Genomic DNA, 144,179 nt, shown 5'->3' with positions numbered 1-144,179 from the left:
CAGAAAGGTTCTTACAGAGTAATGATGACTGACCCTAAGACAATTAGGCTCAACAGAAGTGTTAAGTACAATGCCAAGTGGGGGGAGAATGTGGGAATTTTCCAATGTTATCCTGATGACAGTGAAGAGACTGAGGATAAACAGCAGCAAAACCCCACGGCCACTGATGAAGGTTCTGATTCTGAATCTGAAACTGAATCAGATGGTTCAGAGGATTTCAAGAGTGCTAAGGCCTCTATGAGACCCTCTGAAGGCTCTGATCGAGAATTGGAGGAACCACTGTTCACTATAGGCCACTTTTCTCCTAAGAAAGAAGAGGAGAGTGTTGAAGACTTACGTTTGATTCACAGCTCTGAAAGAGCCACAAAAGGTAGACCTCCAAAGAGATATGCTGATGAATTTGCTAAAGCAGCAAAAGCTGTAACTGCAGTTAATAGCTCCCCTGAAGGTATTTGAACCTTCAAGCTTCCAAGAGATCCAGGCTTTGGACTTGAAGGATGCTGAGCCATGGTTAACAGACATGAAGGCTGAGCTTGATTCCTTAGAGAGGAACAAAACATGGGTGCTAGTTCCTGTTGTTCTAGGAATGAAACTGCTTGACAGCAAATGGGTCTTCAAAGCAAAGACAGACCAAAATGGCAAGATGGTCACTACCATTTGGGTCAAAAGAGAGGAGAGGAATGATGGATTCAAAAAACACAGTTGGATATTTCAACTTAATACGAGAGCTTCAGTCTCCCTCACCTCTGCAGCTTCTCACTATGTGCAGTTCTCTTCCTATCATCTCTCCCCTCCTCCCCCTCCCTCCCTCCATTAGAACCCTCACAGAACTCTAGCCCAATGGTTGCCATTAATTAGATTTTGAATTGATTTTAGAATGAATTGATTTTAGAATACTTTTATTGTTGTTAGCCGCTCTGAGCCCAGCTTCAGCTGGGTAGGGCGGGACATAAATACAATTCTATTTATTATGTATTTATTTATTTTACTCTCTGCCGTCTATGTTGCCTTGGCCTAGGATCAGAGCAGCAGAGGCACTTCACACTGATTAGCCCTCCTGTACCAGAATAGGACCTTGTCACAATTATTTTGTGTGCAGGGATGTGGAAACTGTAGCGCACCAGATGCTTTTGAAGTGCAACTCATCATTGAACCTGTTCTCTCAGGGGGAGTTCAACCCCATCCATAGCAGTAAATTGAACAATTGTCCAGACTCCACCCACCATACCTCCATCTTAACAGGATACAGACTCACTTTATTGGCCCTCATCCAGCCCACCACCTCATCCAGCCAATGCAGGCACCAGTCTCCAAAAGTCATCTGGTATTTAATATGAGTATCTTTCCCTCTTATGGAATTGCCACTTCTTTTAACCTGTGCCTTGGCAAGGTACCAATCTGATGTAGGCCTCAAGACCTTCAGCAGAAAGAACTCAGAGTTCAAGCTCTTATTAATCCAGCAATGAGGGCCAGGATAGTAAATGCATTACAACAGGCAACAAACTTCTACCTGCAGTTGAATCTTGCTAGTTGCAATCCATCAGGGTGCCAACTTGAATAAAATATCAGGAAGGGTGTAGGAGTGAAAATATCCAGAGTGTGGGGTCAGGTGGGATTACTATGAGGAATTATAAAATATGCATCAAGCCATTGTGTCCACGATGAAAGCATTGCATTGACTGGGTTTGATACATTGACAGTAATTTCTGATCAAATCCCACAACCGCCTGCATCTCTGGCCATTTCCTCTACTGTTCCTCTACTGCCCATTTCTCTCTCTTCACAAGTCACATACACAGCCCAGTTGCTTAGACAGGCAGACTCCTGGGTCATCAAAGACAGTGGGCAAACTTCTTTGATGTAGCTTTTCTGATATGTTAATCTTAGGATGTTAATCTTAGGGCCAGGAAACAGGTTTCACATAAAGGTGATAATGATCGCTGTCCTCCTGGCCATCCTTCTTATCATGTATATTGCTTGTTTATCACCTCCCGGGGTTACCAAATGTACTCCTTTGTAGTTCTGTGTGCTTAATTAGTTTTGGTAGTTTAACTTTTCCCCACGTGGGGTTTGTTGAAATGTTCAGAAGAAATATGATTGGTTCTTACGAACACTCTGTAAAAGTTCTTTTGTGAATAAAATGACCTGGACTGAGGAGTGGAGGCATGGAGAGATTATTATGTGCACCCTTCCCAGAATCTTGCTGGTTCAAGCCTCTGTGTGTATTCTTATTAATCAGAGTTCAATCCTTCCTTTACTTTGAGAATGCCTCAAAGGGGGCAAGTGAGTCCCACCTCGCATGATCAGTTACATGATGTGGCTCATGCCCACCATTAGAATGGCAATTGCCATGAACTTTGGCGGAGCCAGGCCCCTTCACATATTTTAGAGGGGCACTGAAGGGACCTCAGCCCCTAGCTGTTCGCTCCTAGGTAACCCAGTTCCTGCAGTGCAACAATAATAGAGAACCTTTGTTCTGGACAGCCCTTTAAATGTTTTCCCTTGGGAAAATACCAGTAGAAATTCTTATTCTTCATTACTTACCCTTTCCTTTTCCCATGTTTCTAAGGAAAGGAGTCTCTGGTCAAAGGAAAGGAAAGGAGTCTCTGGTCAAAATGGTCAAAGGCCTGGAAACGATGCCTTATGAGGAACGATTAAGAGAGCTGGGCATGTTTAGCCTGGAGAAGAGGTTAAGGGGTGATATGATAGCCATGTTCAAATATATAAAAGGATGTCATATAGAAGAGGGAGAAAGGTTGTTTTCTGCTGCTCCAGAGAAGTGGACACGGAGCAATGGATCCAAACTACAAGAAAGAAGATTCCACCTAAACATTAGGAAGAACTTCCTGACAGTAAGAGCTGTTCGACGGTGGAATTTGCTGCCAAGGAGTGTGGTGGAGTCTCCTACTTTGGAGGTCTTTAAGCAGAGGCTTGACAACCATATGTCAGGAGTGCTCTGATGGTGTTTCCTGCTTGGCAGGGGGTTGGACTCGATGGCCCTTGTGGTCTCTTCCAACTCTATGATTCTATGATTCTATGATTCTATGGTCGCTCGTCTAATTCTTCAGAGTGGTCAATGAGCGCTTCTTTCACTACTTGGAATCCAGACAGTACTACAATGGGTAGATGTCCTATCCATAGGGTGAAAATATTTCCATATTGCTTTTCCAGCTACCATTTGGGTCAAAAGAAAGAAGAGGAATGATGGATTCAAAAAACACAGTTGGATATTTCAACTTAATACAAGAGCTTCAGTCTCCCTCACCTCTGCAGCTTCTCACTATGTGCAGTTCCCTTCCTATCATCTCTCCCCCCTCCTCCCCCTCCCTCCCTCCATTTCAACCCTCACAGAACTCTAGCCCAATGGTTGCCATTAATTAGATTTTGAATTGATTTTAGAATAAATTGATTTTAGAATGCTGTGTTGCTTTTATTGTTGTTAGCTGCTCTGAGCCTGGCTTCAGCTGGGTAGGGCGGGATATAAATACAATTCTATTATTTATTTATTTATTTATTTTACTCTCTGCCGTCTATGTTGCCTCGGCCTAGGAGCAGAGCAGCAGAGGCACTTCATAGTGATTATCCCTCCTGTACCAGAATAGGACCTTGTCACAATTATTTTGTGTGCAGGGATGTGGAAACTGTAGCACACCAGATGCTTTTGAACTGCAACTCCCATCATTGTTGACTGTTGGCCATGGTCGTTGGGGCAGATGGGCATCATAGTCAAAAACATCTGGTGGGTAACAGGTTGCCATAGGCTGGGCTAGAGCACTGGGTTAGGTTTTAGGCAAAATGTCAGGTAGCCCCCGGATGTATAGCAATACAATGGAAAAAGTTCCACAATTTTTGTGGTTTCCAAAAAATGGAAACCCTAGTTTACTGCAGAGAACCATTAAGAATGTGGTATTTAAATTGTTGGGTTTTTTTAAAGTGCTTCTAGTAGGAGTAAACACGATGAAAATGTCCCCAGGCTTCAGAAATTGAATAGCAAATGCAGGTTAGTACCTGTTGAGAGGCTGTCATGAATGAATGCTGAGGACATATGTGGTCAGTCTTTTTTTTGTAATAATATTTTATTCTTTTTTTCCATATAGAAAGTTACATTTGTTACTCAACAATTATATTCCAATTCAACAAAACAAGTGATTTCCCACTCACCCAATATCAATGTTTATAACTTGAATTACATACAATTGCATTTTAAAGTTCCATCTTATCTAATTTCATCCTCTCTAACATGTTTCTTAATATATTCTGCTGTTTTCTTACACTTCAAACCCCGCTGTGGTCTTTGCATATGGGAAATAACTTTTTATATAGACCGTTAAGGTTTTCCAATCTTCTTTAAAAGATTATAAATTTGTATCTTTTATCAATTTTTGCCATCTCCGCATATTCCAAGATTTTCATAAAGCATTCTTCCTTTGAGGGTGTTCTCTCCTCCTTTCAACTTTTATATGATTTTGTGCTTTTCAGTATTAATAATAATATATTTTATATTATTACTACTATTTGTATTGCTTACAGTTTCTGATAACAGAGGCTTATGGCATTTATCATTTTAACCCATGCTATTATTTAAGTTTAAATATCACAATTGTTGAGGGAAATAGATAATTGCTGACATCAGACTGAGTTATTACTAAACAATAAGTACCTGAACGAGAGTATTTTCATGAATCTTCAATCCAAACTTCCATATGGCTCCAACGAGAGGAAGCTGAATCAGAAGAACCACCAGCAGAGCAATCAAAAGTGTCTCTTGCTGTCTCTTTCTCCTTAATTCTTTCTAGGTTGCCTGGTCAGGTTCAACTCTCTTTCTCTAAGGAGTTTTTGCTTTCTTCAAAGACATCAGCAGTACTCTCTGTTTTTATGTGCTCAGTTATTGAAAACAAATAAGCAAAAAGGGGTGTGACACCATTTGCAAGTAGCCTTGGAACGTGACTGCAAGTCATGTAATACAACTGAACAATATAATCAATCTTATATGGGTCACGCAAATGAGAGGGTGTTTGATCAATATAAATTGTAATTAGAATCCAAGCTATCTTAAGACTGATTTTGTGACACAAATATTTGGGAAAGAATTTTAAACCAAATGCTCATTAAATAAAAAATGAATATGAAACCCAGACCCTTAGGAAAAGCAAAGTGTGCATGTGGACATTCTCTCTTTCTGATTCCTTTTTGCTTCTCTCTCTCTCTCTCTCTCTTGGAGGGGGCTCATCTGGGAGAGTGGGGACCAACTCAAATGCATGGTTCCCACCACACTAAATTCCCACCACTCTAAATTAACTAAGTCATATATTCCCTCCCTATTCAAAATTCCAAATGTGCTCATTGGCTTTAAAAAGTTGGTGATTCACTGCTTGAAGTGGAAGAGTAACACCCCTGAATAATTTCACTCCTTATACATATTCGTTCTCCCTTTATTCCTGATTTACACAAAGATTCTGAATCTTCTTTATTTGTCAAGGTTTCTATCTCTAAACAGGGAAGAAAATGCTTAGAGATAGAAGCCTAGAGAAACAATGGGTAAGAGCATAAGTGCCAACTTCTATTCGATCCCCCTTCTCCACCCATGTTGACAACATTTGGGTGTGTAGAAGGCTCTTCCTCCTCCTGCAGTGGAGGGGAAGGGTAGAGGAAGCCATCTTGATTACCTAGAAAGTCAAGGAGTGGTCAAGGAGAATTAACAGAGACACATTTCTGTGCTTCTTAGATACTGACTTAGAGCAGAAATATTCGTACTGTAATCACTCTGTGAAAACAATGTATCACCCGAACTGCCTACATGCTGTGCTGACCCCAGTGGGTCTCTACTTTTGGTTCTAGGCATTCAACTGGGTCCCAGTGAATTGTACAAATGTAGAACTGGAGGGGACCCTGAGGGCCACCACATCCCACCTCATGCAATGCAGAAATCTCAGCTAAAGCATCCATGACAGATGGCCATCCAACGTCTGCTTAAATACCTCCAAGGAAGGAGAGTCCACAATCTTCCAAGGGAGACCATTCCACTGTTAAACACCTCTTACTGTCAGAAAGATTTTCATATGTTTATTTCTGAATCTTCTTTTTTGTAACATTAAACTGCTGATTTGAGTCCTACCCTCCAAAGCAGTGTTGGATCTAAACACATCAAAGACGCAATTCAGTTAAACACATTTTTATTATCATTCAATTTTACAATTAACATTTACATTCAAATAAAAGTCATAATCATAAACATATAGGATTCTCTGAATCCTTGGACTTCCCTCCACCTGTAATGATTGGGTCTCTCCCACTGAAGCGAGACAACTCCAGCAGCAATTAACTCAGGTTTATTGCTCAAAACACACAAATCACTCTGGAGCTCAGTCTTTCAGTGTCTGCTTCCAAATTAGCTGTTGCTGAGTCTGAGTTCTGCTCCTTCCTCTTCCTCCATTTAAAGCCCCACTTTTGCTTCCTTTCCTGTTCACGCCGCTCATTAATTCTTGCTCACCAATGCGTCATGGGATGGGCTATTTCCAGTGGCTCTCCCTCTGAGTCCTAGCTTAAACTGTCAGTCTGTGTCTTCCCCCTTGAATTCCTCCCTTCCTTCTCCTTGTTCTCAGAGCTCAGGCTTTTACTGCAACTAGGCTGCTCCTCCCTCATTCCACATTGCTGCCTAATTACCTCCTCCTGTCTCTCCACGCTCTCCCTCTCTGCCAGCAGTGGGAGGCAGCTGACATCACCCCCACCTCTAAGCCCCCCTTCCTCCTTGACTCAGCCTCGCTGCCTGCTACGGCCCACCCCATATCACTCTCCTTGGCTTCTTCTTTGCTAAGGTCCTCTTCTGCCCCCCACCCTCTGGCCCTGGGCTTGTGGGGGGTACCTACGGTGGAACTGCCTGTGTAAATCTGGGGGGTGTAAATCCTGACTGCATACCCAAGAGTTTTCTTCAGGTCCATAACCTTTGTAGGACACTACATACTGCAACTGTCTTCTATACCACCTCGAATCTAAAATCTGTTGGATCTCAAACTCCTCCTTATCTTCTACCATAACTGAGATATTCAACATCTTTATCAACGACTTGGATGATGGACTCAAGGGCATCCTGATCAAATTTGCAGATGACACTAAACTGGGAGGGGTGGCTAACACCCCAGAGGACAGGATCACACTTCAAAACGACCTTGACAGATTAGAGAACTGGGCCAAAACAAACAAGATGAATTTTAACAGGGAGAAATGTAAAGTATTGCACTTGGGCAAAAAAAATGAGAGGCACAAATACAAGATGGGTGACACCTGGCTTGAGAGCAGTACATGTGAAAAGGATCTAGGAGTCTTGGTTGACCACAAACTTGACATGAGCCAACAGTGTGATACGGCAGCTAAAAAAGCCAATGCAATTCTGGGCTGCATCAATAGGAGTATAGGATCTAGATCAAGGGAAGTAATAGTGCCACTGTATTCTGCTCTGGTCAGACCTCACCTGGAGTACTGTGTCCAGTTCTGGGCACCACAATTGAAGAAGGACACTGACAAACTGGAACGTGTCCGGAGGAGGGCAACCAAAATGGTCAAAGGCCTGGAAACGATGCCTTATGAGGAACGGCTAAGGGAGCTGGGCATGTTTAGCCTGGAGAAGAGGAGGTTAAGGGGTGATATGATAGCCATGTTGAAATATATAAAAGGATGTCACATAGAGGAGGGAGAAAGGTTGTTTTCTGCTGCTCCAGAGAAGCGGACACGGAGCAATGGATCCAAACTACAAGAAAGAAGATTCCACCTAAACATTAGGAAGAACTTCCTGACAGTAAGAGCTGTTTGACAGTGGAATTTGCTGCCAAGGAGTGTGGTGGAGTCTCCTACTTTGGAGGTCTTTAAGCAGAGGCTTGACAACCATATGTCAGGAGTGCTCTGATTGTGTTTCCTGCTTGGCAGGGGGTTGGACTCGATGGCCCTTGTGGTCTCTTCCAACTCTATGATTCTATGATTCTATGATTCTAGAACCAATTTTGGATTTGAAACTTGAGGATACAAATTGAAGTTATTTGGACTATAACTAGAAATTTTTGGAAAAAATTATTTTTGGAAAGTTATTTTTAGAAAATAATTACATTCAGGCACTTTATTTGGATTACAACTCAAACTATTTGGATTACCATTTTATTTCGTTTATGAAGGGTGTAAGAGGATATTTAGAAAAAGAGTCTAACTGAGGATTAGCCCGATTGGGGGCAAGAAGATTGGTTTCTACTTTGGCTTTGGTTCAAGATTTGGTTTTCTTTTTATTTCCTGAAGTTACCAAAGGGGGGAAATTGACAACCTCCCATAAAATATACGGCCCTCTCCTTCCCTTTCTTCACTATTGTATTAATATTATCCAATAGTACTTTGCATTTTCGTCTTCTGGAAAGTGATAAACCAAAAACTGAACTGTGAAAATTATTTGAATAACTGTGAAAATTGTTTAAATTATACTAACTAAATTTGATACATAACAAATTGAATATCGGTTAAATTGTGAAAATTGTTTCTGTATTGGGTTGTACTTTTGTGAAGGAAAATGGCACACCAACAGAAGAAAGGGGCAGAGGGGGGGACGCCGACAGATAGGAGAGCATCAAAGCAAGAAGCAGATTTCAAAACAGAAATGTTGAAAATGTTTGCAGAAATAAAACAAAGTGAAAAGAATTTGGAAACGAAACTAGAACAAGTAGACAGTAAAATTGGGGAAATGGACAAAAAAATTGATGAGACAGTTAATGAACTGAAAGGGCAAATAAAAGAGGTATCTAAAAGAACTCATTCATTGGAGGAGGGGTTGAAGAGGACAAAATTGGAAATGAGGGAGGTGAAACGAGAGGAAGAGAGGATTAAGGTGGAGGTGGTGGAAATAAATAAATCAAAGGAAGAAATTAAAGATGTGATTGCTATGAGCTGAGACAGAGGGAAGTGAACCTGAGGCTGAGATCTGTGCCGGAAATACAGAATGAAAATATTAAAGAGAGATTGATAATGGAAATTGCGCAGCGGCTGGAGCTACCAGTAGAGGAAGTTGCAAAAACAGTACAAAATGCATTTAGAATGAGAGTAAGAACAAGTAAGGCAAGGAAATTTCCAGGAGACTGTTTAATTACCTTCAAGGATAGAGAGATGAGAAATTTGATATTACAGAAGAATAGAGAGAAAAGATTATACATAGATGGAAATTATATAATCATCTTTAAAGATATACCAATAAGACTGTTGAAATGAAGGGACCCATACAAGCCACTGGTGCAGATTCTTAAGAAAAACAAGATTGATTTCAAATGGGAATTTCGTTCTTTTATAAAAGCAAGAAGCGCAGACTGACAAGGCCAGAAGAAATAGGGAAATTCACGAGAAGGTACAAGGAACTAAAAGAGGAAGAAGAAGATATCAAAGGTGCAGGAGGGGGAGCAGGATCTAAGGAAGAATCAGAATTGGGGGAAGAAGAGGAAGCGAACGGAAAGAAGTCTGAAGAAGGAGAAGAGGTAGATAGGTTATAAGGAAACTAAACTAAATTTATTTAATTGGAATCTACCATGGCGCTAAAATTATGGAATTGGAATATTACTGGGATGAACGACAAGAAAAATGAAATAAAATTGAACAATTTTTGAAAAAGAAAAACTTGGGCATTATATGCTTACAAGAATCACACGTGGCAAGGAAACAGAAAAATTTTGATTAATAAAAGATTAGGAAATGAATTTGTATCTTCGGATAAAGATAAAAAAGAGGGGTAGTTCTATACATTAAAAAAAAAATTGAATCTCAACAAATTTTTAAAGATGAAGAAGGAAAAATCATAGCAGTCCAGATCAAATGGCAAGGTGTAAATTTGATAATTGTCGGGATCTATGCACCTAATGGAAACAAAACTGATTTTTATAAAACTTTGGAAGAAAAACTTTTTGACTACATGGATCAGAAAATTATAATAATGGGAGACATGAATGGAGTGGTTTCATTGGAAATGGACAGATTAAGAAATGGAATAAATAAAGAAGGAAAACTACCTAAGACCTTTTTTACAATGACTAGGAATTGCGGTTTGATTGATATTTGGAGACTTAGACACCCATTGGAGAAGCAATTTACTTATTATTCAGAACCAAATCAGTCAATGTCAAGAATAGACCAAATATGGGTTTTGAACGAACTGACGCCAAGAATCCAGCAAATTGAAATACAACCTAAAGTTATTTCAGATCATAACCCGATAAAAATGGAATTAAAAGATTTTGAGGAAAGGACTTTCAGATGGAGAATTAATGACTATTTGCTAGATGACCAGAAGATTGTAGAAAAAGCACAAAAGAAATTAACTGAATACTTTATGAACAACATCAATAAAGGTACAAAGATGAACACTGTTTGGGACACAAGCAAAGCAGTTATGAGAGGCTTCTTTATTCAGCAGAATTCATTGAGGAACAAAAATCGAGAAAAGGGGGAAAAAGAAATCCTTAAGCAGATTATGGACAATGAGCAAAAATTAATTAAAAAAACAAATAATTTAAAAATCAAACAAGAAATTAAGGTTTTACAAACTCAATTTGCAATGATAATAAACAAAGAAGTGGAATGGAATATTAAAAGGTTAAGACAGACAAACTTTGAATTCGCTAACAAATCAGGCAAATGGCTTGCGTGGCTAATTAAAAAGAGAAAGGAGCAGAACACAATTAATAAAATTATTGTGAATGGTGAAGAGACAGCTAATCTGAAAGTAATTAGAAAAGGGTTCTTGGACTTTTATAGACAACTATATAAAAACAAAGAGAGGAACAATATGACGAAAATAGAGAGATTCTTAAAAGGGAAAAAGGTGCAGAAGATCCCGACTGAACAAAAAGACCAGCTGAATGCCCCAATAGAAGTGGAGGAAGTAAAAGAGGTCATAAAAGAATTGAAGAGAGGAAAGGCCCCGGGACCAGACGGATTTACATCAGGCTATTATAAAGAAATGAAAAATGTTTCGATGACACCATTGAAAGAAGTGATGAATAATATTTTAAAAGAAAGAGACATTCCAGAAATGTGGAAAGAAGCATATATTACTTTGATTCCAAAACAAGACTCGGATTTAACACAAGTCAAAAACTATAGGCCTATTTCATTATTGAATACGGATTATAAGATATTTGCGGGGATTCTAGCAAAGAGAATGAAAAAGATATTGATAAGAATTATCCATAAAGATCAAGCAGGTTTCCTGCCAGGCAGTCAAATGAAAGATAATATAAGAAATATAATTAATATTCTGGAATATCTGACTGCCAGGAATGAGAAACAAGCGATATTAATGTTTCTGGATGCAGAAAATGCCTTTGATAATATAGTATGGGATTTTATGTTGAAAAAATTAGAATACATGGATGTGGGGAAAGAGTTTTTCAACGGAATCAAAGCAATATATACAGAACAGAGAGCAAAACTGATAGTCAACAATGTAATTACAGAAGATATAAAAATATCTAAAGGAACAAGACAGGGTTGTCCGCTTTCACCATTGTTATTTATAACGGTTCTGGAGGTTTTTTAAAATGTGATTAGACAAAATAAATTAATAAAAGGGGTGACAGTAGGTCAGAATCAGTACAAAGTTAAAGCCTTTGCTGATGATCTGGTAATAACAATTGAAGAACCAATAGAAAGTGTAAAAGAAGTATTGGAGGAGATTGAACAATTTGGAATGGTGGCTGGATTTAGATTGAATAAGAAAAAGACTAAAATAATTGCTTAAAACATGGAGCAAAGTAGGATTGAAATAATGCAGCAACAGACGGAGTTAGAGGTGGTGAAAAAGGTAAAATATCTGGGAATTTGGTTAACTCCTAAAAATATTGATTTGTTTCAGAATAATTATATACCGGTTTGGAAGGAAATAAGGAATGATCTGGAGGTGTGGGGTAGAATGAAATTGTCCTTTTGGGGCAGAATATCTACGATAAAGATGAGCGTGCTTCCAAAGATGTTATTTTTATTTCAAACTATCCCCGCTGTAAAGGGGGTAGAGATTTTTAAAGAGTGGCAAAGAGTGATTTCAAGGTATATTTGGCAGGGTAAGAAGCCAAAATACAATCTATTAACGGATGCGAAAGAAAGAGGAGGCTTCGCCCTGCCAGATATGAAATTATACTACGATGCAGCATGCCCATGTTGGTTAAAGGAATGGATAAAATTAGAAAATAAGGAATTATTAGATCTTGAAGGTTTTGATAACAGATTTGGATGGCACGCATACTTATGGTGTGATAAGTATGATAAAGTGTGATAAAACTCATAAAGGTTTTGGGAACCACATCTTCAGGAATTCGTTAATAGAAATATGGGACAGGTATAAAAATCTATTGGAACCAAGAGTTCCACATTGCCTATCTCCGTTGGAAGTGATGAGTGTGAAGAAAATCAATATGAGAGGTAATTGGATTACATATGGTGAATTGGTAATCAAAGAAGGGGGGAAATGGAAGTTAAAACCATATGAACAAGTTAAAGAATATGTATATGACTGGGTGCACTATTTCCAGGTTAATGAAATGTTTAAAAAAGATTTAAAAGAAAGTGGTTATGGTGAAAAAGATTCAAAGTTTCAAACAGATATAATAAATAACGAATGTAAAATTTTGTCCAAAATGTATAAAACATACTGCTGGAATGGAATACGAAAGATGAAGAGGTTAAATCGGTAATGATACAATGGGCCAAAGATTTTGGGTATAACATTCAATTTGATGATTGGGAAAAATTGTGGAAAGAAAATCTAAAATTTACTGCATGTACAGCATTGAAGGAAAATGTTATGAAAATGTTTTATAGATGGTATATCACACCGGTAAAACTAGCAAAAATGTATAAGATGTGTAATAAGTGTTGGAAATGTAAAGAAAAAGAAGGAACGTTTTGTCATGTGTGGTGGGAATGTAAAAAACTGAAAAGTTTCTGGGAAATGATTTATAATGAACTGAAAAAAATGTTAAAATATACTTTTGAAAAGAAACCAGAAGCCTTTCTTTTAGGGATGACAGGAAAGGAAATAAGAAGAAAGGATTGTACACTTTTCCAATATGCAGTTACGGCAGCAAGAATTTTACTGGCCCAGAAATGGAAACAAGAGGAAATACTGACGATAGAAGAATGGAGATTGAAACTGACAGACTATGCGGAATTGGACAAATTAACTGGGAAAATCAGATATGTGCGAGACTAAAAGTTCATCGAAGACTGGGGAAAGTTTGTAGAATATCTGAAAAATCTATGTGATGTACAAACAACGCTAGTGGGGTTTCAAGAGGCACTGTAAAAGTTGAGATGTATTGTTAAAAAGAAATAGAAGGGGGAGGGAATACAAATGGCAATACAAATGAAGGGAATGCGTACTGAAAAGACAAATACGGATGATTGTCAGAGAAGCTGAAGGAAGTCCTAAAAGAGATAATTTGTTAAAAATTGGATAAAAATGTACAATTGTATTGGAAAATCAATAAAAAATTATTTGAAAAAAAAGAAATAAAAGAGTATTTATGTTGAAAAGACATACCCAAAATTAAGAAAGAAAAGCTCCAAGACCAAAACTTCCCAATAACTATGACAGAGCTACATCAAACAATAAGATGAAATTGGGAAAATCCCCAGGCCCGGACTGTATTACCGCAATACATTACAAAAAATTAGAGGAATCACTATTATCACCTATGATGATACTCTTAAATAGAATACTAGAAGACGGGAAGATTCCCAATACCTGGAAGAAGGCTTATATAGTAGCCAATTATGGACCAATAGTTCATAGCCAATTATAGACCAATATCACTACTCAATAATGACTACAAGATTTATGCCCAAATATTGGCAACAAGATTAAAGACAGTTTTGCAGGATTGTATAAACAAAGAGCAGGCAGGATTCTTGCTGGGCAGGAAAAACCGAATAAGAAGGTAGCTTTTGTATTTGTGGACACGGAAAAGGCATTTGATAAAGTTTCACAGAAATTTCTAAAAATAATATTAGACCAGATGGACATGGGAGACCGAATTGCAAGAGGGTTAAAAGCAATCTATGAACAAGAAGCAAATATAATAATAAATAATGACATGACTGATTATTTTAAAATATAGAAGGGCACCAGACAAGGGTGCCTGCTTTCACCATTATTATTCATTTTGGTTTTAGAAATACTAAATCAAGAAATCAGACTAGACCAAGAAATAAATGGAATATCCTTAGGGGAGAAAATATATAAAATAAGGGCATTTGCAGATGACTTAGTGCTAATGGTGGAAAACCCAAAGGAAAGCATAGCAAAGGCTGTAGAAAAAATGGAAAACTTTGGAAAGATGTCACGTTTTGCTTTGAATAAAGAAAAACGAAATTAATGGTAAAAAAAATGGGAGAACAAGAGAAAAAGGAACTGGTAGAAAAATTTGGATTACAAATTGTAAAAAAAAAGTGAAATATTTAGGAATTCAAATAACAATGAAAAATATAAATTTGTTTGAAGACAGTTTTAAATTTTTTTGGGAAGAAATAAAAAGAGAAATGGAAATTTGGACAAGATTGAATTTAACACTCTGAGGGTAGAATTTCGGCTATTAAAATGAATATCTTACCAAAATTCCTGTTCCTTTTTCAAATGATCCCCATAATAGGTAAATAGGATTGTTTTAAAAAATGGAAAACAGACCTAACAAAATTTATATGACATGGCAAAAAGCCACAGATCAAACATAAATTATTAACTGACATAAAAGAGGGGTCTGGCTTTGGACTCCCAGACCTGAGAATATACTATGATGTGGCATTTTTATTAGAATGGGAATCAAAGGATGAAGAAATAAAAGAAGTTATGACTAAATGGGCATGCAATATAGGTTATGGAATTCGGCTGCAACAATGGGAGAAATTATGGAAATGTGATATTAAATTTACGGCATGTTACACAATCAGAGAAAATTTGATGCAAATGGTGTACCAATGGTACTTATCTCCAGTAAAATTGTCTAAAATTTACAAATTAAAATCAAATACCTGTTGGAGATGCAAGAAAGAAATAGGAACAATATTTCATATGTGGTGGGAATGCCGACCTATTAAACAATTTTGGAATGAAATATATGAAGAAATCAAAAAGATGTTTAAAATATCTTTCAGTAAAAACCGGAAGCATTCCTTTTAGGTATAATCACAAACGATATACTTGACAATCAAAGGAAAGTATTCCTTTATGCAACAACAGCTGCCAGGATGCTTATAGCAAAAAAAATGGAAAGGGAAAAAAATTTCCATCAATGAAAGAACAGCAAATTAAATTTTGTGAATATATAAATCTGGCAAGACTCACAGCATTCATAAGAGGACAATCGGACCAGAAATTATTAAAAGAATGGGAATGCACCAGAGTATATGAAAAAATATGTGGTGGCGCTGTGGGTAAAATGTGGGGATGCAGGTGGCGCTGTGGGTAAAACCTCAGCGCCTAGGACTTGCCGATCGCATGGTCCCAGCTCCCAGACATCATTCCAAAACTGGGTACAATCAGAGGACCCCTCCTGGAACAAGTAAGTGGCCTTTTGTTTTGTTTTTTTGTTTTTTTTTAATAAAATTTTTATTGGTTTTACAAAGTTTTAACGAAACAAACAAACACTTAAAAAGACAGACATACACGTATAATTTCAAACATATTTTCATAAACCTCTTTTCTTGGACTTCCCCATACCCCTCCTTTCTGCATCCCAAAAGTCCAAAATCTCACAGCAACTCCCAACTGTTACTTTCCAACCTCTGTCATCAAGTAAGTGGCCTTTTGTGGTAGGTGGGGGTGGGTGGAGAATAGGGATGTGGGTAAATTCAAGTCAGTTCACATTTAAAAGCAAATTTGCCTAATACACAAATGGAGAGCCATTGTACAAAATGTACACTTCTCCATTTTTAATTGTATTTATTAAATCCTCCAGTTCACCAGTCATTTAATACAGATCTTTCTTCTCAAAAAATTTAACCTTGAAGAAAGATGTTTCTTCTCCTTCCTTGTTTTTTCATTAAAGATCATTTACTTACATTTTCTGAATACATAAGGAGCTAGAAAAGAAAAGTTGACTAATATAAAGCAGTGTTAGAAACTGAGATATAAAAGCTGTGAGCTAAATGGCACCTTAAACCTAGGTTATGGGTGCAGAAACAGAATTTTAGGTGTGCATTTTAATAACAAGAATGCAAAGCTGAAAATGAATGAACTGCAGCTAAAATCTTATATTCATTTTTCACATGGTCTAGTCCTCACCTGAAGACTGCCGAAAACAAAGCCATGGTTCACCTAGCTGTTCTCCTGATCAATCAGACACACTTCCACCTCCAATAGCTGCATCAGCCTCCTCCAGAATTGTGAGGTAAATTGTTTCCCTTTGTCTGAAATCACTTGCAATGGCAACCCATGCAGCTTGAACACATGGTTGACAAACAACTGCGCCATTTCCTGTGCTGATGACAACTTTGAACACGGCACAAAGTGTGCCATTTTCGTGAACAAGTCCACCACCAGCCAGACTACTGCCTGTTTCCGAGAGGGTGGCAAGTCTGTGATAAAGTCCATCACGACTGCCTCCCAAGAGACTTCGCTGTCCTTCTGGGAAGGGCCATTCCTAATGTCAAGAATGATTGGTGGGTGCTAGCAGAGATAAGAGTCCAGGAATCCAGCCATATTTACAAAGATTTGTTGGTTTCTTCTCGCTATTTACAAGAGTCAGTCTCCATAATGGTGAGTCACTTGCCTCGACTGAAGGAGCTTTCCGTTCCCCCCAGCATATCCACTTCCTGAGCCCAACCCCCTTCCTTCCTCTGTTATGAGAGTGGCTGGGCCCCAGAGGTGTCTCCCCCCTCTATTTCTGAAATAGACTGGAAAGAGAAGCTGCTGAATTGCAACTCATTACCAAATTTAAAACCATGGAGAGACCTGGTTTGAACAAAGACATTGGATTCTTATCTCATTATACATGACTTAGCCATTTTCCACCTTCTCACCCCTTGCCTTTTCCTGTAAGACCTACTGCAGTCGTTAAGAGTCGTCAACAGGCTCATCTCAGCTATCTGCCAATCTCCCATTCCCACCACCCTTCTGAGTAATACCCCTCCCCACCTTCTCTCTATATAGAAGGATCTGGCAACTTCTGTTTCAGTGTATCTGAAGAAGTGTGCATGCACACGAAAGCTCATACCAAGAACTAACTTAGTTGGTCTTTAAGGTGCTACTGGAAGGAATTTTTTTATTTTGACTATGGCAGACCAACACGGCTACCTATCTGTAACTCAATTTGTGGGGTAGAGACTTACTACAACAATTACAGGCTACCATTCAATTTAATGAGTAAGCTTGCACTTCCCCTCAGCTGGAAATCTACCAGTCCTGTATGGGTGGAACAATGGCCCATAACGGGAGAAAAGCTACTTGCTTTGAAACAATTGGTGAATGAACAATTATTGGCAGACCACATAGAGCCTTCAGTTAGCCCCTATAATACCCCCATCTTCGTCATAAAAAAGAAGAGTGGCAAATGGAGATTTCTCCAGGATTTGAGGAAAATAAACCAGATCCTTGAACCCATGGGGCCCTTGCAGTGTGGTCTGCCTAATTCAAATGTGATTCCACATTCTTATCAATTGGCTATTATAGATTTGCAAGATTGTTTCTTCTCCATTCCCCTACAGGAGAAGGATCGTAAATTCTTTGCTTTTACTATTCCTATGTTAAATAACAAGCAGCCCACGGAACGGTACCAATGGAGAGTCCTACCACAAGGAATGTTGAATTCCCCTACCATGTGCCAACAATACATCAGCCATGGCACACATTGCTGTTTAAGCCGTTTGTGCATCATTTTACCCAAGAAGCATCATTTATCCCGCTCTCGATATCGCCGCTCTGTGAAATTGACTAACGATTGTGATGCTTTTGTCTCTCTTCCTAGTAGGTCTGAATATATCTCCTTAGCTGTTTCTCTCTTAGGAGTCCTTGGATTGGCTGTACGGAATCGTATGAACATTAATTCTTTAGCTTGTTCCGCAGAAAAAGCCCTGAATTTTACTTCACAAGCTCTTCACCTTTTGAATAAAGAACAGAGTGAACTCCACCATGGACTTTTACAAAATCGTGCTGCTATCACTATTTGCTCATGCTTCATCATTATGGCTGTGAACAAGTGAATGACATGTGTTGTTTCAATATTACTGATAATTCTAGAGCCATTCAAAGCCAAATCTCTCATTTGCAAAATCTTACACATCACATTAAACAGGACGTTGGATTTTCTGGCCTTTGGGATTCTTTCACCCAGTGGCTTACCGCTTGGCTGCCAAACCTTACTTGGCTTCATAATCTCTTTCAATATGCCATTGTCATTATATGTATATTAATTTTGTTATGTTGCTTCCTCCAATGCGTTCCTGGCCTCATAAGTCTCTTGTCTCGGCTCCTCTCTCCCCCTCAGCCACCCAATAAACTCCTTGCTGCCTACTTTGTGAAATGGCAGCACCAACAGTAAACATTAGGGGAGATGTGGGCGAACTTTTTTCGGGCATGTGCTGGCATACCACGTATCCCGAAACATTTTTGTCCCATCAACCCTGGCGAACTTATTTCGGGCATGCGTTGGCAGACCACGGATCCCGAAATATTTTTGTCTTATTCACCCAGAACACCTCGCAAACAAGAAAAGAAAGGGGGAGATGAAGGGAAATTCTGCTTCTGCACATGACTGTGGCATTATGGGAAGTCTTGCTATGGGAAGTATTGCTTCTTTTCTCTGGCATTCTGGGAAGTCTCGCTTATAATCTTTTCTATGCTTCTGTACACACTGTACAAACCTGTTCTAAATACCAAGACATTTCCTCATTGCTCAGTTCATCTTAAGTTCATGAAAAACACTATGACCTGTTCTTAATGCATAGCTGACCACATCTACAGAACTCGATTATTATATTCTTTCATGTTATGATCAAGCATTAGTAATTGTTTTAGTCATGCTATATCAATTTTTAGTTATAATTTAATTAGGAGGTTTCATGCCTGTCTAGTTCCAGCTCCGTTTCCCAGCCTTTAATCTATTGATGATTAATGCCTATATGTAATCCTCGCCTTGTACTTGTGTTAACCAATCAGCAACAAGTTGCTTGGTGTTTGTATCAACCAATCAGCAACAAGCGCACCTGTGGCAATGTTTGTAATATTCAATAAAAGAGAGTTCTCGGGGCTTGCTCCAAGAGACGCCTCTCACATGACACCTGCTACTTGTCTGTCGTGGTTTCATTCCAACAAAAGTCATCATCCTGGATTGGAAGAGGACTATTCTTGACTCATAGCAATGTTTGGGGCTGAAGATGGGAGAAAATATCACCTAGCAGAACAAGGAACAGCTGGATATTATCTCGGAATACAATTGGATAGCATACTGGAATGAACATTTAGAATATTTTGAATACACACATGAAGTTGATATATGGCCAGTGAAAGACCCTGTGTGAGAGGCAGGGTGGGAGACTGGGGGAAGAAAGGGAAGCACCCTGGTGAGAGCTGGGAGCCACTCCCTTCTGTGTGAGACAAGAGTTAAGACGTACCTTTGAGAAACGGCTTGGCATTTCTCTCTCTCTTTTCCTTTCTTTCTTTCTTTGTTATTTATTTATTTGTTTAGATTAGTCAGTATGCTGAAAAATTTCAGCAAGCAAACCCAATTCATCCAATTTTTCCCACACCGTTTTTAAGGATATAATGTGTAATGTCAACCAGTTACTAGTTCTACTGGTTCCACCAGGCGGGATTTTTATTGAGGGTGAATTCTGTGTCATATTCTTGACAAGAATATTCTGCTTTGTTAGTTCTTCTGCAATGCTTCCTGAACACTCCTGCATTATTGCTGTCTGGGGAAACTATACCGTACTTTTCGCACCATAACACTCAGTCCCCCCCCCCAAGGTAAAAGGAAATGGGTCTGCGCGTTATGGAGCGAATGCAGGCAGGAGGAGCCGCTCTTGCTGGCTGTTCGGCAGCCTCTCTTCCTCCGCTTGGCTTGCTGAGAAGCCGGCAACAGCTGAGTGTCGGGAGACAGCCTCTCTTCCTCCTGTCTGCCTGCTCTATGGCTTTTTGGCGAGGTGGGAGAAGGGAGGCAGCTCGGAAGCCGGCAAGAGCTGCACGCAGCGTGTAAAAGCCAAGGTGGGGAAAGGGAGACAGCCTCTCTTTCTCAGTGTCTGTCTGCTCTACGGCTCTCCCTTACACAAATGTAAGCGGCTCTTACTCTGCTTTCTTTACAATGAGCTGGAAGGAGGGACAAAGAGGGCATCCCCTTCCGTCCCTCCCCCAGCACCTCACCGGTAAATTCAAACAAAGCGGCTTACAAGGCTCGTGTCCCTGAGTCTCCTCCTCCTCTTTTTGCTCCGGTTAGAGGCAAGGCAGCTGCACAAATGTGAGTTCCCCCTCTCTCTTCCTTCCCTCCCTCTCTCCCTCTTCCAACTTCAAAAAATATTGGGGGGACAGCCAGGTAAGCCCCACTCACATACCACAATGGGGGGTTGGGGGATGACTCCCTCAAATATTTAATGGGAGGGGGTGAAGGCACCTAGGCCCATAGGAGTTGGCTGCTTTGCCTAGGACAAATGTGAGCTCTCCATCTCTCTTCCCTCCCTCCCTCCCTCCCTCCCTCCCTCCCTCCCTCTTCCAACTTCAATAAAATATTGGGGGGGGGCAGGTACAGGTAAGCCCCATCTCACAGACTGCAATGATCTCAAGACAAAGTGCATGCACACTGGTACCTTATATGAATGGCAATGCCCATCGGCATGGGGGGAGGATGACTCCCTCAAATATTTAATGGGGGGTGAAGGCACCTAGGCCTATAGGAGTTGGCTGCTTTGCCTAGGACAAGTGTGAGCTCCCCACCTCCTCTTCCTTCATCACTGTATTGGAGATACCATACATTACTGACAGTTCCTTCATTCACGTGGTTACAAAGCACGGATCCACATGGATTCTCAGGATTTTTGCACTGGGTCACCCCAAATTCACCATCAGATCACATAGCATGTCCATGGCTACAGCTTGCACCAAAAAAAATCACGCACCCACTGTTGCCTGGGGCCGCAGTGGTGCAAAAACATGGTTACAAAGCACGGATCCACATAGATCATCAGGATTTTTGCATTGGGCTACCCCAAACTCACCGTCAGATCACATGTCTGTGGCCACAGCATGAACCACAAAAATCATACATCCACTGTTTCGTTTAGAATATTTTTTTTCTTGTTTTCCTCCTCTAAAAACTATGTGCGTGTTATGGTTGGGAGTGTGTTATAGAGCGAAAAATACAGTATATATTGCAAAAGTGTGACAAAAATAAGTCTGTGCATATGTAGTTTTCAGTAGAAAGTTAAAGGATGTGATAGAATGGAAATGAAACTGTATGACCACCTCAAAATCTTTGCAGGCATAAATAGTATTGAAAATGGAGTTGGATGTAACCACCTTGAAATTATTATGAGCACAAATCATGATGAATGTGTAATCAAAAAGTTTTCTGGAGGAGCCCTTTGCTACATGAGTCCGTGCCCAAAAGATGTTGGAAGAGCTTGCCGAGAGAAGCAGTCTTTTGTGCTTCTTAGAGATGCCATAATCAACCAAATCTCCACATGTGCTGAAGCCAGGTTTTCATACACCCAAACTAATGTGTCATATGATGGCATGAGGACTAGCCACACTTAATTTAAAAAGATGTCCAGCGGGGAAATCCGGCTGGGAAAGGAGCCAGTGCTTTATCTCTCATTAACATTCTGCACTTGCTCCTCAGGCTTCCTGCCATGCCTCCTTGCTCTTTGAAGTTACACAGAATGATTGGTGCTGATATTATTCTTTTAATTCCTGGCAATTGAGCTGTAACGTATGTCTATGATTAAATCATAATTTCAAAAAGGTTTCTACACGCTTCTGCTGATGAGGAATAGACATCCTGATCCACTTGGGGGATTCTGAACCTATTGTGATTCATTCACACGAGTGACAGAAGCAGCAAGTCCTGCAACAAAATTTGGGATCTTTGGGGCTTATTTATGTAAGATCATGCTCACAGTACACTCATTGGAATTAATGAAACTAAATTAGTCATGTCAGGCAATTTCATCATGTCTGTTCTTAAGCAGGATTATGCTGTCTATAATCCTCCCACATGTACACTTTCTACATGATGCAATATGGTTAGCTGTTACTATGCTGTACACAAACACCTACACGCCTCTTTTCTACTCCCCTCAGTTTACTTGCTCTGGCCTCCCATTAGTTTACAAATTCTGCCCCCCTGTTGATTTCAACCAGTGAGAGTTACTCTTGAAACCCATCATCACAATAAATGTAATTACCAATTACTGTATATTGTTCTGTATAGTGTCTCCCTGCGTATTTAACTTATATGCAGAATTCATCATGCGAAAGGCTGGGCTGGATGAATCCCAAGCCGGAATTAAGATTGCCAGAAGAAATATCAACAACCTCAGATATGCAGATGACACAACCTTGATGGCAGAAAGTGGTCACTGCGCCCATCACCTCCTCGCAAATAGTAGGGGAAGAAATGGAGGCAGTGAGAGATTTTACATTCTTGGGCTCCATGATCACTGCAGATGGTGACAGCAGTCACAAAATTAAAAGACTCTTGCTTCTTGGGAGAAAAGCAATGACAAACCTAGACAGCATCTTAAACAGCAAAGACATCACCTTGCCAACAAAGGCAGTATACCTAAAGCTATGGTTTTCCCAGTAGTGATGTATGGAAGTGAGAGCTGGACCATAAAGAAAGCTGATCACTGAAGAATTGATGCTTTTGAATTATGGTGCTGGAGGAGGCTCTTGAGAGTCCCATAGATTGCAAGAAGATCGAATTGATCCATTCTTAAGGAAATCAGGCCTGAATGCTCACTGGAAGGACAGAGCCTGAAGCTGAGGCTCCAATACTTTGGCCACCTCCTGAGAAGAGAAGACTCCCAGGAAAAGACCCTGATGTTGGGAAAGATGGAGGGCACAAGGAGAGGGGGCTGACAGAGGGCGAGATGGTTGGACAGTGTTCTCAAAGCTACCAGCATGAGTTTGACAAAACTGCGGGAGGCAGTGGAAGACAGGAATGCCTGGCGTGCTCTGGTCCATGAGGTCACGAAGAGTTGGACACAACTAAATGACTAAACAACAACAACAAGAAGAAGAAGATAACTCTTATTACAATAATTAGAATATTAGAAGAAGCAAGGCCTGCTCACAGGTGCCAGGCCACAGCAACTCTTTTCAGTTGGTCTTGCCCCCATGAGGCGGTTGTGGAGGGTGAACATCCCCTCCTTCCCACAGCTGTTTAGCTCTCCTCCTTCCACAGGTCCTTTCCATGCTATCTAAGACTCCACTGATGCACCCTTCTCTGCTCCTCCCTCTTCATCCCTCTTCTGGTCCTGGGAGACACCGGGAGAGGGGAGCTTGTTGTAGTAGGAGGGGGGACAACCTGGCTCCTTCACTAGCCTGACTCATCTCTGCCTCTTGGCCTCTCCTATCTCCTACTTCTGCCTCTGCTTCTGGACTTTTCTCTGCCACACACTGTCCCTGTGTGATCATCAATTCCCGGGCTCTCAGTCTTCATCCCTTGGGAATTCCCCAGATCGTACCTCCCACCATTCCTTGGTGTTCAGCCAGTGCATGCCATCATGCCTCAAAACCCTCAATGATCCCTGGCGTATGGACTTGTGGCCATAACATATGTGCTTGACTCATGGTTCATTATGTTCCAATGAGAAACAGAGATTGTACTAATTACGGCTATGGTTACTACTTCATTGTGGGGCAGGACATCCGCCTTTGAAAGATATTTTGATTATTATTATTGCACCTCCTCCATTTTGGCCTTGCATCTTATAGATCAGATTCTATGTAATTTGCCATGTTGATTTGGTAGTGTGGGCCAGCTACAGGCTTTCTTGAATGGCACAGGTCTTCTTAATCCTTGTAAATCTGGTTCCTGGGATGGGTTGTGGGTGGAAAGTGAGGATGTTTCACCCCTCCCATTGCAAGAATCTGTTTCAGGAAGGAGGGGCGGATTTTGCTCATCGCTTCTTCTGCTCCAGCCTATGGGAGTCTGAGTGTTATCTGTATATAGATAAGGTGACTGTTTAAGCAGCTGTAACACTCATGCAGCCCAGTGTCTCCGATTAGTCCTTAGTTAGTTTATGCAGTAGCTGTAGAGAATAAAAGAAGTTATACTTCAGAGCTGTCATTCGTGTGGTTCATACTCTGCTGTGCTCCGCTGACTTTTGAAACCGAGTTTGGTGCTCACAGCTCTAAGTTGTGAGTCCATTGCACTTAGACCTGCTCCCTGCAGTGGAAGATCTCTGGGAGTGCTTTTCCAGCTCACCTGGCCCAGTCGGGGCTGAAGAGGTTGAGCCCAGTTGTTGGCACTGGCTCAAAGGTGAAGCTGACATCTACACCCTCAATTGTTGTCAACATTATTATTATTATTATTATTATTATTATTATTATTATTATTATTATTATTATTATTATATTTCTATACCACCCTATACCCAAAGGTCTCAGGGCAGTTCACATAAAATATTAAATACATTAAATGAAAACAAAACCAACAATCCAATAACCCCCCCCCCCAAAAAAAAGATCCAGCATTTTTCAAAAGGGTATAAGATGTAGATCAAGTCAGGCAAAGGCCAGGTTGAAAAGGAACATTTTTGCCTGGCGCCTAAAGGTGTATACTGAACATGGGTGGGGAACGTCCCCCAAAATATTTTATTTGGGGGTCCAATAGAAGTTGGCACCTACACTTCTTACCTATTGTTTCCCTAAACAATTTTAATATTAGCAAACATTTTCTTCTGTTTTGAGACAGAAGCCTTGACAGATAATGACTATTCAGAATCTTGGTGTAGATCATGAATTTTTATAAGGAGTTAAATTATTCAGGGGTGTTATTCTTTCACTTACAAGCAGTCCTCACTCTCCCAGATAAGCCCCCTGAGTAAGGGGGAAGGGAGGGAGGGAGAGAGAGAGTGAGAATGTACACAAGCACACTTGGCTTTTCCTAAGAGTCTGGGTAAAAGTTGGATCCAGTACATATAGATCATAAAGAGGAAGCAGGAAAGACTATCACTCTTTCAAATTCCTCCTCCAGCTCTATGCACTATTCAAGGGAGAAAAGAGGTTATCAAGAGAGGAGAAAAGAGGTTACAAGAGAGGATTTCGGTGTGATCCAGTGGGGCTTTTCTCATATTCATTTTTTATTTTATGAATATTTGGTACAAAATTCTTTCCCAAATATCTGTGTCACAAAATCAGTCTTAAGATAGCTGGGATTCTAATTACAATTCATCAAACACACTCTCATTTGTGTGACCCATATAAGAATGATTACAGTGTTCAATTGTATTACATGACTTGCAATCACATTCCAAGGCTATTAGCACATGGTATCACACCCCTTGTTGCTTATTTGTTTGCAATAACTGAGCATATAAAAACAGAGAGTGCTGCTGATGTCTCTGAGGAAAGCAAAAAGCCCTTAGAGAAAGAGAGTTGAACCTGACCAGGCAACCTAGAAAGAATTAAGGAGAAAGAGACAGCAAGAGAAGGATGGAGATATGGGCAATTTTGATTGCTCTGCTGGTGGTTCTTCTGATTCTGAACTCCAAGAAACTGCTCTGGTCAAACAGGCATGACCCTCCAGGCCCTCCTAAGGTTCCTCTCATTGTAGTCTTGTGGAACTTTGGATTTAAGATTCATGAAGATACTTTCATTAAGGTACTTACATCTTAGTTATAATTCAGTCTGATTTCAGCAATTGCTTTATCTATTTCCCTCAACAATTGTGATATTTCAGCTTAAACAATAGCATCAAATAGTAAATGGTAAATGCCATAAGCCTCTTTTGTAAGAAACTGCAATATATACAAATAATAGGGATAATACAAATAATATTATTATTAATACTGAAAAGCACAAAATCATATAAAAGTTGAAAATATGCATTAAAAACTACTGATCAAAAATATTTACTGTATACTGTTAAACTGAGGAAGGAGGAGAGAACACCCTCAAAGAAAGAATGGTTTATGAAAATCTTGGAATATGCAGAGATGGCAAAAATTGATAAAAGATACTAATTTAGAATCTTTTAAAGAAGATTGGAAAACATTTGCAGCCTATATAAAAAGTAATTTCCCATATGTAAAGACCACAGCGTGGTTTGAAGTGTAAGAAAACAGCAGAATATATTAAGAAACATGTTGGAGAGGATGAAATTAGATAAGATGGAACTTTAAAATGCAATTGTATGTAATTCAAGTTATAAACAAAGATGTTGGGTTAGTGGGAAGTCACTTGTTTTGTTGAATTGGAATATAATTGTTGTGTAACAAATATAACTTTCTAAATGGAAAAAAGATTAAAATATTATTATATATATATAAAATATTGACTGATCACATAGGTCCTCAGAATTCATTCATGGCAGCCTCTCAACATGGAATTAACCTGCAGGTGCTATTCAATTTCTTAAGCCTGGTGTCAGCGATGTTGCTTCACTGACAGGGAATGAGAATGCAGGCATAGAGAGCAAACATATAAGAGTGGTATGCAGAGGGAAGGGAGAAGCAGCAGGGAGCAGCCATAACTTGAGCTCAGGACATACGGAAGAATCCACAGAGGTGAGGGAGACTGAAGCTCTTGTATTAAGTTGAAATATCCAACTGCAGGTTTTGAACACATCTTTCCTCTCCTCTCTTTTGACCCTAATGGTAGCTGGCAAAGCAACATGGAAATATTTTCACCCTATGGACAATACATCTACCCACTGTAGTACTGTCTGGATTCCAAGCAGTGAAAGAAGCGCTCACTGACCACTCTGAAGAATTAGACGAGCGACCACAGACTCCTTTCCTTAGGACTATGATAAAAGGAAAAGGTAAGTAGTGAAGAATAAGAGTTTCTCCTGGTATTTTCCCAAGAGAAAATGTTTAAAGGGCTGTCCAGAGCAAAGGTTCTCTATTATTGTTGCACTCAACAGGAAATGGGTTACCTAGGAGTGAACAACTAGGGGCTGAGGTCCTTTCAGTGCCCCCCTAAAATATTTGAGGGGACCACAGGCTCCCTCTGAGTTCATGACAATTGCCATTCTAATGGTGGGCATGAGCCGCATAATAATAATAATAATAATAAATTTTATTTATACCCCACCCTCCCCAGTCAACACCAGATATAAAATAATTGATTGAAATACAACTTAAAAAACAAGATTAAAATACAACATTAAAATGCAGGCTCGTTTCAGCAGAAACTCAAAAACTTTTTGGGGGATGAAAATGTCAAGTCTGGTTGAGAAAAAATCCAGACTGGTCCCACGTGGGCCAGAAAAAAGCCAGGGAAGTCCCCAAGTAGGAGTTCCATCACAGAAGGAAAAAGGGAAAAAGAAAGAGGGGGAGGGGATCAAGTTAATTCCAAGCCAAAAGCCAGGTGGAACAACTCTGTCTTACAGGCCCTGCAAAAAGAAATCAGATCCTGCAGGGCCATGGTCTCATGAGACAGAGTGTTCCACCAGGCCAGAGCCAGTGTTGAAAAGGCCCTGGCTCTGGTTGAGGCTAATCTGACTTCCTTAGGGCCCAGGACCACTAGGATGTTGCTATTTACGTGGGGTTCTGCGTGGGGCATACCGGGAGAGGTGGTTCCGTAGGTATGAAGGTTCAAGTATCTGGTCAGTGTGTCCGGGGCCGAGTCAGTGTGGCCATCCATCAGCAGATAGCGCTGAGTGTCATCAGCATATTGGTGACAACCCAGCCCAAAGCTCCAGACAATCTGGGCAAGGGGGCTCATAAAGATGTTAAAAAACATTGGGGAGAGGATTGTGCCCTGTGGCATTCCACACCAAGGAGTGGTATGACAAAATCTCCCTCCCTGGCACCACCCTCTGTCCCTGACCACAGATAAAAGAGCACAGCCATTTACGGGCTATGCCCTGTATCCCCACATCGTTGAGGCAGTGGTCCAGAAGATCATGTTGATCAGAAGATGATGTTTCCTCCAAAAACCTACCAAGCTGTTCAGCAACCTCTCTCTCAATTAGATATGGAAGATTTGAAACTGGGCGGTAATTGGATAAATCTAAAGGATCTAGTGAAGTTTTCTTTAAGAGCGGACACACCACTGCTTCCTTCAGCTCTCCTGGGAATGTCCCCATGCCAAGGGACAAATTGATAATTTCAACCAGGGGGATCCGTGCAACATCTGGGCACACCCTAATCAGCCAAGACGGGCACGGATCAAGGAGGCAAGTGGTGGGCCTACTAGCTCAGAGGAATCTATCCACATCAGCAGGGAGTATCCGATCGAAATGATCCAACACTGGACCCGAAGACTGTCGAGGGGCCTCCAGTTCTGTCACTGTATATAAATTGGCAGGGAGGTCACGGCGGAGCAACAGGACTTTCTCGGCAAAAAAGTTCGTGAACGCCTCACAGCTGTGAGTCGAATTTATGCTTAAATTTGGTTGTCCTCCTAAGGACGTTATTGACCTAATTATTCTTAAAAGTTGTGCCGGGTGAGGGCTAGCGGATGCAATGGAAGCTGCAAAGTAACATTTCTTAGCAGCTTTCATAGCCATCTCATAGGCTTTCATAAGCGTCCTATAAGATGTTCTTGAAGCTCCATCATGAATCTGTCGCCATACTTGCTCTAGCCATCTGAGGTCCTGCTTCATTTTCCAGAGCTCCTAGATAAACCAAGGGGCCCGGTTTCGGCAGGGTTGCAGAGGGCGCTTAGGCACGATCTTATTGATGGCCGCCAAGAACCGGTTATTCCAGTCCTCGACAAGGTCATGTAATGAGTCAGCAGGAGGAGCAGAGTCCCACAAGGCCTGACGGAATCTATTAGGATCCATCAGCCTTCGCGGGCGAGCCCAAATAGTCTCGCCACCTGAGCAGGGGAGGAGCGAGAAGTCAATCTTGGCTTTCAGAGTGCAGTGATCAGACCATGTCACTTCCACAGGGGGGAGTATGATCACATCTATGCCAGCACCAAAGATCAAATCCAGCATGTGGCCTGCTTGATGAGTGGGGCCCAAAACAAACTGGGAGAGCCCTAGTGTTGCCATGGAAGTCATTTGGTCCAGAGCCTGTGAGGAGGGGGCAGCATTGGCATGGATGTTGAAGTCTCCCAAAACCAATAAGATTGGGAACTCCAAGGCCCAGCCCGCCGCCACCTCCAGCAGGTCTTGTAGCACCCTGCTTGTGGTTAACGCTTAGCTGGAATGAAATATTCAACGCAGCAATAGAGAAATTAAAATAATAATTTATTTGTCAGACAAATAAATGATAGGCACAGTGGTATATGGTTACCAAAGCTCTGCCCACTCCAACCACACTGTGGTTAGTTTCAACTGCAAGTAGAAGTATGTTGCATGCTGCAATTGTAATGCATTTACTATCCTGGCCCTCAGTTCTAGATGTAGAGCTTGAACTCAGAGTTCTTTCTGCTGAAGGCTTTGATGCCTACATCAGTCTGAATCCTGGTAAGATGGGGCATGGTGGTTGGAGTCTAGTCAATTGTTCAGTTTATTGCTATGAATGAGGTTCAACTCCCCATGAGAGAACAGGTTCATAGACTAGAGGTGCTCCTGGATCCATCTTAGCGGCTAGAGGCCCAGGTGACCTTAGTGCCTTCTACCAGCTTCAGCTAGCAAGGCAGCTTTGGCAGCTAAAGTAGTTTCTGGATCAGGATAGCTTAACTACTGTCATCCATGTGCTGGTTACCTCCAGGCTGATTATAGCAATGTGCTGCATTTGGGGCTGCCCTTGAAACAGTGTCTGGCAAAAGGAGACAGGACTAACATTGGTTAAGAAAGTGAAATACTTAGGGTTTAACATGACTGCCAAAAATGTGAATTTATTTAAGGATAATTATGAAAAATGTTGGATTGAAGTGAAAAAGGATTTAGAAATATGGACAAATTTGAAGTTATCATTGTTAGGTCAAATTGCTGAGATAAAAATGAATGTATTGCCAAGGATGTTGTTTTTATTTCAAACGTTGCAAATTTTGGTTAAGATGGATTGTTTCAAGAAGTGGCAGAAAGATATTTCCAGATTTGTTTGGCAGGGCAAGAAGCCTAGAATAAAATTTAAGATATTAACTGATGCTAAAGAAAGAGGTGGATTTGCCCTGCCAGACCTTAAACTTTATTATGAATCAGCTGCTTTTTGCTGGCTGAGAGAATGGCTGCTTCTTGAAAACACTGACATGTTGGATCTAGAAGGCTTCAATAATGCATTTGGCTGGCATGCATATTTGTGGTACGATAAGGTAAAAGCACATAAAGCGTTTAAAAATTATATTGTTAGAGGGGACTTCCGGGTCAGCGCCATCGGTTAATAGCGGAGTTCCTCCATTCGGAGGAACGGGCTCCATGGAAACTGGGTCTTCCCGCCACGGCGAGGGTGGGGACCCGCTAGAAATCCCAGGCAGAGGAAGCCTGGGAACGTGGGGTTCTGCAGGGCACCAGGAGCGCCCCCCTACTCGCAGGGAATCCCATTTAGGGGCTCCGGAGCAAAGTGGGGTGAGAAGCGCGGTGCTGCGAACTGACTGCTACTTTCATGGAGTGAAGCCGCACAGCCATTGCCGGAGAGCGCTGACTTTTTCCTGTGGACAATTGGATTTAAAACAAGTAGAAACAGAAACAGTGAGTAGAAACAGAAAATTGGATCAAGAAATTTCTTAATTTGGTAACGAAGCGGGAAGGTTCAAAACAGGAAGTCTGCCTTCCGCTTTTTGTATATAGACTAAAGCAAAAACTTTGTAAGCTAAAGCCTGGAAAGCTGTCAAAAAAGTCTAAATTTCCTTCATTTAGAATTACTGAAACCGCCTTGGAAGCAGGAGAAAAGGGGGGGGGGACTTTGTTCAACCCTAGCAGGAGAGGAGTGAAGAAGGATAAGTTTCCACCGTCTCTAACCTGGGAACGGGGTGTCAGAGACAGAAATTGTTGGAGAGGTTCATTGACTGTCAATGGAATATTTTGACAGATAGCTAAAGAAGAGAAACAAGCTGATTCCAATGTTGCCTTTTGCATTTTAAAGAAACAAAATATCTGAAAAATATCTGAAAAACGAAAGTAATTTTCCTTTGTTGGACTTGCCTAAAAAAAATGGATACAAATAGAAATTGCCTCCTCTAGAGGGAGCTTGTCAAATTGTTGCTGCAGTACATTTGAGGGCTCAACAGATGTAGATTAAGAAGGTGGGAACAGGCTTTTCTGACCTTGACTAAAGATGAGTTGGAAAGAAGAATGGGTGCTTGCCTTATGCAAGACAAGTGCCCTGCTGGAACAGATGCACGAGAAGATGGACTTGATGAATGAGAAAATGGATTTGACTGTTGCAGTTAATAACTGTGGGCAAATAGGGAATATTGATACAGAAATTATCCAGGGACCAACTCATGAATCTGTACTGACTGGGCAAGTGCAGAAGATAATGGAGGAGGATGCGGTTGCACCCCAAATAATACAAATGGAGAGTCCCGAGGCCCTACAGGAGTATGAGCCGTTGTCATTGAAGATTGGAGTTGGAGTAGGCCAGGGGGCGTCTGGAGTTGAGGAGGTTCCCAACGTTGGAGAGACCTTGGAATATGCTTTTAAATACTTTTTGGAGTATATTGAGGTTTGTGGGGAGTGGGACTGTGGGGAATGGGCGGGTTTGATGAAGGGAGATGGAGACAGTTTTGGCTTGGAATCCCCCAGAGGCCTACCCCTCAATTAGAAAGGAAAGAAACTAAGAAAGAGACCAACGAAAGACAAGGAAAAGGGCAAGTATAAACAAGAAGAAGAAGAATTGCAGAAGGGACATGGAAGAGACTTAAGGGCCTCGGACATAAGGCTTCCAGGTTGATGGACTAGATGGAATGGACAGTAAGAACTGACACAATCTGAGACCAGGAAGAAGGGATGTTGGATGAAGATTGGAAGAAAATTTATAAAGAAAAATTTTCTATTTGGGGAATTGGCAAAAATTAATGAATATTAGGGAAAATGTTGAAATGAAACTATATGAATTTAGCAGAAATGATAACAGGAGTAATGTATATTTGATAACTAAGATTCATGCTTTAAGGTGTTTTAGGGTAAGATAAGGTTAAATTAATTAAGGTAATGTGAATAATAGAATATGGGGAAAGATGGAAAGGATTGGTTGAGTTAATTATTAGATTAAATTAGATTAGGATAATTTTTTTAACAAAAATTGAGAAAGATGGAAAGAATTTGCTGAAATAACTAATTAAACTAGAATACAAAAAGGGAGGTGTGAGGAAGTCAATGAAACAAGCAAATGGAAGTTTTAGATATGTAATCTGGGATTTGTGTTGTTTTCTTTTTTCTTTTTTTCTTTTTGTTGTATTGTTGTATTGGTTTTTGTGTTTTTTTCCTTTTTTTGTCTATTATAGTGTTGTTTTTAATGTTTTTCTTCTTCTTATAATTCTGAAAACTACTAATAAATATTATTTTTTAAAAAAATAAAAATCATATTGTTAGAAAAGCATTGTTTAATGTGTGGATAAGATATAAGGATTTGTTAGAAAAGAAAACCCCAAAATGGTTGTCACCAATTGAAGCGAAGGCACAGAAAAAACTCAATATGGAGGCCAAATGGCCGAAATATTGGGAAATTTTGGAACAAGATAGAGACAGAATAAAATTGCAGAACTTTGAAAAATTGAAAAACAAAGTGCGAGATTGGCTCCATTATTACCAAATAATGGAGGCATACAATTTGGACAAAAAAGTTGGTTTCCAGGTGGAAAAATCGAAATTGGAAACGGAATTGTTAGATCCAAAAATCAAGAATTTGTCAAGAATGTATAACTTGCTGTTGAAATGGAATACTCAGGATGAAATGGTGAAATCAGCTATGACTAAATGGGCACAAGATGTTGGACATAACATAATGATGGCTGACTGGGAACAGTTATGTACCACAGGTATGAAATTCACGGCATGTAATGCCCTAAGAGAAAATTTAATGAAAATGATTTATAGGTGGTACATGACACCAGTCAAGCTTGCAAAAATTTACCATTTGCCCGATAATAAATGTTGGAAATGTAATGAGACTGAAGGTACATTCTTTCACCTTTGGTGGACATGCCCAAGGATTAAGACATTCTGGGAGATGATTTAAAACGAAATGAAAAAGGTATTCAAATATACCTTTCTGAAGAAACCAGAGGCCTTTCTCCTGGGCATGGTCGGCCAATTGGTGCCTAAGAAGGATAAAACCTTTTTTATGTATGCAACAACAGCAGCAAGAATACTCATCGTGAAGTATTGGAAGACGCAAGATTTACCCACCTGCGAAGAATGACAGATGAAGTTGATGGACTATATGGAACTGGCGGAAATGACTGGCAGAATCCGAGACCAGGGAGAAGAGTTGGTGGAAGAAGACTGGAAAAAGTTTAAAGACTATTTACAGAAATACTGTAAAATTAATGAATGTTAGAAGAATGTTGGAATGAAGTTATATGGCTTTAGTAGAAAGGTTATAAGGAATTAAGTATAAATAGATTAATAGAATATTAAAGGAAAAAATAAGGTTAGAATGTGTTAAGATAATTATAGGATAGAAAACAGAGGAAGATGGAAAGGAATTGCTGAAACAATTAACAGAAGTGGAATACAAAAAGGGAGGTGTGAGGAGGTCGTTGAAATAAGTGAATGAAAGATAAGATATTGAAATTATTTGATGTATTTTAAACTGTTTTTTGTTTTGTTTTGTTAGTTTAATGTGTTAGTGTTATGTGTTAGTGTTATGTAGTGTTTTTGCATTGAATTGTATTGTCCATTTTTTTGTTTAAACTGTTGAAAAAGCAATAAATATTATTATTATTATTTTTTAAAGAAACAGTGTCTGGCAAAAAATGCAGTAGCTTGACTTCTCATGGGGGCAGGACATAGCCAGCATGTTATGCCACTGGCTGACAATTAGCTAAGTTCAAGGTGCTGATTGAACAAACAGCCTATACAATTTGAGATCAATATATCCCCTTCCAATAAGATTTACAGTTTAGATCTTTCTCAGTTTTGCTTCTTTTCAGCCCTCGGTTCTTTTGGGAGGATGAGTGGAATATAAATGTAATAATAAATACAGTCAAACCTCAGATCTTGAACGCCTCCATTTTGGAATGTTTTGGCTCCCAAATGCTAAAAAACCCAGAAGTAAATGCTCTGGTTTTTTTATGTTTTTTGGAAGCAAACATCCAATGCACCCTCCAGCATCTGCAACCAATCGGAAGCTGTACCTCAGTTGAACAGATTATGTTCTACAACCAACATTTGACATAACAACAACAACAACAACAACAACAACAATACCATCCCCCTTCATGGATCACTGCCTTGCCATGGTGAAGGGGCTTGAATAACTCAGAGAAGCTATGAGCTATGCTGTGCATGGCCACCCAAGATGGACAGGTCATAGTGGAGAGTTTTGACCAATCGTAATCCAAATGGAGCAGGAACCAGCAAGCCACTCCAGTATCCCTGCCAAGAAAACTCCATGGACAAAGACAAAAGGCACATAAAAGTTATGACGCTGGAAGATGAGCCGCTCAGGTCAGAAGGCGTCCAACATGCTACTGAGGAAGAGCGGAGGACAAGTACAAGCCGAAAGGTCACTCAGTTGCGGATATGCCTGGAAGCAAAAGGAAAGTCCAATGCTTTAAAAAAAAATTTTGCATAGGAACCTGGAATGTAAGAACCATGAACCTGAGTAAGTTGGATGTGGTCAAAAATGAGATGGCAAGAATAAAAATTGACATCCTGAGCATCAGTGAACTAAAATGGACAGGAATTGGCGAATTCAGTTTGGATGACCATCATATCTACTACTGTCGGCAAGAATCGCGTAAAAGAAATGGAGTGGCCATCATAGTCAACAAAAGAGTGGCGAAAGCTGTACTGGGATGCAATCTCAAAAATGATAGAATGATCTTGATACGAATCCAAGGCAGATCTTTTAACATCACAGTGATCCAAGTTTATGCACCAACTACTGGTGCTGAAGAAACTGAAATTCACCAATTCTATGAAGACTTACAACACCTCATAGAAGTGACACCAAAGAAGGATGCTCTTCTTATTATAGGGGATTGGAATGCTAAAGGAGGAATCAAGAGAAAAAAGGAACAACTGGCAAGTTTTGACTTGGAGATCAAAACGAAGCAGGGCAAAGGCTAATAGAATTCTGCCAAGAAAACAAGCTGGTCATCACAAAAATGCTTTTCCAACAACACAAAAAATGACTCTACACACGGACACCACCAGATGGGCAGCATCGAAATCAGATTCATTATATTCTCTGCAGCCAAAAATGGAGAAGCTCTATACAGTCAGCAAAAACAAGACCTGGAGGTGACTGTGGCTCAGATCATCAGCTTCATATAGCAAAATTCAAGCTTAAACTGAAGAAAGTAGGAAAAACCACTGGGCTGGTAAGATACAATCTAAACCAAATCCCTTATGAATACACAGTGGAAGTGAGGAACAGGTTTAAGGACTTAGATTTGGTGGACAGAGTGCCTGAAGAACTATGGATGGAGGCGGCAACATTATACAGGAGGCAGCAACGAAAACCATCCCAATGAAAAGGAAATACAAGAATGCAAAGTGGCTGTCCAACGAGGCCTTACAAATAGCGGGGGAGAGAAGGCAAGCAAAATGCGAGGGAGATAGCGAAAGATACAGAAAATTGAATGCAGATTTCCAAAAAACAGCAAGGAGAGACAAGAAGGCCTTCTTAAACGAGCAATGCAAAGAAACAGGGGAAAACAACAGAATGGGAAGAAGCAGAGATCTGTTCAAGAAATTGGAGATAGGAAAGGGAATATTTTGTACAAAGATTACCATAATAAAGGACAAAAGTGGTAAGGACCTAACAGAAGCAGAAGACATCAAGAAGAGGTGGCAAGAATACACAGAGGAATTATACCAGAAAGATATGGATGTCTCGTACACCCCAGGTAGTGTGGTTGCTGACCTTGAGCCAGACATCCTGGAGAGTGAAGTCAAATGGGCCTTAGAAAGCACTGCTAACAACAAGGCCAGTGGAAGTGATGGTATTCCAGCTGAACTATTCAAAATTTTAAAAGATGATGCTGTTAAGGTACTACACTCAATATGCCAGCAAGTTTGGAAAACTCAGCAGTGGCCAGAGGATTGGAGAAGATCAGTCTACATCCCAATCCCAAAGAAAGGCAGTGCCAAAGAATGCTCCAACTACCGCACAATTGCACTCATTTCACACGCTAGCAAGGTTATGCTTAAAATTCTAGAAGGCAGGCTTAAGCAGTATGTGGACCGAGAACTCCCAGAAGTGCAAGCTGGATTTAGAAGAGGCAGAGGAACCAGACACCAAATTGCAAACATGTGCTGGATTATGGAGAAAGCTAAAGAATCCCAGAAAGACATCTACTTCTGCTACATTGACTATGCAAAAGCCTTTGACTGTGTCGACCACAGCAAACTATGGCAAGTTCTTAAAGAATTGGGAGTCCCTGAACACCTCATCTGTCTCCTGAGAAATCTCTATGTGGGACAAGAAGCTACAGTTAGAATTGGATATGGAACAACTGATTGGTTCAAAATTGGGAAAGGAGTACGACAAGGCTGTATATTGTCTCCCTGCTTATTTAACTTATATGCAGAATTCATCATGCGAAAGGCTGGGCTGGATGAATCCCAAGCCGGAATTAAGATTGCCGGAAGAAATATCAACAACCTCAGATATGCAGATGACACAACCTTGATGGCAGAAAGTGAGGAGGAATTAAAGAACCTTTTAATGAGGGTTAAAAAGAGGAGAGCGCAAAATATGGTCTGAAGCTCAACATCAAAAAAATGAAGATCATGGCCACTGGGCCCATCACCTCCTGGCAAATAGAAGGGGAAGTAATGGAGTTCAGTGAGAGATTTTACTTTCTCGGGCTCCATGATCACTGCAGATGGTGACAGCAGCCACAAAATTAAAAGACGCTTGCTTCTTGGGAGAAACGCAATGAGAAACCTAGACAGCATCTTAAAAAGCAAAGACATCACCTTGCCAACAAAGGTCCGTATAGTAAAAGCTATGGTTTTCCCAGTAGAATCATAGAATCATAGAGTTGGAATAGACCACAAGGGCCATCGAGTCCAACCCCCTGCCAAGCAGGAAACGCCATCAGAGCACTCCTGACATATGGTTGTCAAGCCTCTGCTTAAAGACCTCCAAAGTAGGAGACTCCACCACACTCCTTGGCAGCAAATTCCACTGTCGAACAGCTCTTACTGTCAGGAAGTTCTTCCTAATGTTTAGGTGGAATCTGCTTTCTTGTAGTTTGGATCCATTGCTCCGTGTCCGCTTCTCTGGAGCAGCAGAAAACAACCTTTCTCCCTCCTCTATGTGACATCCTTTTATATATTTGAACACGGCTATCATATCACCCCTTAACCTCCTCTTCTCCAGGCTAAACATGCCCAGCTCCCTTAGCCGTTCCTCATAAGGCATCGTTTCCAGGCCTTTGACCATTTTGGTTGCCCTCCTCTGGACACGTTCCAGTTTGTCAGTGTGCTTCTTGAACTGTGGTGCCCAGAACTGGACACAGTACTCCAGGTGAGGTCTGACCAGAGCAGAATACAGTGGCACTATTACTTCCCTTGATCTAGATGCTATACTCCTATTGATGCAGCCCAGAATTGCATTGGCTTTTTTAGCTGCTGCGTCACACTGTTGGCTCATGTCAAGTTTGTGGTCGACCAAGACTCCTAGATCCTTTTCACATGTACTGCTCTCAAGCCAGGTGTCACCCATCTTGTATTTGTGCCTCTCATTTTTTTTGCCCAAGTGCAATACTTTACATTTCTCCCTGTTAAAGTTCATCTTGTTTGTTTTGGCCCAGTTCTCTAATCTGTCAAGGTCGTTTGGAAGTGTAATCCTGTCCTCTGGGGTGTTAGCCACCCCTCCCAGTTTGGTGTCATCTGCAAATTTGATCAGGATGCTCTTGAATCCATCATCCAAGTCGTTGATAAAGATGTTGAATAAGACCGGGCCCAAGACAGAACCCTGTGGCACCCCACTAGTCACTCTTCTCCAGGACGAAGAAGAACCATTGATGAGCACCCTTTGGGTTCGGTCAGTCAGCCAGTTACAAATCCACTGAGTGGTAGCTCGTGAAGACCGCATTTTACCAGCTTCTTTTTTATATATATACATTTTTATTAAAGTTTCACAAATTTTTAAGCAAACACAGAAACACAAAGAAACACAACACAAATAACAAGTATAGTTTCGAATCCTTATTTTCTTAACATCTTTCCCTGACTTCCCCACACCTCCCCTTCTTGTATTCCAATTCCAATAGTTAGCTCAGCAAGTTCTTGTCCCCAACCTTATTATTATTATACTTAATTCATCTTAATTAACCAATTTTAACTTGTAGACCTCAGTTTAAACAACAATACTCATTCTTTACGCCCTTTTCTAAGGTCGACCCAGATTCCCTTCTACAAATTTCCCAATTTTTATATTAATTACAAAACAAAATAATAGAGAGACAACATATAATTATACACCCTTTGGATTCCAAAACTTTCACCCCCCCCAAAAATGTCCATCAGTCTATCAATCTGGAGATCTCACGTCCGAGGCCCTCAAATCTCTCTTAGTCCCTCTCTGCTGGTTTTTTTGGTAGTCCTTTATATTAGACATCAAGTCTCTGTCCCAATAGGGTCTATGTTTCTTCCAACCAGACCTCCATGTTCAAAAGTGGAGCCCAAATCTTGTTTCTTGTTCCTTTTAAGTCCAAATGTCCCAAAAGCTCCAACTTTCCCCTTGATCAGATTTGTAATCCATAGGTCTTCAGATCTCCCCATAGGGAGATCCCTCCATTCTTCATTCTTCATTCCATTCATTCTCCGATTCAAACCAAATTCTCATCATCCAGGTCTTGTTTTTCTTAGTATCCATCTTAGCAGGCCTCTGGCTCTCCTTTGTCGTCTGTGGCATTTCAGCTCCTCCTTCCCACTCCTCTGAAGCAGCACATATCTCTTCTTGTTCAGCTGCATGGGTTTCTTGAGTCAAGTCCTTGACAAATTCAGCAAGTTTGTTTACTTTTAAATTCAAAGTTGTAGCATTTGTAGCCAAAGCTTCACTCTGAGCTTGTAACTTTCCCAAGAGAAAAAACATTCTGTCCAGCTCAGCCTGTATTTTTCCACCTGCAGCCATTGTAATGACTCAGAACCCCCTCTAGAGGGATTCTGGTTACTTAATATTCCTTCCAACTCCAAGCCAACAGTCAAGTTAATTTGTTTCTATTCTTCTTTGTTTTCAACAGTTTAAAATCAAATTGTAACAAAAATAACCAGCAAAGATAACAAGCCAAATTTTCTCCCCCCCCCCAACTTTGACAGCAAATTTGACAGCTGTCAAACTCTTTATGTCTCCTCAACAGGCTCTCTCACGGATCGCTCCCGGGTCCCAGGGGGTTGCACTTCAGCTCTTAAAATCGACTCTTATCCTCCAGCAAAATTACTTATACTGCCAAGTCATGAAATTAGTAGCTTTTATCCAATAAAGAGAAGAATGTTCTCTCGACCTTAGTTGTCTACTTCTTGCTTTAATTTATCTACAGGAAGGGGAGACAGACTTCCTTTTAGCACCTCCCCCGATCGTGCCTAATTCAGAAAAAAAAAATTAGTTCCAATTTCCGTACTACTCACGGGTTCTTACTTTTAAAGTCCAAATGTTCAAAGAAAGAAGTCAGCGCTCTCCGGCCATGGCATGCAGCTTCGCTCCGTAGGAGAAGCGGTCTACTCTCAGCACCACGCCTCTCCCCGTCCCCAGCTCCGCAGCCTTTAAAAAGGCTCCTTCGTGGGTCGGGAGGGCGCTAACGGTGCCAGCCGAGTCACCAGGTCCACGGGCATCCGCGCCCGTGGTTTTTAAGGGTCCCCGCATCGCCGGCGCGGCAGAACCCGACCCCTGTCGAGCAGACTCCCTCTGGAGCTTGGAGGGAATCCGCCATTCGGCGATGGCGCCAACCCGGAAGTCCTCCAGCAAGAGCTGTTTGACAATGTAACAGTCTCCCTTGGAACGGTCTCCCCAAAAGCTGGCCACTTCTAAAAAAAACTCATGCAGCTGTTTTTACACTCGATTTTTATAGAAAAGCCTCTGGTTTTTTAAATAAAAGTTATTTTAAACTTTTTTTTTATGTATGCAACAACAGCTGCACAAATGCTGTTAGCCCAGAGTTAGAAAGAATAAAAAGTTCCTAATAGAGAAGAATGGCAAATTAAACTGTTGAACTATGCTGAAATGGGAAAATTGACTGCAAAGCTCAGCAACCAAGAAGATCAAAACTTCAATAAGGAATTGGAAGAATGTATAATTAATCTTGGAGACTACTGTTAGCCATTGAAAACATTAGCAGGATGGTGCCTGCCGAGTCACCAAGTCCACAGGCTGCAGCGCCTGTGGTTTCTGGGGGTCCCAGCGTCGCCGCGGCGGCAAGACCTGCCTTCTACGGAGCCGATTCCCTCCGGAGCTCGGAGGGAATCCGCCATTGATCGATGGCGCTGACCCGGAAGTCCCGCATTTTACCAGCTTCTTTGTTAGAATATCATGGGGCACCTTGTCGAATGCCTTGCTGAAATCAAGGTAGGCTACATCCACTGCGTTCCCTTCATCTACCAGGCTTGTAATTCTGTCAAAAAACGAGATCAGGTTAGTCTGACATGACTTATTTTTCATAAATCCATGCTGACTATTGGTGATCACAGCATTCCTTTCTAGGTGCTCACAGACAGTTTGCTTAATGATCTGCTCCAGAATCTTCCCTGGTATTGATGTCAGACTGACTGGGCGATAATTATTTTTGGTCCTCTCTTTCCCCCTTTTTGAAAATAGGGACAATATTTGCCCTCCTCCAGTCTGCCGGGACTTCGCCTGTTCTCCAGGAATTCTCAAAGATGACTGCCAGTGGTTCTGAGATCACATCTGCCAGTTCTTTTAATACTCTTGGATGCAGTTCATCTGGCCCTAGAGAGTTGAATACATCTAAACAAGCCAAGTATTCTTGTACTATCTCCTTTGTTATTCTGAGCTGTGTTTCCTCTGCTGAATCATTTGATCCAAATTCTTCAGGTCAGGCATTGTTTTCTTTATCGGAAAAGACTGAGGCAAAGAAGGCATTGAGGAGTTTAGCCCTTTCTGTGTCCCCTGTTTGCATTTCACCATCTTCTCCTCTGCGTGACCCCACTGTTTCTTTGTTCTTCCTTTTGCTACGGACATACTCATAAAAACCTTTTTTGTTGCTTTTAACCTCTCTAGCAAGCCTGAGTTCATTCTGTGCTTTAGCTTTTCTGACTTTGTGTCTACACATGCTGGCTATTTGTTTGAATTCCTCTTTGGTGGTTACCCCCCCCCTTTTTCCATTTTTTGTACACATCCTTTTTTAATCTTAACTCAGTTAAAAGTTCTTTAGATAGCCACCCTGGCTTCTTTAGGCACCTTCCATGTTTCCGTCTCATTGGTATTGCCTGAAGTTGTGCTTTTACTATCTCTCTCTCAACAAACTCCCAGCCATCATGAACTCCCTTTCCTTTTAGTATTACTGTCCATGGGATCTCACCCAGCACATCCCTAAGCTTTATGAAGTCGGCTTTCTTAAAGTCAAGAAATTGAGTCCTAGTATGCTTGGCTGCTCCTTTCCGCTGTATAGTAAACTTCAGAAGAGCATGATCACTCGTGCCTAATGATCCTTCCACTTCTACCCCACTAACCAGGTCATCAACATTGGTTAGGACCAGATCTAAAATGGCTGTTCCTCTTGTTGCTTCTCCCACTTTCTGGACAATGAAGTTGTCTGCAAGGCCAGTGAGGAATCTGTTTGACCTTATGCTCTTGGCTGAGTTTGACATCCAACAAATATCCGGGTAATTGAAGTCCCCCATTACTACTATCTCCCTTCCTTTTGCATGCTTGGCCATCTGTTCCAGGAAGGCATCATCTATGTCCTCCGTTTGGCTTGGGGATCTATAGCAAACTCCCAAAATGAGGTCTCTGTTATTCTTCTCTCCCTTAATTTTGACTCAAATGCTCTCACTTTGGCTTTGAGGTTCTAAATCTTGGATCTCTTCACAGGTATACACATCCCTGACATATAACGCTACTCCTCCTCCTTTCTTGTCTGGTCTGTTTCTCTGAAATAGATTGTATCCCTCCATTATTACATTCCAATCGTGGTACTTATCCCACCAGGTTTCAGTGATGCCTATTATGTCATATTTAGTTTGCTGTACCAAGAGCTCAAGCTCATCTTGTTTATTGATTTAAACATAAGTAGTGATTTATGGAAGTAGTGATTTATGGAAGTGAGAGCTGGACCATAAAGAAGGCTGATTGCCAAAGAATTGATGCTTTTGAATTATGGTGCTGGAGGAGGCTCTTGAGAGTCCCATAGACTGCAAGAAGATTGAATCAATCCATTCTTAAGGAAATCAGGCCTGAATGCTCACTGGAAGGACAGATCGTGAAGCTGAGGCTCCAATACTTCGGCCACCTCATGAGAAGAGAAGACTCCCTGGAAAAGTCCCTGGTGTTGAGAAAGATGGAGGGCACAAGGAGAAGGGGACAACAGAGGATGAGATGGTTGGATAGTATTCTCGAAGGTACCAGCATGAGTTTGTCCAAACTGCGGGAGGCAGTGGAAGACAGGAGTGCCCGGCATGCTCTGGTTCATGGGGTCACGAAGAGTCGGACACGACTAAATGACTAAACAACAACAACAATAAAACTGTCAGAGACTGCATCTTGTGTGGGAGAGCCTACCAACCTGACAGCTTGCCAAATCTCTCTTCTCTCACACACCGAGGGACAATAGAGAGCAGAATGCAAAGGCAAGTAGCAGAGGGTGTGGACTCAATGGGGGCTGGAGCAGCGGGAGTGGGGGCAGGAGAGCCCAGGGATGCCATAAATGAACTGCAGCAGTACAGCTGGCAGCTGAAATCACAGCTAGATACCCTCACCGGGCCCTGGGTGAACAAAGACTGCATTTAGAGGAAGAAAGGACTCTCAGAGCCAGTAAAATCCCTCTAAATATGAAAGTTACCTGGTGGACTATCTTGGCTTTAAAACGAAGCTCTCTATTTTCTAGACGAGGGAGCAGTGGATTTTAAGTCTGATAAGGAGAGAGTGGCATATTCAATTAGCATGTTAGAAGGCAATGCTAAAGGATGGACAATTCCTCAAATGGCAGCCATGCACAGCACCCTCTCAAACCTGGGGGAGTTTTTGGAAACTATGGATGGAATCTTTAATGATCCCTTGCAGAATGCTACCTCTGCACAACAACTGTTAAACCTCCACCAGGGGAGTGATTCTGTCTCCACATTATGGACTGCATTCAACTTGTTAGTTCAAAAGCTTGGGTGGCAAGCAAACAGCCAGCCTTTGGCAGCCATGTTCTGGGTGGGGTTGAATGAATTGATATTAGATGAACTGGCGAGAATGCTGCCCATGGACTCTTTGGATGATGTGGTCCGAGCTTCACTGAAGCTTGGACTGAGGCAGTAGCAGTGGAAGTTGGAGAAGCCACATTCTTAACATGCCTGAGCAGAGAGTTGGCAGCATGCCCAGACAGGGAGACCTTCCAGAGCAGATGCAACTGGGCTCAGCAGGGAGGGGGAACCCTGGAACAGCTTGAATGGTGGGGGGCCAACGTCACAAACGTTGCTTTGCATGTGGGCAATCTGGACATTTGGCAAGACAGTGTCCAAGCAAGAAGACTGGGGGTTTTCTGTCTGGGGCTTGTGTAGAGGGACATCCAAAATCTAAGGAAGCACTGGCAGGAAACGGGAAGCCCCAGTCCATGAAGGAGGCCGGCAGCTGGGAAGGAAGTCAGTAATTGAGCCCTCAGATTGAAACGGCGGTTCCTGGGATCACGGTGCCAGTGACACTACAACTCCCAGGCAGCTGCAGGGTGCAGGTCCAGGGACTCATAGACTCAGGGGCTTCCGTGGACTTTTTAGACTCAGACTTTGTGGAGCAGCAGAAGCTGGGCACACAGAGACAAGACGCCCCATTGGAAGTGCTACCAATTTATGGCAGGCCGTTGGGGGGGAAGAGGCAATTTGCCTATGCCACATGGCCCATGGGGGTGGAGTTGTCAGGCCACAAGGAGACAATGATGTTTCACATCACCACGTTAGCTCACAAAGCATGATCCAGTAATAGCATGGGGGCAGCGTTCTTTAACGTTTGATTCAGCTTACTGCCAAGCACACTGCCTAGGGTTCGAAGTGCCAATAGAGGTAGGAGCCAAGGGGGCAGAGGTAGGGGGGGAAACTCATGGGGGAGGAGAGCTCCATACCCCCACAGTATAAGGCCTATAGGGATGTGTTCTGTGAAAAGGAGGCAGATAGGTTACCCACCCCACAGACCTTATGATTGCAAAATAGACTTGGTGCCTGGTGCCAACCAGTCATCTATATTCCTAGTCAGAAGCAGAATTAGCCAACTTGCAGGAGTTTCTGAAGAAGAACTTGGAACGTGAGTTTATTAGGCTGTCATGAGCACCTGGTGGGTCACCAGTGTTCTTTGTGAACAAGAAAGACACCCCAGAAAGACGTCTCGTGGTGGACTACAGAAAAACCAACAACCTCATGATTCCTAGTCAATACCCCTTGCCACATATGGGTGACCTGCTGGAGAGGTTACGGTCGGTGAAATTTTTTACTCAGCTGGACCTGAGGGGGGCATCTGAACCAGAGGCAAACTAGATTGGCAAAGGTTTTTTTTGCTCTTTTCGACTTCAGAATCTGATACATGCCAGGGCACCAGAACCAGTGGGCGGACGTCCTGTCCCAGAAGCTGGAGTATCTGGAGCGGGAGTCAGACACCGGGCTGAGGCATATTTTGAAACCGGAACAGTTACAGCTGGTGGCAGCACCCGTAGTTGAAACCACAGACTTCAAGAGACAGATGGAAGTGGATCGAATAGCACTCTTCCAATCCTGTATGATGGCCTTATCTCCCCCCCAAAAATTCCAACCATTCTTCCATGTTTAAAAACAACAAATCCTTCATTTCTATTTTAACAGGAAACTCTCCTCTGTAGTCTTTTATTTTAAAATAATCCATAGTTATTTACTTGTATATTCATTATTTTACACCCAGTTGTATATCTTGCGATCGCATTTCCTGTAGGGAAATTTAGCAAGAGAAAAAGAAAAGAACTTCCATTTCTACCACTTCCATTCTTTTCCCAATAGCATTACCAGAAGCTTGATAGATTTTCCCTCTAAATTCTCTCCAATTTGTACCAAGAATCCTTTCTGCATCATCTTGTAATTCTTTGCTTTAGAGAGACTAAGCAGCTCTTACAAGCAAGGATATGAACTTCAGTAAACATTGTTCTGAGATGGCAACTTTTTACATTGATTTCTGTAAGTAATAATTTCTCATTGATTTCCCATAGGTATTGTATTATCAAATGGTCACACCTGGCGGCAACAGAGACACTTTGGTGTAGTTACTATGCGGAAGTTGGGGTCGGGGAGGAAAGGCATGGAGCACCAAATAACAGAGGAGGCTCATCAGCTCGTGGAGGTTTTTGCACGTTCAAAGGGTATGTGATGCTAGGTGATGGTGCTGAGCTGGTGTATGAAGATTTATTTGTGTCCTACCTCTGTCCATTTTAGAAAGGAATGTGATATGTTTTTCTTGGTTCCTAAAGGAGATCCCAGCAGTTTCTCTTGGCCACCATGAAATCCCACTCTCAGTACGAACAGGAGCAGCTGAGCTAACATTAGTATAATTTTATTTTGCAGGACAGCCACTTGACCCCTCCATGCCCCTGACTAATTCAGTCTCCAACGTGATATGTGCTGTGGTTTTTGGGCACCGGTTTGCTCTTGAAGATGAACGATTCCAGAAGCTGATAGAAGCCATTGATTTTGTCCTAAAATTTTTATCTAGCGTTGTTCATAGTGTGAGTAGTCATTTTCATTTCTACTATGCCAAAGAGGTCTCCCTAAATACCACAAATCAGTATTTTGAAATTGATCTGAGATAAGGGCCACTTACTTTCTCACAGCCTGATCAATTTCTCATGATTACCATTGAGATTTTTTTAAAAAAGGAGTAGGAAGAATTTGTCCACTACAGAAGACTCTTTGGAGGAAAGATGGGATAAAAATGGAATAATGGCCTTCAGAACAGGTCATCAAGAGCCCACCAAAGGGGACAGAGGTGAACAAAATAATCTTCTCAAGAATGGAATTACATAGTTTTGTTGCCATCACTGAAAACTAAGTGTATCTGCTCTCTAGCCACTTAGCAATGACAATGATGAGGTCCATGGTGAGTCCATGGTGAGGCCCCTGCAGCCAGCCTTGGCTGGAATTTTTTAAACGTAGGAGAGACCTGCAACTCAAGCACTGTCCCTACTGCTAAGGAAAGCAGCTCCCTTCTGTATGACCCAACTAAACCCTTTTTGCCAAACTTAAGTTCGGTCCCCCACATTTCTACATACATTCCGGATCTTTTAAGAAAAAGGACTCATGAAACTTCATCAGCATTTTTCTGTTAATTTATCCTAATGCACACATTTGTTTGCAATTTTACCCGATATACACATTTCTGCAAAGCAGTATATTGTAGGACTGTATATCATTTGCATTTCCATTTTTGTAAGCATCACTTGACTGGCAAACTACAGGCAAATTTATATCAGCATTCAAGGCGCATTTTGCAAAAAGGAATTTTATTACTGTGAGTAGTTTCTGAGCTCTGGGCACAGTACTAAGCCTAAAATTTCAGATTAAAACTACAGAATGGAAGGAAAGGAGGACCTTTTTCTGCCTCCTCACTTCCAGCTTTCATATTTCAGTTTTTAACATTGCTTTATATTAGTCCAATTTTTATTTTCTAGCTCCTTATGTATTCATAAAATGTATGTGTCAGGGAACTGACATCGGAGCAGAGGGGGGAGGCGGTGCTTCCAGACTCTGCAGAAGAGGGAACGAGTAAGGGTAGAGAGAGAACGTCATCTGGGGAAGAATGTCCAGGTGACACCAGGAAGAAGGGAGAGGGAGAAAGCATCTCGGAGGAGAGGCTCCGAGACTCTGGCAATGAAGTCAGTGAGGAGGGTGGAGGAGCACCATTAGGCACGCCCACTCTGCGCAGAAGGGTTACGCGCAGAGAGGCGAGGCGAAGGTTATCCGTCAAGGAGTTCTTATGCTGGGGAAAATTTAGGAGACGCCCACTCACGGATTGGTCGAGCGACTGAGCAGCACCACCCAAGCTGCTCAGTCAGGGAAAGACACAACCGCCCCTAAGCAGTTTGGAACAGATAGAGCTTTACACACAAGCAACCCCAATTCCCGTGACAGCAATCCGTGAGTCCCTTACGTTGCATGTGTGCAAGAGGACTGGGGAACAGTCATGAGTCAAACCGGAGGAGCAGGTGCAGGAGAGGGAGCCAGAGGCGGACAGAGTCTGGAGGAGAGAAACCGAGACTTGGAGCAGCAACTGGCTCTACTAGCAGCGCGGCTGGGTGAAAGGAGGACACATGACGCCCAGGGGAAGATTACCCCCATCGCAAGAAAGGTACCGGGACTTGTGCAGTCATTTGGGGGCAACCCCAGAGACTATAACGCTTTTAAGACAGAAGTGCAGTATGCGCTGGATCTGCAGCAAGATGACTTTGCCGACGATGGGGGAAGAGTTGCTTTCGTGGTGGGGCACCTGCAGGGGAGGGCCAGAGATTGGGTTCGACCCCTAATGGCGGCAGAGAACGCTGCCTTGAAGGACCTGAGAAAGTTCTTTTCCGTGATGGATCACATGTTCTCGAGCGATGTAGAACTGAGTGTGACGCGCAAAGAACTGATGGGGTGCAAACAAGGAAACCAGTCAGTGAGAGAGTACTGGTCGAGATTTGCTATGCTGATCCATAAACTTGGGTGGGATCTGAGTTCGGAACCAGTACAAATGTTATTCGAGGAGGGCTTATCCCCTTGGGTGAGATACGAACTTTCCCGCTCACCCCGCCCGCAATCGATGGACCAGCTGACCAAGTTGGCGCTCTCTGTGGGAGTCAGGCAAGAGACACGCGCTCTGGAAAGGCGGGAAGGGAGAGCAGAGTGTTGGCATGACAATCGCATTCCAGACATGCCAGCGTCTACTGTGCCGCCCGAGGAGCCAATGGAGATTGGAGGAGTGAGCGCGCGCGGATTTTCAAACTCCAGCGAGTAAGAAGGAGGGGAAAACCAGTAAGAGGTGTTTCCTATGCCAGCAGCCGGGACATTTTGCCAGAGCATGCCCTCAGAAGAAGGCGTGGCAAGGAATGGTGGGGGCAGTGGGGAGTGAGGAGGAAAAGAAGGAGGCGCCGGGAAACGGCAAGGTTTGGCTGCAGGAAGGCGGGCACAGCAGCCAGGCGAGCAACCAGTAGAAGTGCCCAAACCAGACCCTCACCGAGCAGCCATTGCCATAGAGGTGGTGCTAGAACTCCCAAACGGACACCCCATCAAAGTGAAGGCGCTGCTGGATTCAGGCAGCTCTTGCAACTTCTTTAGCAAGGATTTTGTGCTAGAACACCAGCTACAGGTGGTGCCTCTAGAACATCCCCTGCAAGTAACCACGATTGATGGGAGAGAACTTTTGGAAGGGGAGGTGACACACCAGACCCCTCCTATGAAGATGACAGTTTCTAGACACACTGAGACAATTGCCTTTCACGTAGCCACCTTAGCAGGACCACCCATCATACTGGGAATGAGTTGGCTGCCACTGCACGACCCAGTAGTAGGGTGGCACCAGCAAACAGTCACCTTTGGGTCGGCCCACTGCGTAGAGCACTGCCACGGAGGAGAAAGCCCGAGGATGGCAGTAGCCAGGGTGGCAGGAGTGGCAGCAGGGGAAAGAGGGAAGGTACCACCTCAGTATGCGGACTTGGAAGAAGTCTTCAGTGAGAAGGAGGCAGATCGGTTACCACCCCACAGGCCCTTTGATTGCCAGATCAACTTGCTCCCAGACGCTCAGCTGCCAGTGGGTAAGCTGTACGCCATGTCAGATAGGGAGATGCAGGAATTGCGGAAGTTTATTGACAAGAACCTGAAGCGAGGGTTCATAAGGGAATCGAGGGCGGTGGGGGGTAGTCCAGTGTTCTTTGTGGACAAGCGAGACTCCCCGGAGCCCAGACTCGTGGTAGACTTTCGCGGGTTGAACAGGGTGTCGGAACCAGTGACTTTCCCAATGCCCAGAATTGATGACATTTTGGCCAGGGTAAGGAAGGGGAAGATTTTTACCAAGCTGGACCTTCGGGGGGCGTACAACTTGAATAGGATGAGGGAGGGGGATGAATGGAAAACCACCATGTTCACCCCTCTGGGAGCCTTTGAGTACTTAGTTATGCCCTTCGGATTACAATCGGGATCCAGCACCTTTCAAGCTTTCATGCACCACGTGCTGGGGTCATTGCTGTACAAGAATTGTGTGGCTTTCCTGGACGACGTACTCATCTACTCAGAGAATGAGGAGCAGCATGTGAAAGATGTCAGAGAAGTGCTGAAAAGGCTGCAGGAGCATCAGCTGTGGGTCAAACTGGAGAAATGCCAATTCCATTCACAAGAGGTGGAGTTCCTGGGCTACAGGTTGTCAGACAAAGGTCTGGCAATGGACCCAGGCAAGGTGCAGGCCGTGCTAGAATAGCAGCCTCCCAAGAACCGGAAGGACGTGCAGAGGTTCTAGGGGTTTGCAAATTTCTACAGGAAGTTTATCAAGAACTTAGCCCATCTAACAGCACCCATAACGGATTGTCTCAGTAGCAAGAAGAAGTTTGTATGGATGGAGGAGGCCCAAAGTTCCTTTGAAAAGCTTAAGAGGGCTTTCGCGTCGAAAGAGCAGCTCCTACACGTGGATCTGCGGAAGCCGATGAGGCTAGAGACGGACGCATCAGACAGAGCTGTAGGGGGGATATTGCTCCAGCAGGCAAATGGGGAGTGGAAACCGTGTGCCTTCTTTTCCAGGAAGCTTAACAAGTCAGAGCAAAACTACACAGTGTACGATCGAGAACTGCTGGCAATTCACGAGGCTTTTCGACGGTGGAGACATTTTCTTATAGGCGCACAGCACAAGGTCCAGGTGTGTACTGACCACAAGAACCTGGAATATTGGAGAACGGCAAGAGTGCTTAACCAACGACAGGTGTGGTGGGCTCAGGAGTTTTCCAAGTTTAATTTTGAAATTAGGTACCTGCCGGGGAAGGAAAATGTCAGAGCAGACACCCTCTCCCGCAAGCCCGAATACGAGGAAGGGGAGGGAGGGCCAGAAGCACGTCATGTCATTCCCGAGGACAAATGGGTGTGTGGGGGAGTGTTCGTAGGGAGGCAAGAGCTGGCCGGGTTGACGAGGGATGATCAATATGCACAAACCAAAATCCGAGAAATTGGTATCACTGGGGAAACTCAGGGGGGGTTTGAAGTAAAGGACGGAGCACTGTACTATAAGGGGGCATTGTATATACCTGAGGGGGATTTGAGAAGCAGAATACTCAAACAGATGCATGACAACCCCACGGCAGGACATTTTGGCCAACATAAAACAATGCTACTGGTCACCAGGCAGTTTTGGTGGCCACGAGTGAGAGAGGATGTGAAGCAGTATGTACGAGGGTGCCAGTGCTGCCAGAGAGTGAAGGGGGAGAGGTCAGCACCTGCGGGGTTACTGGAGCCCTTACCAACACCAGAGAGACCATGGGAGGTGGTATCAATTGACTTTATGACGGATTTACCCAAAGCCCGGGGGAAAACGGCAGTAATGGTGGTAGTTGATTTGATGACAAAAAATGTGCCATTTTATTGCGTGCTCGCATGCGGTGACTGCAGAAGAAATGGCCAAATTGTTTGTAGAGCATGTTTTCAGGTTGCATGGCGCCCCCTTGAGGATTTTATCCGACAGGGGCCGGCAATTCACGTCCAGATTCTGGAGGAAGCTTATGAGTCTGCTGGACGTGGAGGTGGTTTTCTCAACGGCCCGGCATCCAGAGACCAACGGACAGGCAGAGAGAGCGAACAGCGTGCTGCGACAATATCTACGCTGCTACGTCAACGAGAGGGAGAAGGATTGGGTGGACAAATTAGCACTGGCTGAGTTTGCATACAATAACGCAGAACATGTGTCCACAGGGATGAGCCCGTTTATGGCAAATTATGGGTGTCACCCCGGGGCTTTCCCAGGGGAAGGGGAGGGAAGTTGGAGTGTTCCTGCAGCGGAAAAGTTTGTGGAAGAGATGGAGGCTTTACACCAACAGCTTAAGTTAAACCTGGAGAGAGCCAAAGAAGAGTACAAGAGGCAGGCAGACAGGCACCGGAGGGAGGGAGAAAACATAAGAGTGGGGGACCAGGTGTGGTTGTCCACCAAAGGGTTACAATTCAAAGGAGGGTGCAAGAAGCTACGGCCAAAGAGGGTGGGACCTTTCGAAGTAGCCCAGCAAGTGAATCCGGTGGCCTTTAGGCTCAAATTGCCATCTCACATGAAACTGCACCCCGTGTTTCACAGGTCCTTACTCTCACCGTTCAGGGAAGGGAGGGAATTTCTGGGTCAGCAAAATGAAACACCCTAGCATCCACAGATGGAGGAAAGGGAACTCAGTGGCCATGCAGCTGAAATTCTCGATTCCAGGTGGAAAGGGGGAAGGGTGGAGTATTTGGTGGCATGGGAGGGGGAGCCAGCAGAGGAAAACGCATGGGTCCCAGCAGAAGAGATGAGGGATGAGTACCTGCAGGAGGAGTTTCATAGCAGGTACCCGAGAAAGCCCAAACCACCAGAGAGATTCTGGGGGGAGCAATTTGGCACCACCGATGAGGAGGAAGCGTTTGCGGGTTTTCCCGCCTCCGAAGAGGAGGGAGGGGGTTGGCCCGAAGAAGAATCCGACTGGGAAGATTGGGAAGAGGGGAGAGACAGCAGCAAATGGAGAGGGGTGTTTGAATCGTCAGATGGAGAGTTCTTGCCGAGGGTTTCCTGCATCACCGTCAGAGGGAAGGACGGGGGGAGGGGAGGGCCCTGGGAGGGAGGTGGATGTCAGGGAACTGACATCGGAGCAGAGGGGGCAGGCGGTGCTTCCAGACTCTGCAGAAGAGGGAACGAGTAAGGGTAGAGAGAGAACGTCATCTGGGGAAGAATGTCCAGGTGACACCAGGAAGAAGGGAGAGGGAGAAAGCATCTCGGAGGAGAGGCTCTGAGACTCTGGCAGTGAAGTCAGTGAGGAGGGTGGAGGAGCACCATTAGGCACGCCCACTCTGCGCAGAAGGGTTACGTGCAGAGAGGCGAGGCGAAGGTTGTCCGTCAAGGAGTTCTTATGCTGGAGGAAATTTAGGAGACACCCACTCACGGATTGGTTGAGCGACTGAGCAGCACCACCCAAGCTGCTCAGTCAGGGAAAGACACAACCGCCCCTAAGCAGTTTGGAACAGATAGAGCTTTACACACAAGCAACCCCAATTCCCGTGACAGTATGTAATTGATCTTTAATGAGAAAACAAGGAACGGGGGAAAAAAAACATCCTTCTTCAAGGTTTAGTTTTTTGTGATGAAAGATCAGAATTACTTGACTGGCAAACTGGAAGATTTAATAAATACAACTAAAAATTTTTAAAATGGAGAAGTGTACATTTTGAATGATGGCTGTCTTTCCATTTGTGTATTAGGCAAATTTGCTTTTAAATGTGAACTTACTTGAATTCCCCCCACCCCCACCTACCATAAAAGGCCACTAACTTGCTCCAGGAGGGGTCCTCTGATTGTGCCCAGTTTTGGAATGTTGCCTGGGAGCTGGGAAAATATTGTGAGCCATGGTTTTCTTTTACATTTTCAGCTAGGGATAATTCATAGAACCCAATCATTGTGAGATTCCAGAAAACCGAGAGACACCTTCCTTCTTCTTAGTGAGAAACTAATATGCTAGCCCTGAAGAATAATGCAGATCATGTTTTTTAAAGTGCCAATCCAAAGCACAAACGGTGTGACCAAGCTTCCTCATGGTAATGGCAGCATTTCTGCTATCTTTCCTTTAGCTTTGTGAAATGCTCCCATGGCTCATGAAACATCTCCCAGGGCCCCACAAGAAGGCCTTGTCCTGCTCAGAGATGGTGCTTTCATTTGCAAAGCAGGAGATAGAGAAGCATAAGGAGAATCAGTCTCTGCATGATCCACAAGATCTCATTGATTTCTATCTACTTCAGATGGAGAAAGTAAGTATCAGCTTTGAAGCTAAATACTGCTCATCCAAGGAATCATCACATTCCTTGTTATAAGTGAATAATAATCTCTTGCCAGGAAACCAGCATCTTTTTCCCTGAATCTCAGTTGAAAATGGCATTGAGTTCCCACAAAATATTTTTCATAGTCAATTTAGTTGCTAAAGTGAGTTGACATCCATCCATTAGCATTGTTAAAAATGTGAGTGGAAAGAGGTGGAAACCTAAGTGTGTTAAGGGGTCTTGCCTATGGAGCATTCCCTCTGTACATAAATTTCTTTGGATTGATGTTCATCTGACATTCAAATGTGGACTGAGAAAACAGAAAATCCTAAATAAAATGCTCTTAAACTAGAGTATGACTCCAAATTCCTGTCTCATCTATCTTCATATACTAGAAAGGACTAATGTAAATTCATCTTTCACTCTCTGAACAATGCTTATCATGATGACAAACAAATGGTGAAATATGTTTAGTGTTAAATACCATATTTCACCATAATTGTCACATTTTTATGCCAATTATTCCTTTCAAAGAAAGGGGGAGGTGACGATTATTTGGTGAAAAACCAAGGCACGACTCTTATGTGAGGAAAGTGTTTTTATTAACAAACATAATTATGTTTATATTGCTTATTACTTGTTACTAACTCTTTTTGGTGTGATTAGGATTCATGGAATACACATGAACAGGTAAAGGTAAAAGGTAATTCAAATTGGGGCAAGGCAAATTCTAGCACGCTTCGAATACCCGGTGACTATTATGTGGTGAATTCTTTGGAACTGATTTTAGGGCTTGAAAAAAAGGAGCTTGACTATTATGTGGTGCTGACCATTAGACAGTGAAATATGTAGCACACATTTTGAATATCTGCTGCCAGAGTTTCCGTTTGATCCCTCTCTTCATGTCAGTATTAGATTACTATGCCCACCCACAGATCCTGAAATCTAGCACCAGCAGCTACTGCTATATACAGAGGAGAGTGTGTGGGGGTTTCTTATCATAACCAGCTATGAAGCAGAGGGCCGGTCCACCCACGAGGCAGGCTGTGAGAGCTGCCTTGGGCAGTGGAATGCCAACAGGAGGCATCTCTGGGGATGTGCTGCCTAGCCAGCCGCTAGTGTAGAAGCAAAGGGGGCAGCTTCTGGCAAGATTTCACCAAAATCTTTCAAGATCTCACCTAGTCCCCAGTTGCTGTTGCCACTTTGTGGACACTGCTGTGCAACCCAGGTAAGCAGGCAGCAGCAACAGTACAGCGGTGGTGACAACATCTTCTCATTTCACCTCAGGCGGTGTAAGAAGACACCCCACCCCTCATGAAGCCTGTGTGGCTGCTATGGTAATAAGTGTGTGTGGGGGGAATAAAGTAAGCGCTGAAGAACAAATTGTAACACATGTAAATGACATGTCACTTTCCCCATTTTCAGCACCAGAGCAAGAATGACCCAGAGTCCACCTATGATGAAGAAAACTTGGCCCAGTGCATTTTTGACCTCTTTGCAGCAGGGACAGAGACAACCACCGGTTCTCTGAAATGGGCACTTCTCCTCCTGGCAAGTCATCCAGATATCCAAGGTGAGAGAGGAGAGCCAGGAATTCTCTTGATCACTAGGGTGGAGCATAATTCTTTAAAGCTTTCATATTGGAAAGAGTTAAAAGTGAGTTTATGATGTAAGTTTTGGAAGCCAAATGTTATTGAAATAAGCTAAAAGGTTTTGACTTACATGTCTGGAAAGATCATTCTCCCCCACCACTTTTATGGAACCTATAATTGTAGGGTTGGAAAGGACCCCAAGGGTCTCCTGCCTCTCCGTGCTCCATTACATGAGGGACACGGGTGGCACTGTGGTCTAAAGCAGTGATCCCCTTGTGCTTGCTGATTACAAGGTTGGCAGTTCAAATCCGTGTGACAGGATGAGCTCCCGTTGCTCTGTCCCAGCTTCTGCCAACCTAGCAGTTTGAAAGCATGCCAGTGCAAGTAGATAAATAGGTATTGCTGCAGTGGGAAGGTAAACACCGTTTCCATGCACCCTGGCACTCATCATGGTGTCCAGTTGCACCAGAATATATATATATTTATATCCCACCCTCCCCAGCCAAGACCGGGCTCAGGGCAGCTAACAACCAATAATAAAAACAAGTTGATTAAAATACAATTTAAAAGATTAAGATGCAACATTAAAACAATTAGGGAGCAATCTCTTCATAGGAGGAGAAAGGGAAAAGAAAGAGGGGGAAGGAATCAAACTTATTCTGAGCCAAAGGCCACGTGGAACAACTCTGTCTTAAAGGCCCTGCGGAAAAAGATCAGATCCTGCAGGGCCCTGGTCTCAAGAAACAGAGCATTCCACCAGGGAGCCAATGCAGTTGCAATTTATATATATATTGTCCATTAGCACCTTATAGGCCAACTAAGTTTGTTCTTGGTATGAGCTTTTGTGTGCATGCACACTTCTTCAGATACACACAAAAGCTCATACCAAGAACAAACTTAGTTGGTCTCTCAGGTGCTACTGGACACATGACCCAGAAAACTATCTGTGGACAAACACTGGCTCCTTCATCTCCTTCCTTTGACTGGACTTAACCGTCCAGAGGTCCTTTACTTTTACCTTTACATGCATAACATTAGCCAAAGATCAGGTAAGGAAATGAGGATTAATGAAACTAAGTCGGAAATATTGAGAGCCAGGGATGGAGAATACACACACACACACACACACACACACACACACACTACAGATAGCCTTTGATCCCAGCCCTTCAGCAAATCCAGCCACCACAAACATCTGAGATAAGCTTCACTTTAAAGGTTTCACACCTGGGATCTAGAGTGGGGAAGAACCACGTACACAGACTTGAGCTCTTTGGAGGACCAGGTGAGCTGAAAATGCAAGAAACTGGGACTCATTCACAGAGATTTATGGAATGTGTTCAAGGGAATTAGATGTCCATCTGAAATAAAATGCAGTATTCACAATAAACCTTCTGTTTCCATCATTCTCTTCAGATAAAATGCACAAGGAAATAGAAGATGTCATAGGTTCTGCTCACTCAATCTGCTATCAAGATAAGAAGAAACTGCCCTACACCAATGCTGTGATTCATGAAATACTGCGCTTTAAATATGCCCTTTTTTATGGGTTACCTAGGCAATGTACAAAGGATTTGAAGCTGCATGGTTTTCTCATTCCCAAGGTATAACAGTGTGATACAGCTGCACTCCTGTAGCCCAAGAGCAAAGAGCAGCAGAAGGTTGCATATTGAGAGATGCTGCCAGGCATACAGGAACTTCCTGTCTAGTCAAAAATCTGAAGGGCAAGAGCAGGAGCTCCATCTGCAGACATGTTTCACCATTGGCAAGTGCCATTCCATGGGGCAATTGTGACAGGGGAGGAGCATGTAGTGGCCAGAAGTCTCCGCCTGGTTGTGAGCTTTCATTTTAAAAGAGGTGGGGGAAAGTCCTCTTGTGTTCCTGCCTGTACAGAAAGTTTTTCAAGGTGAAGAATACACCCCCCCAATATGATTAGTCTTGGAATAGTGTGGGACAATCCAGAAATGTTTTGATCTGAATGCATTCCAAGTCACGTGTTTCTTATTTGCAGGGGACTATTATTGTTCCTGATCTACGCTCTGTTCTTCTTGATCCCACACAATGGGAGACACCTGAGGAGTTCAACCCAAATCATTTCTTGGACAAGGATGGACAATTCGTGAACAGAGAAGCATATCTGCCATTTGGTGCAGGTAAACGCAGAAGTCCAAGCTATGTTGTGATCTGTAGATGTGCTTACTGGTCTGCTTACAGGAAGTGACATCAGCAGCAGCACATGAGGGAGTGGGCCGGAGCAGAAGCAGCGTCCTTATGGCTGGAGGGGCAGCGCTGGTCAGCAGAATGGGGCAGGGCAGTGGCAAGTTAAGGGCATCTCTGGGTTGGTGGCTTGGGATCCACACATGCACATACACTTATGTGGCCTCCATCTGGACCACCCTACATTTGCCACCCCTGCCCTGTCCCTGAGAGAGGCAGCACTGCCAGCACCAGGATACTGCTGTTCCCCATCTCACATCACACTGGAAGCCATCCAACTTCTTTTCAGGCAGCAGGGCTAAGGCTATCTTTTCATGGGGTACTATTGAGCCTGGTTTGAAAGCACACTCAGAACTGAGGAAACCATGCCACTTCCTTACTTTTCCTACTCTGAAATCAAAAGTATATTATTCCTGCAGAAATTCAGCAGACATCATCACTGCTAACTTACAAATTCTCCAAAGGTCAGATTCACGTGCTTTTCCATGCAGCATTCAGAAATCTAGTTCCTACCAATGTGAGGTAAGTCTGACAGGAAAATTACTTTATGCTCTTAACCCCTTTCTGCATTGCTGATTTGGACAGTTGACAAAAGTTTTCCTTTCATTTTTTTAAGTCAAGTTTTATTGAAAGTTTTATATATGAGACACAATAAACATCTTGCCAATCTAAAAAGGGAAATAGAAAAAAGATGAGGAAAGGAAAAAAAGAAAGAAAAGAAGGAAAGCAAATTACCTCTATCAAAATTAAATATTCACCCTTATCCTGCACACAGAAAAGTGAGCCCTCCCAGCTCCCACTTGGGACCTAGACCCTCTTCCCCCAGTTTCTAGCCCTTCATTTTCAATCCATCCCCTTCCTCAGTGTATCTTCCTTGACATGAGATAGGGAACTTCAAATTACAGAACAAAACATAAGTATAACAAGAAGAAGGAAAGGTTAGCACTGACCAGGCTGGGAAATTGACAGGAGCCTTGATGATTTTGCTATCCTATCTATGTCTAGTTTTCCAAAGTATTAAGGAGAATGATTATAACTACAAAGCAATGAACATGGGAAAGTAAATTCTTGCTCACTTGTTGTCTTTCACTTTTCCCATCCTCAGGGTCTCGCATGTGTTTGGGAATGCAGCTGGCAAAGATCGAAATCTTCATCTTCCTGACCAGCCTGCTGAGGGCATTCAGTTTTCAGCTGCCAGAAGGAGTCAAAGAGCTCAATCAAGAGTCTACAGTAGGGACCTCAACACATCCCCATCCTTATAAAATCTGTGCTGTTCCCCGATGCAACACATAAGAAAATAGGAAAATATTAGGGGCTGCACCCCTGCTTCCTGCACTCGGTGACCCCTTGGCCACTCCTGACACATGAACCCCCTAGCATTTCCCCTTCCCTTCTGCGGCCCCCTTCTAACCCCCCCATGCTATGCCTCTTTCCTTGTGTCCCACTCCCAATCAGTGTATCATTTCGAACATATACAGTTGGGTGGGTGGGTGGGAGGGAAGAGTGAATTTAGAGTATAAGCTGTCGTACCAGAACCCTCTCTTGGGCTCAGGGGAGAGGAACATTTTGCATTCATGAATTTATATGTAAATAATGCTTGTTGTTTAACTGTTGCCATCCTGAGAAGTAAAGATTTATCTTCAACTATTTGAGTAAGGCTTTTTTATTATCACAAATAGCTAACAAAGGTTATGGGCTCAGTCATGCCCCACAAGTGGTGCTAGAAAACGGCAAGGAAATTTTGAAGTCAATCCCAAAACCAGCAACTTAAACTCAGCACTGTACAGGATGTTTATACAGATTTACCCCTTGATCCATGTCTGTTGAACTTCCTGGCACAACTTTGTTTCAAAGTTCAGTTCATTAAATTTTACTACTTCTTTTTTTACATTTGATTAAATGTTTGTTTTTTTCCGAAAAGGACTTTCATTGGTGAAATTTTCCAAGTGAAATATTTCTCTGCAAGGAGGGAGGAAATGGGAAAAAACCTCCCTATTGTCTCTTTGCTCACAAATCCTGCCTCAAGGACTCATTTAAGATATCGATAGGGTCAGCCTGTTGTGGTTGTGAGACCCTGTTGCAAGAGTTAATAAAGATCAGGCTTACTAGCTGCTTTGTTTCTCAATATTCTCTGGTTTGCCTCTGTTATTTTTCTCCTACCGACAGAGAGCCTACAAAAGGACTCTATATATTAGCTCTTAGGTACCCCATAAGGGAAAAGGAGCAGTTTTGTTCTTATAACAGAAGACAGGGAAGTGGAAAAACTAAGTGGTGTCTCAGTGCTTTTCACAAGGAGAGCAGTAACTGCTGCTTTTTTAATCCTTTAGTCACAGGATTCAGTCTTTCAAAAGGTAGGTTGTTGGTGTTGGCTTTTTGCAGTATAATAACGCTGCAGAGAGCTTGCTGGGGAGACCATGCATTAAAAAGAAAGGACTCAAAAAGTACTTAAAGAAGGTTTTAATAAGAAAAACAAAAACTCCATTTACACTAAATATATTAACAAACAAACATGACCCAACCACCAACCCATCCCCCAGGGTAATGGGAGAGCTAGGTGCTGCTCCTTATATACTCTACCCAATTCCTGACACAGTTTAATCAGTACAACTCAGCAGCACCTGCTATGGTTCACAGCTGTAAAGCTGGGTCTCGTTAGTTTGCTCTGGCCCTTTCTCCGGCCCCTTAAAGACATACACATGGAGTGGAACAATGATGAACCTTTACATTTAAAGAAACCATTCAACATTTCCCCTGTGGTTCATCATTGTGGAACAAAAACATAAAGCATACTTTGTACATGTCTTTCATGTGTAACATTTGGAAGTGCTTTTGTAAAAATGTCTGCAATTTGATTGTCACCTGGAACATATTTAAATACAACCATTTCATCAGCAATTAGTTTCTTTACAAATTCTAAACGTAATCTTAAGACTCTAGTGCGCTGCGTATTGGTCTCTGAACACAGGATAGCAAGTCCACTCTGGGAATCAAGGTAAACTTTTACTGGTAGTGTTACTTGCATCTGTAGGTCTGCAAATACTTGCAGATACCATTCTACATCACGAGTGGCCTGAACGCATGCACATAATTCACCCTCTGTTGTCGAGAGACAAATAATGGTTTGTGTCTGGGACTTCCATTCAAATGGACAACCGTTGTAACAAAACACCATACCAGACACACCCCTGCAATTATTTTGTTCTACTGCATGAGATGTATCACAGAAAATTTCAAAACCTTTGTCAATACATGTTGTAAACTGCAACCTATAATGTTTGGTATGTTTAAGGTACATTACCACTCTCTTAAGAGCAGAGAAACGTTGTGTAGTGGGCTTTTCCACAAATTTTGCCAGAAAGTGAAAAACATAAGTTATATCTGGTCTTGAGATTCTTTGAATGAAATTTAGCTTGCCTATAGCAGAACGATACAAAGTTTTGTTAGGAAATGGCTTATCTTCACCTTTAAAGGTGAAACCACACACCATAGGTGTTTCCTTCCCATTTGCATTTTCTAAACGTAGAATTTCAACTAGATCATCAATTTTTGCAGTTTGATGAACCAGAAAAGATCCATTTTTGCCTTTCTCAATTTGCATGGATAAGTAATTTTTAGCTATGCCTAATTCCACCACATCAAATTTCTTCTGTAACTGTGAAACTACCTGTTCATATTCCTGTTTAGTTTTTGTAGAAATTAACACGTCATCTACATACACACATATTTTTGTTACAGAGTTTGCCCTTTCCTTTATAAACACACAATTGTCTGCCTTTCCTTGTGAAAAACCGCTATCTAGCAATTATTTTGCTAAAGTTTGGTGCAGACCATAAAGGGATTTATTTAATTTGCATACCAAACCTTCAGCAGCGTCTATGCCGGGGGGTCAAACTCAAATTCATCGGGGGCCGCATCAGCAGTTTGGTCACCCTCAAAGGGCCGGTTGTATCTGTAGGACTATGTGTCCAGTGACACGGAAGTGGTTTCCTGAATGCACATAAAGTGGAGGTTTCCTGTGTAGAACGGCTGGCGCCGCTAGAGGGCAGACGTTCTCTGGCTTGTAGGCTGCTGCGCATGCAATGAAGAGGCAGCTCTCTTGTGTCCAAAAAAAAAGCGAGAATAAAAGGTGAAGGCTGGCGGCCGACGGCGGCTACACGGGCCACATGACGAGGTCTGGCGGGCCGGATTCGGCCCGCGGGCCTTGTGTTTGACACCCGTGGTCTATGCCTTCAGGGACACGCATAAAAATTTGTTCTTTTAAATCTGCAAACAAATATGCAGTTTTTATATCTAGGTGATAAACAGAATGTCCACATTGTGATGCATCTTTTAACAAAAGCTTAACTGTTTCATATTTTACACTTGGTGAATAGCACAAATCATAATCTTCGCCTGGAATTTGTTGAAAGCCCTTAGCAACTAGTCTTGCCTTGTACCTTACAACTTCATTTTTGTCATTCATTTTAACTCTATAAACCCATTTTGAATCAATAAGTCTCATATCTGGGGTTTGTGGTACAAGAGACCAAGTGTTATGCTCTTTTAAAGAAGCTATCTCGGAGTTCATAGCTTTATACCAATTTACAGCTTGGTGCATAGGTAAATTCTGAACATCATTGTAGCTTTTTGGCTCAAAAACCGCCTTATTGGCATACACAGTATTAAAATGTTCATTGTGAAACGTTGTGGCTTCTGCCTCTTTCTATCTCAACGTCTCAGTCCGGAAGGAGACTCAGACTCCTCAGACTTAATGGGACTAAGTAAACTACTAGTTTCAGGTTGTAAATCATCACTGTCAGTTTGAAGAGATGCCTGTAGGCTAAGCTCACGGTCAGAAAACTCAAGAGAATCTAACCTCCCCTCAGGTGCCTGTGACTTTAAATCAAACAAATTATCAGATTCAACAGGCTTTTTGTCTTTCCCCATTAATTCAGAAGCACCATTTGCTGCTGCTGCTGCTCCTGCTTCCTCTTCTTCCTCAGTATCATTTATACCATCAGTATCTTGGAAAACAGCAACTCCATTCCAATTTACAGTTTGTATCATGCTTCTGGTAATATGAAATTTGCCAGTTGCTGGTAAGTAAATTCTGTACGCCCCCTGCTGGTAGCCCATTAATTTTCCCTGAACACTACGCTCACCCAATTTCTGCTTAGCGGGATAATGCCTAATTACATCTAAACCCCAAATACGTAGGTATTTCAGATTAGGGCGTTTTTCAAACAACTTCTCATAGGGGGTGACATCTAAACCAGAATGATAACTGCGATTTCTAACATAACAAAAGGCATGGAGCGCTTCAGCCCAAAAGTCTTTGGGCAGATTAGCATCGTGCAGATAAGTTTTAACCCCTGCCTGCAAGTCACGCTGCACTACTTCAACAAGCCCATTTTGCCAGGGACTTCGGGGGCAAGATAACTCATGAGTAGTCCCCTGTGCTTCCAGGAATTTCTCAAAATCCTCAGAAACAAATTCCCCGCCCCGGTCAGAAAACAGGTTCTTAATAGGTTTGTTAAAGTGCGTTTTTACCCAGTTGCAAAAAACCTTGTACTTCTCAAATGCTTGGGACTTCTCAGTTATTGCATAAGTCCAACAATATCTACTATACTGGTCTATCAGGGTAAGCCAGTACTTCGAACCTCCTAATGACGGTGGGAGTGGCCCAACTAAATCACAATGTACACGCTCAAATGGCTCAGTTACTTTCCTATCTGAGCACCTACCCTTGCGTGCAACCTTAATCTTATTCTTGCAACAGGATAGACATTGCATAAAGAATTTGCATGGTTTTAAGTTGAGGCCATTGACAATATTCTTTGTCTTAATTACATCAGCAAAATTCAGGTGTCCCAGAATTCTGTGCGCCACGTGGACACACCCAGAATGTGGCCTTACATTCCTCAACCCCTGGCTTGACTGTGCTGCTCTGCAATTTATAGGCGATTGGGAGTAGGTGCGAAAATACAGTCTATATAAACCATCAGATTCCAAGGCATACAATAGACGTTTGTTCCCATTGAAAAACTCACACAGAGACTTTAAAAAACGCACAGTTATGCCTTGACGAGCAAAACACCTTACTGATAATAAATTGTCCACTGACGGGCAGTAAATGCAGTTCGCTATTGTAATGTTTAAAGAGTCAAGTTTAATGGTACCCCTGCCAAGCGACTGCAAGACTTGTGAATTGGCTAAATGTACATTACCAATTTCCTCTTTGAAAGAAATAAACAAGCTTCGATCATTGCAAAAGTGCTGAGATGCTCCTGAGTCGATAACAAAAGACTTCCACTTGGCATCTTTAATTCTTTTACGATCTTTAGTCCGAGCATGAAAAGCTCGCGGCTCGTTTCTGTCTCTACTATACGATGCCGGCTGCTGGGCTGACGACCGTGATTGACGAACAGAAACAGGCTTGGGAGTACTTTGCTTTCTTTTGGATCTGCAGTCCCTTGCAAAATGTCCTTGCTTATTGCAGAACCAACAACGCTTTGCAGCTTTAAATGCAGTTGTATCACCACAGGTTTGCATATGGTGTTCCTCATTCTTTCTGGAAACAGGAGTGCTTATGGCACAAGCCTCCCTTCTATCCAACTCGCCCATTAATCTTGCCGTTACCCCTTCCACAGTTAATTGTGCTGGTGGAACGGCAGATATCTGGCTAGCTATGCCATCAAAGTCCTCATTAAGGGAACAAAGGATGATAAAAACATACTGAATATCAGGTATCTCCAAGTCCCTTTGAATTAATTCGTCGCGTATTGCCTCCAGACGTCTCAAGTGTGCTGCCAAATCACCACCAGGCTGCAACTTCGTCTGGTACAACTGCTTGAAAAACGTCAATGCAGACGCTGACTCTTTTCTAACATGCACTGCTGCAAGACTGTCCCACATTTCTTTGGCAGTTTTCTTATTTCTTATATAGACTACTTGCTGGTCGCTGACTGCAAAATTAATTATCGCCCTGGCTTTTGCATCTCCTTTCGACCAAGCATTAGTTACAGGGTTAGGAGGGTCATCAGTTACATAGGTCCATACTTCTCTAGAGGTCAAAAGCACCTCCACCCGAAAAGACCATAAACTATAGTTCTCATCTGTCAGCTGTGGGAAGACCAGAGCCTTCTCAGCTTCAGGAACCCGGTCAACCATTCTGGAACTCTTCCAGACCCACAAAAACTACGCTAACAGGAGAAGGAGTTTTTAAACCTTTCTCAGAGTCCAAAATATGCAGTCATCCACTCAGCAGCTGGGCCCATAACCAAAGATGTTGGCTTTTTGCAGTATAATAACGCTGCAGAGAGCTTGCTGGGGAGACCATGCATTAAAAAGAAAGGACTCAAAAAGTACTTAAAGAAGGTTTTAATAAGAAAAACAAAAACTCCATTTACACTAAATATATTAACAAACAAACATGACCCAACCACCAACCCATCCCCCAGGGGAATGGGAGAGCTAGGTCCTGCTCCTTATATACTCTACCCAATTCCTGACACAGTTTAATCAGTACAACTCAGCGGCACCTGCTATGGTTCACAGCTATAAAGCTGGGTCTCGTTAGTTTGCTCTGGCCCTTGCTTCGGCCCCTTAAAGACATACACATGGAGTGGAACAATGATGAACCTTTACATTTAAAGAAATCATTCAACAGTTGGCCTCCTCCAACTATTCAGTTTCTGGATCAGTACTCTGGCTTTCCCCCTCCTGTATGCACATGCAGTGGTATCTTGGGTTACAGACGCTTCAGGTTACAGATGCTTAAGGTTACAGCCACCACTAACCCAGAAATAGTACCTCGGGTTAAGAACTTTGCTTCAGGATGAGTTCAACTTACTGATTTAGAAGAGATATTTTATTAACAAGCACACATGTACACTATCCATCAAAGAAACTTAGTCTTCTTCAACTGGAGAAGCTGACAGTCTTGTTCTTAGGAGTCTACTCATCTTAAAGATACAATAACATTTCTCAGCATGGGGAGTGGTGTTGTAAGGAGGCTGCAGAAGAGGGAGAGAGGAGGAGGTGTGGGAATGTGTTTGTAAGGGAGATTTGAGAAAAGGAAGGGGAGGGGGAGGAGAAAAGGGAGCAAGAGTAAGAATGGGGATGCAAAGGAAGTTGTCAAAAAGGAGGGAGTAAGGAGGCATTGGGAGAGGGATGAAGATGAAAGCAGGGGCATGAAAGGGCCTGAAGACAAGGAGGAGATGGGGTGAAGGGGAAAATGGATGCAAAGCAGAGCTGCAGAAGATAAGAGAGAATTGGCTTTCAGAAATGGAGCTGCAAAGGTGAAAAGAGACCTCAGTAGTTGCATGGGATGAGATGGGAAGGGAAGGGGAAATGCTAGGGGGTTCATGTGTCAGGAGTGGCCAAGGGGTCACCAAGTGCAGGAAGCAGGGGTGCAGCCCCTAATATTTTCCTGTTTTCTTATGTGTTGCAACGGGGAACTGCACAGAGTTTATAAGGATGGGGAGGTGTTGTAACCCCTATTATAGCCTCTTGATTGAGCTCTTTGACTCCTTCTGGCAGCTGAAAACTGAATGCCCTCAGCAGGCTGGTCAGGAAGATGAAGATTTCGATCTTTACCAGCTGCATTCCCAAACAAATGCGAGCCCCTGAAGAGGAGATATGAAGAAGGCAGTAAGTGAGCAAGAATTTACTTTCCAGTGTTCATTGCTTTGTTGCTGTAAACATTCCACATAACCCTTTGGGAAACTAGAAATAGTTAGGCTAGGGAAAACATCAAAGCTGCTATCAATTTCCTAGCCTGGTCAGTGCTAACCTTCCTTTCTTCTTGTTATACTTATGTTTTGTTCTGTAATTTGAAGTTCCCTATCTCATATCAAGGAAGATACAATGAGGAAGGGAATGGAATACAGATGAAGGGCCTGTCAGGAGCTCATCCTACACTCGAGTAGGACCATGGCAGAGACACAAGCCTGACTGGCATGTTCTCTCCCTCTTGGTCGTTCGTTCGGGAGCTTCAAAAGCTTTCTTCAGCCCGAACATCATAGCAGACATCGGCACACTTAGGGATCTGCAGAGTCTTCGCAGCTTGCGTAACAGGCCTCAGCAACTCAGCATTTGGCTAATCTACGTTTATTCAAATATAAACACATATGGAGCACTGCAACATGGCTCCCTCTCTCTCTAGCATCAGACAGCAAAGAGAATGAACAAAGGACAATAGTCCCACTTCACAGAACACAGTAACACAAACATCCTGTCTCCGTCACTTCCCACTCTGGAGTGAAAACATACACCGCCATGTGAAAGACAACAATCCCATGACTGCAATAATGGATCAGGAATTCTAACATCCTCCCCCAATTCATGCACTGTGCTGCAGTCATCAGTGTAACTGCAGCAACCATACAGATGTCATACACACAGTATACTCCTGTAACACCTGTTCCACCCTTGGAACTAGCTGCAACTGGATTGGCCTTGGCCCTTACCATCTTGCACTTCTGACTAGTCTTGGCGTCATAGCCCTTCTGACTATCAGGAAGTCTCACACCTGGCTTTGTTGGGACTAGAACCCTAGCCACGTTCCTCTCTGAGGAATCAGTGTTGGCACACACGGCCTCTGGACGTGTTCCAGCTTCCTTCTCCAAGGAAACAGTGTCTACCCTTACAGCCTTTGGGCGTGGTTTCCCGTCCCATCCCGTCCCTTGAGGATAAACCCTGTGCCCCTTTCAAGACTTCAGATTCCTAGACCTGCGTCGAGCCACTAACCACAGCTAAATCTGCAACAGCTGTATTAGCAAACTCCTGAGCATACCTGGTGGGCATTTCACCCTTTGTAGCTCCTCCTGATCTGCGCACCTGGCGCATCTCCCCCACTGTATCAGTGGAACTTACTTCAGTGTTAGCATCAGCAGCAGACTCTGTATCAGAGCCTTCCACAGTGGAGTAGCCTTGGAAAATACTCTTATTTTCCTCCCATTCTGCACTGCACTCAACATCCCCAGTGAGTAAAATCAGCTTGGCATCAGGCCTCAGTACTATGTACAAGCCTTGCCCCAAGAAGAATCTTTGCTTCCTGCCTCATGTCAGACCCATCCATTTGGCATCCTGGCTTTTTCCGGGTTTGCCTTGTCATTGTCATCATCACCAATAGGGTGCCTTTGCAAGATACCCATATTGCCTCCCCCTTTTGCTTTGTCCTGAGCACTGGTACACCTGACCATCTTCGTGTCAGGTACTGGGAGACCCATGCACACATCTTGCATGAAAATAATGGTTATCAGATATAACATCACATGTCTCTCCAAACTTCCCACCACCACCTATGTTAACATCACAACCTAGTAAGAACAAGCCATTTATAATGTCATTTTCGTTCTTCTGGATGGTTGCGTTCTGTTTGTTGCCATAAACAGAACAGCCACGCTGCATCAGCTGGGTTTCTCAACCTGGAATGAAAAACACGTTAGACATCACAACGTTACAGCTTTTCAGTTCCACGGTCCAGGTGCTGTGCACCTCCAAGGAATCTCCACTCAACTGGTGGATCGGGTCCTTCTGTGGCATACACGTGGTGAACCAGTTCCATCTTCCACAAAGGTGTGCCTCCACCTCAGAATCTAGCACAGAAGATTCTTGCACCTCTGCACTGGAACAGCCGGTCACCAAATTTGTGCTGAAGTTCTGCATCTCTGGCCTTGCTTCATGTCGCCTGTCAGAAATGCTGCAAGCCTCCCTGACTTCTGGAGGCTGTCCAAACTTCTCAGATGAACAACTTTCCACTGCTTCGACCTTAGCAGTGCCACCTGCTGGTTGCAGTGATGGTTGGGATGACGTCGTAGCCAGATCCCCTTCTTCTCCTTCCATTCTGGACAGTCCTCCCCCCGGAACAGGAAACACCCCCCTCGTGCATTCAAGAAAACAGCTCTGCGTCTTCTCATCCATGATGCCTCCCTGAGATACTGTATCAGCTTTCCCTCAGGGCGTGACTTCTGGCAGTCTGCTGAGCCATTGCCTCCCACTGCATGTGGGCGTCAGAAACAGCAAATCTAGCCCTCTGAACCTTTCTGGCATCCCGATCAGCCACCTCCCCCATCTTGAAGTGTCCATCGTGTGACACAGCTTCAATTCCTGCTGAACGTACACACGGTCTAACATCAGACATAGATTGTGTCTCAAACTGCTGGTACAGCTTTGGAAACAAAACACTGCTCCCCCACATTTCCAAACTCACAGGGAATGAATCAGAAGAATCCTATCTGCTTAAAGTCCATGTCTGCTACTTCTACGCAGCATCAGGGGAAATTGCTCCCTCCCCCATAGCTGAAGTTTCACATACAGCTATTGTTTTGGCAAAGTCTTGCCGCAGCAGGAATCCCACTTTTGCCTCCTACCACTCCCATTCTGCTCTCAGGAAAATGCTTCAGAAGTGTGAGGGTTTGATTAGCTGCTTGTGCGTGAAAACGTGCTCCCTCAGAGTTTGTGCGACCCCACAAACCTCCGTGTGTGACGGAGCTCCTCAGACATGTCTGCTCTAGTCACTAGTAGAGTCCGACAGTGGCTGTCTGCGGAAGCGTTTCCAGCAAAGAAGTTCCTTAACGGAAACGCGTCTCCTGGACTCACGGCGTGACAGTTTCCTGCGAGGTGTGGGTCTCCCTATGGGAGACTCCGATACCTCCCCACTGTTCTCGCTGGAAGCCTCCCTGAGCCCTCCCTCCTGCTCGCATTCCCTCAGAGACCCACTCCTCCCCCTGCTGGTCCCTGCTTCAGCAGTTGAGTCTCTTTCATCCTGCCTGAGTCCCTCCACCACCTGATGCTCTGATGGCAGTTCCCTGACATCCACCTCCCCTCCAGGGCCCCCCTCACCCCCTCCCAATTCCTCCCCCCTGGGAGGTGAAGGGCTAAAACCCCGAAACGAATCTTCCTCATCTTCTGACGTCTCGAACAATTCTCTCCATCGATCGTCGTCCTGGCCAGCTGAATCCTCTTCCTCTTCAGAATCTGGGAACCCCTCCAACTCCTCTTCCTCGTCGGTGGTGGCAAAGTATTCCCTTCGGAACCTCGCTACCGGCTGAGGTTTACGTGGGAACCTCTGATGAAAAGTCTCTATTAAAACCTCGTCATTGACATCCTCTGCCCTAACCCAGGTGTTTTCCGACTCCGGTTCCCCTTCCCACATTACCAAATACTCTACTTGATCTCCCTTCCACCTGGAATCGAGGATCTCCGCTACATGGTAGCTGTGTTCCTTCTCCTCCATTGCTGGTCCCCTAGTGACCCTCCCCTCACTGTCTCCTCTATACGGTGACAGCAACGACCTGTGAAAAACTGGGTGCAGCTTCATGTGGTTCGGTAACCGGAGCCTGAAAGTCACTGGATTGACCTGCTGTATGACTTCAAACGGACCCAGCCTTTTGGGTCTTAATTTCTTACAACCTCCTTTGAATGGCAACCCTTGGGTTGACAGCCACACCTGGTCCCCCACCCTGATGCTTTCACCTTCCCTTCTGTTTTTGTCTGCCTGCCTCTTATATTCCTCCTTAGCCCTGTTTAAATTGAGTTGGAGCTGGCGATGGATCGCTTCCATTTCTTCCACGAACTGTTCTGCAGCTGGAACGCTCCAGTTCTCCCCCTCCCCCCCTGGGAAGGCTCTGGGATGGCACCCGTGATTAGCCAAAAAGGGGCTCATCCCCGTGGACACGTTCTCTGCATTGTTGTAGGCAAATTCTGCCAACGCCAACTTCTCCACCCAATCATTCTCTCTGTCATTAACATAACACCTCAAATATTGTTGGAGAACCCCATTTGCTCTTTCCGCCTGCCCGTTGGTTTCAGGATGATGGGCCGTCGAGAAATTAACCTCTACATGCAGTAAGCTCATGAGCTTCCTCCAGAACCTGGAAGTAAATTGTTTCCCTCGGTCTGAAACCACCCTCAAGGGGGCGCCATGCAACCTAAACACATTCTCTACAAACAATTTGGCGGTTTCTTCTGCTGTAACCGCATGTGAGCAGGCTATGAAGTGGGCCATTTTAGTTAACAGGTCTACTACAACCATGATGGCTGTTTTCCCTCTAGACCTTGGCAGATCAGTCATGAAATCTATTGCCACTGCTTCCCACGGTCTCTCAGGTGTGGGCAGTGGTTCTAATAAACCAGCCGGCGCCCGCCTCTCCCCCTTGGCTCTTTGGCATTGTTCACACCCTCTCACATACTCCCGCACATCTTCCCTGACCTTGGGCCACCAAAATTCCCTGGTAACCAGCCACATGGTTTTGTGTTGCCCAAAGTGCCCTGCTGTGGGGCTATCGTGCAGCTGCTTGAGTACCTTCTCCCTCAATTCCCCTTCAGGTATATATAACGCTCCCTTATAATACAATACCCCATTTCTCTCCTCAAACCCACCAGATTTGTCTTCCTCCCCTCTGAGATCCCTGAGTTTCCCCTGGGCGTATGCATCCTGCACCGTACCCTCTACCAATTCCCTTTGCCCCACCAAAGTCGCCCCACACACCCAGCGGTCCTCTGGAATGATATGGGTTTCTTCGGGTGCTCCCTCCCCCTCCAAATATTCAGGTTTGCGTGAGAGAGCGTCCGCCCTAACATTCTCTGGGCCTGGCACATAACAAATCTCAAAGTTAAATTTGGAGAACTCTTGGGCCCATCTCAACTGCCTTTGGTTGAGCACTCGTGCCGTTCTCCAGTACTCTAGATTTTTATGGTCCGTGCACACTTGCACTTTATGTTGTGCACCAACTAGCAGATGCCTCCATCTCCGGAACGCCTCATGAATAGCAAGCAGTTCTCGGTCGTACACCGTGTAGTTCCTCTCGGATTTGTTCAGCTTCCGCGAGAAGAAGGCACACGGACGCCACTCTGACTCCTCCTTCCCCGGCTGCAGAAGAAGCACCGCCCCTATGGCTCTGTCAGATGCGTCTGTTTCAACCCTTAGCTTCTTTCGTAAATCCACATGCAGAAGTTGTTCTTCAGAGGCGAAGGCCCTTTTCAGTTCCTCAAACGCTCGCTCCGCCTCCGCCGTCCATACAAACTTCTTTTTACTGCTGAGACAGTCAGTGATGGGCGCCGTCAGATGGGCGAATTTGCGGATGAACTTACGATAAAAGTTTCCAAACCCTAGGAACCTCTGCACATCCTTCTTGGTTTTGGGTGTTTTCCATTCCAGCACTGCCTGTACCTTGCCGGGATCCATGGCCAATCCCTTGTCTGACAGGCGGTACCCCAGGAATTCCACCTCCTTGGTATGGAACCGACACTTCTCCAGTTTGACCCACAGCCTGTTGGCTTGCAGTCTGCTCAACACTTCTCTGACGTCTCTCACATGTTGCTCCTCATTCTCAGAATACACCAACACATCATCTAGAAAGGCAACGCAATTCTTGTAGAGCAAAGGGCCCAGCACGTGGTTCATAAAAGATTGAAAACACGCGGAGCCTGCTTGTAATCCAAATGGCATAACGAGGTATTCAAACGCCCCCAAAGGGGTAAACATGGTGGTTTTCCATTCATCCCCTTTCCTTATGCGTATCAGGTTGTACGCCCCCCTTAGATCCAGCTTTGTGAAAATCTTTCCCTTCCTCACCCTGGTCAAAATATCATCAATTCTGGGCATAGGGAACGCCACCGGTTCAGTCACTGCATTCAGCCGCCTAAAATCACATACAAGTCTCGGCTTGTCCGCATTTTTTTTGTCCACAAAGAACACTGGGCTCCCCCCTGCTGCTTTGGACTCTCTGATGAAGCCTCTCTTCAGGTTCTTGTCAATGAACCCTCGCAACTCCTGCATTTCCCTGTCTGACATGGCATACAACTTGCCCACGGGAAGCTGTGCTCCTGGGAGTAAATTGATCTGACAATCAAAGGGTCTATGAGGTGGTAGTTGGTCAGCTTCCTTCTCGCTGAACACGTCGCTGAGATCTGCATACTGTGGTGGTACCTTCACCTTCCCCATTACTTCAGTCCCTGCTAGGGTGGCTTGGGCCCCTGCTGAACCCTTCTCCCCTTTGCAGTGTTCTAGGCAATGTGCTGAACCAAAGGACACCACTCTTTGATGCCAGCCAACCAGCGGATCATGTAGAGCTAGCCAGCTCATTCCCAAAATGATGGGAGCGCCTCCCAGGGTGGCCACATTAAACGCTATCAGTTCTGTGTGCCTTGCCACCCTCATTATCATTGGGACAGTCTGCAAGCGGACTCCTCCTCCCAACAACTCCCTGCCATCAATCGTGGTCACCTGCAGGGGGTTGCTTAAAGGGATGGTCTGTATCTGGTGTTCAGCAGCAAACTCCTTGCTCATAAAATTGCAGGAGCTGCCTGAGTCCAATAGCGCCTTTATTTTTAGGGGGTGCCCATTCTGCAGCTCTAGCGACACTTCAATCACTAGAGCAGGTCGAGGAGCTTCTGGCACGGGCACTTTCACTGCTCTTTGGCCTGGCTGCAGTGCCCCAATTGTGGCAACCAGGCGTTGGCTTTTACCTGCTCCGCTCCCCCTTCTTCTCCCCCCTCAACAGCTCCCACCATCCCTTGCCATTCCTTCCTCTGGGGGCAGACTCTGGCAAAGTGGCCTGGCTGTTGGCAGAGATAGCATTTCCGGGGGCCCTTTCCCTCCTTCTTAGCTCCCTCGCTGTTTTTTGAAAATGCGCGCGCGCGCGCTGTTCCGATTTCCATCGGCTCTGCCGGCGGGAAAGCTGGCTCAGGAATGTCTGGAATGCGGAACTCCTTCCAACGTTCCCCTCTCCCTTCCCGCCTCTCCAAGGCTCTTGCCTCCTGCCGCGCTCCTATGGTCAGCGCAGATTTGGTCAGCTGATCCATAGACTCCGCCCTGGGGCTCCGTGCCAGCTCGTCTTTCACCCCCGAAGAAAGACCTTCTTCAAATAGCATTTGAACGGGTGCCGCCGATAAATCCCAACTCAGTCTGTGAATCAGCATGGTAAACTCAGTCCAATATTCACGGACAGATCGACTTCCCTGCTTACAAGCCATTAGCTGTCTGCGCACCACCCCTTCCTCAATATCGCTGGAAAACATGATATCCATTGCACGAAAGAACTTCATTGTGTCCTTTAGTATGTCATTGTGCGTTGCCATTAGGGGTCGAACCCAGTCTCTAGCCCCTTTCTCAAGATGCCCAATTACAAAAGCAACTCGCGATTCCTCATCAGGGAACTCATCGAACTGCACATTAAGGGCATATTGCATCTCTGTCCTAAAAGCATGGTAGTCCTTGGGGTCCCCCCCAAATTTCTGCACCAATCCTGGTACCTTTCTGGGGAATTGCGTGGCTCTCCCCTTCTTGTCTGCATCCTGAGCCCTTCTCTCCTCCAACCTCGCCGTCTGCAGGGCCAGTTGAACCTCCAACGCTCGGTATCTATCTTCCAAGCTTGGACCAGCTCCAGCCCCTGCTCCTCCGGTTCCGGTTGGTTCGCTCATGATGCCTTCTCTTGCACAGGCAGCGTACAAAGACTGTCGGACTGCTGTGAGGGTTTGATTAGCTGCTTGTGCGTGAAAACGTGCTCCCTCAGAGTTTGTGCGACCCCACAAACCTCCGTGTGTGACGGAGCTCCTCAGACATGTCTGCTCTAGTCACTAGTAGAGTCCGACAGTGGCTGTCTGCGGAAGCGTTTCCAGCAAAGAAGTTCCTTAACGGAAACGCGTCTCCTGGACTCACGGCGTGACAGTTTCCTGCGAGGTGTGGGTCTCCCTATGGGAGACTCCGATACCTCCCCACTGTTCTCGCTGGAAGCCTCCCTGAGCCCTCCCTCCTGCTCGCATTCCCTCAGAGACCCACTCCTCCCCCTGCTGGTCCCTGCTTCAGCAGTTGAGTCTCTTTCATCCTGCCTGAGTCCCTCCACCACCTGATGCTCTGATGGCAGTTCCCTGACAAGAAGCATCGGGATATGTCCTCCCTTTGTAACACATAAATCATGGCTACATTCTTGCCAAAGTCCTGCCGCATCAGGCCACTTTTCCCTTCCCTCTATTTAACTTAAGGACTTGGTTTTTACCCTTCCAAAAGGTCTGTTCCGCAGCTTAGTTCAGGCTGGAACAACCTTTTACTGTCCTTATCAGACGGCTATAAATCAAGCCTTCTTCTGCCGGCCTTAATTGCCTGGCAAGAACTTCAAAGGCTCCTTGCCTTCTTCTGTGAATGAGCCTCTGGCTTTGGCACAAAACAGTCCGGCCTGCCTTTACTTTCATTTTCAAGCACAGGCTTTACTCACAGTCTGTCTCCTCACAGCTTTTTTCCCTTCTGTCTCTGAAGGTGCTTGCCTCACACTGCCAGTTCCAGGAGATTCCAACCGAGATAAAAACAGCCCCTGGTTCTTCTTCTGCTGGCACTGGGTCTGTGGCCCCGATCCGTGGGCCCATAACCGTTGTCAGGACAGCAATACCATGACTGCAATCCTGGAGCAGGAATTCTAACAGGGCCTGGTGTGAGCGGAAGGGCAGAAAGGATTGCCCAGGGCTGGAAACCAGGGTAAGAGGGTCTAGCTCCTAAGTGAGAACTGGGAGGACTCACTTTTCTGTGTGCAGAATAAGGGTGAAGATTTACTCTTGATAGAGGACTTTGTAATATCCTTTTCTTCTTTTCTTTCTTTACTTCCTTTCCTCATCTTTTTTCTATTTTCCCTTTTAGTTTAGTATGATTTTTATTGTGACTTACGTATAAAATTTCAATAAAACTTGATTTTAAAAAATGAAAGGAAAACGTTGGTCAACTGCCCAAATCAGCAATGCAGAAAGGGGTTAAGACCATGGAGTAACCTGTCCTACCATGTTTACTTCAGAGCTATTGTTCTCCCTCAGGCCAACTGAGAAGCTCACTGGATAGAGAGGTCTGATGTAGTTACTCCAAGCTCAGACCACATGGTTCTTACAAGACACTCTCATGCTCCTATACCAATTATTTAGCTTTTACCACTGTTTGTAACTAAGCCAAGTTTTACTACCTGTGTGATGCTTTCTGACACTTCAGGTGATTTACAAGAATTGCATACTTTAGAAGAAGAAGAGTTTGGATTTGATATCCCGCTTTATCACTACCCAAAGGAGTCTCAAAGTGGCTAACATTCTCCTTTCCCTTCCTTCCCCACAACAAACACTCTGTGAGGTGAGTGGGGCTGAGAGACTTCAAAGAAGTGTGACCAGAAAGGTGACAATCCACACAGAGAGAGAGAGATAATCATACAGTTGGAAGGGATCCCAAGGGTCTTCGAGCTCTATGCCCTGCAATGAAGGGATCTTTTGCCCAACGTGGCACTCGAACCCATGACCCTGAGGTTAAGAGTCTCCTGCTCTACCGACTGAACCATCTCGTACTTTGGTCTGCTTTGTTGTGTGAAGTATTATTGAGTACTCAAAAAGAACTGGGTACTGTCAGAAATTATCTAGGTAAATGTTTTATCTGTGTTAGCAACAGTTCTTTTCTTTTGAAGAGTTGGAAGTATGTCTACAATAGTGTTGTGCAATTCATTTTTAACAGGCATTTTGTAAGCTTTCTGTTAGAGTTGCTTTTTAGCCCAACGTTTTTGTCACACCTCTCATAAGCATGCTTCAAACCATTGGCATGGAAGATATTGTGAAAGTATAATGTAAAGTTATCACTGAGGAACAAATCAGTATGGTATTTTTGTATGCTTCATTTAGACCTATCTGTGTATTGTTTTAAGACTTAATTACATAAAAAAACTGTCAACTTCCATCATAATGTCATTTTCTTTGACGAAACCTTTTATTAAGAAATAATAAATTAAATATTGTATTTTCTGTGAAAGAATTCAATACAAGGTGAAGTGTGTGAGGAATTGAACGGGGGGGGCATGGAGGAGAGGAGAAAGAAGAGCTAATTTGTCTGTGGCTAGGGTGGGTAATCTGGACAGTTCTGTCAGGGGCACAAGATCACCTAGCTATGGCTCTGGCCCCAAGCCACCAACCCAGAGATCCCCTTAACTTGCCACTGCCTTGCCCCATTCTGCTGACCAGCACTGCCACTCCAGCCAGAAAGACGCTGCTACTGCTCCGGCCCACTCCCTCCTGTGCTGCTGCTGATGTCATTTTCTGGAAGCAGACAGATAAGCACATCTACAGATCACAACATAGCTTGGTCTTCTGCATTTACCTGCACCAAATGGCAGATATTCTTCTCTCTTCACAAATTGTCCATCCTTGTCCAAGAAATGATTTGGGTTGAACTCTGCAGGTGTCTCCCATCGTGTTGGATCAAGAAGAACAGAGCGTAGATCAGGAACAATAACAGTCCCCTGCAAGTGATTTGAAACAAGTGATTTGGAATGCATTCAGATCAACACATTTCTGGATTGTCCCACACTATCCCAAGACTAATCATTGCAGAGACCTGTGTGATTGATTTTTTTTTGGGGGTGGTGGTTTTATATTCTTTGCATTTCTGGATTGTCAACACATTTCTGGATTGTCCCACACTATCCCAAGACTAATCATTGCAGAGACCTGTGTGATTTATTATTTTGGGGGGGGGGGGTTGGGGTTGGTTTTGTATTCTTCACCTTAACAAAATTTCTGTACAGGCAGGAACACAAGAGGGCTTTCCGCCACCTCTTTTCAAATGAAAGCTCACAACCCAGGTGAGACCTCTGGATACTTCAGGCTCCTCCCCTGCCACAATTGCCCCATGGAATGGCACTTGCTGATGGTGAAACATGTCTGCAGATGGAGCTCCTGCTCTTGCCCTTCAGATTTTTGACTAGACAGGAAGTTCCTGTATGCCTGGCAGCATCTCTCAATATGCAACCTTCTGCTGCTCTTTGCTCTTGGGCTACAGGAGTGCAGCTGTATCACACTGTTATACCTTGGGAATGAGAAAACCATGCAGCTTCAAATCCTTTGTACATTGCCTAGGGAACCCCAAAAAACTGACATATTTAAAGCGCAGTATTTCATGAATCACAGCATTGGTGTAGGGCAGTTTCTTCTTGTCTTGATAGCAGATTGAGTGAGCAGAACCTATGACATCTTCTATTTCCTTGTGCATTTTATCTGAAGAGAATGATGGAAACAGAAGTTTTATTGTGAATACTGCATTTTATTTCAGATGGACATTTAATTCCCTTGAACATATTCCATAAATCTCTGTGAATGAGTCCCAGTTTCTTGCATTTTTAGGTCACCTGGTCCTCCAAAGAGCTCGTCTGTGTACGTGGTTCTTTCCCACTCTAGATTCCAGGTGTGAAAAGGCTGAAAGTGAAGCTCATCGCATTTGTTTCTGGTTACCAGAGCTGGCTGGATTTGTTTTTGTTTTTTTATACAATTTTTTTATTGGTTTTTCACAATTTATATAAACACAAACAATACACAATACAAACATACAAACACAAAAACAAACATGTATAATTTTGAATCCTTTTTTTCTTAAAACTTACTTTGCCGACTTCCCCATACCTCCCCTTTCTGCATCCCAATTCCCAAATTTGTTTCAGCAAATCCTCCCCCTTGATTTTATCTATTTTTTCCTTATTCTTTTCTTTTACTTAATCTTTTACACTTGTAGTCCCCTATTTTCTATAACCACAACATTTTAGCACTCATTAATTTTACAATATTTCTTAAGATAAATTTTAAATTTCATCCAATCTTCTTCCGCCGTCTCTTTCCCCTGGTCTCGGATTCTGACAGTCATTTCAGCCAGTCCCATGTAATCTATCACCTTCGTCTGCCATTCTTCCAGAGTGGGTAGGTCTTGTGTCTTCCAATACTTTGCGATGAGTATTCTTGCTGCTGTTGTAGCATACATAAAAAAAGTTCTGTCCTTCTTTGACACCAATTGGCCGACAATGCCCAAGAGAAAGGCTTCTGGTTTCTTAGGGAAAGTACATTTAAGTACCTTTTTCATTTCATTATATATCATTTCCCAGAAGACCTTAATCTTTGGGCACGTCCACCAAAGGTGAAAGAATGTACCTTCAGTTTCTTTACATTTCCAACACTTATTATCAGACAAATGGTAGATTTTTGCTAGCTTGACTGGGGTCTTGTACCACCTATATATCATTTTCATAATATTCTCTCTTAAGGCATTACATGCCGTAAATTTTATACCGGTGGTCCACAACTGTTCCCAGTCAGCAAACATAATGTTATGGCCAATGTCTTGTGCCCATTTTATCATAGCTGATTTCACTGTTTCATCTTGTGTATTCCATTTCAGCAACAAGTTGTACATTCTTGACAGATTCTTAGTATTGGGTTCTAGCAGTTCTGTTTCTAATTTTGATTTCTCCACCTGGAAGCCAATTTTCCTGTCCTGTTTGTAAACCTCCATTATTTGATAATAATGGAGCCAATCTCGTACTTTAACCTTCAATTTCTCATAACTCTGTAATTTCAGCTTATCTCCCTCTTGTTCCAAAATTTCCCAATATTTTGGCCATTTGGCCTCCATGTTAAGCTTTTTCACGGCTTTTGCCTACATTGGCGACAACCACCTTGGGGTTTTATTTTCCAACAAATCTTTATATCTAATCCAGACGTTATATAATGCTTTCCTAACAATATGATTTTTTAAAGCTTTATGAGCTTTCACCTTGTCATACCATATATATGCATGCCATCCGAAAACATTGTTAAAACCTTCCAAATCCAAGATATCTGTATTCTCAAGAAGTAGCTAGCCAGTCTTTCATCCAGCAAAAAGCTGCTGATTCATAGTACAGTTTTAAGTCCGGCAGGGCAAATCCCCCTCTTTCCCTTGCATCAGTTAAAATCTTAAATTTTAGGACTTCCGGGTTGGCGCGAACAGCTAATGGCGGATTCCCTCCGAGCTCCGGAGGGAATCGGCTTTGCTGGGGACGGGTCTTGCCGCGACGGCGACACGGAGACCCTCAAAAACCGCAGGCACAGATGCCTGCGGACTTGGTGACTCGGTGGGCACCTTAAGTGCCCCCGACCCACGAAGAGCCTTATTAAAGGCTTCGGAGAGGGTACGGAGAGCAGCGTGGTGCTGGGAGTAGACCGCTACCCCAGCGGAGTGAAGCCGTGTGCCATGGCTGAAGAGCGCTGACTTTTTTCCTTAAATTCGGACCCGAAAAGAAACAACCCGTGAGTAGATTGGAATTTGGACTTTACAATATCCATCTGTGAATTTGATACGACCGGGGGATGTGTCAAAGGGAAGTCCGCACCCCCCCTCCTGCAGACGATTTAAAGCAATAGCAGGAGAACTAAGTTGGAGAGCCTACCCTTTTGGGGTGAGTTAAAAAAGACATTAACTTTCACGATTTGTTAAAGGAAATTTTGAGCTGGAGTGTAAGAGTGGAATTTCAGAAACTTTTCTCTTGTTGTGTGCAACCCCCCCCCCCTCCCGGGCCCGGGAGCGTCCTGTTTCTGAGCCTGCTGAAGAGGAAAGGAGTTTGACAGCTGTCAAAGCTGTCAAATGGGCAATTTAAAGTTAAAAAGCTTGTTATTTAAGATCCCCCTGGACTAAATGTGATACAATTGAATTAAAGTGGTTGGAAACAAAGAAACAAATAACGAGGCAAAGGACTGTTGGGAAAAGATTACTAAGTAACCAGATTCCCTCTAGGGGGAATTCTGAGACATTACAATGGCTGCGGATGGAAATTTACTACCTGAGATAGAAAGAATGTTTTACCTTGTGGGAATTTTACAAGAGCAGAGCCTGGCTATGAACAAACAATTTACGACCTTGACTTCTGGAATAAGCAGCTCTGCTGAATGTATTGAGGATTTGAATGAGAAAAAATCTGCAGCTGAACTGGAAGAGATATCTCAAGAACTGAAGGAGACTAAACAAGGAAAGGAGAAAGTACAGATGGAAACTACCAACCAGAAGCCTACACAAGTGGATTATAAACAAGAAGACCTTTGGATTACATGGATTACAAATCTGCAAAAGATGCGAAAGATGAAGGAGAAGGCCCCTGGAGTACTTGGAATTCAGGAACTTAAAAGAAAGAAGAAATATGATTGGGGCCTCCATTCTGAATATGAAGGATTGATGGAACTTTTGCAGCAGTTGTCTTTAAGTTTTCTTGTGGGAAGAAAACCTGGTCTGACTGGGGCAGAACTCCTTCGAGATCTGAAGACCAACATAAAGGATTACCAACAAAACCGGCGGAGAGGGACTGAAAGAGACTTGAAGGCCTTGGATGTGAGGAATCCAGGCTAAGAACTGTTATTATGGAAATGTACTTGGGAAGGGACGGAAACCGGGGATGGGAGGGGGAAAAAACAGAACTTCAAAAACACTCATGACTTTTGGGTTTAGTCAATATGATTTAGGTTTAATAAAAAATGGGAAATCGATGGAAGGGAATTTGAGTCCAACTTAGGAAAGAACTTAATTTTTCATAAAAGAGGTAATATTAATATGGTAAGGAGGAAAAATAATAACTTGCTGACATAATTATGGGAATTGGGATGTATGAAGGGGTGGGGTGGGGGAAGTCAAGGACCAAAGTTAAGAAAGTAAGATTTCTGAAATTATACATGTTTTTGTCTTTGTCTTTTACGTGTGTGTTTTGTCTTTATAAAATGTGAAAAACCAATAATTTTTTTTTAAAAAAAAATAAAATCTTAAATTTTATTCTGGGTTTTTTGCCCTGCCAGACAAACTTTGAAATATCTTTCTGCCACCTCTTGAAGCAATCCATCTTATCCACAATTTGCAATGTTTGGAATAAAAACAACATTCTAGGCAAAACATTCAACTTAATAACAGCAATTCAGCCTAACAAGGAAAGCTTCAAATTTGACCATATTTCTAGGTCTTTTTTTGCTTCTGTCCAGCATTTCTCATAATTATCTTTAAATAGATTCACATTCTTAGATGTCATATTAATCCCCAAATATTTCACCTTCTTAACCACAGTTAATCCTGTTTCATTCTGGAACCTCTCCCTTTCAGTAATTGTTAAGTTTTTCTCCAATACCTTAGTTTTTTGTTTGTTCAACTTGAATCCTGCAACTTGACCAAATTCTTGAATTAATTCTAAAACCCTTTTCGTACTAGTGTCTGGCTCTTGTAAAGTAAGTACCAAGTTATCTGCGAAGGCCCTCAATTTGTACTGTTTAGCTCCGACCTGTACCCCTTTAACCAGCTGGTCCCTTCTCATCATATTTGGCAAAACCTCCAGGACTGATATAAAAAGTAATGGGGAAATTGGGCACCCCTGTCGTGTCCCTTTTTCTATTTTAAATTCTTCTGTAACCACATTATTTACAATTAGCTTTGCCTTTTGTTCAGCATATATTGCACCCATACCATTCTAAAATCCTTGGCCTACCCCCATCCCATGTAGATTCTTCTTCATAAAACTCCAAGAAATGTTGTCAAAAGCTTTCTCCGCATCCACAAATATCAATACTGCTTTAGTGTTTATGTTCACTTCTAATAATTCCAAAATGTCTATTATATTCCTCACATTGTCTGACAAATGTCTTCCTGGGAGAAAGCCTGCTTGGTCCTTATGAATCTCTTCCATCAATACTTTTTTCAATCTTTTTGCCAAAATGTCTGCAAAAATTTTGTAATCCACATTGAGTAATGATATAGGGCGGTAGTTCTCAAGCTGAGTCTTTTCAGTCTCTGTTTTCGGTATGAGTGTAATATAAGCTTCTTTCCACGATTCTGGTGCCTTTTTCCCCTCTAGAATTTCATTACAGACTTCCTTCAGAGGTTGTAATAACCACTCCTTCAAAGCTTTGTAATATCTGGAAGTCAACCCATCTGGTCCTGGAGATTTGCCCAATTGCATGTTTTGAATGGCACCTTCTATCTCTTGTTTGGTTATTTTCTGGTTCAGATCTAATTTACTTTGATGAGAATTTTTTTGTAGTCCATATTTCTTCAAAAACTCATCTATGTCCCCTTCTTTCTGCGGCCCTTGTGAATATAATTTTTTGAAATAGTTCTGGAAGAAGTTTCTAATCTCATTTGGCTTATAAATATTCTTTCCTTCAACCTCTAGGTTTGTAACCATATTTAATTTCTGTCTTTTCTTCAATTGCCAAGCCAGAAGTTTACCACATTTATCTGCAGATTCAAATGTCCTTTGTCTCATTTGTTTGATCTTCCATTCTATTTCTTGATTCATCAATTCCATGTATTGTGTCTGATATAACTTAATTTCTCTCAAAATCTCTTGGGACTTTGGTTTAGATCTCAATTTCTTTTCTCCTTCTTTTATCTTTTCCAAAATCTTGTCCTTTTTCTCATTTTGGCTTCTCTTCTTTATTGTATTTTGTTGTATTAAAAATCCTCGCATAACAGCTTTACTTGCGTCCCAAATTACTCTTTTTTCAACATCTTTTTAAAATTTATTTCGACATAGTCTCTCAAAGTTTTTTGGGCCTTTTTGTAGACCTCTTCATCTCTAAATAAGGTGTCATTCATCCTCCATCTGAAGGAGCCAGCTGTTGTTAACTTCATCTCCATCTTTACAGCATTGTGCTCGGAGCAGGTTTTTGGGCAGATTTCCACTTTCTTTATCTTTGGAGCCATCCCACTAGTAACCCATATTTGGTCAATTCTAGTCCATGTCATCATAGCTTCAGAAAAGAAAGTTCCCTCTCTTTCGAGAGGGTTCTTTGTTCTCCAGATGTCAATCAAGTCCATATTTTCAGTCATTTCAAAGAAAGTCTTTGGTAGTCTCCCATCTTTGGAGACTACCTGTCTTTGTGCTTTGTCCATATTTGTAGATACTACTCCGTTCATGTCCCCCCATCAAAATTAAATTGTAATCCAAGTAATCCAGTAAGGTCTCATGCAACTTCTTAAAGAATTCAGATTTCCCCTCGTTCGGTGCATAAATTCCCACGATCAAAATTTTTTCTCCTTGTACTTGAATTTCAATTGCCAAAAATCTTCCTTCTTCATCTTTAAACATCAATTTCGGTAATTATTTTTCTTTTGCATAAATCACAACTCCTCTTTTCTTGACTTTATCAGATGAAATAAATTCTTGTCCTAATCTTTTGTTGATAAGTAATTTTCTGTGTAACCTCGTCACATGTGTTTCTTGTAAACAAATCAAGTCCAATTGTTCCTTTTTCAATATATGAAACACATTTTTCCTCTTTCGAGGAAGGTTCAAACCGTTACAATTCCAGCTTAGAAGTTGCAGAGCCATCTTGCCATTATTTACTTTCCCCTCCTACTGCTCCGAGTAGTTGTTCGTCGTCCGTCGGTGATTTCAGTCCAAATGATAAATTTAGAATGTCTGTTATTTCCTTTACTGCTGGGGTTGGTTCCACTTCAACCACTTCTTTCAGAAGATCTTCCTCGTTATCTCATAGAAATTGATCTTTGTCACTCACTGATTTTATTCTTGTTTTCCTTCCCTTATATTTGAAAGATAGGCCTTGAGGAAATTCCCACCTGAAGGGTATTCTGTTCTTTCTCAGTAGATCAACCAGGTCTTTGTAGTAAGTTCTTGCATCCAAAATATGCTTAGGTATATCCTTAAAGATCTCCACAAAGGAATTTTCAATTTCCAAAGTTCTTTGAAAATGCAGATTCAATATTTTCTCTCTTTCTTCTTTGGATCTTAAAGTTATCAAGCAGTCCCTTGGCTTCTTTCTGTTTTGTCTTCTGCCCAATCTAAAAGCAGCCACTATCTTAAATTCTTCCTTCTCTAGCTCCTGTTGCCAAAAGTCAAAAAATTCTTTTGTAAGGAAGTCCGCCAAATTATCTTTCTCACTTTCAGGCACCGCTCTTATTCTCAAATTTCTCTCTTTTCTTTGCAATTCAAGCATAGACAAAGCCAACTCATGATCTTCTAACTTTTTGTAGACTGGTTTTATCTTTTCCTGGATAGCGTCTGCAGTAGCCTTAGCTTCTTCTGCAATCTTTCGAGTTATGGCTGAATCTTCCAGGAGTTTTTCTATAGTCTGTGTGTTTGAGTTCACCTTCTTCCCCAGTTCATTAATACTTTGCGTGTTCAAATCAAGCTTTGCTGAGACCTCTGCCAGTTGTTTACTAGATTCCACACCTTGTTTTGTCAGGAATTCCAAAGACTCATTTATCTTGCAAAGAGCTTGTGCCACAGGATCAGATGACATAATTTTTGCTTTTGTCTGTCCAGCTGCAACTGTTACTGTGCCTGAAACCGAAGCCCTTCACTGGTGTGAAGTGCTAGTCATGTATTGTTTACCAGATCTAGTAGTTCTGTCATAAGCCATAACACTCTCACATCCAGACAAGGTCGTTCCCACACTTGTAGATTGTTTTCAAGTGGAGGTTTCCAGTGCTGTAGTCCAGTTTGCAACTGTTTCAACAGAATCCTCTAGGGGGAGAGATCTCCAGGACTTTGCAACAAACTGTCTCTTTAAAAAAGTCCCCAACATCTCCAAAAGAATTTACTATAATAGTTTCCAAATTTGTTTCACTTAACAGTCCAGAAATTCTGTATCTTTCAAAAAGTCGAATTAAATGTCAAACCAAGAAAATTTCTTTTAACAAAGTGACAGTTCTCTATTCAGCTTCCCTATCCAGGCAGTCCGTTCCCAGGATTTTAAGACAGCGGATAAAATTTTCCAATAGTTCCTTTTCATACAGGTGTCAAAAGTCCACCTTCCTCCCCCTCTGCTCCTGCATACAAGAGGGGGGTTTCAATTCTAATGTCGAGTTTACTCATTTCCAAATAGTCTTCTTCAAATTACAGCTTTGCACTTTCTTTGCTTTAAACTTTCTGCAGTCCGGAAAGGCAGACTTCCTTATTTTATGCCTTTCCCGTTTCCGGCCAAATCATCTTTAAATTAGTTGTAAATCCAATAGATCTTTAAATCCTACTCACGGGTAGTTGTTTTCAATCCCAATTTTAGGAAGGAATCATCGCTCTCCGACAATGGCGACGCGGCTTCGCTCCACGGGCTTGGGTGAGGACTCACAGCACTGCGCCACACACCCGCTGCTGTTCCGGAGCCTTTAAAAAGGCTCCTTCGGGGTTTTGGGGGAGCGCAAAGGTGCCCACCGAGTCTCCTTGCTCACAGGCTTCCGCGCCTGTGATTTTTGAGGGTCCCCGCTTCGCCGTAGCGGTCAGACCCGAACTCGCAGAGCAGACTCCCTCCGGAGCTTGGAGGGAAATCCGCCATAAATCGCTGGCGCTGACCGGAAGTCGCAGAGCTGGCTGGATTTGCTGAAGGGCTGAGATCAAAGGCTTCCTGTGTGTGTGTGTGTGTGTGAGTGTGTGTGTGTGTTCTAAATCCCCTGCTCTCAATGTTTCCTACTTAGTTTCATTAATCCTCATTTCCTCTTTGGCTAGCATCACTCATATAAAGGTAAAGGTAAAGGACCCCTGGACGGTTAAGTCCAATCAAAGGAGACTATGCGGTGTGGTGCTCATTACACTTTCAGGCCTAGGGAGTTGGTGTTTATCCACAGACAGCATTCGGGGTCATGTGGCCAGCATGACTAAACCACCTCTGGCACAACTGGATAGCATGATGAGTGCCAGAGCACACAGAAATGCTGATTACCTTCCCACCGCAGCACTACCTGTTTACTTACACTGGCATGCTTTCAAACTATTACTTTGGCAGAAGCTGGGACAGAGCAACGGGAGCTCACCTGTCATGCAGATTCGAACTGCCAACCTTAGTTTCACAATGGAGGCCCATCCACTGCACCAACCCTCTCCTATCCCAATTCCATTACACATTCAGACCCTCCATCTCTACCTGTCCCAGTAAGCATAGACTGGAAATGTCCTGTGGGAAGAGGGCATTGTGGGCATTTTTCATTTTTGCTTCTGAAATTTATATTTTACAGAAACTATGTAGGAAAATATTGGTGAGGGAAACTGATCTTTCCAGACATGAAAGTCATGAAAGTCAATAAAATTGCCTTCCGTAATTTCCATCATAAACTCACATTTAACTCTTTCCAATATGAAACCTTTAAAGAATTATGGTCCACCCTAGTGATCAAGAGAAGCCCTGGCTCTCCTCTCTCACCTTGGACATCTGGATGACTTGTCAGGAGGAGAAGTGCCCATTTCAGAGAAGCCGTGGTTGTCTCTGACCCTGCTATGAAGAGCTCAGAAATACACCGAGCCAAGTTTTCTTCATCATAGGTGGACTCCGGGTCATTCTTGCTCTGGTGTTGAAAATGGGGGAAGTGACAAGTCATTTACACACATTACAGCTTGTCCTTCAGCACTTACTTTATTTTATTCCCCCCACTTATTACCATACCACCCACACATGCTTCATGAGGGGTGGGGGTGTCCTCTTACACTGCCTGAGTTGGGAAGCTGTTGCCACCATTGCCGTACTGTTGCTGCCACCTGCCTTACCTAGGTTGCACAGCAGTGCCCACAAAGTGGCAACAACAAAAGGGAGTGTGCTGGTCCCGGGAGGAAGGTTACCGTTATCGTAGTCCAAGTTCAGTCCTGAGTCACTAGCCTGGAAACAGTTCACAAGGAGCAAGGCGAGGTCCGAAGTAGGAGGCCGGGCGGGAACAGGAACGCTGGAAGGTCAGAAGCAGGAAGCCGGGCGGGGAACAGGAACACTGGAGGGTCAGGTCTGGGTCCGGGTAGGAGCAGGTACTCAACAACAACGTTGCTTCCGCAACCTGGGACCAGGCTGACTGGCCTTTATCTTCTCTGAGGCCAGGGGCGGTCCCGGCCCCCAGGAGACCCGCCTCTCCTGGCCTTAAGGCGAGCACTCCTCCTGGGAGAAACCAGTTCCCTTCGCCTCTCTGCCCTGAGCCTCTGCAGTTCAGGAGAGGCTGAAGGGTTACTGGGCCCAGGGGGAGACTCACCTGTAGGCACTGAGTCCTCAACCACCTCTGGAGCCAGAATGGATTCACCTGGTGCCTGCTGCTGAGGATCCGGCACAGGTGTAGGTGCCTCAGAATCAAGGCCCTGCCCCAGTTCAGCCAGCCCTGGAGGCGGGGACTCCTGTGCAGGCTGGGATTCCTCCGGTTCATCCTCTGAATCAGAATCCCAGGCCATCACACCATCCCCTATCCCAGGCCCCCCCCCTCAATTGAGGGTCTGGGGTACGCCACATGGAAATCTCGGAGGCCGGCAGGCGCGTGGACGTTGGCTGCTGGTTCCCAGGAACGGTCCTCCGGTCCATACCCCTTCCAGTCTATGAGATACTGCAGCTTTCCCCTGCGGTATCGGGAGTCCAGAATGCGTTCCACCTCGTACTCAGGCTCCCCCTGAACCAAAACTGGCTGCGGTCGGGGACAGTTTGGGTGGAACTCGTCGGGTGGGGCCACCGGACTCAGAAGGGACCTGTGGAAGACCGGGTGAACCTTCAGGGTTGCGGGCAACCGGAGACGGAATGCCACAGGTGAGACTTGGTCCACGATAGGAAACGGGCTGGTGAAACGGGCGTCCAGCTTCCGCGAAGGTTGAGAGGGGTGGAGGTGACGAGTGGAGAGCCATACCAGGTCAACGACGTGGAGTTCCGGCCCCACATAATGGTGGCGGTCGGCCTGGGCCTTGTACGCCTCCTTGGCCTGGCGCAGTTGCTCCATCAATAGCTGTTGCTGGGACTGGAGCTCCTGAAGCCACTCCATCACCGCAGGGACCGCGGATGCCGGTAGCACATCTGGAAACAGCCATGGATGATAACCGTAACTGGCCTGGAACAGGGTCTGCTGGGTGGACGCATTCACCGCGTTGTTGTAGCCGAACTCTGCCAATGCTAGGTGGCCGACCCAGTCATCCTGCTGGTAGCTGCAGTAACACCGGAGGTACTGTTCCAGCACTGCGTTCGCCCATTCCGTCTGGCCATCGGTCTGTGGGTGGTAGGCTGATGAGAGACAGACCTCTGTCCCGAGGGTCTGGTGCAATGCTCGCCAGAACCGGGATGTGAACTGAACGCCCCGGTCGGACACCACATGCTCAGGTAGGCCATGCAGGCGGAAGACATGCTGAAGGTACAGCTGAGTGGTTTCCTTAGCTGTGGGTACGGATGGGCAGGGGGCACAGTGCACCATCTTAGTGAAATGGTTGGAGAAAACTAGAAGACAGGTATAGCCACGAGACGGGGGTAAGTCCACTACAAAGTCCAGCGAAACCGTGTGTCAAGGACGTGGAGGGACTGGCAATGGCTGAGGTAGGCCGGGGGGTCGCTCGGTAGGGCCCTTGGCCCGCCGGCAGACATCACAACCAGCAACGTAGCGAGCCACGTCAGTCTTCAGGCGGGGCCACCCAAACTCACGGCTTACCAGATGGGTGGTCCGATACCGCCCAAAGTGTCCCGCTGCTGGGGCATCATGGGTCATCCCAAGAACCTCAGCCCGCAGTGGCCCTGGCGGGATATACAGGTGACCGTGGTGCAGCAGAAGGCCCTGTTGCAAGACCAGCCCCGGATACTGAGGGCATGATCCTTCGGCCAGTTCCTGGCGACGTTCCTGGGCCCAAGCGTCAACCCGCTGCTGTTCCCGCACCCGAGCCTGCAGTGGCTCAGCCGCCTGGGTGGCCAGGAATGCAGCCGGTGGTAGGATTGTGGTGGGTACTGCTTGCTGTACTGTGTCTGCGTTGTCTTCAGGTTTCCGGGACAGGGCATCCGCCTTCTGGTTTTGGGAGCTAGGGATGTAGCGGATCCGGAACTGGAACCGGGAAAAGAACAACGCCCACCAGATCTGCCTTTGGTTCAGCTTGGGGGTGGTCTGGAGGTACTCCAGGTTCCGGTGGTCGGTTCTCACCTCCACCGGGTGTCGTGCCCCCTCAAGATTTTGGCGCCAGACTTCAAAGGCCACCTTGATGGTCAGTAGTTCCCGCTCCCACACGGTATAGTTACGCTCCGCTGGAAGGAGCTGGCGGGAATAGAAGGCGCAGGGTAAGAGTGGTGCATCGGGTCCATACTGCTGAGACAAGACGGCACCGAGAGCCATACTGGAGGCGTCGGTCTCTACCACAAAGGGTCGAGAGGGATCAGGATGCTGCAAGATCGGCGCTCTCTGGAAACAGGCTTTCAACCCCTGAAATGCCTCCTCTGCCTCCTCGTCCCAGGAAAACGGCGTCTTGGGGCACAGTAGCTGGGTCAACGGGGTGGTGCGATGAGCATAATCTGCAATGAAGGTCCAGTAATAGTTGGTGAACCCCAGGAATCGCTGTAGGTCCTTGCGGTTCCGAGGTGCCGCCCTTTCCCGAACCGCTGCCACCTTCCCAGGATCCATCTGCACCCCATCTGGAGAGAGTCGATGACCCAGGAAGTCCACTGACCGCTGATGGAACTCGCACTTGCTGAGCTTCGCATACAGGCCGTGCTCCCGCAAGCGCTGCAGCACGGTCTGGACATGACCCTCATGGAGAGCCGGGTCACGGGAGAAAACCAGAATGTCATCCAAGTACACCACCACGTACTTATCTAGCAAGTCCTGTAACACGTGGTTGATGTACCGTTGGAACACAGCAGGCGCGTTGCACAATCCGAAGGGCATAACCAGGTATTCGAACTGCCCGTACCGGGTCCCGAATGCTGTCTTCCACTCATCCCCGGCTCAAATCCGAATCAAATTGTAGGCCCCCCGGAGGTCTAGCTTGGTGAACACCTGCGCCCCTTGCACCCGCTCCAGCAACTCCGAAATAAGGGGCTAAGGGGTACCGGTCTGGGATGGTAATTTTGTTCAGGGCCCGGTAATCATGGCAAAGGTGAAGCTCTCCACATTTCTTCTTAATGAAGAGCACTGGCGCAGCGGTGGGCGAGGTCGAAGGCCTAATGAAACCACGCTCCAGGTTCTTGTGCAGGAAGTCCTGCAAAGCTTCGCGCTCTGGCTCTGTTAGAGAGTATAAGCGACTCACCGGCAGGGGCGCTCCGGGCTGGAGGTCTATGCCGCAGTCAAAAGACCGATGCGGCGGCAGCTGGTCTGCCCCCCGTTCCTTGAACATGTCTTGGTAGTCTTGGTACTCGGCGGGGAGCAGGGATGCAGCCTCCTCAGTGGGTGCGGCTGCTAGCATCTCGGACTGAGCATGGGGACACGGGTCTGGGAAGTGCACAGTCCGATTGATCCAGTCAATCTGAACATTGTGAGCCTCCAGCCAGTCCATCCCGAGCACCAGGGGGAACCGGGGCATGGAGGCAATGTCCAAAGTTCGCACCTCCCGGTGCTGCTGGAGACACAGGACCAAGGCCTGGGTCTCCTGAGTGATGGCACCCGAACGCAGGAGCCGTACGTCAATTGCCTCCACCTGTACCGGTTCTGGCTTGCTCTGCAGTGGCACCCCATGATGAGCAGCAAAGACAACGTCCATATAGGAGCGGGTTGCCCCTGAATCCACCAGAGCATGGGTAAGAATCCAGGGCCCACCTGGAGGGTAGAGACGCACCGGAACCATGAGGTGTCGCAAATCCACTGGTGAGGGCCCCTCTTGCATGGTTTGGGACCCCAGGTTGCTAGGGCCTTCGGCTACCAAGGTTGGTGGTTTCCCTGCGACTGGCATCTTCTTGGGACAAGATCAGGCGTAATGTCCACTCCCACCGCAGTAAAGACACAGGTTCCCCTCCCGACGCCGCGTCTTCTCCGAGGGGGAGAGGCGAGGTCACGCAGCCCCGAGCTGCGTTGGCTCGTCCGGCAACTCAGCTGTGGGTGTGGACCTGCTGGGAAGGACTGGAGCCAGGAGCTGGGGGTGCTGGCGGTCCCGGGTCTGGCGACAGTCCTCCAACCGATCGTCTATCTGCAGACTCCGCTGAATAAGGGCGTCCAGCGTGGTGGGACGATCCATCATGGCTAACTGGTCCAGTATCTCATACGACAGTCCCTCAAGATACTGGTCCCGAAGTGCAGAGTCATTCCAAGACAAGTCTTGCGCCAACAGCCGAAATTCCATGGTGTAGGCAGTCACAGTGGACTTGCCCTGTTTCAAACGCCTAATTGCCCGGTTGGCTTGACTCTCCTTCTGGGGTTTGCCGAATGCGGCCTCCAAATGGTTGCAAAACCCCATATAGTCTGTCAGCAAGGGGGAGTCTTGCCTGAGCAGCGGCAATGCCCACTTGGCCGCCCGGTCCTTTAACAAACTGATCAAAAAGTGCACCTTGGTGCGGTAGTCAGGGAAGATCCGGGCTCACCCCTGAATATACAACTTGGCCTGGGCGAGGAACATGGGAAAGCTGGCCGGGGCCCCATCAAATTTCTCTGGCAAGGCCACTGGGTACTTGTCTGGAGCTGGGGCGTCGGCCACAGGAGTCGGTAGGGTGTCCAACCGCTGCTGAAGTGCCGTAACCGCATTGCTGAGCTGCTGCACGGTGTGAGTCAAGGCCTGGTTCTCCTGGGCCAATGCCATCAACGCAGCTGCCTGGTCAGCCATGGCTTCTGGCTTTTCCCGAACGCACCCCAACGAAGGGGGAGTGCGGGTGAGGCGGAAGCAAACTGTGCTGGTCCCGGGAGGAAGGTTACCGTTATCATAGTCCAAGTTCAGTCCTGAGTCACTAGCCTGGAAACAGTTCACAAGGAGCGAGGTGAGGTCCGAAGCAGGAGGCTGGGCGGGAACAGGAACGCTGGAAGGTCAGAAGCAGGAAGCCGGGCGGGGAACAGGAACACTGGAGGGTCAGGTCTGGGTCCAGGTAGGAGCAGGTACTCAACAACAACGTTGCTTCCGCAACCTGGGACCAGGCTGACTGGCCTTTATCTTCTCTGAGGCCAGGGGCGGTCCCGGCCCCCAGGAGACCCGCCTCTCCTGGCCTTAAGGCGAGCACTCCTCCTGGGAGAAACCAGTTCCCTTCGCCTCTCTGCCCTGAGCCTCTGCAGTTCAGGAGAGGCTGAAGGGTTACTGGGCCCAGGGGGAGACTCACCTGTAGGCACTGAGTCCTCAACCACCTCTGGAGCCAGAATGGATTCACCTGGTGCCTGCTGCTGAGGATCTGGCACAGGTGTAGGTGCCTCAGAATCAAGGCGCTGCCCCAGTTCAGCCAGCCCTGGAGGCAGGGACTCCTGTGCAGGCTGGGATTCCTCCGGTTCATCCTCTGAATCGGAATCCCAGGCCATCACAGGGAGCTTGGTAAGATATTGAAAGATTTTGGTGAAATCTTGCCAGAAGCTGCCCCCTTTGCTTCTCCACTAGCAGCTGGCTAGGCAGCACATCCCCAGAGATGCCTCCTGTTGGCATTCCACTGCCCAAGGCAGCTCACACAGCCTGCCTCGTGGGTGGACCAGCCCTCCGCTTCATAGCTGGTTATGATAAGAAACCCACACACTCTCAGGACCTGTGAGTTGGCATAATAACCCAATACTGGCATGAAGAGAGGGATCCAACGGAAACTCTGGCAGCAGATATTCAAAATGTGTGCTACATATTTCACTGCCTAATGGTCACCACAATATAATAGTCGAGCTCCTTTTTTTCAAATCAGTCCCAAAGCATTCACCACATAATGGTCACAGGGCATTTTAAGCGTGCATGAGAATGCCTTGCCCCAGTTTGGACTACCTATTATCCTTCCTGTGCCTGTTCACACATATTCTGTGCATCCTAATCACACCAAAAACAGTTAGTAACAAGTAATAAGCATTATAAACATAATTATGTTTCTTCATAAAGACTGTTTCCTCAATTAAGGGTCGTTCCTTGGTTTTTGACCAAATAATCGTTGCACCCCCCTTTTTAAAAAAGAATAATTGGCATAAAACTGTGACAATTATGTGATGAAATATGGTACTTACTGCTAAACATATTTAACCATTCGTTTGTCATTATGATAAACATTGTTCACAGAAAGAAAGATGAATATATATTTGTCCTTTCTAGTATATTCGTTTCTCATTATGATAAACATTGTTGAAGCAATAGAATAATAAGCAATAGAAACATAATTGTGTTTGCTATGTCCTCGCATAAGGGTCGTGCCTTTGTTTTTCACCAAATAATTGTTGCATAATTGGCATAAAAAGATAACAATTTTGTTGAAATATGGCAGCATACGGAAACATCACCGCTGCAGACACACCGATTGTTGACATCAAATGATGCACCTATCTGTGGGAAAGAAGAATTTCCCAGGACGTTCACAGGCTGGATAAGTCTCTGTGAAGAGTGTAATCTGAAACCTTCCATTTGCACATGTTCAGGAAGTTTGTTAGACTTGCTAGAAGACCTGAACTGAAAGGACATGTTTTTCTCTAGTGCTGTAATGTCAGAAATAAACATAATGTAAATAGATTTCTGACTTATATTCTTTCCCCTGCGAAAGCAGAAGGGAGGGGTTGTGCATTTTACCCACTCTTGGGAAAATGTCGCCTCTCAAAATCTCCCTGGTCTGTCTGGATATCAGCCAGAGGAGGTTATCGGTAAGCAAGCTCCGAGGACAGTGAGAGGGGCCAGCCTCTATGGAGGGGGCTTGCAAACCAACACTTACCACTAAACATATTTAACCATTTGTTTGTCATTATGATAAACATTGTTCACAGAGGGAAAGATGAATATATATTTGTCCTTTCTAGTATATGAAGATAGATGAGACAGGGATTTGAAGTCATACTCTAGTTTATGAGCATTTTGTTTAGGATTTTCTATTTTTTCAGTCCACATTTGAATGTCAAATGAACATCAATCCAAAGAAATTTATGTACAGAGGGAATGCTCCATAGGCAAGACCCCTTAACACACTTAGGTTTCCACTTCTTTCCACTCACATTTTTAACAATGCTAATGGATGGATGTCAACCCACTTTAGCAACCAAATTGACTTTGAGAAATATTTGGGGGGAACTCAATGCCATTTTCAACTGAGATTCAGGGAAAAAGATGCTGGTTTCCAGGCAAGAGATTAGTATTCACTTATAACAGGGAATATAATGATTCATTGGATGAGCAGTATTCAGCTTCAAAGCAGATACTTACTTTCTCCATCTGAAGCAGATAGAAATCAATGAGATCTTGTGGATCATGCAGAGACTGATTCTCCTTATGCTTCTCTATCTCCTCCTTTGCATATGAAATCATTATCTCTGAGCAGGACAAGGCCTTCTTATGGGGCCCTGGGAGATGTTTCATGAGCCATGGGAGAATTTCATAAAGCTAAAGGAAAGATAGCAGAAATGCTGCCATTACCATGAGGAAGCTTGGTCACACCGTTCGTGCTTTGGATTAGCACTTTAAAAAACATCATCTGCATTATTCTTCAGGGCTAGCATATTAATTTCTCACTAAGATGGAAGGTGTCTATCGCTTTTCTGGAATCTCACAATGATTGGGTTCTGTGAATTATTCCTAGCTGAAAATGTGAAAGGAAACTATCTCTCAAAATATATTCCCAGCTCCCAGGCATCATTCCAAAACTGGGCACAATCACGGGACCCCTCCTGGAACAAGTTAGTGGCCTTTTGTGGTAGGTGGGGGTCGGTGGAGAATAGGGTGCGGGAGGAATTCAAGTAAACTCGCATTTAAAAACAAATTTGCCTAATACACAAATGGAAAGAAAGCCATCATTCAAAATGTACATTTCTCCAGTTTATAATTTTTTTTCTTAAATCCCCCTGTTCACCAGTCAAGTAATACTGATCTTTCATCTCAAAAAATTAAAGCTTGAAGAAGGATGTTTTTCTTCCTTCCTTGTTTGTCTCCTTCCTTGTTTTTTCATTAATGATCAATTACTTACATTTTCTGAATATATAAGGAGCTAGAAAATAAAACTTGGACTAATATAAAACAGTGTTAGAAACTGAAATATGAAAGCTCCAAGCTAAATGGCACCTTAAACCTAGATTATGGGTGCAGCAATTGAATGTTTAATTGTGCCTATTTAATAAAAAGAATACAAAGCTGAAAATGAATGAACCGCAGCTAAAATCTTATATTCATTTTTCACATGGTCTAGTCCTTATCTGAAGACTGCAGAAAACAAAGCCATGCTTCCCCTACCTGACCCCCTAATTTTCTTAAGAGAGTCTCTTTTCCAGTCTTCAGAGAGAGGTTGGAAGTGAGGAGCCAAAATAAAGTCCTCCTTTCCTTCCATTCTGCAGTTTTAATCTAAAATCTTAGGCTTAGTACTGTACCCAGAGCTCAGAAACTGCTCACATTAATGAAATTCCTTGTTCCAAATGCACCTAGAACACTGATATAAAGTTGCCTGTAGCTTCCCAGTCAAGTGGTGTGTACCAAAATGAAAAATGGGTTATACAGAAGGGAGCTGCTTTCCTTAGCAGTAGGGATAGTGCTTGAGTTGCTGGTCTCACTTTCATTTAAAAATTTCCAGCCAAGGTGGTGGCTGCAGGGGCCTCACCCTGGACACCATCATCATTGACACTGCTATGTGGGCAGAGAGTAGACACATTTAGTTTTCCATGATGGTAACAAAACTAAGTAATTCCCTTCTTGAGAAGATTATTTGTTTCCCCTCTCTTCACCTTGGTGGGCTCTTGATGACCTATTCTGAAGGTCATTTTTCCATTTTTAACCAACTTTCTTCCAAAGAGTCTCCTGTGGTGGACAAAGTTTTCTTACTCATGTTTTTTATCTCAGTGATAATCATGAGAAATTGCTCAGGCTGTGAGGTTGTAAGTGGCCTTTGTCTCAGAGCAATTTAAACCTGATCTCACTTCTCCAACCTTCTATCCTCTATCATAATGGATTCCAAAATACTGATTTGTGGTATTAAGCCCCTGATTTGTGGTATTAAGGCTTAGTAGGAATGAAAATGACTACTCATGGGACTTCCAGTTGGTCGCGAAGCCGGGAGCAAGTGGGATTCAGCCCTTGGGGGAGAATCCAGCTTTTCAGAGGGGGGAAAGGGGGTATTGCAAGGGCCCCGCAAGCTCCCAAAAACCTCAGAAGGCAGGTTCCCAGCAAGCTGAGAAGCGGTCTCTCCGCTGCCTGAAACGCTCCCTTTGGGAGCAGAAAGATCGGCAAGATCAAGACGCTGGCGCGGGATGCCATTTTCTACTCTCAAGAAGTGCAGCCTCAAGCTTACCCGGCACAACGATCGATTCTTAAAAAATTAAACATCCGGATTTAATTGGTGAAAAGAAGATAAAAATTAAAAGAATTAGAGTAATTCAGAAGCAGCGGGGTGGAAAAAGGAGGTCAGCCCGGACTGGGATTCAACTTATATGCAGGAAGTTCCTATGGAACAACAAAGCAGTGAATCTTCCTACAGTGGAGCTTTTTAAATTTATATAAACACTTTGCTTAACTTAAGACTATATATAATAATAATAAAAATTGGGTAGAAAACCGTTACCATGGGGGTGGTTTGTCTGTCTGAGGATCTCTGAGACAGCAGGAGGAGAAACTACTTTCGCTTTTGGGAAACTGTGTAATTATAATTAAGAAGCCTCTTTTTTAACTTTTAAGTTTCTATTTGTGTGCCAGACAGCAGCATTTCTGGAGAACTGCTAAGCCTGAACAAAAGAGAGATATATTTTTAATGGTAATTTTCATTTTATCTTATTTTGTTGGAGAAGAGCAGAGAGGAGAAAGAGGATTACTTTACCCACCCCCCACCCCACCCCAGTTTCCTGTCTTCTATTTTTTTACTTTTTGTGACAGTATGAGATTGGATTGTGGGACTGAGAGGATTTTAACTCCTTTTTTGTGGTGACTGACTTGGGTTTTCTTTTATATATATATTATTGATACTCTTCTTCTCTCCTGGTTATTTTTATTTTTTATGGACTGGTTGTTCTGCGAACTGGACTAAGTTATTTTTGTTTAGGTACTCTTTCCTTCCTCTATTTATGTTTGGCAACCCTGTTGCTGTATTTCAGTCGTAAAACTTTACAGTGGATTGGCTAAGCAAGTGGCAGAAGAACTATTTATTGTTTTTCCTGTTTCATCATTTTATTATTTGGATCTAAATTGGATTATAATTTCCCTGCTTTGACACTGTGGTGGATTGGCCAAACAAGTGGCAGAAGAATAAAATTTAGTTAATTTTTTTATTACTTTTTTATTAAAAATTGCATATATCTGTGGATTATAATTTTCTCTCTCATTGTTGTTTACCTGCTACATTGCATTGGCCAAACAAGAGGCGGAAAGGATATAATTGGTGTCCATTCTTAGTATTGGTGGGTGACATCTAGTGGTGAGGAATAAAATAACATCTAAAATAATAGAAGTATAATGAAGAAGACACAGAAAAATGTTGGAGAAGGGGGAACACCATTGGAGAGGAGCGGATCGAAACAAGAAAGTGAATATATAGGAGATATTTTTAGAATGTTTGCAGAAATTAAAAAAAAACATCAAACAAAGTGGGGGGAAAATGGAGACTAGATTGGAATAGATGGATAAAATTTTTGATATGACTGTCAATGAATTGAAAGGTCAGATGAGGGAGATAACTAAAAGAACACAGAGTTTAGAAGAAGGAATGAAGCGAACGAAACAGGAAGTAAGAGATATGAAAAAGGAGGAAGAGAAAGTCAAAGGAGAAGTTTCAGAAATTAATAATACTCAGGAAGAACTGTGGGATGTGATTGCTATGAATGAACTGAGGCAAAGAGAAATGAACTTGAGGTTTAGATCAGTCCCAGGAGTACAAGGAGAAAACATCTTGGAGAAATTAACAACGGAAATTGCATAACGGTTAAGTATGGAAGTGGAGGAGGTTAAGAAGATGATACAGAATGCATTTAGGATTAGAACAAAGACTACTAACGCAAATAAATTTCCAGGAGATTGATTGATTATATTCAAAGATAGAGAGATGAGAAATTTGATTCTGCAGAAAAATAGAGAAAAAAGATTATGCCACTCTGGGTGGCTTCCATAGAAACCAAAAATACACTTGATGGAATATTTACGATCATTTTTAAAGATGTCCCACTTCGGTTGTTGAAAAAATGTGACCAATATAAACCACTGACACAGATGCTAAGGAAAAATGGAATTGAATTTAAATAGGAATTTCCGGATGGAATTTTGTTTTATTACAAAAAAAGAAATTTAAATTTAAAAATGTAGGTGAAACGCACAAATTCCTGAGGATATACAAAGAGTTGGGAAAAGGAGATGAAGCAGCAGCAGCAGGACTAGCAGGTCCGGAAGAGGAAGATAAAGTTAGTATTGAAGGAGTATTGTATTGAAGGGAGGAGGAGAAGTTTAAAGACTTTTATTCTTTCACTTTTAAAGAGAACGTAAAATGGCAATGAAATTATGGACTTGGAATGTTAATGGCATAAATGACAAAAAGAAAAGGAACAAAATTGAACATTCCCTAAAGAAAAAAATTTGGATATTATTTGTTTACAAGAGACACATGTGGCTAGGAAACAGAAGAGTACTGATTAATAAAAAACTGGGAAATGAATTTAGACAAGAGCAAGAAGAGGGGAGTGGTTTTGTATATAAAAAATAAATTTGAAGCTCAGCAAATCTTCAAATATGAAGAAGGCAGGATAATAGCGGTACAAGTCAGGTGGCGATTGTCAGGTGGCAAGGTGAGAAACTGATAACATCAAAGAATATAGACCTTTTTCAGAATGGAATAAAAAAGATCTGGAAGGATGAAATTATCATTTGGGGGAAGGATTTCTGCTATTAAAATGAATGTGTTACCAAAGATGTTATTTTTGTTTCAATCAATTCCAATAATCAAGGGGGCAGCAATTTTAAAGAGTGGCAAAAGGCAGGGGAAGAAACCAAGAATTCAATATAAGTTGTTAAGAGATGTTAAAGAAAGAGGGGGTTTCGCCCTGCCAGACTTGAAACTGTACTATGAAGCATCTTGCCTCTGTTGGTTAAAGGAATTGATGTTGTTAGAAAATACAGATTTGTTGGATTTGGAAGGTTATGATAATAGATTTGGTTGGCACACGTATTTGTGGTATAATAAGACAAAAGTCCATAAAGGATTTGGAAACCATATATTCTGAAGATCTCTTTTCGAAATATGGGATAGGTATAAAAACCTATTAGAACGTAAAACACCGCAGTGGTTGTCTCCATTAGAAGCAATGAGTGTGAAAAAGATAAATATGAGTATAAATCGGGTTACATATGAAAAATTAATACAAAAGGAAGTAAATGGAAAATGAAACTTTATGAAGAGGTTAAAGGGTATGTGAATGATTGGCTGCACTACCACCAAGTTAATGAAATGTTTAAACAGGATTTTAGGGGGAAAGTATTTGATGATAATAAATCAAAATTTGAAATAGAGGTATTGAAAAATAAGTATAAAAATTTGTCTAAAACCTATAAATTGCTGCTTGAATGGCACTTGAAAGATGAGGAGGTAAAGTTGGTTATGATACGTTGGGCCAAAGACTTTGAATATAATATATAATTGAAAGATTGGGAAAAACTATGGAAATTTACTGCATGCAATGCTTTAAAAGAAAATGTGATGAAAATGATGTTGAGGTGGTATATTACCCCTGTAAAATTAGGTAAAAAGTATAAAGTAAGTAATAAATGTTGGAAATGTAAAGAAAAGGAAGGAACTTTTTATCCCATGTGGTGGGAAAGTAAAAAAAGTGAAAAACCTCTGGAAAATGATACATAATGAGATGAAAAAGATTTTGAAATATACATTTATTAGGAAACCAGAAGCATTTTTACTTGGCATTGTAGGAGATGATATAAATAGACAGGATTGTAAGTTGTTTTTATATTCAATGACAGCAGCAAGAATATTATTGGCACAAAAATGGAAGCAAGAAGAACTACCAACGAAAGAAGAATGGAAGATGAAGTTGATGGACTATGCAGAATTAGATAAATTTACAGGAAGGTTTCAAAACCTGGGGGATCAGAGATTCTTAGAAGACTGGAGTAAATATATGAATTATATGAAAAGTAATTGTGATGAATAGATTACGCTAGTAGGACTGCAAGAAGTTTTGTAAAGTGGATTATTTGAAATACTGCAAGACAGCTTATGAAGAGAAATATAGTTAAGGACAATTAAATGTAGGTAATATAGAAATTAAGAAATGCAGAATAAGTGATAAAGAATGGAAAATCATCAGAGGTGTTGACGGAAGTCTACAAGATTGTATAAAATGAGAAGATATGTTGTATGACTGTTGAAACAAATATGTTAAAAAAATCAATAAAAATGTGTGTGTGTGTATATGTGTGTATATATATGAAAATGACTACTCACAGCATGAACGAAGCTTCCTATAAATTTTAGGACAAAATCCATGGCTTCTATCAGCTTCTGGAACTGTTCATCCTCAAGAGCAAACCGGTGCCCAAAAGACACAGCACATATCACGTTGGAGACTGAATTAGTGATGGGCATGGAGGGATCAAGTGGCTGTCCTGCAAAATAAAATTATACTAATGTTAGTTCAGCTGCTCCTGTTCATACTGAGAGTGGGATTTCATGGTGGCCAAGAGAAACTGCTGGGATATCCATTAGGAACCAAGAAAAACATATCACATTCTTTTCTAAAATGGACACAGGTAGTACACAAATATATCTCCATATGTGAGAGCCGGAGGCCTGCCAAGATGGTTATAAATCTGATCAAGGTGGAAGCTGGAGCTTTTGGGGTATTTGGACTTAAGAAACAGAACTTGAGCTCCACCTTTAAACAAGGAGGCCTGGTTGGAAGGAACATGGACATTATAGAGAGAATGCCCCTTCGAGATTGGGTGTTAAACATAAGGGACTCTCAAAGAAGCCGGAAGAAAGGGACTGAGAGAGATTCAAGAGCCTCGGACGTGAGGTCACCAGGCTAAATAGATGGACTAATGGACTATGGTTTGGGATTGAAACCGGGGAGAGAAGGGTGGGGTTTGGAAATCCACAGGGGGCCTGATCTTTTTTATTCTGTGTTAAATTTTATGTCGTTATCACTATAAGAATGGGGAATTCGTGGAAGGGAAATAGGGTCAACCTTAGAAAAAGTTTTTTATAAATGATTAAGGTATACAAATTAAAAGTTGATATACAAATTGAACTAAATATAATAATGAATTAAGGGTTAAAATTTAATATAAATAAACATAATAACAAATTAAGGTTAATAAATTAGAGATAAGAACTTGTTGGATAAATATTTGGATTTGGAATACAAGAAGGGGAGGTGAGGGGAAGTCGTAGAAAGAAGTTATTGAAAATGAGACTCTAAAGGTTGAATTCTTTTGTGCTTTCTTTTCTTCTTTTTGCTTTTTTGTATCTTTTGAAACTCTAATAAATATTACTTAAAAAAAACACACAAATATATCTCCATATGCCAGCTCCGCACCATCACTTAGCATCACATACCCTTTGAACGTGCAAAAACCTCCACAAGCTGATGAGCCTCCTCTGCTACTTGGTGCTCCATGCCTTTCTTCCCCAGTCCCAGCTTGCGCATAGTAACTACACCAAAGCGTCTCTGTTGCCCCCAGGTGTGACCATTTGACAATACAATACCTATGGAAAATCAATGAGAAATTATTATTTACAGATATCAATGTAAAAAGTTTCCATCTCAGAACAAACAATGATTCATGCCTTTGCATGTAAGAGCTGCTTAGTCTCTCTACAGCAAAGAATTACAAGATGATGCAGAAAGGATTCTGGGTACAAATTGGATGGAATTTAGAGGGAAATTCCATCAAGCTTCTAGTGACACTATTGGGAAAATTGGAAGTGGTGGAAACGGAAGTTCTTTTTCCCCCCTCTTGCTAAATTTTCCTACAGGAAATGGGATCGCAAAAAATCAAAATGGGTGTAAAATAATGAATATACAAGTAAATAACTATGGATTATGAAATATACTCGGAATCGAGAGTGGATTTCATGCCCTTTATTCAGCTCATAGTGGTGAGGAGGAATGAAAGTTCCCCCAAAATATCTGCTTTATATACATTATTTACACAATAGGCTGCACGTGATTGGCTAATTCCGGGATTCTCCTGTAGGCCAATCAGGTTGTGGATTCACTTCCACCTGGAGCTGGATTGGGTGGCTCCTGCGGACCAATCATACTGCTGCATTATTCTAGGACCAATCAGACTGCTGCATTTTGGATCATATTGCTCTAGGACCAATCAGACTGCTGCATTTTGGATCCTATTGTTCTAGGACCAATCAGACTGCTGCATTTTGGATCCTATTCAACTCAGTACATAACAGATTATTTTTTAAATATATGACTATAGCGGAAAGTTTCGTGTTTAAATAAAAATGAATGATTTATTGTTTTTAAACATGGAGCAATGGTTGGAATTGGGGGGGGAGAGATAAAGTCATCAAACAAGATTGGAAGAGGACTATTCTTGACACTTAGCGATGTCTGGGGCTGATGATGTTCACCTAGCACAGGGGTCTGCAACCTTTAAGACAAAAAGAGCCACTTGGACCCGTTTCCGAAGAAAAAAAAACTGGGAGCCGCAAAACCATTGCGACATTTAAAACAAATATAGACCTGCATGCGCGCCGCTGCCCTCCGATCTGACAGCGGGCGGGAAGGTGACGTCGGGACGGTGCGTGACTAACACACACACTGCCCCCATGCGACGTCACAGCCAGTACAGCGCCCGCCACAGTAGGGAGTGTCGGGGTGCAAAATGTGCCTCCTCCCCTCGCTAGTATCTGCCCCGGAGCCGCGGCAAAGGTGTAAAAGAGCCACATGCGGCTCCGGAGCCGCAGGTTGCAGACCCCTGACCTAGCAGAACAAGGAACAGCTGGATATTATCCTGGAAAACAGTTGGATATCACACTGGAATGAACACCTAAAATATTATGAATAAATATAATTTACAGACGAAGAATCAGAAGTTGTCTTTATTTATTTCTCTCTTTCACTCTTCACATTTTAATTATTATTTTTGTCTTCTTTTAGCTATTTTGCTTTTGCTTATGTTTTGTTTTGTTTTGTGATGTCCTCTGCCCTGGGTTAATGAGGGTACACACATGAAGGTGATTGCTGGCCTGTGTGACAGGCAGAGAAGGAAAGATCTCCCAGGGTGGGAGACTGGGGGAAGAAAGGGAAGCACCCAGGTGAGAGCTGGGAGGGTCCACTCCCTTCTGTGTGAGACAAGAGTTAAGACATACCTTTGAGAGAGGGCTTGGCATTCCTCTGTCTCTCTCTCTCTTCCTTTTTTGTTTTTGTTATTTATTTAGATTAGTTAGTATGCTGAAAAGCTTCAACAAACAAACAAACAAACAAACAAACAAACTCAATTCAGCCAATTTTGCTGCACTGTTTTTAAGGATATAATGTGTGATGTCAACCAGTTACTACTTCTACTGGTCCCGCCAGATGGGGCTTTTATTGAGGGTGCATATTCTTGACAAGACTGTAGTGCATCAATGGTGGGTGCGGTTTATATTCGGGCCAATACCATATTATTATTATTGTAATTGTCAAACCTGTGTTGTTGAACGTAATCCGTTCAACTGAGTGGTGGCTTCCGATTGGTTGCAGGAGCTTCCTGCACTCAAGTGGAGGCTGCGTTAGACTACCAAATTCGGCTTACCGAATTCGGCTACCAAAAAACATTAAAAAGAAATGAGCATTTACTTCCAAGGTTTTTGACGTTTGGGAGCCGAAAAGTTCCAAAATGGAGGCATTCGAGATCTGAGGTTTGACTGTATTTATTATTACAATTATATCCCGCTCATCCTCCCAGAGGAACCGAGGGCTGAAAAGAAGCAAAACTGAGAAAGATTTCAACAGAAAAGCTTATTGGAAGGGATATATTGATCTCAAGTTTTATAGGCTCTTTGTTCAACCAGCACCTTGAACTTAGCTAATTGTCAGCCAGTGGCATAACATGCTGGCTATGTCCTGCCCCCATGAGCAGTCAAGCCACTGCATTTTTTGCCAGACGCTGCTTCAAGGGCAGCCCCAAATGCAGCACATTGTGTAATCCAGCCTAGAGATAACCAGCACATGGATGACAGTAGTTAGGCTATCCTGATCCAGAAACTACTTTCGCTGTCTTACTAGCCAAAGCTGCCTTGCTGGCTGAAGCTGGTAGAAGGCATTAAGGTCACTGGGCCTCTAGCAGCCAAGATTTATCCAGGAGCACCCCTAGTCTATGAACTTGTTCTCTCAGGGGGAGTTCAACCCCATCCATAGCAGTAAACTGAACAATTATCTAGACTCCACCCACCATACCTCCATTTTACCAGGATACAGACTCACTTTATTGGCCCTCATCCAGTCCGCCACCTCATCCAGCCAATGCAGGCACCAGTCTCCAAAAGTCATCTGGTATTTAATATGGGTATCTTTCCCTCTTATGGAATTGCCACTTCTTTTAACCTGTGCCTTGGCAAGGTACCAATCTGATGTAGGCGTCAAAACCTTCAGCAGAAAGAACTCAGAGTTCAAGCTCTTCATCCAGCACTGAGGGCCAGGATAGTAAATGCATTACAACAGGCAACAAACTTCTACCTGCAGTTGAATCTTGCTAGTTGCAATCCATCAGGGTGCCAACTTGAATAAAATATCAGGAAGGGTGTAGGAGTGCAAATATCCAGAGTGTGGGGTCAGGTGGGATTACTATGAGGAATTATAAAATATGCATCAAGCCATTGTGTCCACGATGAATGCATTGTGTTGACTGGGTTTGATACATTGACAATAATTTCTGATCAAATCCCACAACCGCCTGCATCTCTGGCCATTTCCTCTACTGTTCCTCTACTGCCCATTTCTCTCTCTTCACAAGTCACATACACAGCCCAGTTGCTTAGACAGGCAGGCTTCTGGGTCATCAAAGACAGTGGGCAAACTTCTTTGATGTAGCTTTTCTGATATGTTAATCTTAGGATGTTAATCTTAGGGCCAGGAAACAGGTTTCACATAAAGGTGATAATGATCGCTGTCCTCCTGGCCATCCTTCTTATCATGTATATTGCTTGTTTATCACCTCCCGGGGTTGCCAAATGTACTCCTTTGTAGTTCTGTGTGCTTAATTAGTTTTGGTAGTTTACCTTTTCCCTACATGGGGTTTGTTGAAATGTTCAGAAGAAATATGATTGGTTCTTACGAACACTCTGAAAAAGTTCTTTTGTGAATAAAATGACCTGGGCTGAGGGGTGGAGACATGGAGAGATTATTATGTGCACCCTTCCCAGAATCTTGCTGGTTCAAGCCTCTGTGTGTATTCTTATTAATCAGAGTTCAATCCTTCCTTTACTTTGAGAATGCCTCAAAGGGGGCAAGTGAGTCCCACCTCGCATGATCAGTTACATGATGTGGCTCACGCCCACCATTAGAATGGCAATTGCCATGAACTTTGGCGGAGCCAGGTGTGATAGGAATTTTATGGTCTTAGATATATGGTAATGTTCATAACTGCACATACATAGATCAACACAGGAAGACCAACCTGGAACAATTTTGATTCCTAAACTGACCAAATCCTTTCTCTGCAAGGTTAAACTGGAAAAGCCTCCCCATTGTCTCTTTCCTCACAAATCCTGTCTCAAGGATATGTCTGTTTGAATAAGGTGTGAGCCTGTGACCTGGCCCAGGAAATAAGTATTTTACCACTACAAAAGAATGGCCAGGCTCCCCAGGCAATCCAATCAAGTAACTTGCCAGACAGGAGATAAACAAGGACAAGAGAAAAACAACATTTAAATTTCTGTGATGTAGGTGGGATGTATCTGAGGGGTGGTCTTAGGTTACACCCCTTCTGTGATGTATGCATAATGTTTCTGGGGGTGGTCTTGATCTAGAAAATGGGAATTTCAAAAGTCTTTATAAGCCCTGGCACAGCATTTTAAGGGGTCCTCTTCCTCTCCTGCGTGTGAGGGGAGCACCCTGTTGCAACAGATCAATAAAGATCAAGCTTACTAGCTGCTTTGCTTCTCAATATTCTCTGGTTGGCCTCTGTTATTTTCTCCTACCAATAGGGAACCTATGTAAGGACTCTATATGGGCTCTTGGATACCCCATAAGGGAAAAGGGCATATTTTTATTTACAACAGATGGTGACCACGCACGAAGGGACTTTTGGTTACCCGGATTCTGGAGGCGAGGAAGGGCTGGTTATCCAGCGTGCACCAGGCAGTTTGCCAGGAGGAATAGCCAGTCCTCCATCGGTCCCAGGGTCTGGAAATAACTGGAGGTTCAGCGGGGCTAACCAGAGGAAGCAACGCTTGATCAGGCCGGCCTTAAACAACCAGTCAAGAGATCCCGGGATCACCAAGATAGCGCTTGCGAAGTGAGTATGAGTAGGGAAAATGGGTAGTGGGGTGGGATTCTGCAAACCACAGCAAACCTATACTTCTCAAATCCTTACTTCTTTCCTCACTTTAACTCTTGAAAAACTGCCTTCTCCTCCTTTCTGTCCTCTTGATCTCAACACCAGCCCTAGCCCTTCGGAGTATGCCCAGGCACAAGGTTGTGTGTGATTTCTTCCACTTAATTCTTTATGCCGACCTATTCCTTCGGAGTTTTGCCCAGAAAGGTCGTGCAATTTCTTCTGCACTGAAAACTATAATTCCCAAAACTATAACTCCCAGCGCAGCCGCACCTCTGCCATGGCGATCTTTGTTAGAAATGACCTGTGAACAGAGAACGCAAGGGCACTGAATTCCTTTCCATCTTTCGTATTCCAGAGTCTCAATCTGGCATTGCAAGCGTGCATGCGTTCAGTAGAGACTCTGAGTTAGATTGTAAAAGGCAGGGAGGTTGCTGTGGGTTCCAGAACAGATATTGAGTGAGAGAGGTTTCCCCTTCGGAGTTTTGGCCAGGTATCCCCAGGTTCCCCTTTGGAGTTTTGACCAGGTATCCCCAGGTTTCCCCCTCGGAGTTTTGTCCAGGTTTCCCCTTTTCCGGACCCTTCAGAGTTTTGCCCAGGTCCAAACCCCTTTTAATTGAAAATGGGTGCACCTCAATCAAAAGAAAAATAGTCCTCAGACCCCTGGCGTGAAAGAAGCCCAATTGGTGCTTACTTCCCGCCTGGACTCTGACAGTCCCCTTTAATTTGTGTTTAAGAAACGTTTTTCCTGTGTTTAAATTGTACTTAGGTAACACATCCAGCAGCTGCTTATCTTAAATGTGCCATCTAAATAAAAATAAAAATGCAAGCTTGCTCCAATTCTAAATCTAAGGAAGCCATGTTGAGCCTTATCAATCTTAAACAAGACAAAATGGAGAATGAAGTGTGCAAATGTTTGTTATTTGAGAGAGGCTCTAAAAGAGAGTTTTCCTCCCAAGTGGTAAAATCCTGTATACGTGCTACTTGTGTTCTGAAAGGAGGATTACCCCACCTCCTTCCTCAAGTTTAAGTGAGGAGGGTGATTTTAAGTCTAATGGTAAATGGTGTTGTGTTGTAACTTTTGAGTTTGTGAGTACACCTGTGTTCCAGTCTATTTTGGAATGTGAAGTTAACCTAATGTTTCTGCTGCAAAAGCCTAGTTGAGCCAACTGCTCTCTCAAGCTAAAATGCAGTGTATGTATTTCATTAAGCATATGCCTATGAAAGTATGGTGTTCCTTCTAAGAAAAATATCTGAGTCCAGTTTTAACTTTGATTTGGTTGGACAGAAGAGTTATTGTAAGGCTCCTGATATCAGTTTCTATAAGACTTCCTGGCCTCTTTTTTTAGAAAATGCCCCCCCCCCCTGTTTCATTCTGTCTCTTTCAGGGTTTTTTTCTTCTCCTTCTTACTTCTGTGCCAAGTAAATTTACTCCTGAGTAAGCTTCCTTTAAAGGAAACTGCAAGAGGGGGGGGGGCATAGATTAGACTTACTATTCCTCTGCAAGTTCAGGAAAAATTGTTCACTTTTGTATTCCTTTTAAATCAAATCTATGTCTGTTTTAATTATTTGTGAGTGGTTATATCAATTGAACTAACTTTGCTTTATAAAAGATCCTCTCCCTATCTTAGAAAAAAAAAACTGTTCACTTCAATCTTCCTTTAAATATCATTTCTATAGGAACTTGCATTTAGTCTAAGGAAGCAAACTCACTCAAACTATCTCAAGATCTGCTAAAAGGGTTCTGTGTAAAGTTGGGTACTTTTATTTTCCTCTTCCTTAGTACATGATAGGAGCATAGATGTTTCCTTTCCCAGTTGTAAATCTGTACTTAAATGTGTATGTCTCTTTGGTAGTACAAATCTTGCTGCGAAATCTTGCTGTGAACCCTATATTTTGGAGGGTTGGACTAGATGACCCCAGGGTCCCTTTCAACTCTCCCAATTTGTGGCTGTGTGGAAGGACATGTGTCTGCAAGCATTGGAGGGTAATTCTTAAATTCTGGTGTGGTGATGGAGTTGAAATTCAGCCTAGCTTTGCTCTTTAGTTTTAAAAGGTGCGAGGTGAAGCCGTGATGTTTTTGAAGCACAGCTGGTAATATCAAGCATTTGAGTGATTACAGTTTTTATCATTTTGTCTACTATTTAAAAATCAGATTTCAAAGTCAATTCAAAGTTTCAGCACATACAAATACATAGGCGCCTTGACCAATCCTGTAAATAAAGGGCAGGAAAAATTTTTTGTCTGCAAATGGTAAGGCTGAAATGACTGAGAATGTTAAAAAATCCTATGAATTCTGACTCTCTGGCCATTTTTACTCATGAATAAGGGAGCGGTTGATTGTTCCGCGAATGACCAGATAAAATGACCAATAATATGACCAATAATGATAGCCCTTTCCTGTACATAAAGGAAGCAGTCCCTTTTGCTTGGGCTGAAATTGCTAGCTTTGGTGAATACTTGAATTGCTGAGTTTCTCTTTTTTGTTTTAAAATCTAACCCTATTTTTTAAATCTACTCCTTACCCTTCCCTTCCTTATTCTAATTTAGCCAAAAGATGCAACATTTTCAATGGTATAAAAGGTTTGCTGAGACATGAACTCTGCACATGCACAGAGGCTAGATCAGCTTACAAAAAAGAGAGAGCGAGAGAAAGGAGGGGGGAGAGAGAAGGTTTGGAGAGCTTGGGCTGCAGGGAGAAATCTATCCAAATTTCCTTATGTAAAACTTGGAACCATTGAGGGAAATCACCCTTAATGTGTCTTTTGCTCCAGGGGCTACGTAAGACAAAAGGGTTCGCCTCCCCAATGGAATTTAAATTTTATTAAAAAAATTTTTGGTGTGTGTGTGTATATGCCTATGCATTTTAGGAACAGCATTTCCTGACAGACCTCTCACATGAAATAATTTTCCCTTTCAGCAGGATATGGGAACCTAACAAAATGTCCTTTCTTTTCTCCCACAGCACAAATGATAATGAGGGGATGCAAAAAGTGATTTAAATACTCTATAAAAAGTAATTGCAATTGTATTTCTTTTCTTCTTTCTTCCCTTAAAGCCAAACAGTCACTTTCTTTCTGTTCAGCAAAACAAGTCTGAATCCCTGCTATGTTAGTGACTTCCCTCTATCTCTTTGTGGCTTTGACATTATTTTTAGGTTACAAATAATCTGTTTTCGTTTATTAAAATCAGTTCTTCCATTATATATATGAAATTAATTGAAGCACAACCAAACATTGTTTGTGGAATGCTATTTGTTTACCTTTTTGCCTGAGCATTTCTTATTAATTCTGTCATTTTGGCTAGTGCAAGGTACTTGCACAACTTTAAATTGCCATTCATTTTTTCTTGGTATTAACTCATTTCCCAGTATTCCGCTATTAACATTACAGCCGATGTTGTCACATCAAGGAACACTCTTTTATTTTCATTTGGGATGTTAGAATGCCAAAACAGATTACTTCAGGTTACTTCAGGTTTCTTATTAATTGTGTGTCTTAGCATTTATTTATTTTTGGTTCCTCATAGGTCATTTTGTGTGTGTGTGTTTTACTTTGGGGACATGTTCATCACATGTTGAAAGTCAGTTTCATGAAGTTCTTTTATCAGATAGCACATGGTGAATTTTAAGTTTTTTCCCCATTCCCCCCCCCATTTTTTTCAGTCCAGTATTAATCTGTGCGGTTTTTGATAATATCTTTGTATTATTTAATAATCGTTCTTTTCTGAATCTGATGTCTTTGTGTCAAGTCCGTTTTCATCTAACTGGTAATCTAATTTTTTGCTTTCTCTTTTTATTTTTTAACCTTTCTTGTATTTTTTACAGTTCTCTTTCTCTACATGTGGAGTAATTTTTTATTAAGTGAAAGAAAGCAAACAAACTTAGCAGATAGTAACAGTAATTATATGGAAATGTGATAATAATATTAAAATGAGTAAAATTCTTAACATGCTAAGATTTTATTATTTGCAGCTAATAACTCAATGAGATTTTCTTGGAGGGGGCCTTTGCTCCTTCCTTTTTCTAACTCTGTCCTTTAAGCCCCCCCAAAAAACCCTGCTCCCTTACAGGATATCACTTCTACAGATGTGCAATGATGAAAAGCAGCAACAACCCCTCAACTCAGTTCTTCGCCATCACAAGACCTGCAACAGCAGACACCAGAGTTTTCAAAATGCCCACAGCTATCTCTTTCAAAGGATATAGACTGACGGGGGAGTGGGGCTGACAAAGGAGGGTGGAGTTGAATTGCAAGGACATTTTTTTTCACTTGAACCTCAAGCCTCTGTGCTCCAGGATTCAAAAGATACATACGTAAAAGATCACAATTGTGTCAAGATATGCAACTGATATTTAATTAGTTTGTTTTGTATTATGTGTTATTATGTAGGAATGTTGAAATGTGTCTGACAGTGTGATTTCCACAAAGGGGGGGGGGATTTTTTTGTGTGTAACTGTTTTTATATTTAATTAGTTGTTTTATATTATGTGTTATGTAAGAATGTTGAAATGTGTCTGACAGTGTGATTTCCACAAAGGGAGGCAATGTTTTGTGTGTAACTGTTTTTATGTTTAATGTCTTATGGCTTACACACCAATGGAGAATTCTCATGCATTTTATACTTTCTAATAGCTCATACTATTGTGTAGTCCAATGTTTAGCTCAATTTATAACCACATTTCGTTGTCCCACCTGGCACTCTGCCAACCTTCCCTACCCATTTTAAAATGTGCTAAACCTCGTTTTGCCAAGGACAAGCTTCTGGATCCATAAAACACCAGGTACATGAAGGTGCATATGCTTTGGTTTAGCAGGAATGATCCCTTATAGAGTTAAATTGACTTATTTGGACAAAGTGCCCTTTTAAGAATGGTTTTCTTTTAACAGATTGGTTTGAAAAGTTGAGAACCATGGGGCAAGAAAAATTCAAATTGGACTCAGTTTGAATTGGGCAAGTGTATCCAGGCTGCAATTAGCTTTTTGGTCCAAGTGAGCAACTTCCCATGAGTGCAAGACCACAGCCTATAATAAAATCCCATAGAAAGGCCAAGGCAAAGACATCTCTCTCATGCGATGTCCAAACCTGTGCCAGCTATGGTGAATGCCAGGCGACATGGTTAAATGAAAGCCCCGAGGGGATTCAACAGGATGTGTTGCTGTAGCACTATGTCAGTATGAGACCACAGAAGAACTAGCTTGACACCTGAGAGACACACAAAAATGGCGAAGGGCAAAACACCAACTGCATTTTTCAGTCATTAGTGGACCTTCCTTCTAGGTGTAAAGCATAGAGCACTATTGAGTAGTAAATGGTCTCTCCCAAAGTGTTAGAATGCCACAAAACGCAAAGATGTGTTATTTATACAAAGACATCCATTTACAACATACAATTTTATTATTTGTGGGGCAAAATTTTTTAAGAAAAATTCTAGCCCCAAAGGGGGGATAATGTGATAGGAATTTTATGGTCTTAGATATATGGTAATGTTCATAACTGCACATACATAGATCAACACAGGAAGACCAACCTGGAACAATTTTGATTCCTAAACTGACCAAATCCTTTCTCTGCAAGGTTAAACTGGAAAAGCCTCCCCATTGTCTCTTTTCTCACAAATCCTGTCTCAAGGATATGTCTGTTTGAATAAGGTGTGAGCCTGTGACCTGGCCCAGGAAATAAGTATTTTACCACTACAAAAGAATGGCCAGGCTCCCCAGGCAATCCAATCAAGTAACTTGCCAGACAGGAGATAAACAAGGACAAGAGAAAAACAACATTTAAATTTCTGTGATGTAGGTGGGATGTATCTGAGGGGTGGTCTTAGGTTACACCCCTTCTGTGATGTATGCATAATGTTTCTGGGGGTGGTCTTGATCTAGAGAATGGGAATTTCAAAAGTCTTTATAAGCCCTGGCACAGCATTTTAAGGGGTCCTCTTCCTCTCCTGCGTGTGAGGGGAGCACCCTGTTGCAACAGATCAATAAAGATCAAGCTTACTAGCTGCTTTGCTTCTCAATATTCTCTGGTTGGCCTCTGTTATTTTCTCCTACCAATAAGGAACTTATGTAAGGACTCTATATGGGCTCTTGGATACCCCATAAGAGAAAAGGGCATATTTTTATTTACAACACAGGCCCCTTCACATATTTTAGAGGGGCACTGAAGAGACCTCAGCCCCTAGCTGTTCGCTCCTAGGTAACCCAGTTCCTGCAGTGCAAGAATAATAGAGAACCTTTGTTCTGGACAGCCCTTTAAATGTTTTCTCTTTGGAAAATACCAGTAGAAATTCTTATTCTTCACTACTTACCCTTTCCTTTTGCCATGTTCCTAAGGAAAGGAGTCTCTGGTCGCTCGTCTAATTCTTCAGAGTGGTCAATGAGCGCTTCTTTCACTACTTGGAATCCAGACAGTACTACAATGGGTAGATGTCCTACCCATAGGGTGAAAATATTTCCATATTGCTTTTCCAGCTACCATTTGGATCAAAAGAAAGGAGAGGAATGATGGATTCAAAAAATACAGTTGGATATTTCAACTTAATACGAGAGCTTCAGTCTCCCTCACCTCTGCAGCTTCTCACTATGTGCAGTTCTCTTCCTATCATCTCTCCCCCCTCCTCCCCCTCCCTCCCTCCATTTCAACCCTCACAGAACTCTAGCCCAATGGTTGCCATTAATTAGATTTTGAATTGATTTTAGAATGAATTGATTTTAGAATGCTGTGTTGCTTTTATTGTTGTTAGCTGCTCTGAGCCTGGCTTCAGCTGGGTAGGGCAGGATATAAATACAATTCTATTTATTTATTATTTAATTATTTTACTCTCTGCCGTCTATGTTGCCTCGGCCTAGGATCAGAGCAGCAGAGGCACTTCATAGTGATTAGCCCTCCTGTACCAGAATAGGACCTTGTCACAATTATTTTGTGTGCAGGGATGTGGAAATTGTAGCCCACCAGATGCTTTTGAAGTGCGACTCATCATTGTTGACTGTTGGCCATGGTCGTTGGGGCAGATGGGCATCATAGTCAAAAACATCTGGTGGGTAACAGGTTGCCATAGGCTGGGCTAGAGCACTGGGTCAGGTTTCAGGCAAAATGTCAGGTAGCACCCAGATGTATAGCAACACAATGGAAAAAGTTCCACAATTTTTGTGGTTTCCTAAAATATGGAAACCCTAGTTTACTGCAGAGAACCATTAAGAATGTGGTATTTAAATTGTTTTTTTATAAGTGCTTCTAGTTGGAGTAAACATGATGAAAATGTCCCCAGGCTTCAGAAATTGAATAGCAAATGCAGGTTAGTACCTGTTGAGAGGCTGTCATGAATGAATACTGAGGCCCTATGTGGTCAGTCTTTTTTTTGTAATAATATTTTATTCTTTTTTTCCATATAAAAAGTTACATTTGTTACTCAACAATTATATTCCAATTCAACAAAACAAGTGACTTCCCACTCACTCAATATCAATGTTTATAACTTGAATTACATACAATTGCATTTTAAAGTTCCGTCTTATCTAATTTCATCCTCTCTAACATGTTTCTTAATATATTCTGCTGTTTTCTTACACTTCAAACCCCGCTGTGGCCTTTGCATATGGGAAATAACTTTTTATATAGACCGTTAAGGTTTTCCAATCTTCTTTAAAAGATTCTAAATTTGTATCTTTTATCAATTTTTGCCATCTCTGCATATTCCAAGATTTTCACAAACCATTCTTCCTTTGAGGATGTTCTCTCCTCCTTCCTCAGTTTAACAGTATACATTAAATATTTTTGATCAGTAGTTTTTAATGCACATTTTAAACTTTTTATGGTTTTGTGCTTTTCAATATTAATAATAATATCCTTTATATTATTACTATTATTTGTATTGCTTACAGTTTCTGACAACAGAGGCTTATGGCATTTACCATTTTAACCCATGCTATTATTTAAGTTTAAATATCATAATTGTTGGGGGAAATAGATAATTGCTGACATCAGACTGAGTTATTACTAAGCAATAAGTACCTGAACGAGAGTATTTTCATGAATCTTCAATCCAAACCTCCATATGGCTCCAACGAGAGGAAGCTGGAGAGGACCTGGGGGATAATGCCTGCGTGACCAGAGCTGTTTCAGGTAGTGCAGAATCAGAAGAACCACCAGCAGAGCAATCAAAAGTGTCCGTATCTCCATCCTTCTTTTGCCTTCTCTTTTTCCTTAATTCTTTCTAGGTTGCCTGGTCAGGTTCAACTCTCTGTCTCTAAGGAGTTTTTGCTTTCCTCAAAGACATCAGCAGTACTCTCTGTTTTTATATGCTCAGTTTTTGAAAACAAATAAGCAAAAAGGGGTGTGACACCATTTGCAAGTAGCCTTGGAATGTGACTGCAAGTCATGTAATACAAGTGAACAGTATAATCAGTCTTATATGAGTCACGTAAATGAGAGGGTGCTTGATCTATATAAATTGTAATTAGAATCCAAGCTATCTTAAGACCAATTTTGTGACACAAATATTTGGGAAATAATTTTGTACCAAATGTTCATTAAATAAAAAATGAATATGAAACCCAGACCCTTAGGAAAAGCAAAGTGTGCATGTGGACATTCTCTCTTTCTGATTCCTTTTTGCTTCTCTCCCTCTCCCTCGGAGGGGGCTCATCTGGGAGAGTGGGGACCAACTCAAATGCATGGTTCCCACCACACTAAATTAACTACCGGTAATTCATATATTCCCTCCTTATTCAAAATTCCAAATGTGCTCATTGGCTTTAAAAAGTTGGTGATTCACTGCTTGAAGTGGAAGAGTAACACCCCTGAATAATTTCACTCCTTATAAATATTTGTTCTCCCTTTATTCCTGATTTACACAAAGATTCTGAATCTTCTTTATTTGTCAAGGTTTCCATCTCTAAACAGGGAAGAAAATGCTTAGAGATAGAAGCCTAGAGAAACAATGGGTAAGAGCATAAGTGCCAACTTCTATTCGATCCCCCTTCTCCACCCATGTTGACAACATTTGGGTGTGTAGAAGGCTCTTCCTCCTCCTGCAGTGGAGGGGAAGGGTGGAAGAAGCCGTCTTGATGACCTAGAAAGTCAAGGAGTGGTCAAGGAGAATTAACAGAGACACATTTCTGTGCTTCTTAGATACTGACTTAGAGCAGAAATATTCATACTGTAATCACTCTGTGAAAGCAATGTATGATCCGAAATGCCTACATGCTGTGCTGACCCCAGTGGGTCTCTACTTTTGGTTCTAGGCATTCAACTGGGTCCCAGTGAATTGTACAATTGTAGAACTGGAGGGGACCCTGAGGGCCACCACGTCCCACCCCATGCAATGCAGAAATCTCAGCTAAAGTATCCATGACACATGGCCATCCAACTTCTGCTTAAATACCTCCAAGGAAGGAGAGTCCACAATCTTTCAAGGGAGACCATTCCACTGTCAAACAGCTCTTACTGTCAGAAAGTTTTTCATATATTTATTTCTGAATCTTTTTTTTTTTTTTTTTTTTGTAACATGAAACCGCTGAATTGAGTCCTACCCTCCAAAGCAGTGCTGGATCTAGACACATCAAAGACACAATTCAGTTCATGGGGTCCATGGGGTCACGAAGAATTGGATACGACTAAATAACTAAACAACAACAACAAGAAGAAGATAACTCTTATTAGAATAATTAGAATATTAGAAGAAGCAAGGCCTGCTCACAGGTGCCAGGCCACAGCAACTCTTTTCAGTAGGTCTTGCTCCCATGAGGCAGTTGTGGAGGGTGAACATCCCCTCCTTCCCACAGCTGTTTAGCTCTCCTCCTTCCACAGGTCCTTTCCATGCTATCTAAGACTCCACTGATGCACCCTTCTCTGCTCCTCCCTCTTCACCCCTCTTCTGGTCCTGGGAGACACCGGGAGAGGGGAGCTTGTTGCAGCAGAAGGGGGGACACCCTGGCTCCTTCACTAGCCTGACTCATCTCTGCCTCTTGGCCTCTCCTATCTCCTACTTCTGCCTCTGCTTCTGCTTCTGGACTTTTCTCTGCCACACACTGTCCCTGTCTGATCACCAATCCCTGGGCTCACATTCTTCATCCCTTGGAAATTCCCCAGGTCGTACCTCCCACCATTCCTTGATGTTCAGCCAGTGCATGCCATTCCTCAAAACCCTCAATGATCCCTGGCATATGGACTTGTGGCCATAACATATGTGCTTGACTCATGGTTCATTAGGTTCCAATGAGAAACAGAGATTGTACTAATGACGACTATGGTTACTACTTCATTGTGGGGGAGGACATCCGCGTTTGAAGGATATTTTGATTATTATTATTGCACCTCCTCCATTTTGGCCTTGCATCTTATAGATCAGAATCTACTGTAATTTGCCATGTTGATTTGGTAGTGTGGCCAGCTACAGGCCTTCTTGAATGGCACAGGTCTTCTTAATCCTTGTAAATCTGGTTCTTGGGATGGGTTGTGGGTGGAAAGTGCCTCTGACTCCACGTTAGAGTACCATCAGTGGAGAAGGACAAAGACAGTGCTTCTTAGAAACTAACTTGGAGCAGAAATATTAGTACTGTAATCACTCTTTGAAAGCAATGTATGATCCGAATTGCCTACATGCTGTGGGTCTCTACATTTGGTTCTAGGTCATGGCATTCCCCCGGGTCCCAGTGAATTGTAGAGTGGGTAGGGACTCTGAGGGCCATCTAGTCCAACTCCCTCCAATGCTGGAATCTCAGCTAAAGACATCCACGACACATGGCCATCCAACTTCTGCTTAAATACCTCCAAGGAGGAGAGTCCACAATCTCCCAAGGGAGACCATTCCACTGTCAAACAGCTCTTACTGTCAGAAAGTTTTTCATATATTTATTTCTGAATTTATTTATTTTTTGTAACATGAAACCGCTGATTTGAGTCCTACCCTCCAAAGCAGTGCTGGATCTAGACACATCAAAGACACAATTCAGTTCATGGGGTCCATGGGGTCACGAAGAGTTGGATACGACTAAATAACTAAACAACAACAACAACAAGAAGAAGATAACTCTTATTAGGATAATTAGAATATTAGAAGAAGCAAGGCCTGCTCACAGGTGCCAGGGCACAGCAACTCTTTTCAGTAGGTCTTGCCCCCATGAGGCGGTTGTGGAGGGTGAACATCCCCTCCTTCCCACAGCTGTTTAGCTCTCCTCCTTCCACCGGTCCTTTCCATGCTATCTAAGACTCCACTGATGCACCCTTGTCTGCTCCTCCCTCTTCATCCCTCTTCTGGTCCTGGGAGACACCGGGAGAGGGGAGCTTGTTGCAGCAGAAGGGGGGACACCCTGGCTCCTTCACTAGCCTGACTCATCTCTGCCTCTTGGCCTCTCCTATCTCCTACTTCTGCCTCTGCTTCTGCTTCTGGACTTTTCTCTGCCCCACACTGTCCCTGTCTGATCACCAATCCTGGGCTCTCAGTCTTCATCCCTTGGAAATTCCCCAGGTCGTACTTCCCACCATTCCTTGGTGTTCAGCCAGTGCATGCCATCATGCCTCAAAACCCTCAATGATCCCTGGCATATGGACTTGTGGCCATAACATATGTGCTTGACTCATGGTTCATTATGTTCCAATGAGAAACAGAGATTGTACTAATGACGACTATGGTTACTACTTCATTGTGGGGGAGGACATCCGCGTTTGAAAGATATTTTGATTATTATTATTGCACCTCCTCCATTTTGGCCTTGCATCTTATAGATCAGATTCTACTGTAATTTGCCATGTTGATTTGGTAGTGTGGCCAGCTACAGGCCTTCTTGAATGGCACAGGTCTTCTTAATCCTTGTAAATCTGGTTCTTGGGATGGGTTGTGGATGGAAAGTGCCTCTGACTCCACGTTAGAGTACCATCAGTGGAGAAGGACAAAGACAGTGCTTCTTAGAAACTGACTTGGAGCAGAAATATTAGTACTGTAATCACTCTCTGAAAGCAATGTATGATCCAAATTGCCTACATGCTGTGCTTACCCCAGTGGGTCTCTACATTTGGTTCTAGGTCATGGCATTCCCCCGGGTCCCAGTGAATTGTAGAGTGGGAAGGGACTCCAGAGCAGGGCTGGATCAATACATATCACAGAAGCAATTCAGTTAAACACATTGTATTTTTTAAATTATTGTTCAATTTTACAATTAACATTCACGTTCAAATAAAAGTCATAATCATAAACATATATGATTCTCTGAATCCTTGGAATTCCCTGAGCTGAGATTCCATGGATTCCATTCAACTGCATCATATAATGTTCTCCATTTTCTCCTAAAATTCCATTCTTACCATAGTTCTTGTTACATTACAAGTGTTGTTACAATGCTGCCAATGTTTTTAATTGTGTACAGTGTTCTCCAAGGGAACTTACAAATTTTCCCCATTCCTTATTAAAGTTATCCTTCTTGGTTTCTAATCTTTCTGATCATTTTTGCCATTTTGGCGTAGTCCATCATTTTTATCAACCATTCCTCTCTGGTAAGGACTTTATCTTTTTTCCTTCTCAGATCCAAAAATATCGGCGTTGCTGTCGTAGCATACCAAGTTGTTTCTGCTCCTTTCATATTTCTGCACCGTAGATTCCTAGTAAAAACGCTTCTGGGTTTTTCCACAAAGGTTATTTTAAATATTTTTTCAACTCATTATATATCATTTCCCAAAATGCTTTTGTTATCTTGCAGGTCACTACGTATGGTGGAGGGTGCCTTCTTTATCTTTACATATCCAACAAATATTTGTAGCAGTTCTATACATTTTTGCTAATTTAGTAGGTGTTAGATACCAACGATACATCATTCTCACAAAGTTTTCCATGTACAGCATGATGTGAATTTTAAATCTTCCCTCCATAACTTTTCCCAAGATGAGAATGGTATATTATGGACATTATATATCTGCTGATGCAGCCTAGAACAGCATTAGCTTTTTTGTAATTACATCACACTGCTGACTCATAATAAGCTTGTTGTCCAGGGAAGACCTCAAGTGAAGGAGACAGTGTTGTTGCAGAGAGTTTCAGAAAATCAAACTGTTTTACACCTTTATATATTTTTTTTCCAGCCCCAAAATTGTGAAACAGGAGACATGACAATGTCTTGCCAGCTTTCTGTACATGATAACGTGTTCAGGAGGAAGTTGCTTTGGAAATGTGCTTTGCAAACTGCAAGCAGCAAGTTTCATTCAGCCCAGGGCAAATTCATTTGCTCCATATCTTCACCGTTCCCTGGTCAAGAATCCAAGGAGTTTTCTTGGAACACCTCCAACCTTGAAATTTCTATCCCAGAGATTGAACAGGTAGTAATCACCAGTGATACGAGCTGAAAGAATAGCATTCTGGTAAAAGTTAAATGATCCACTTTTGCTGGAACACTTAACCAGATTGTGGACACTTGTTCATTGAAGGCTTTCAGCAGAGATTGTTTGAGGAAGAAATGGGAATTTGCCTTCAATTATTATACTACTACCATTATACTACTACTACTACTACTACTACTACTACTACTACTACGCTTTGGTTGGCGTTCCCTGCATTACAGAGGGATGGCTTGGGCGACCCTCGGGGTCTCTTTCTGCTCTACAGTGTTTTTTTTTATTGTAGGGTGACAAGCAGAAGAAAGAAATTTGTCTGGATAAAAATCCAGTGTAAAAATAGTTGTGTGAGGTTTTTTGGAAGCATCAAAGGGGTGGAGGGAGGGGGGTAGGTTTCTGAGCCCAGAAACTTGTTTAGAAAAGCTCATAAGATGCCCTAAGCAAGCAGTCAGAACTCCCCGTCCCCGGGAGACATTTGAACTGTAACCGTGTATGTGCAAACAGAAGGGGAAACGACAGGCCGCCAGAGTTCTGGAGTACTGACCCAGAAACTGAATAGCTAGAGGAGGCCAACAACCTACCTCTTGAAGGACTGACTCCCGTGACTAAAGGATTAAAAGAGCAGCAGTTACAGCTCTCCTTGCGAAAAGCACTGAGACACCACTTAGTGTGCTTTGGCATGAAGTTTTTTGACTTCCCTGTCTTCAAGAGAAGGGAATGTTTGGCTTACTAACAAAAGGCTTATCAAGTGAAGGTGTTGTAAGTGGAAATTCACAGGTGTAAAGTGGAAACAAGCCACATATTCAGAATTTTGAATTGGAAAATATCACCAATGAAAGGTTTTTTTTGGGGGGGGGGAGTAAACATTTAATTAACTGTAAAAAAAAGGAGTAAAATTTAATGAACTAAACTTTGAGACTATGTTGTGCCAGGAAGTTCAACAGACATGGATCAAGGGGTAAATCTGCAAAAAATATCCTTTACTGTGCTGAGTTGCTGGTTTCTGGGATTGACTTCAAAATCTTCTTGCCATTCTCCATCACCACCTGCTGGCCATGACTGAGCCCATAACCTTTTTTAGCTATTTGTGATTTTAAAAAATGTCTTACACAAACAGGTGAAGATAAATCTTTACTTGTCAGGCTGGCAACAGTTAAACAACAAGCATTATTTACATATAAATTCATGAGTGCAATATGTTTCTCTCCCTTGAGCCCAAGAGGAGAGCTTATACTGACATTCTGACATGACAGCTTATACTCTAAATTCACTCTTCCCTCCCACCCACCCAACTGAATACCTTCAAAATGATAGACTGATTCTGAGCAGGGCATGAGGAAAGATGCAAAGAGTCTTTGCATGCTTAAAATTCCAGGGTCGATTTCTAGCATTTCTGCTTAAAGGGTGGCAGACCAAGATAGAAATATCTGCCCATCCTTATCCTGGAGAAGAGGAGACTGAGAGGAGATATGAGAGCCATCTTCAAATATCTCCAGGGCTGTCACTTGGAAGAGGGAGTGAGCTTGATTTCTCCTGCTCTGAAGGACACAACCTGAACCCGTTGTGTTTGCTGTGATTTTCCATCTTGGTTGTGAAAAAAATAGCCCTTCCATTTGCACTTCTTCCATTCTTTTTCCAAGAAAAATTCCAAAGGTTTGATAGCTTTCCTCTCTAAATTCACTCCAAGTTCTGTGCAGACTCCTTTCTCTCCCAACTCGTAACTCTGCCAGCTTAGGATAATAATAATAATAATCATCATCATCATCATCATCATCTTTATTTATATCCTGCCCTCCCCAGCCGAAGCCGAGCTAAGAGCGGCTAACAACAGTAAAATGAAAAAACATTCTAAATTCATTTCATTATAAAATTAATTCAAATTAGATTAATGGCAACCATTGGGCTAGAGTTCTGTGAGGATTGCCAAAGGAGGGAGTCAGGCTGTGTCCTGGCCAAAGGCCTGGTGGAACAGCTCTGTCTTGCAGGCCCTGCGGAAACATGTCAAGTCCCACAGGGCCCTAGTCTCTTGTGACAGAGCGTTCCACCAGATCGGAGCCACAGCGGAAAAAGCCCTGGCTCTGGTTGAGGCCAGCCTAACCTCTCTGTGGCCTGGGACCTTCAAGATATTTTTGTTTGTAAGTTCCTCTGTGGGACATACCAGGAGAGGCAGTCCCGTAGGTACAAGGGTCCTAGGCCGTAGAGTGGTGCCTCGCAAGACGAAAAGAATTCGTTCCGCGAGTCTTTTCGTCTTGCGATGTTTTTCGTCTTGCGAAGCAAGGTCCGTTGCAACTGCGCCTCTTCAAGTGGCTTTTTTAAAAAAGCGCAAGACGTTTTCATCTTGCGAAGCAAGCCCATAGGGAAATTCGTCTAGCGAAGCAACGCAAAACCAAAAAACCCTTTCGTCTAGCGAGTTTTTCGTCTTGCGAGGCATTCGTCTTGCGGGGCACCACTGTATAGGGCTTTGAAGGTTAAAACCAGCACCTTAAACCTAATCCTGTACTCCACCGGGAGCCAGTGCAGCTGGTATAGCACCGGGTGAATGTGATCTCGCAGCGAGGATCCCGTAAGGAGTCTCGCCGCGGCATTCTGCACTCGCTGGAGTTTCTGGGTTAGTCTCAAGGGCAGCCCCATGTAGAGTGAGTTACAATAATCCTGTCTGGAGGTGACCGTCATGTGGATCACAGTGGCTAGGTCAGGGCAAGAGCGGTGAGGAGACAACTGCCTAGCTTGGTGGAGATGAAAAAATGCTGTCTTTGTTATAGCTGCAATCTGCGCCTCCATGGAAAGGGAGGTGTCGAAGATTACACCCAAACTCTTAACGGACGGTGCTGGCACTAATTGTGTCCCCGCAAGAGAGTTATTCCGTTTATAGTATCAACCACTCGATAACTCTAATTAGTCAAGTAGAACAAACCAGCTAAACATCAGCTACCTATCTGATTGTATGAAACTATTATATTCTTTGTCAGCCTACTATTCTAATATTAAACAAACCAATTAATTAAATTAAAAAATAAACCCCAAAACATTCCACAGCTAAACAGAACTACCATATAACGTACATTAAGGGAAGAAAAAACACCTAAATAGCAGGAGAACAAAAATCAAACATCTAACAGTAAGCAAGCAAAACTTAGATATTATCATGGATCAATGAACTATAAAGAACTAAAACAAATGGCAAAGGAAGGGGGAGGGGGGAAAGGAAAGAAAAGAAAAAAGGTTCTTATAGCAGACAAAGTTCTTGTAGCATCACGCGCCAGCTCGAGTCTACTCGAATGATCTCTGAATGATCTCTGAATCTGCCAACCTAAACAACCAGGCGACCTCAGGGGATGGGCAAAGGAAGAAGGGGCAGGCTCAGTAAATGCCCTGTTTGATGTCAATGCCATGCCCGATGGTCTCAGGGGGCCCTCCTCTTGCTGTTGCGCTAGCACTTGTAGTGGCAGAGAAAGGGTTCCTCTTGGCATCAGCTGGTGTTCTCAGGGCCACAGGATGATACCTCTCCTCTGCTACAACCAACTGCCAGCCCTGTGGCTTAAGAGTCTCTGGCATCTTGAGGGTGGAACCCCCCTCTCTGGCTTCCCTAGGTGCCTTTCAATTGAGTCCTCTGCAGAGTAATATATCTTAACCCAGGCTCCATGCCGAGCACTCAACCAGTCTGTCTCAGTCCAGGAGCACCGCTGGCATGCAGGACAGCCGGACCCACAACTGGGAAGACAGAGCAGGCACACAGCACAGTTGGGCCCACAAGCCAAGAGGGCAGAGGCAAGCACAAGCGGAACACTCCTGCAACACAGTTTCACCTCCCTTAGTTCATTTAAAACGCCGAGTCAAAGCCTGAGTCAGAGTCAGTTCGGAAAAAGTTCAGAAGATTAATTAAATTGTTTAGAGTTATGAGTCCTTGAAATAGGCTGGGCAGCGGCTGTTAAGCTGTTCAACTTCATTAGATCTAATTTACAGTGCCAACTTCACAAGTTGTCTGATATAAAACCCCAGGTTGCCAAACTTTTGATAAGAAGAGGGTTAAAAGATTAAAAAGTTTAAAAAGTTAAAAGGAGTAGGAGCCCCCAACATCTAAGTGATGTCTCTTCATCTCTTCATCTGTGGCTTCCTTCCACTCCTCCAACATCACAACACTGCCATTTGGCTGTTTCAGTCCTCTAGTCACCTTTTGTGAAGGACTTCTTCATTACACCATCTGTTGCCTCCAGCTCCACCATTTCATCCTTCTGTTCTGGCAATCCTTCATCCATATTGTTTTCCAAAGTCTCTTTGTCCTCTTTAATTCCACTTTCCATTTCATTCTTCTGTTTTCTTAGCTTTTGGGTGGTTGCTTCCGTACCCATCTCTGCTGTTTCTCCTTGTTAAAATGTTATATATACAAACACACATACACATACAAATACAAATACACCAATTGCTCAGTGTTCCTCCATCCCTCCATTATTCCTAAAGCCACAGTTATCTCAGTTTTCCACCATCTCCATTTTACTCAAACTTCTGCCATTGAAGGAAAGGCTAGTGGAAGTCAGGGGAACGTCTGTTTCAAACTTCTCCCCCTTCCATTCCTTAACTGGGATAAAGGATGTGAAGCCTTCAAATATTGCATAGTGCCTCCACACAACCTATTTCACTCCTGATACCTTGTGTGGTCCGCGTTCCAGGTTCCGGGTTCAATGTAGTGATTTAGAGAGATATTTTATTAACAAGCACACATGTACAGTATCCATCAAAGAAACTTAACATTTTTCAAATGGAGAAGCTGATAGCCTTGCTCTTAGGAGTTTATTCATCTTCAAGATACAATAACATCTTCAAGATACAATAGCATGGGGGGTGTTAGAAGGGGGCTGCAGAAGAGGGAGAGAGGAGGAGGTGTGGGAATGTGTGTGTAAGGGAGATTTGAGAAAAGGAAGGGGAGGGGGAGGAGAAAAGGGAGCAAGAGTAAGAATGGGGATGCAAAGGAAGTTGTCAAAAAGGAGGGAGTAAGGAGGCATTGGAAGAGGGATGAAGATGAAAGCAGGGGCATGAAAGGGCCTGAAGAAAAGGAGGAGATGGGGTGAAGGGGAAAACAGATGCAAAGCAGAGCTGCAGAAGATAAGAGAGAAGTGGCTTCAGAAATGGAGCTGCGAAGGTGAAAAGAGACCTCAGTAGCTGCATGGGATGAGATGGGAAGGGAAGGGGAAATGCTAGGGGGTTCATGTGTCAGGAGTGGCCAAGGGGTCACCAAGTGCAGGAAGCAGGGGTGCAGCCCCTAATATTTTCCTATTTTCTTATGTGCTGCAGCGGGGAACTGCACAGAGCTTATAAGGATGGGGATGTGTTATAATCCCCATTATAGCCTCTTGATTGAGCTCTTTGACTCCTTTTGGCAGCTGAAAACTGAATGCCCTCAGCAGGCTGGTCAGGAAGATGAATATTTCGATCTTTGCCATCTGCATTCCCAAACATATGCGAGACCCTGAGGAGGAGAGAAGAAGAAGGCAGTAAGTGAGCAATAATTTACTTTCCAATGTTCATTGCTTTGTAGCTATAAGCATTCTGCATAACACTTTGGCAAAATAGACATAGTTAGGATACGGAAAACATCAAGGCTGCTGTCAGTTTTCTAGCCTGATCAGTGCCAACCTTCCTTTCTTCTTGTTATATTTTATTCTGTAATTTGAATTTCCCAATCTCATATCAAGGAAGATACATTCAGGAAGAGGATGGATTGAAGATGAAGGGTCCTGTGGGAGGGGCAGGGCAGAGAGCATCTCCCAGGGCTGGAAGCCAGAGTAAGAAGGTCTAGCTCCCAGTGAGAACTGGGAGGGCTCACTTTTCTGTGTGCAGAATAAGGGTGAAGATTTAATTTTGATAGAGGACCTTGTAATTTCCTTTATTTCTTTTCAATCTTTTCTTCCTTTCCTAATTTTTTTCTATTTTCCCTTTTAGATTAGCATGGCTTTTATTGTGTCTTATGTATAAAGCTTTTTAATAAAACTTGATTTTAAAAAATGAAAGGAAAACTTTGGTCAACTGCCCAAATCAGCAATGCAGAAAGGGGTTAAGACCATGGAGTAAACTCTCCTGCCAGGTTTACTTCACCTTGGTAGGAACTAGCATTGCTGCCTGAAGAGAAGTTGGGTGGCTTGCAGTGGTGATGTGTGACAGGGAACAGCACTATCCTGGCGCTGGCAGTGCTGCCTCTTTCAGGGACAGGGCAGGGGTGGCAAATGTTGGGAGGTCCAGATGGAGGCCACATAAGTGTATGTGCATGTGTGAATCCCAAGACACCAACCCAGAGATGCCCTTAACTTGCCACTGCCCTGCCCCATTCTGCTGACCAGCGCTGCCACTCCAGCCAGAAAGATGCTCCTTCTGCTCCGGCCCACTCCCTCCTGTGCTGCTGTTGATGTCATTTCCTAGAAGCAGACCAGTAAGCACATGTACAGATCACAACATAGCTTGGTCTTCTGTGTTTACCTGCACCAAATAGGAGATATTCTTCTCTGTTCACGAATTGTCCATCCTTGTCCAAAAAATGATTTGGGTTGAACTCTGCAGGTGTCTCCCATCGTGTTGGATCAAGAAGAACAGAGCGCAGATCGGGAACAATAATAGTCCCCTGCAAATAAGAAACAAGTGACTTGGAATGCATTCACATCAATACTTTTTTTTATTGTCCCACACTATCCCAAGACTAATCATTGCAGAGACTGATCTGAATTATTATTCTTATTATTATTTTGGTGGGTGGCTTTGTATTCATCACTGTAAAAACTTTCTGTACAGGCAGGAACATAAGGGGACTTTCCCCCACCTCTTTTAAAATGAAAGTTTACAACCCAGGTGAGACCTCTGGATACTTCAGGCTCCTCCCCTGCCACAATTGCCCCATGGAATGGCACTTGCTGATGGTGAAACATGTCTGCAGATGGAGCTCCTGCTCTTGCCCTTCAGATTTTTGACTAGACAGGAAGTTCCTGTATGGCTGGCTGCATCTCTCAATATTAAACCTTCTGCTGCTCTTTGCTCTTGGGCTACAGGAGTGCAGCTGTATCACACTTTTATACCTTGGGAATGAGAAAACCACGCAGCTTCAAATCCTTTGTACATTGCCTAGGCAACCCAAAAGTACCGGGAGGTTTAAAGCGCAGTATTTCATGAATCACAGCATTGGTGTAGGGCAGTTTCTTCTTGTCTTGATAGCAGATTGAGTGAGCAGAACCTATGACATCTTCTATTTCCTTGCGCATTTTATCTGAAGAGAATGATGGAAAGTTTTATTGTGAATACTGCATTTTATTTCAGATGGACATTTAATTTCCTTGAATATATTCCATAAATCTCTGTGAATGAGTCCCAGTTTCTTGCATATTTTTTTATAAGTTATTTATTAAAGATTTTAAACAATTCAAACAATACAAAAAGACAAAAAGAAAACGTAAGAAACATACAAAAATACAGGTAAAAATACATAAAACAAAAACACAAAAAAGAAAATAATTCAATTTTTTAAGTGTTGTTTCCATAAACCTCTTTCATGACTCCCTCACGTCTCCCTTTACTGTGTTCCTAATTACAAAATCATGTTCCGCAATACTTCACCTTCTCCCAGAGTTTGTTTTCACTTACACATTTCAGCAATTATGTCTCCAAATTAACCTTTCATTATCCAATATTCAAGTATTTAAGTTTGACATAATATTATTCAAGTTTCATCTTTGTTCTTATAATTCAGTTATTTTCATATTTCTTTCCACTAGTTTACTAATGCCATCTTATTTTTATATCCTGCATCATTTTAACATTCAAACAATTTGCAATGCTTTTGCAGATAGTCCTTGAATTTTTTCCAGTCTTCTTCCACTGTCTCTTCTCCCTGGTCTCGGATTCTGCCAGTCATTTCTGCCAATTCCATGTAGTCTATCAGTTGCACCTGCCATTCCTCCAGAAGGGCTGAAGGGCTGGGATCAAAGGCTGTCATATATTCATTCTCCACCCCCAGCCCTCAATATTTCCTACTTAGTTTCACTAATACTCATTTCCTCATCTGATCTTTGGCTAGCATCACTCATATAAAAGGTAAAGGTAAAGGACCCCTAGACGGTTAAGTCCAATCAAAGGAGACTATGGGGTGCTTCGCTCATCTCGCTTTCAGGCCTAGGGAGCTGGTGTTTATCCACAGACAGCATTCCGGGTCATGTGGCCAGCATGACTAAACCACTTCTGGCACAACTGGACATCATGATGAGTGCCAGAGCACACAGAAATACTGATTATCTTCCCACCGCAGCACTACCTGTTTACTTACACTGGCATGCTTTCGAACTGCGTTGGCAGAAGCTGGGACAGAGCAACAGGAGCTCTCCTGTCTTATGGATTCAAACTGCCAACCTTCTAATCAGCAATCCCTAGAGGCTCAGTGCTTTAGACCACAGTGCCACCCGCATCCCTCATGTAATGGAGCATGGAGAGGCAGGAATGAGGCTCAGTCACTTATCTCACAGCAGGGGCATTCTTGTACATTTGCTGCATAAAGAAACTGCTAGCAGATTTGCAAAACAAAACAAGTTGTGGTATGGTATCAAACTGGAGGGGGGAATGTGTTGATTCCTGCATTGCAGGGGGTTGTATTAGAAGACCCTTAGGGTCCCTTCCAACCCTACTATTGTAGGCTTCCTTATGAAACCTTTAAAGAACTATGCTCCAACCTAGTGGTCAAGAGAAGCCCTGGCTCTCCTCTCTCACCTTGGATATCTGGATGACTTGCCAGGAAGAGAAGTGCCCATTTCAGAGAACACGTAGTTGTGTCCGACCCTCCTGAAAAGAGGTCAAAAATGCACTGGGCCAAGTTTTCTTCATCATAGGTGGACTCTGGGTCATTCCTGCTCTGGTGTTGAAAATGGGGAAAGTGACATGTCATTTATATGCATTACATTCTGTCCTTCAGCACTTTATCTTCCTTCCCCCACTTATTACCATACCACCCACACATGCTTCATGAGAGGTGGGGTATCCTCTTATAGTGCCTAAGGTGAAATGGGAAACTGCTGCCACCCCCACCCCCTGCTGTTGCTGCCCTCACTCGCTGGATCATCACCTTTTCGTGATGAGTGGGCTTGCAGATTCCTATGACCCTTGTGAGTGAAGCCATTGGGAATCTCGTACTCCCAGCAGGGTCACCCAAGGCGGTAAGGTCAAAGGGGAGGAGCTAGACAAAGAATGACCCAAGAAGTCATCAACGGCAGAACAGGCGGGTGATAACAAGCGGTATGTTACAACGGCTCTAAAGGTGGATGAAAGCTGCAGCAGATAAGAATTTTCCTTTCGCCATGACAACTCATGCCATCAGAACAGAGCCTTACTGCGAAGACTGTTCATTGGTCAGTGTGCACTGATCTACAGACATAAAACAAATTCATGTACAGGCGTCTTCCAAAAAACCAATCCCAAACCCAAACACCAAAAGTTCCATGGTGATCAGCATATGGTAACAGGGGCAGGATTGTGAAATCTGGAAGCCCTTAGTCATGAAACAGCACATGGGCGGTGGATACAGATTCAGTCATTCTGACTCAAGGAACAAGGCAGTTGAGCAGCTCGGCAGCTGTATCCATGACTGAGCAGCCCTTTTTAGGATCTACTCTGCTCACTCCAAAATGGGGGAGGGGCTAGAAAAGGTGCCCTAAACATAGTCTTCCTCTCTTTTTCCCTGACTGGATTACCACGCCCAGTGGGGTCACCACCCAGCGGTGGTAAAAGACAATTGAACTTTGGAACACGGAATATATGGACAGATATAACACAGATAATGAGCATCCTGAACACTGAACTGCCTCATCGCAAGAGAGATGTGACGTTTTAACATCAATATTGCAGTGCTTCAAGAGACTCAAAGAGCAGGCAATGGACAACTGAAGGAAGAAAAAGGAGGCTACACATTCTTCTGGAAAGGTCTATCTGAACAAGAGGGTCAAATACATGAGGCAGGCTTCGCTATCAAAAACAATCTTGTAAAGCTCCTGTCAGAAGTCCCTACCAGACTTCTGGTAAACTCACCAAAAGCCAACAGGCTACTATTAGCAACACACTCGTTTGACAGAAAAATAAATTTAAAACTTCATGGAGGCATCCTCAGTTTAGTTTAAGAATATTTTGTTTTGGATTTTCTGTTTTCTCAGTCCACATTTGAATGTCAGATAAACATCAATCCAAAAAATGCTCCAAAGCAAGACCCCTTACCACACTTCAGTTTCCACTCCTTTACACTCACATTTCCTAGACATTTCTATATTTGCTTATGGATGGATGTCAGCCCACTTGAGCAACTAAATTGACTATGAGAAATATTTGGACGGAACTCAATGCGATTTTCAACTGAGATTCAGAAAAAAAAACACAGGGGTACCTTGGTTTTCGAACAGCTTAGTTCCCGAACAACTTGGAACTTGAATGCTGCAAACCTGGAAGTCAATGTTTCCGTTTACGAACTTTGCTTCGGAATCTGAATGTGCTCCTGAGCTTCCATTTTCACTGTTGTGCTGCTAATTTGTGCCCCCCCATTGTAATCAAAGCCTTCCATTTCCGATTGAAGTGTCATGAGGTGATATTTGGAGCTTATATTTGGTGCTTTTGTTTTTGCTATTTTTTGCGTTTTTGTTTGTGTGGCTTTTTCATTTTTGTGACTGTAGCTTGTTCTTCATTTTATGATTGATTGATTGATTGTGTGACTACGGAAATGGATAAAAACCCACCATCCAAACAATGACTATCATCAGCGCAGGTAAGAAAGAATTTTAAATTTAATTGTTATCATCCACAATACTGTTTTATTTATTTTATAGTACAGTACAGTGATTACCGCTTTCATTTTATGGATCAATGGCCTCATTAGATAGAAAAAAATCACGTTAAATTGCTGTTTTAGGGGTTGTTTATAAAAGTCTGGAATAGATTCGTTTTCCATTACTTTCTATGGGAAAGTATGCCTCAGTTTTGGAACACTTTGATTTTGGAACAGACTTCTGGAACGGATTAAGTTTGAGAACCAAGGTACCACTGTACTGGTTTCCAGGCAAGGGATTAGTATTCACATATAACAGGGAATATAATGATTCCTTGAATGAGCTGCCTACAGTTTTGAAGCAGATGCTCATTTGCATTCACATTTGTACATGAAAATATCTATCCTTTCCTAGCTATTTTAGTAGATGCCTATGGAAGGATGTCAACTCACTTTAGCAATTAAAATGACTATGAGGGAATTGGGGGGGGGGGCAGAGAGAAGTATTGGTGTCCTGGCAAGAGATTAGTATTCATATATATGAATCTACAAAAAACCTGATGGCTCCCTAGGACACACTATCTACCGGAAAAAAACACACACCAACCGCTACTTACATGCACAATCACACCACCACCCTGCACAAATAAACTCCGTAGCCAAGACTCTCATCTCCAGAACCAAACGCCTGGCTGACAAAGACCACTTGACAACTGAGTTACAGAATCTCTCAAATGTGTTAATCGCCAATGGATACCAGCAAAACAGGGTTACGAAGCTAATCCAAAAAGAAACACCCCCCAAAAACCAAGACACAGAAGAAAACAATGGCATGGCCCTCCTTCCTTATATCAAGGGCACTACAGATAAAATTAGCAAAATCCTCCATAAACACAATATCAAAACAGCCTTTTGCACCAACCAAAAAATAGCCAATATCCTCAGAAACCCCAAAGATAAAATCCAGTTGGAAAACCAAGGGGTCTATGAAATACCCTGCAAAGTCTGCCCAGCCACGTACATTGGACAAACAAACAGACGAATAAATGCACGTATCGCAGAACACAAGAATGCCGTCAAAAAAGAAGAAAAAGCTTCCTCTCTTTTCCAACACATGAAAGAAACAGGACACGAAATTAATTTTGCAGATTCCAAATTGCTCTTTAACATGGAACATCACCACAAGAGAATAATCATGGAAGCCATCGAGATAGAGAAACACCCTCACAACATGAACAAGCGTGACGACACGTCCCGCCTGCCAGACATCTGGAAATTAGCCCTCCCCACAAAAACCGACACCAGAACCAGAGGCACACAGAACGCCATCACCAATCAACCACACCAGACCCAAACCCAGACCCTCTCCACAGATAAATTACAGACACCATCCAGTAGCCAAACCATAGTGGCACCTCCGGATGCTGCACCCCCCTGCAATCCCTACACAGATCTGGCTGACACAGGGCACAAAACCACAGCTCGCCCCTATACACGAAGCCAAGCCAGAGCACAACTAAGTGCAGTACAACCATCTTCTCAGAAAAACTCTTCACAAGCTCAAGAGGTCAAGACACGAAAGCTTTAGCAACTAATCCACACCTAATGACCCTCCTAAGTGGTACTCAGAATATCACTCAAGAAATCACTCAAGATATCCCTCAAGTAATTAAGGAACAAAAGAAGAAAAGGCACACCCTGGGAACTTCCTATCTGCCCAGAACGTTGGAAGCTTTACACCACACCCCCTCAACAGTATTTATAGGAACTCAAACACTGAGATCCTGCTCTGTTCCAGTAACAAGAAGCCGAAAGCACCAGCCTGAAGATGACGAGTGAGACCTCGTCGAAACGTCGCCTAGACACCCCAACTCTTACACGGGAAGACACCCGAAGACACCAAAACCTGCATTCCTGTACCCGTGAAAATCTACGAAAGCAAATATATATATATATATATATATATATATATATATATTATTAAAGATTTCAACATAACAATTAATCAAAAACATATCATCCTCATTCCCCCCCTATTTCCCCCCGAAAAGAAAACCAGCCCTCCCACCCCTACCCCCCAGACTTCCCTCAGCTCCTCTCCCTGTTCACTCATAACATGGAATATAATGATTCCTTGGATGAGCAGCATTCGCTTTCAAGCAGATACTTACTTTCTCCATCTGAAGTAGATAGAAATCAATGAGATCCTGTGGCTCATACAGGGACTGATTCTCCTTATGCTTCTCTATCTCCTCCTTTGCAAATGAACGCACCATCTCTGTGCAGGAGAAAGCCTTCTTGTGGGGCCCTGGGAGATGTTTCATGAGCCATGGGAGCATTTCATAAAGCTAAAGGAAAGATAGCAGAAATGCTGCCATTACCATGAGGAAGCTTGTTCAAACCATTTGTGCTTTGGAATTGCACTTATAAAACATGATCTGCGTTATTCTTCAGGGCTAGCATATTAGTTTGAGTCTCACTAAGAAGAAGGAAGGTGTCTATAGCTTCTCTGGAATCCCACAATGATTGGATTCTGTGAATTATCCCTAGCTGAAAATGTGAAAGAAAAGTATGGCTCAAAATATTTTTTCCAGCTCCCCGGCATAATTTCAAAACTGGGCACTATCTCAGGACCTCTCCTGGAACAAGTTAGTGCCCGTTTGTGGTAGTTGGAGGTGGGTGGAGAATAGGGATGGGGGGAAATTCAAGTACGGTAAGTTTCATGAGTACTTTTTTTTTTTTTTACTGATTAGGAATGGATGTAGAAATATGGAGAACTGAACTTAAATTTGAGGAAAGGGTTTAGCAGAAGGGGGCTGCTTTCCTCAGCAATAGCGATAGTGCTTGAGTTGCTGGTCTCTCTTTCCTTAAAAAAAATTCCAGCCAAGTGGTGGCTGCAGGGGCCTCACCATGATTGCCACTGCTAGGTGGGTATATAGTAGACACATTTAGTTTTCTATGATGGCAACAAAACTATGTAATTCCCTTCTTGAGAAGATTATTTTGTTCACCTCTGTTCCCTTTGGTGGGCTCTAGATGATCTGCTCTCAAGGTCATTTTTTCCATTTTTGTCCCATCTTCCTTCTAAAGAGTCTCCTGTGGTGGACAAGGTCTTCTTTTGTTGTTTTTTTATGGGGGGTTTTGGTGTGTTTTTTATCTCAATGATAATCATGGGCAATGGATCAGGCTGTGAGATAGTAAGTGGCCCTTATCTCAGATCAATTTAAACCTGATCTCACTTCTCCAGCCCTCTATCAGAATATTGATTTGTGGTATTAAAGCCCTTGGGAGGTATTAAAGCCCTTTGGCAGGAATGGAAATGACTACTCACAGCATAACCAAAGCTACATACAAATTGTAGGATAAATTCTATGGCTTCTATCAGCTTCTGGAACCGTTCATCTCCAAGAGCAAACCGGTGCCCAAAAGCCACAGCACATATCACGTTAGAGACTGAAGTAGCGATGGGCATGGAGGGGTCAAGTGGCTGTCCTGCAAAATAAAGTTATACTAATGTTAGCTCAGCTGGTCCAGTTCATGCTGAGAGTGGGAGTTCATGGTGGTCAAGAGATATTGCTGGGATCTCCATTAGGAACCAAGAAAAACATATCACATTCCTTTCTAAAATGGACAGAGGTAGGACACAAATATATCTCCATATGCCAGCTCAGCACCATCACTTAGCATCACATACCCTTTGAACGTGCAAAAGCCTTCACGAGCTGATGGGCCTCCTCTGCTACTTGGTGCTCCATGCCTTTCTTTTGCCGCCACAGCTTCTGCAGAGTGACTACAACAAAGTGTCTCTGTTGCCTCCAGGTGTGGCCATTTGATAATGCAATACCTATGGAAAATCAATGAGAAATAACAACAATCATATCTCAGGTTAAAGTCGCTTCGGGTTAAATCTTTTCAGGTTGCCTCCCATGGTGACCCAGAAGTAACGGAACAGGTTATTTCAGGGTTTTGCCGCTCACACATGTGCAGACGCTCAGAATGACGTCACATGCACCCGCACTTTACAGTATCAGCAAAAAGTGAGACTTCTTGACAGCTCTACCGTTTTTATTTTTGAAGAGAAAACTGGTATCTGATACAGTGTGATGTCGACAAGTTTAGCTCTTTCCATGGAAGGCCATCATGATCAAATTTCACTTCTATCTATCAAGCTTCTGGTGATGCTATTGGGAAAACAATGGAAGTGGTGGAAATGGAAGGAGCTTTTTTCTTTCTCTCTTGCTAAATTAGGATGGAAAATCATTGCCTACAGGAAATGGGATCACAAGATATAAAACTGGGTGTAAAATAATGAATATACAACAAGTAAATAACTATGGGTTATTTTTTAATATTGTACAGTGGTACCTCAGGTTACATACACTTCAGGTTACATACGCTTCAGGTTACAGACTCCGCTAACCCAAAAATAGTGTTTCAGGTTAAGAACTTTGCTTTAGGATGAGAACAGAAATTGGGCTCTGGCGGCGCAGCAGCAGCAGGAGGCCCCATTAGCTAAAGTGGTGCTTCAGGTTAAGAACAGTTTCAGGTTAAGTACGGACCTCCGAAACGAATTAAATACTTAACCTGAGGTACCACTGTATATGACTACAGTGCAGAGATTCCTGTTTAAATAGAAATGAAGAATTTGTTTTTTATAAAAAAAAACATGGAGGAATGGTTGGAATTTTTTGGGAGATAAAGTCACCATACTGGAATGGAGGAGGACTATTGGGTACACACTTGAAGGTGATTGCCGGCTGGTGAAAGACCCTGTGTGAGAGGCAGAGAAGGAAAGATCTCCCAGGATGGGAGACTGGGGGAAGAAAGGGAAGCACCCAGGTGAGAGCTGGGAGGGTCCACTCCCTTCTGTGTGAGACAAGAGTTCAGATCTACCTTTGAGACAGGGCTTGGCATTTCTTTCTCTCTTTTACTTTTTTTTGTTTGTTTGCTTAGTTAGTGTTTCTGAAAAGTTTCAATAAAAAGTATGGAAAACCAAACAAACCCAATTCTGCCAATTTTTTGACACTGTTTTTAAGGATATAATGTGTGGTGTCAACCAGTTACTACTTCTACTGGTCCAGCTAGACAGGTTTGGGTTTTTTTACTGAGGGTGAATTCTGCACCATATTTTTGACAAGACGTAATGCATAAGTGGTGGATATATTCTGCTTTGTTAATTCTTCTGCAACGCTGCCTGAACACTACTGCATTATTTCTGTCTGGGGAAACTATACTGCAACGAAAGTGGGACAAAAATAAGTTTGTGCATTTGTAGTTTTCAGCAGAAAGTTTTCAGCAGACACTCTGTGTCTTTCAGAGTGAATGACCCTGTTCTCTGGAACTGCATTCAGAATATGACTCTGCACTTTCCCCCCAAAAAGGAAGACATTTTTCCCCCAACAAGCTTTCCCAGTCGTGTACAAAGGTCACTTCAATAGGTGTATACCTTTTATTGTTTTAACCCATATTTAGTTGTTGTTGGTTTTTATACTGTTTTAAAACCTTTTATAATAAATAATAATAATATTTTTTTTATTTATACCCCACCCTTCCCAGTTCAGAAAACTGGGCTCAGGGCGGCTAACAGCAACTTTAAAACACTTAATTGATGCAACAAAAAACAGCATAAAATACAGTATAAAACGTGAATAACAATAAATTCAGAATTCAAAAATCAATTTAGGGGGGAAATCCAGCCAATAAACATTAGATGATCACCAGGGCTAGCTGGCTAAATTAGTCCTATTTGGGCCAGAGAGGAGACCAGGGGAGAATTAGCTGTGGGATCCCAGAGCGGGTAGTCTTCATAAAAAAGGGAGGGGAGGGGAGGAAGGGAAATAAAAGACCAGGCTAAATTCAAATTGAAAGCCAGGCAGAATAACTCTGTCTTACAGGCATTCTTAAGGAAATCAGCCCTGAGTGCTCACTGGAAGGACACATCGTGAAGCTGAGGCTCCAATACTTTGGCCACCTCATGAGAAGAGAAGACTCCCTGGAAAAGACCCTGATGTTGGGAAAGATGGAGGGCACAAGGAGAAGGAGACGACAGAGGACGAGATGGTTGGACAGTGTTCTCGAAGCTACAAACATGAGACTGACCAAACTGCGGGAGGCAGTGGAAGACAGGAGTGCCTGGCGTGCTCTGGTCCATGGGGTCATGAAGAGTCGGACACGACTAAACGACTAAACAACAACAACACAGGCCCTGCGGAAGGAAGTTAAATCCTGCAGGGCCCTGGTCTCATGGGCATTCCACCAGGTCGGAGCCATCACTCAGAAGGCCCTGGCCCTGGTGGAGGATAATCTGACTTACATAGGACCCGGGACTTCTAAACTATGATTATTCATAGTTTAAACTGTTTTTATATCTCTGTAAGTTGCCTTGAGACATACATGCAAGAAGCAATTCATAATTTATAATGATGATAGTAACTATGTGATTGCAAAGTTCACATGTTATATTTGCCACATGAGTCCATGCCCAAAACATGTTGGAAGAGCTTGTTGAGAGAAGCAGTGTGTTGTGTTTCTTAGAGATGTCATAATCAATCAAATCTTCACATGTGCTGAAGCCAGGTTTTCATGGACCCAAACGAATGTGTCATTTGATAGCATGAGGACTAGCCACTCTGAATGACCTCAGCCCCTAGGTGTTGGCTCCTAGGTAATGCATTTCCCGTTGTGTGCAGCAGTAATAGAGAACCTTTGTTCTGTTTTTCTGGACAGCCCTTTAAAAGTTTCATCTTGGGAAAATACCAGTAGAAATTCTTATTCTTCACTACTTACCCTTCCCTTTTATCAGAGCTCTAAGGAAAGGAGTCTCTGGTCGCTCGTCTAATTCTTCAGAGTGGTCAATGAGCGCTTCTTTAACTGCTTGGAATCCAGACAGTACTACAATGGGTAGATGTCCAAACCATATGGTGTAAATATTTCCATGTTGCTTTCCCAGCTACCATTTGGGTCAAAAAAGAAGAGAGCAATGTGTTCAAAAAATGCAGTTGGATATTTCAACTTAAAACGAGAATGTCATCCTCCCTCACCTCTGCAGTTTCTCACTATGTGCAGTTCTCTTGCTTTCATCTTTCCCCCTCCCCTTCCTTCCTCCCTCCCTCCCTCCCTCCCTCCCTCCCTCCCTCCCTCCCTCCCTCCCTCCCTCCCATAATTCCAACCCATTTGTTTTACTCCCACCTAGCCATGTTGCCTCTGCCTAGGATCAGAGCAGCAGAGACACTTCATAGTAACCAGCCCTCCTGCAACAGACAAGAAGATGCACAAGTCATTGCCAGAAAATGATCTTGCCACAATCTTTGTGTGTGCAGGGATGTGGAACCTGTAGCTCACCAGATGCTTTTGAACTAGCACTCCCACCATCCCTGACTATTGGCCATGGTTGTTGGGGCAGATGGGCATTGTAGTCCAAAACATCTGGAGGGTACCAGGTTGGCATAGGCTGGGTTAGAGCCCTGGGTCAGGTTTCAGACCCACGGTGGGTCACAGCAGGAGCATCACCACCATGCAAATCTATGGCAAGGAATTAAGATGATACATGTCTGGGCTAGAGATTATTACCAATTCCAATGTTTTAAAAGTTAATATGTTCATATCCGATGGTTGAGTAATTTTGTATTTTTTGAAGAGTTTTCGCTGAAAAAAGGCTCAGAATTGTATTTAAGAAACAAGCAAATAAACTAAACTATGGTCTGACAAAGAGTTAATGCTTGCGGAAGAGGCAATTGAAAGGTGCCTGTTCTGTTTGTCTCTTGTCTTCTCTAGTTACACGTGAGCTGCTGCTGAGAAAGGCTGATGTGCTCCTGCTTCATTGCCAATTGAACTTATTCCCCTTCCGTCTGTTGGAAGGGGAGAAGTACACAGCATTCTAGGCCAGGGATGTCCAACAGGTAGATCGGAATCTGCTAGTAGATAGTGCTCTGTCTGTGGTAGATCTAGGGGGCCCCTGAAAGCTCATGAAAAAGCTCAACAAATTTAGTAGATCACCGCCATTTTTTTTTATAGTGGGAGTAGATCTCAGTCTCTTGAAAGTTGGACATACCTGTTCTAGGCCATTTTGCAACATGCAATAGAACGAAAGGAAGACAAGATCAAGAACATACTGTAATAAGCTTTTTTATTGATTCAGCTTCTTGTGTTACACAATGTGTTTTGGAGATGAGTGCCCTTCAACAAGCAGCTATGAACGACACACATTATAACTAGTATAAAGGGGCAAGATTCCGATTAATACTGAAAAGCACAAAACCATACAAAGTAGGATAATGGCAGCATGGGTAGCTATGTGAAATCAGGGGAAAACACAAGGCAACATAAAATGTTGTATTTTCTATGGGTCAATTTGTAAGTGGTAGCAAGACTTCCTTTCCAACTGCCACCAGTTTCACAGCTTTCTAAATGACTTTCTGAAGCTGATTTCACAGCCCTGGCCTTGTATTATTGGTGGGAGTATTAACTGGAGATTAGCACTTACTGTAGGCTTGCCATACATAGGGAAAATTCCTGACGTGTCCTGACAGGAATCGGCAAAATGTCAGGGAACACCCAGATGTATGGCAACCCAATGAAAAAAGCTCAACAATTTCCTAAAAAATGGCGACCCTAGTTTACTGCAGAGATCCTTTAAGAAGATTTTGGTATTTTTGTTTATAATTTTTTTTTAAATAAGTGCTTCTGGTTTGAGTGAAAAAGATTGAATAGGGCATGGAGGTTAGTGCCTGTTGAGAGGCTGCTGTGAATGAATGCTGTGGTCCATCTTTTTTCTGTAATAATATTTTATTCTTTTTTCATATAGAAAGTTACATTTCTTAACCTTGGTAACCTCAAGGTAAGATTACTTGCAATGTGTTATACATAGGGCTGCCTCTGAAGACAGTTTGGAAACTTCAGCTACTGCAGAATTCAGTGGCCAGGTTGCTCACTGGAACAAGAGCAAATTACATCGCTCCTGGTCCGGCTGCACCAGCTACCAATTAGTTTCTGGACCCAATTCAAAGTGCTGGTTTTGACCTAGAAAGCCTTAAATGGCTCAGAACCACACTACCTCAAGGACCGCCTCTTTCAATATGATCTCACCCAGACCCTGAAATCATCTTCTGAGGCCCTTCCTTGTGTTCCTCCTCCATAAGAGGTCCAGAGGGTGGCAACACAAGAATGGACCTGCTCTGCAGTGACTCCCCATCTGTGAAATTCTCTCGCCAGGGAAGTTCACCTGGCAAAACCTTCCTTTTAAAGTAGGCCTTTGGTTGATTTCATTGACATCCTCTGCCCTTTTAAAATCTGATTTTTTTCTGTGGGGGCGTATTATTGGGTGGTTAATAATAATAATAATAATGTTCCAATTAACAAAACAATTGGAATATAGAAATTTTCCATATAGAAAGTTACATTTGTTACTCAACAATTATACAGTGGTACTTCAGGTTACATATGCTTCAGGTTACGGACTCTGCTAACCTAGAAATAGTACCTTGGGTTAAGAACTTTGCTTCAGGATGAGAACATAAATCGTGCTGTGGCGGCGCGGCAGCAGCAGGAGGCCCCATTAGCTAAAGTGGTGCTTCAGGTTAAGAACAGTTTCAGGGTAAGAACGGACAGGTTAAGAGGCTAATGATGGGAGTAAATTAGCCTCCCGAGTTTTCCCAGGGGATAGGAAAATGCTGCCTCGTCCGCAGTTGCCAATAAATCACCCCCGAGTTCGAAAGAAGGAGGGGGTGGGGGCACTGGACGGAAAGCCCTCGAGTGAGTTTTTGGGGTTTTTTGTTTTTTTTAAATGCTATTTATTAAAGTTTCATAGAAAAACAATAACTTCAGAATTTAAACATAAAATACAAAACCCAATAAAGATAACAAAAATAGAAAAGATACAAAACAAAACACATACAAAGTACACAATAAAAAAGAGTTAACATAATAACAGAAAAAAAGAAAGTGAAAAGCCCCAAAAAGCATAAGAGTAAAAAAGATTAGTATTTTCTTATGTTATCTTTCGTTCACTAGTTTCTTGACCTCCTCACACCTCCCTTTTTGTATTCCAGTTCAAATATTTAGTTCAGCAAATCCTTACCCTCTATCACTTAACCTTACTCAACATCTTAACCTATAGTAAAAATACATTTACCATCATTATCAATCTATATTTACATATTCTTATTAATTTTTTTACCAACACTGCTTATTTTCCATCCGACGTCCGTTTAACATTCATAAGTTTTACAGTATTTCTGTAAGTAGTCTTTAAACTTTTTCCAATCTTCTTCCACCAACTCTTCTCCCTGGTCTCGAATTCTGCCAGTCATCTCAGCCAATTCCATGTAGTCAATCACCTTCATCTGCCATTCTTCCAGAGTGGGTAAGTCTTGTGTCTTCCAGTACTTTGCAATGAGTATTCTTGCTGCTGCTGTAGCATACATAAAAAAAGTTCTGTCCTTCTTTGGCACCAATTGGCCGACAATGCCCAGGAGAAAGGCCTCTGGTTTCTTCAAAAAGGTATATTTAAATACCTTTTTCAGTTCATTATATATCATTTCCCAGAAAGCCTTAATCCTTGGGCATGTGAATGTACCTTCAGTCTCTTTACATTTCCAACATTTATTATTGGGCAAATGATAGATTTTTGCAAGCTTGACTGGGGTCATGTACCACCTGTAAATCATTTTCATAATATTCTTTCTTAGGGCATTACATGCCGTAAATTTTATACCGGTGGTCCACAACTGTTCCCAGTCTGCAAACATAATGTTATGACCAACATCCTGTGCCCATTTAATCATTGCAGATTTAACCGTTTCATCCTGAGTATTCCATTTCAACAGCAAGTTATACATCTTTGACAAAATCTTAGTTTTGGGTTCTAACAGTTCTGTTTCCAACTTTGATTTTTCCACCTGGAAGCCAATTTTTTTGTCTAAGTTAAAGGTCTCTCTTATTTGGTAATAGTGAAGCCAGTCTCGCACTTTATCTTTTAGTTTCTCAAAGCTCTGCAATTTCAATTTGTCTCCTTCCTGCTCCAAAATTTCCCAATATTTTGGCCATTTGGCCTCCATATTGGGCTTTTTCAGAGCCTTCGCCTCCATTTGTGACAACCACCTTGGGGTTTTGTTTTCAAGTAAGTCTTTGTATCTTGTCCAAACATTAAACAATGCTTTCCTGACAATATGTTTTTTAAACGGTTTATTGGCTTTAACCTTGCCGTACCACAAGTATGCATGCCACCCAAAAACATTGTTAAAACCTTCTAGATCCAAAATGTCAGTGTTTTCAAGAAGCAGCCAATCTTTCAACCAGCAGAAAGCTGCTGATTCATAGTAAAGTTTAAGGTCAGGCAGGGCAAACCCCCCTCCTTCTTTTGCATCAGTTAATATTTTGAATTTTATTCTGGGCTTCTTGCCCTGCCAGACGAAGCTAGAAATGTCTCTCTGCCACCTCTTGAAACAATCCATCTTGTCTAAAATTTGTAATGATTGAAACAAAAACAACATTCTTGGCAATACATTCATCTTAATAATAGCAATTCGAGTGAGTTTTTGGATCTCCTGGATGCTACTTCTGATTATGATCCTAGTTGCATTGCTCAAGATAAATAATTGGAGAAGAGTAAATGCACATGTTTCGAGCGAAGGAAAGGGTGTACTGATTGCTAATTAAATCGACCACTGAGAAGCTGAGTGACGGGTTGGACTGAACAGAAGACTACATCAAAGAATCAAAACTATGTGGGTATGTTGAAACGGATCAGAAAGGGGGGGAACTTTTCACTTTTTCAATATGATTTACCTAACAACCCCTCCCCAAGAAGAACCGCCACGTGACTGATAGCAAGTGAGATGGGAAAATAAACTGTGTGGAAATAAAATTATCTACTAAAGGCTCTGTTTTGCGGAAGATCTGGAAAGGTAACGAAAGGCTTTTGGATGACACAGTTCTAATTGGGAACCGCCATTATGAAACTGACTTTGTTGCAAGATTTACAGTCAAAGGGGGAGGGAGCCAGTGTTCTGTTATCATATCTGAATTCCACGTTTGCTTTGGCAAGAACTCCCCTGGAAAGGCTGATTTATGGAGCAACTGGTCTGGGAAAGTTAATGAGCAGACGCTTAGACTGTATTTTATGGGAACTGCTGAAATGACGCCTGCCGTTTGAATCGGACTTTTGGATCAGCGTGAAAATCCACACAGGACTATAATAATGTTTGCTTCAACTCGCTTGTGGAGATAACTCAGAGGTTATTAAGAAGAAAAATGATAACAGCAAGAAGATTGGAAGACGGGATTTGTAAAGGATAACAACAAAGAGATGGAAAGATGGGACTTGTGAACATCAAAGCAGCAGAAATATGACATGATTGGACCCTTTCTGAACTCGAAGCATGGGTACCCCCAACAAAAATTTAAAATTTGGCTAAATATTTGGAGTTTATTATGTATTGGTATAACTTGGAATTAATGTGATATGATTGGTTTGTTAACTGGAAATTTAATAAAAATTATTTTTAAAAAAGAAAAAAAAGAACGGACCTCCGGAACAAATTAAGTACTTAACCCAAGGTACCACTATATTCCAATTCAACAAAACAAGTGATTTCCCACTCAACCAATATCAATGTTTATAACTCGAATTACATACTATTGCATTTTAAAGTTCCATCTTATCTAATTTGATCCTCTCTAACATGTTTCTTAATATATTCTGCTGTTTTCTTACAGTTTAAACCCCATTGTGGTCTTTGAATATGGGAAATAACTTTTTATATAGACTGGAAAGGTTTTCTAATCTTCTTTAAAAGATTCTAAATTTGTATCTTTTATCAATTTTTGCCATCTCTGCATATTCCAAGATATTCATAAAGCATTCTCCCTTTGAGGGTGTTCTCTCCTCCTTCCTCAGTTTAACAGTATACATTAAATATTTTTGATCTGTGGGTTTTAATGCGTATTTTCAACTTTTATATGGTTTTGTGCTTTGCAATATTATTAATAATACTATTTACATTATTACTATTATTTGTATTGCTTACAGCTTCTGACAACGGAGGCTTATGGCATTTACCATTTTAACCCATGCCATCGTTGAAGCTGAAATATCACAATTGTTGGGGGAAATAGATAAAACAACTGCTGACATCAGACTGAGTTATTACTAAGCAATAAGTACCTGAATGAGAGTATTTTCATCAATCTTGAATCCAAATCTCCATAAGGCTCCAATGAGAGGAAGCTGGAGAAGTCCTGGAGGATAATGCCTGTGTGACCAGAGCTGTTTCAGGTAGTGCAGAATTGGAAGAGCAATCAGAAGTGCCCATACCTCCATCCTTCTCTGGCTGTCTCTTTCTCCTTAAATTTTTCTAGGTTGCCTGGTCAGGTTCAACTCACTTTCGCTAAGGAGTTTTTGCTTTCATCAAAAACATCAGCAGTATTCTCTGTTTTTATATGCTCAGTTATTAAAAACAAATAAGCAACAATGGGTGCAACACCATTTGTAAATAACCTTGGAATGTGTAACAATCAAACACTAGTACAATCAAATGCTATAATCATTCTAAGATGTGTCACGCAGATGTGACGAAGTGTGCTTTATATCAGGCATATTGAACTCCCAAGAGACTGTGATCTACTTCCAGTACCCCGAGGGTCATCTGGTATTTAATATAGATATCTTTCCCTCTTATGGAATTGCTACTCCTTGTAACCTATGCCTTGGGAAGGTACCAATCTGATGTAGGCGTCAAAGCCTTCAGAAAGAACTCTGAGTTCAAGCTCTTATTAATCCAGCAATGAGGGCCAGGATAGTAAATGCATTACAATTGCAAAAGCCAACAAACTTCTACCTGCAGTTGAATCGAACCACAGTGCAGTACAATTGCTACTTCCACAGAGCACTTGCTAG

General features: G+C 42.9%; 3 protein-coding genes across 3 annotated transcripts; 1 reads left to right on the top strand and 2 right to left on the bottom strand.

Annotated features, from left to right (window-relative positions):
• Window positions 1-25,580: 25,580 nt before the first annotated feature.
• Window positions 25,581-58,532, top strand: LOC310707295 (cytochrome P450 2J2-like). Its single transcript, XM_083504311.1, has 9 exons — window positions 25,581-25,825; window positions 26,825-26,987; window positions 45,569-45,718; window positions 45,921-46,081; window positions 53,163-53,339; window positions 54,780-54,921; window positions 56,357-56,544; window positions 56,952-57,093; window positions 58,263-58,532. Exons 1-9 carry the CDS (start codon window positions 25,658-25,660, stop codon window positions 58,448-58,450), a joined length of 1,479 nt encoding a protein of 492 aa, XP_083360437.1. The 5' UTR covers window positions 25,581-25,657; the 3' UTR covers window positions 58,451-58,532.
• A 6,456-nt stretch (window positions 58,533-64,988) lies between these two features.
• LOC310707288 (cytochrome P450 2J5-like) lies at window positions 64,989-114,403 on the bottom strand. Its single transcript, XM_083504300.1, has 9 exons — window positions 114,205-114,403; window positions 112,502-112,664; window positions 101,249-101,398; window positions 100,136-100,296; window positions 93,925-94,101; window positions 86,084-86,225; window positions 76,962-77,149; window positions 76,254-76,395; window positions 64,989-65,763 (listed from the first exon to the last, which is right to left on the bottom strand). Exons 1-9 carry the CDS (start codon window positions 114,370-114,372, stop codon window positions 65,576-65,578), a joined length of 1,479 nt encoding a protein of 492 aa, XP_083360426.1. The 5' UTR covers window positions 114,373-114,403; the 3' UTR covers window positions 64,989-65,575.
• An 8,667-nt stretch (window positions 114,404-123,070) lies between these two features.
• On the bottom strand, window positions 123,071-143,840 carry LOC310707307 (cytochrome P450 2J2-like). The gene is made up of 9 exons (XM_083504329.1): window positions 143,448-143,840; window positions 137,072-137,234; window positions 133,980-134,129; window positions 133,617-133,777; window positions 132,457-132,633; window positions 128,251-128,392; window positions 126,573-126,760; window positions 125,983-126,124; window positions 123,071-124,978 (listed from the first exon to the last, which is right to left on the bottom strand). Exons 1-9 carry the CDS (start codon window positions 143,601-143,603, stop codon window positions 124,791-124,793), a joined length of 1,467 nt encoding a protein of 488 aa, XP_083360455.1. The 5' UTR covers window positions 143,604-143,840; the 3' UTR covers window positions 123,071-124,790.
• Between the last annotated feature and the right edge of the window lie 339 nt (window positions 143,841-144,179).

This window comes from Podarcis liolepis, assembly GCF_965112155.1.
Source record: "Podarcis liolepis genome assembly, chromosome: 5".
In the NCBI taxonomy this organism is placed as follows: Eukaryota; Metazoa; Chordata; class Lepidosauria; order Squamata; family Lacertidae; genus Podarcis; species Podarcis liolepis.
The sequence above is the reverse complement of the archived record's forward strand: the minus strand, read 5'-3'. Positions and strand labels throughout refer to the sequence as shown.

Bases quoted from the DNA above. Each gene is read 5' to 3' on its own strand.
- LOC310707307 (XM_083504329.1), bottom strand. From the start codon at position 143,603: ATGGAGGTATGGGCACTTCTGATTGCTCTTCCAATTCTGCACTACCTG. The intron at 137,235-143,447 runs GTACTTATTGCT...CCCAAATGGTAG, and splicing joins ATGAAAATACTCTCATTCAG to CTGGGAAAGCAACATGGAAA. The intron at 128,393-132,456 runs GTAAGTATCTGC...TTTCAACACCAG, and splicing joins ATCTACTTCAGATGGAGAAA to AGCAGGAATGACCCAGAGTC.
- LOC310707288 (XM_083504300.1), bottom strand. From the start codon at position 114,372: ATGGAGATACGGACACTTTTGATTGCTCTGCTGGTGGTTCTTCTGATT. The intron at 100,297-101,248 runs GTATGTGATGCT...TTTATTTTGCAG, and splicing joins GGTTTTTGCACGTTCAAAGG to GACAGCCACTTGATCCCTCC. The intron at 65,764-76,253 runs GTAAATGCAGAA...TCTCCTCTTCAG, and splicing joins ATATCTGCCATTTGGTGCAG to GGGCTCGCATTTGTTTGGGA.
- LOC310707295 (XM_083504311.1), top strand. From the start codon at position 25,658: ATGGAGATATGGGCAATTTTGATTGCTCTGCTGGTGGTTCTTCTGATT. The intron at 26,988-45,568 runs GTAAGTAGTGAA...GATTTCCCATAG, and splicing joins GACTATGATAAAAGGAAAAG to GTATTGTATTATCAAATGGT. The intron at 56,545-56,951 runs GTATAACAGTGT...TCTTATTTGCAG, and splicing joins ATGGTTTTCTCATTCCCAAG to GGGACTATTATTGTTCCTGA.